We start from the raw sequence: 144,179 nt of genomic DNA on the forward strand, positions 1-144,179 counted from the left end.
TCCCTATGATCAACTTTGAGTTTATGGCACCCACCCTAATCCCTAATGGGCCTAAGAACACATTTTAAGTCCCAGTTTCACTGCCTTTTTTGCCTTTTTAGATCCAAATAAACAAATGAGTTGAATTGGCAGGGGTTGGGTTGACGGGTGGTCGAGTTAACAGAGAGTCAAGTTAACAGAGGTTGAGTTTACAGGGTTGGGTTTGTGGGTTAAGTTGAGAGGGGGATGAGTTGACCAGGGGTTGAGTTGTGGGATTGGAATGACCAGGTTTTATTATTTTTTATTTATTTTTTATTTTTATTTTTTTATGGGGATAGTCCACCCAGGCACAGGTCATCAATCCACAACGGGGCCTGGGATGGGGAGGGTGGCGAAAAAATAAGAATAAAAGATATAAATTAAAGGAAAAAAGGGTATGTTAATCTACACCACAAGATACTGGAAAACCATCTTTTTGAAGTGAGACATTGTAAGAAAATGGAAACAGAAGAAAGCAAAACATTCCACAGTTTGGCTGTGTGTGGAAAGAAGGATGTAGTCTAGTACATTAACCGGTTATTCTAGTGTGACTGACATCCCCACAGAAACGGTGGGCACCACTAGCAAGACGAGTGTTACGAGCCCATGGCTTTGCCAGCGGTACACAGAATGCTAAATCCACAGAACATTGCCTGTTAAAGTACCTGTTAAAGAGAGTGAAGCAACATTGCAGTGAAGAGAAAGGGAAAATAGATTATTAACTAAAGGAGGAGAGTTAATAAGATGAAATGCTTTTAATTCGTCCCTCTCTAACAGTTGGACAGAAGAAGAGCCACCCCAGACATGAGAGCAGTGCTCCATGTTATGACGAATGAATTCTTTATAAACCTGAAGCAACTGCTCAGGAATGAAGTAGCTACGGCATCTGTATAACATTGACTGACCACCTTATACAGTACAGTACAGTATATCTTTACCTATTCTGGATGTGTTTAAAATAAATTGGGAACCTCCATGCTACAGTAACACTGTCCCACCAGCCAAAGAGGTTTTGTGAGAGGATTTGGCTGGCTGAACGGTCAGAAAAGCATGCCAAATCTGTTTGTTCAATTGATTGCATGTTCTGATCTTCATTTAAGTGTTTTGATGATAAAAAATGAGTCAAGATTACATTGAAATTTTTAATATCTTTTGGCAAGTGAGAAGCATGGGAGGTTGCAATAATAATCCAATGTCTAGACAATTCTCTTCTTCATACCGTGGTCCCTCGGTTAACGAGCACAATTCGTTTTAGAAGGTTGCTCGTTAACCGAAAAATTCGTTAACCGAAACCATTGTTTCAATGGGTTTTTGGGTAATTGGTTCCAGCTCACCGAAAATTGCCTAAAGTCAACAAAAAAAGAAGTAAAGTACACTAACTTTGAGGTGTGTATGTAGAAGGCTCCTGGATGATGATGATGATGATGATGATGATGGGAATTAGAATGGGGGTGGAGGAGAAGGGAGAAGAGAAGGCATTGGGGTGGAAGAGAAGTCACCCCATGGCGCCATTTCACCCATAAAATTTTAGTTCACTTGGTGTAATTCAAGATTATTTTCTTTAAATCAACACTGCACTGCATTATATACTGTCAATAGGTAAAATAAATTTCAAAATGACCAATAATTTGCTTGGAAACGCAGAAAAAAAGCGTTTTGTTGAAGAGAGTCTGAAGCAAGATGTTACCTCCACTGAAAAGACACAGAGACTGACGCCTGTATGGTGTGTTGACAGGCTGTTTGGCGTGCTAAAAACTAGTTTCCCTGTACTTAAATTATGTTAAATAATTGTTAAAATTACTAAAAATTTTAATACAAGACTTTTAAAATTATTGAATAGTACAAACTTCTTGATATTTACTGAAATAGTAAGGAATTTAAGCCCTAGAACCGATTACTTTATTGGCAGACTAATATGACAGCTAGTGTGCAAGCGAAAACATGTTGAGGGCGCTCGTAAGGAATTCGTTAATCAAGGGAATGCTCGTTAACCGAAGTTAAGAATCTTATGGAAGGTAATTCGTAAACCGAAATCTCATTAACCGAGTCGCTCGTTAACCGAGGGATCACTGTATTAGAAAAGGTTAGTGCTTAATGACATACAGTACTGTACAAGATATACTTGGTGATAACTGTTTGTTATTATAATCAGTGTCCACTTTAACTGTGTCCAGCAGCTATGTATTTAATGCAAAGATAGAGACCCCTTCTTCTCAGACTATTAACACAGCTTTAGCAAGAAATAGAATGGTCTGTGATGGTTATGAGCCCCCTTCAACAGATGACGATTGGTATACAGTATTTACTTTATATTCCTAATGCTGTCCTTATACTGCATCTTAATGAAAACAATATTATTGCATACAGTATTTAGATTAAGAAAATCTCTGAATTTTGAAGTTTGTAGTAATGCATTAATAGCTTCTACTGAAAGCGCAATGCATTCTTTGAGAAAGTTAAAATCTAAAGGCTACCTATTTTTTCCATCTGAAGATGCAATTAACATCTGTGATTTATGTGAAAAGATGCTCAGGGAAAAATTATTCCAATATCATGTTACAACACAAAGACAATACAAAGTATTCCTGACTTATCTTAGTACTGTATATGTTGGAGATAGGTCCACTTGTAAACTACATGATTTTGTTAATTAAAGCTGTCACAGAGAAGTGCCTACAAGGGAGGTACAGTATACTGTACATACGCTACAATCTACAAATAAAATGAACTCATCAAACCTACACCAAACTTATTGTTCTTTAAGTGGTCAATAAGTTACATCATGTTGATTGTAAGGAATTACTGTGTGTATTTATTTGAATTAATTATTTATATCAATCACTCTACAATTAATTTTATTAATAAATACATCCTTAGTTTGTTCTTGTCTATCACTGAATATTTTAAGTGTGCAGTATAAGTGCATATCAGGTATATGCTACCTAGTGCTTGGGTAGTGGCAGCCAGTAGTGACTGTTATGCCAATACTGTACCAAGATCGTGGTGTGTGGGTCGACTGGCTTCAGTCTGGCCCATATGTATTGCTGCCCTTGATGCATTCGGTCATTAAACCTCCTTGGTCCCAGCTCAGTCAAGTAAAACTACAGCTCTGATATGTGTTCAAATACCAGCATTATTTTTGTGTCGTAGTTTTTATTTTTGTTAGTCCTTCTATGACAGTACTGTACTTCCTTGTCTCTGAAAAATGCCATACCATATTATCCTCGTGGAGGACACCTGAGATAGAATGACAACTCTGGCATTACTACATCAATTTAAGATTGAGATTAATGAATGGGAAGTTTTCCTTGCCCTATGCTGTCATGCCAATATTTGAATTTGAATTACAAATTTATTTCAGTGGGAAAATATATTCTGAGACAGAAATTCCTGTACATAATGTACAATACTGTTCAATTCTTTGCACCCCATCCTTTGAAAGACTGAAATGCCCAAGTTAAGAACCACTGGTCTAGATAATTGTGAGCCAGTTGGGTATTAATGAGAAGCCAGTGTGGATATGTTTGTGCTACTGTACTAGAGCTGGTTCACAGGTACTGTAAACAGTATTGATCACTCATTGTCTCCTAGTGGTGATTTGAACTTGGGACCAATGGACTACCAACCCATTATGATAATACTGTACATTGCACTTCAGCATGACTGCCTGAAAGTTTCCACTGGCTTAGGTCCTTTATTGACTTCTGTAGACAACCCCACCTTTGCTCTGCTCCCTTGTTAAATGAAGTAAATACAAAACTTGTTGGCTAAATGTTTATGAGAGCAATGTGAATGGAAGGTAGATGCCTTTTATGTACAAAATAAATGTACTGTACAGTGCAGTATGCAGTACCTGGTTGGGGGAAAAGGGACAAACATTGAAACTACCTTAACCAATGTGCTCACTTAGAGACAAAGGAGGAATGAAGGTAAAGATTGTCTCATAAGGCTGAGTAAGAGGCAACAAGGAATGTCACCTCTTATCAGATTTCTTAAAAAACATAAAAGAAAGTTATAGCCAATGATTCTGAATGTCTATCCCACACTCTCATTCTGCTGATGTTTCACTCCTCTCCTCCTTAAATCATGGCTCTAATATCAACATGGTAACATATCAAAATATTTTCTGCATCTCATTCACTCCTCTGTACTGTACTGTATTTATCAGTATGAGAATTTAAGCAATATTACATGCAGTCAAGGTTTGACAAATTATAAAGTACAATAACATGATATTGGAAAGGGCTACAGAATTGTACTGTACGACAGATTCACACCATTTTGTAATACTATAGCTTAATAAAGCCAAATTCCTGACTGAATTATTTATTGCTGTGGTATATAGTACTTTAATAATAATAGCATTTATAATTGAAACATAATAAGACCCAAGACTATTTAAGCTGGACCCAGAGCCCGGAGATTCAGTGGGATTCCTGGAATTTTTTACCTTAGGGTCCCAGACTTCTTTAGAAAAAATTAGGTAGCAAATGCCCTGACTATTGTAAACTAAAGTGTTTCCGTTTGTTTTCCTCTCTCCAACAGTAGCCTAGATGGAATAAATTTATTTTCAGTCTACTGGACATTATGTTTATACAGAGTACCTTGCTGAAGAGCACTATGCATTTGTGGTTAGCCACTTACCGAAATTTTCCCAAATCAGTCAGAACCAATCGATAAATATGGGTCAAACAAACTCTCGTCTCCTCAACATAAATTTGGCACATTTCCAGCTGTTCTTCAGTTTGACATATAGATACTGTATATACCTCTCAAACATCCTCATCCCTTCATGCCATCTTACACTTTTTATCCCTTCTTGTACAGTATTTGTCAGCACATTCCATTTTAAAGCATTCTTTAAATTTCTCACACATCTGCCCAATAAATCTATCACTTTGTCATTTGTCCCATTATCCTTTATCTCTGGCATTTTGTTATATCACTCTCTATAACTACTTTGCCTATAAAAATTATGTCTCTACAAATCTCTCAACTGCTTGATTGTGTTGACCACCCACATGTTTCAATTCTACATTTTACTTACATTCAACAGTATAAGTTGCACCAAATCCTCACGCTTGATACCTTACATTTGTTTGTTCATTGTGTTCTGTAAAAGTTCTTACAATAGGTATAATTGTCATTACAGTATACTCAATTTCTCTTAAATTTTTACTTCCATTCTTTCAATATTTATGAAAAGATTTTAAGTCAAATGGGCCCCGAGTCTTAATCTGCCCCAACCTAATTTTACCTGTAAACTTCTAATCTCATGGTTAGGTTAAAGTGGGGCCTATTTATCCTTTTGTTATTAATACAGTACCATACATACAACTTCTTGTAAAAAAAACTCCTAATGCATTGATCTCCTTACATTATAAAGCTCATCTAATTTTATTTGCATTGTAATTAGTGTTTTTTCTTGATGGCTATCTCATATTACTTGCCCATTTTGTAATTTTTGATAGAACCATGACTACAATTGTAGTTGTCCTGTTTGTAGAACTCTTCATAATTAAAAAAAAATACTTTTGAGCAATACCAAATTACATGACAAGGTCATCATTCTTACACTTAACCTCTTCCTCAGCCATAATAGTTTATATAATAACTACTACTAAGCTGTGCTTTGCTGTTACTCGGAATTGAGTATGACGATCATCCAGCTATGATACAATGATATGAGTTACTAAAGACATCACCTTTGTTGGTGAGCTCTGAGCTGATTCGAGAGGCCGAAACGGGACCAGCAGGGCTGTCCACAGATGTTGCATGCATGGAAAGCTACACCTAGTGCGGGAGGGGCAGCGGCAGCGGCAGTGTCTTTCTGGTGCTGGCGCTTGTCTGCCTCGGTTTGCAGTTGGGCTAACTCGAAAGTATTGACCCCTTCTCGTATGGTGCTCCTCCAAGCATTACGGTGTGGAGTGATCGTCTCCCAGGTGAGGGGGTCGATTTGGCACTTTTTCAGGTTTGTCTTAAGACTATTCTTATACCTTTTCTATTGCCTACCAATGTTACATTTACCATTCATTTGGTGACTGTAAAGTAGCTGCTTTGGCAGTCTACTGTCGTCCATGCAGGTAACATGGCCAGTCCAACATAGTTGTTCATGGATAATGGTAGCCACAATGCTCCTATAGTTGGTATATCAACAAGAATACTGTAATTTGTTCTCTTGTCTTCCCAGCGAACTCGGAGGATAGATTGTAGATCTACGTTGGTGAAAGTTTTCAAGTACCTTGATGTGTTTCCTGGATATGACCCATGTCTCGCTGCCATATAGCAGGGTGGGGATGGGCCATTGCTCGATATACGTGTAACTTGTAGATAATTTCAGCTCTCTTCAGTTGAAGACATGGGTATGGAGTCTGCCAAAGGCTTGAGATGCACATCTGATCCGATGTTGAATCTCTTCATTGATGTCGGCTGTGGTGAACAGGTGGGAACCAAAATACTGAAAGTGGGTAACATTAGAGAGGGTAGTGCCATTTACCTGGGTGGATGATAGGGGGTGTGGCTGAACCAGTGTAGTAACATAGTACACTCCAACTTATTTCACCTGATGATTAAACACTATAATGTTACTTGGGGGGATCAAGTTAGTTTAGGTTATGTTATTGTATTATGTTAGCTTTGTATTAAGGAGTTTAACCATGAGGTGAAATATGTTAGTGTGCTTAATTCTACTCCTATTTTACAGTATTCTCACTTTAACCTGAAAGTCATTAAATCTAATTTTTCACCAAACACATCTTTATTCTCTGTATGGAAGACCACCGACACCTTTAACAAATTCCACAAATCCTCCTAATTAACTCTATACACTTATTATACAAAGATGTGAATATAATACCTGGCACATGCCTGTAGGGAACCAGTGTAGATTCAGGTCTTGTTTCTTTCTGCTTCTGATAATTTCCATTTTTCCTACCACCATTATACCTGTAATTACTCTTGATTTTTATGGTCCAGTCATCTGCCTTACAAACCTTTTCCTGTAGCAGACTGTATTAGTTGTAACATTGGCTCTGACTTACCAGATGTGTTGGTATGATGCTTCCCATCCACAACAAGGCCTCAATATTTCCATGTCCTTATCCCTATTGAAACTGGGTCTCATGCAGTAGGTGAGACAGCCCATTATGGGGAATGAGGATATTAAGCATTGAAGATTAAGCCTTTCATACACAAGGAGACAGAGTGGTTGGAACTACTCTCTACTGTCTTTCATTTCTCATCTTTAAAGTTAGAGAACCATTTTGCAGCTGGATTGACTCGGGGTGCCCCACTTAGTAGCCAGTTGTGGGACTCATTGTTAACTGTTGGGGCAGGTGGTGAATGCTATATCCACTCTGCCATATCATGGCCTTACAAACAACATATTAAATATGGGTAAATAAGGCTTTTTTTCTGATCTGATCTTTATTTTTGAGTATTTCAAACTACATGTTGCATATATATCAGTTCAGCACTGACTATACTGTCTAGTCCCTACCTTGTTCCTTCTATACTAAATATAATCACGACACTTTGAAGTTACTCCCTACCACTTCATATATCTCATACAAGACTACATCATCCAGATATATAACAAAGTACACAAACTAGAGACTCTCTAAAAATAGCACATAATTTTCTAGTGAATAATTTCAGCATCTAGTTTTCATCTCTTACCATGTACAAAATGATTATTTATGTCAAAATTCACAAGATAACCATTTTCTCCAATAACAGCAATAGACAAAACATAATATTGCTTCGCTTAATTCAAAATACGTTTGCATAATGGGCAGGCCCTTAGGCACTCATGCTGGGCCTAACTGGTGTGAACGGCAAGGATCCAGTACCTGTGTATTAGGTGGTTGAAAAAAGATATTCATCTTAATTTCAGTGAAATTAAATGTATGATCTTGCCTCAACCATCCACACCACAAGCTTAACCTGGATACAACAAAGCCGCCCACATCTGCAGCCAAGGCTCTACCTCACCAGGTGGGGGGTTCCGTGGCACGCACATGCGAGTACATTAGTTGAAAAAACAAATGCCTATCACAGGAGGCAACTCTCCGACCTCAACATAGTATGTGCCAAATGCTCCAATGTGCAACGTTAACTTGTGCATAGTAAAGGGAGTTGATTCTCACCAAGTTTCAAAGATAAAATAAATTTTTGCACTTTATCTTTTTATAAGCAAAGGAATGTTTAATACCTGGCCATATAATACCATCAAGGTATTCAGTCAAAACCATTATGAAAATAATGCTATCCCATTCATGCATTCATATTGGCATTATCTAATTATTTAGACAATTCAGACAGAATATTAATGGAACAACTGCCACTGAGTGCTAAAGAATATAAAGAAATTTAATCTTTATGGTATCCTTCACAGAAGTAATTCTCATGAGATGTTACCAGTAGCAATAGTTTCATATTTCATATTCAGTCTGTGACTGGAGTCTGGCATCTGCTTATCATACAAGAGTTGGGGACAAGGACTGCAAAATAAAATACAGCTGGAGCTCAAGGGGCGGGATGTGCTAGAGGGGAGAGGAACCTGTTTAGGCGAGGAACTTGGGTTGCGACATGGCTGCTCCAGTCTTTGTCGAGACTGGGCTCTGGTAGGAATGGTTTGGAATCTGTTTCTATGTGCAGATTACTTTAGTGTAGCTAATCTGACACACAGAACCAGAGTGCCCACTGCACTGTCACTCACACTTGTTGACATCACAAAAAATAATATAATTATTTAGGCCTTTAAAACTTGGACAAGTGTGGTGGCAGACAGGAGTGACTGATGGGGGATTAACACGGGTAAGGAGGTAGAAGGGTGGATTTGGGACGGAGGCTGCGCTCCCCGCCGTCAGACTAGCATTTGACACTATCACGACTTCACAGCAGCACTTTGCTGCTTGGACCTCCTAAAAGCACCTCGCATGTTCAATATACTGTAAATCAAAAGGTAGAAGATTTCCCTATCACACTTTAATCACAAAAAGAAAAAAATCCTTTGATTGGAGAAACCTAAGAAAACATGGGCAAAATAGGTGATTGTCATAAATGCCACAACCTCTACTACATCATCTAGATGTGGATGGGTGTGGCCACTTTGCAAACAAAGTACAAATATTTAGTACATAGCTTTCCTGTAAGAAAAATGTTAGTTAAAAAAAAGAAACTAGACTAACTATCACTTGCACGAGCGAGGGCCCCAGGAGGCCTCAACATATAGGACCCACAAAACCGGGGAGCGAACCCTCTACCCTGAGGCATCATCAGGACTACATCATGAAGCATTGGAGTGTGTCTTAAGTGTACGTATAAACACCATGTTACCAAAAATGTTTTGATCTGCATACTACTAATAATAATAAAAGAAAAAATTCTTTTCACTCATAATACACTTGAAGACATCACTGAGTGACAGTCAGTGCTGGGGGTGGAGACCTATCATAGCCAGACCATGGAACAAGAGACTCCTTAGAGGGGGTAGCTTGTTATCACAAACTATTGATAATACTGATATTCCTTCAAAAGAAAGACACATGACCTTTGTTATGATTGGTCCCCAGGCACATCAACATTCATTATCACACTTCAAGGTCACCCAATGGGCCTAATCATGGCACAGATATTGGCTGCAGAATGACGTCCTCAAGAAAACATAAATAAAAGATAAATACCCAGTGAAATATATATTTTTTTTTAAATAACCTTGTCAAGATGACTTCTTAGCATATCAAATAGTAAAATTTACAGCTGAAAGTCATACAGGAAACACATCATGCTGCAACCTCCAAAACACGACCACACCAGCACTGTCTGTCTAAAGCTGCGAGGTGGCACGGGGGGTTCACATATGGCGGGGGATTTCTGATACTGGGGGAATTATAGGATGGGAGCTGCTGAGAGGCAATACCTACTTCTTAAACAAGCAGCTTGCTTGTTTTCCACAACACTTGCCGCTGAAATCACGACAAAGCTCAGAGCAACATGCATACACCTGTGCTGTTCTGTGATTTCATATAACCTGGGAACACCCCGTGTATATATATATATATATATATATATATATATATATATATATATATATATATATATATATATATATATATATATATATATATATATATATATATATATATATATATATATATATATATATATATATATATATATATATATATATGGGGCACAAAAAATTCAGTAAACACAAGATTCGTATAATATGCAAGTTACCGCTACAAAATTTAAACCCGAAAAGATCCAGGCGCTTTCATGATTAGTCACGTCTTCGGGGAATGCTGTACTGCATCCCCGAAGATGTAAATTATCACAAAAGTGCTTCGATCTTTTCATATTTCTATTTCCTAGTGGTTACCAGCAGACAGTATAAGATATATGCGAACAATCAATCGATATAATCAATTGGTGTAATAATGTGCCGCTGGTAGATATTCATACAATGCCTCCCAGCAGTTTCCCTTGTGTTTCCTGAGCTGCCTAACGAGTCACGGGCTACAGGGAATGTCTTTTCATTATTCTATCACCTGTGAGGTAGTAACTACAAATTGGGAAGCAAAAAGACTGTTGGTTTAATACCACCTATTGCATAGGACAAATATACAGAATTTCTAAAAATAAAAAATACCTCTATAAAGGAGATACAAAAAAAGCTTCTGTAAAATAAAGAGGAACTTAATATCTACCCTGATATAGTACATATGAATATCATACCTTCAATTATCACTTGTATGCACCACCAAAATTTGTGGACTTGAATAGTTGTGCAATCAATAAATTTCTTCAGCTAAGCAGAAGAATTTAGAAAGCTGTACGCAGTGAAGGCAATGCTGCGAAACTTTCTCATTCAAGAGAGAGCAGTCTCATCGCAAAATACTGCTGAACATTTTACATATTGAACAAAAAAAAAGAGGAGGCTAGCCAGTGCATACAAGGTCAATCCATTGGTAAAACAGTGTTACAGCATTGGCTTATCATTCATTTTGCACAAGTTACTGCATAATTCTGCTCTTCTTGATATCATTGCACACATACTATTGTCCCATGTTGTTTCAATCTTTTGTATGTTACACTAATCATAACATTACCCTTAATGATACTCTGTGGGCATCAAGACCAGGACTGATAGCCATTTGCTCTTATTAAAGAAAAAAGTATTTCTGACTTCTAGTAAGGCAATAAAATTCAAGAATGGGATAGACTGTGGATTAGTATGTCCTATCAAAAAATATACCTCTAGATGTAGCTGAATAACTCTGTACAGTAGTTACATGTTGAAAATTGCTGTGCAGTATCACACTATTTCAGTATACTAATGACTAAACAGTTAGTAGGGCTTCACAGCAACATGACATTTATATAGATCAGAAATATATATTTATCATGAACTCTAGAAATATTTATTGAAGAGCTCTGAGTTTCTTAAAACAATCTCACAATTTAGACTATCTTTACTGGTAAGGAAAATGGTATGAGCCATGGCCTTTATGCAACACAGAGCTCCTCAAGCAGGCGCTGCTCCACATGTGGTATCAGGTTGTCACTGGGCAGGTTCATACTCAGAAGCACATGTTTTTGTGCACGCTTCTGTAATCTCTCAGCTAACTGCGAGGCTTGATGACTCCCTGCACCAGATGGGCCCAAGAGAGTGGAGACAGCTGGTGGGCCAACACGAGACCCTAAAGCTGCCACTAATCCACCCAAATTGCCCTGCTGTGTCCCTACCCAGGCATACACACTCCCCGATAGGGTCAGCAACTGGTAGTAAATGGTACAGTCACCATGCTGGCTACTGAACTCTTGCAGACTGAGGCCTGGTACAAGTTCATCCATTCTTGCTGTTGTCGAGTAACTGTAACAACCGTACGGTACACTGCTTATGGGAAAAACTCCACCACTTCACTGCTTTCCAGTAATAACCACTTCAAAGTTGCTATTTCTAAAATGAACTACACAATCTGTACTGCAGACCTCCTTCAAGCTTGTTGGAAGAGTTGCTCAGTTCTTAAAAAGGCCAAAGCATCACCATCACAGCCAGGCCTCTTCACATCAAAAGTTCAGATTCACAGTAGTTATTTATTTGTGAGTTCATAACATTAAAAATTATTTGCATGCATAATACTTCACTTGGCTTTTTTCAAAGGCAATTGTACTTGATTTTTTTTAGTATACTGAACAACACAGATGTTCTACAGAAGCTAACTCACTCTAAGATTTGCACATTACAAACTACACTCATATAGGCAAAGTATAGGTCTCTTGGTTCTTGTGTTTACTTGTGTTTTGCGAAGTGCAGCTTGAATGATATTTGGGAAGTTAATGACTGGAGATAGGAACTTTTGCTACTTTGGGTTTGTTGTGTCTCAGATTTCACAATCGGCTTCCTTGGTCACCCCTGGAATAAAGAACACTTGGTTACCATAAAACACAACAATGGTACTGCATGACACACTCAACATACTAGGCATTCTATGAAGCTTTCTCCATAACTTGAAACATGAAAATTGTAAATACGTGTGAGAGCTGCATCAATATTATAATATTCCTTCAATTATGCTTGGCTTCCTAAATGTAGGCATATAAAACAAAAAAACTGCTGCCTGGTTTTATAAAATAAAAATGCTAGACAAACTATCATTCGCTGTGCTATACTGCAGGACAGACAACAGTTAGGCTTAGCTTAAAATATTAAACAAGACTATATTTTCCAGTAGTGCTGTAAGTAAACTCACAAAAACCAGAAAATCTTACATAAACAGTCCAGAGAAGCTCATGTCTCCGGAGATACATGTTTTCTTCTGCTGTGTTCGCATAACTATTCAGCAAATTCCATGCTACGGTAATTGATATGTAAAACCCTTTTCTGTGATATTTTTTTTTTTAATTTTGCCAGAAAATTCTTATAATTACCTTTGTGAAATCTACTACACAGCCTTTTATGTATCTAGAAGTTTTCTGAAAAAGAAAAAAAATTAATGAATATCAGCAGGCCTACTAGGAAACAGCAGCATGCAGTATAGTACTTATAAAAAATAAAAACAACTGACACAGAAAATATTAACAGAAACATGCAAAATAATTCAAGGGACAGGTCAGGAATCTACAGTCAATAATTAAATTTTGGTAGGATAGGCACCATGCTGCCATCAACTGCCACTAACACCATCACCATGCAAACTTTCTCAAAGAGAACCCATGCTGTCCTCTCTGCTTGAACCTGGATAAAATGTTACCTTCATCGCTACTATAGGCACCCTTGCCCTCACTTGGCCTTGCTGCAGAGAGGTCCAAAGCAGCTGCGGCCAGGCTGTTGGAGCTGCCTAGGAGAGATGAGGGGGGTGCCTTGAGGGCTGAGGGGGTCTTGGATAGGTGGGAGTTAGCAGTAGAAGAGGCTGTAGAGGTAGGCACAGCTGACAGCTGACCAGAGTTCAACAGGGACAGCAGATTGATGTTCATGCCCAGATTATTCAAGGGGTTTGAGGGTATGTGGCTCTGGTGATCACTTAAACCAACATGAGCTCCACTGCTGCTAACAGACACACTGTTACCATTGGCTTGTGAACTCGCACTCTGGTAAATGTTCTTCATTGTTTCTACATAGTAGTTCCTTGCTGCCTCTGAATACACAGATTTCATTATGTCAGGGTTGGTCAACATGGTCTGCATTAAGGTTTGATTCATGGCAGCTATCATCAAAGGATTAAGTGGATTCAAGGGACTTAACATATTCATCATGCCAGCATTGGGATTTTGTTGCTGATGCTTTTGGTGTTGTTCAATTTGTTTTTGCTGGTGTTCCATCTGCTCACGCTGCTGCTTTTGTAATTTCTCCAACTCCTTCTCCCTAAGAACCTGTAATTCTTTTTCTCTCTGTTGCTGGAGTTCCCGTTCCCGTTCTTTTTCGGCTAACTTACGCTCCTCATATTCCTTCATATCCTTAATATATCTTTGGCGATCCTGCTCAGAAAGCTCAACAAACTTTTGCTTTTCCACATCACCCATGTTTCGCCACAATTCCCCTGCTCTTTTGCCAAAATCTGCAAACTGTGGAAATTCTTTTCCTTCTTCCATTAGTTTTCGCTTAAAATATGCACAAAAATGCATAAAAGGTGTACAAGCCTTTTTGGGCATGTCTGGTTGCCTGCGCCTCTTCTTCTTACGTCTTCGTGTAGGCCCCGGAAGTGCAACTGCCTGAGGAGCCATCCGTCCAGCAGATGGACCCTGTAGCAATGCCTCGTAAGATCGAATCATGCTGCCATTCTGTCTAGCCTGAGCAGCAGCTGCCAGGCTCCCTAGGCCCCCTAGACCCCCAGGACACCCCCCAAGACCTCCAGCACTGCCACTTGCCAGCAGTTTGAGCAGGTCCGTCTGTGATGGGGCACCACTCGTCCCATTCTCTCCACTGTAACAGCCAGAATAACAACTAACAACCACTGCACACTTCAGTCTTACAGCTTTTATACTCACCAGCTCTAACAGTATCCATACTAGAACTTGATAACAAAATCCTTTTACCCTTAAAAATTCTGGAATTAATTTTAAAGCTTATGAACCCCTTAATCAAGTGTCTTTGAGCCAGGGAGAATTCTCAGCTTCATCCACTCCGTACTCACCAATATATGTAGTGTTGTTCAGTGCAGAGAGGAGTGAATTATATACAAATAGTGCAAAGTACCAAAGATTGTGGAAACATGGAAAATGTCATGATGCTAAGCTTATCACAAGCTTGTGCCTACGATGGAAAATATCTCCATTCCTAAACCCTTGCAAAGTACATTGAAATAAGAAGTAAACATGGCAAATTCAAAGCAAGATTAAACATTAATATTTTTTAAAAAGCAATCCAACTGACAATAAAATGGAATCGAAAATATGAATTTTATGAGAAATCCTGACCCATCCCCTAGAAGTACCTTTTTGATATGCTGTTAGATCTCCAAACAGCAATGCTCAAAGGGATCAGATTTAAAATACTTAAGATAAACCAGAGAAAAATGTTAAGTTATTAGTGGAATCCAAAAAAACATATATGAGCCAAAGAAGCTACAAACCCTTTTGCAAAAAACACACCGTGCATCAAATGTCAGTAAACAGAGCAGTCAAAACATCTGGCCAAATATGGTAAAATAAACAGCACTGGATAAACCATTTCTTAAGTTACTGCCTGTGGCATGAAAGCAATGCACTGCCAGGATTAAAAATTAAGGTTTCAATTTATACCAATTCTTAAAATGGTTGACCCAGGCAAAAAAAATGGGAAAGACAAGAAATTCCCTTCCATGGTGCAAAAAAAATAATAATGGAAAAAAAAAAGTCAAGTTCACAGAAACTGATCAAGTCAGGTTCTCTCACTCAGCCAGTTACATACCAGTATCTCGCAACCTGTTCCTTTGGCACATGAAGGAGAACAAACACATCAGATAAATGATGTAGGGAAGGTCCTAACATTAACTTACTTTCTCAATAACTTACAAACAAGATTGATTTTCTCTTTCATGATCAACAATATATAAACATGATGTAGCTATGGTTTAAATGCTGGTTATTCATCTACTAATTATATGCATGTAAATAATTAATCCTAGCAAGAATAAAGGGAGAAGAAAAAGTAAATAAGACTCCTAGTTGTTTGATAACAAGAATAAATAGAAAATAAAATATAAGACACATGATAAAATATTCTATCGCGTATATAAATGAAAAGTTACCCTTAGGGCCAATTCTCCAAGTATCTTAGCTTGGGTAATCAGTCTTAAGCAGTTTCCGAGTAAAAGGGCAATTATTATATAACTTACATAATTACTGAGAGCAAAAGTAGCAAAACCTTATAAGAACTTACCCATTGACAGCCTTGCCCAACTTCTCAACAACCAGGTCATCCATGTATGTTCATATGTCAAAGCAGCTGGACTTAATGCACCTGTCAAGAAGAAAATGAAGCTTTAATACTATGTACTGTACTTACGTGTGGGGACTCTCAGCATCATGGCTTCCCTTATACAGTACTGTATTTTAAAATCGACAACACAGTAAGGAAGGAGTTGTGTGATGAAGCACCTTAAAGAGGGAGGGACTGTAGAGCAACATAAGAGATTTCACTCTGTAATCACTTGGTTTCTTTTATGCTTCCCACCCCAACCACTTCACAAAACAAAGCACACATAATTGCTCGTTCACTCCCCTCTGCTTACATCCTGAGAATACTGATCGTAATCTGTGTATATAGTATCTACACTTTAAACAAAGGGAGCAGTTTTAATGCATCTGTTAAGCATAAAGAGATACATTATTATCATACTGTAGACAAAACCCTGTATGCACAAACAAGCAATCTGTACATACAAAATTTATATTTACTGTACATGGCATTTATGAATAAAAATAAAAGTGTACAGTATACTGTATATGCTATCACTGCACACAAAGGGAAACTTTAATGATTTACACTGCTCAAAACTACTAAGTACAGTGCAGTATTATAAACATGAAAAGAAATAAAGAAAGACATGGAACTCAACAACAAATGCGTCATCAAAAGCTGGGTCCTGATCACCACCCCTACTTCACAACCGCAGCCCAAATGAAAGACCCACAAGTGGAGCTGACAATAGAAAGCATCAGTCTCCCCTGCTTAACACCCTCCCCTCACTCCCCCAGCCCCCCACAGTCCCTTCTGCCACCCCTCTCCACTTCTGCCTCCCTTCCTCTCTCCCCACTGCGCCGGGCCCTCTCATCCCCCCACCCCACTTTTTTGTGTAGAGAAACAAAGACAGCAAGCTCAGACGTCCCCGACTCTGAGCCTGCAATATTGATCACTCTGATGCTTAATCACACGCTGCATGGGTACGACGTGAGGGCTTGGAGAAGCAGCCAATGCTTCACTGCACAGGCATTGTGATTATGGGAATTATGATTACCATATAAAAATATTGACACCAATTAAGATTTAGTGCAATTTACTCCATAAACCTCATTTGTGAAGTATCCCTTCCCTGCTGTACTTTAAAGATGAAATGACGGTAGGAGACAAAGCATGACTGTAATGATTTTCATACAAGTTATTTAGTCTTTCTTATTAAAGCTTTTATTCACACACAATAGCTCTGTGAATGTATTCTACTAATGAAAATTAAAAATTTCCAAGAATTAAAACCACACAATTGTTATATTAATGTCATATCTTAAATGAAGAACTGCCAACCAAATACAATATTAACTTGCTCTGCAGATGTGTCCTCTTGCATTTTGAAAATAAAATAAATAAACTATGCCAACAGGAAGAACTTCAATTATCCTCAGTTTAATATCAAAGTTTTATCCTTCATTGTGAAAGCAAAAAGATGAAAGCAATATTCAATACAAATATGAAATGCAACTTATGTTTGTGTTGAATGGGTTCTATTTCCACAATGAAAAGATGAAACTTTGATACGAAACTTCACATTGTAAACATTAGTATCCTCATAGAGAGAAAACAATTTGAGTTTAATTGAGGCCCCTGTTGGCCTAGTCCATCTTAAAATTCCAGGAGGACTGGTGCAGTAAAACACAGCCCTCATGAATCCTATTCTATGGAAGGGATTTCCAATCCAAGAAGCAAACAACATTAACAAAACATACTGACAAGTTTCTTTAATTAAGTCAACTAAATATGGCATAAATTAAAGCTTAACTTGGCAGTAGCTATGTCCCTAATTTCAGATATCAGCCAGAGGAAAAAGAAGTTACTGAAAGCCATCCATTTTGGTCTCATCCCAGTGACACAGTACAGTATGCTGAAAATAAAATTCTGCCTCCATTAACAAATATTTGGTAACTTCTACTACAATACAGCACAGTATAACCATCTAAAGACCTATTAATATTAGGGATACACATTACTGTACTGTGCTAAACTGGTGATTTTTGTTCTTTAATGATTGTGGTGAATGTCTGGTGCAAGATATTAGCGAGATACAATACAGTATTTTATTTAATACAGTACAGTATTGTATATAGTACATGGTGAAATACAGTACAAATACAGTATGGCATGGTATATTCAATCTTGTACATTTTCCATAAAAATCAATGGATGCTTTCTCTTTCAGTCGTACATGTACTGAAACAATACAGTCAACCCTCGCTTTACGCGGTCCCACTTTACGCGTTTACGCGGTACCCTGCCAAAACCGGAATGCTCACTTTCCGTGGTGTGTGTACCCCTTTATGCGGAGAGTGGCTGGCGAGCCGTGCCATTTTTGGATCCAAACCTCCCGCCATCCGCCATGTTGTGTAAGCGGCGCGAGAAGGTTGCGCAGTGTGTGTCTTTGTTGCGTTATCAGTGACGTCATATGACGTATCGGACTGTAATTGGGCCATGCATCCTTACCTCCCTCCGCTGCTAGCTGTGATTGGTTTAAAGTAATATGACGTGTCCACCCGCGGGAGGGAGGGAGGAAAGACGACGCTTGACCTAGCCGCGGCAGTTTCATCCCTCCAGGCCACACCGTGTATACGTGATTCCATTGTTCTGTAAAATGGCTTCCGCCGGACCACCGCCCCCAGAGAGAAACCTTTCCTTACCTGGACCCAGCCGCCCTAAGCCAAAGAAGACACGACGTTCCTTAAGCTACGAAATTAAGTATAAGATCATACAAGAGTTGGAGAAAGGAACAAGACAGGTTGATCTCGCGCGCCAGCATGGTGTTAACGAGTCTACGATCAGGACAATTAAGAAGGATGCAGCCAAGATAAAGGAGCACATGAACATCACAAAGTCTACAGGTGCTTCTATGATCAAGTATTGCCACAACCAGGTGCTTCTCAAGACAGAAAAATTACTTGTGAGCTACTTGGTGCGTCAGGCGCGACGGAACATGGCGGTGGACAAGCGCTCAGTTAAGGAGTACACACGTGAACTGTATGCTGCAGTGTCACGAAAGATGGGAATTACAGAGCCCAAACCCTTTAATGCTTCCTCTGGGTGGTTACAGAGGTTTAAGAAGAGAAACAAGATCACCAATATCAACATTGGTGGTGAAGAAGCTAGTGCTGACCGTGTTGCGGCTAGGGAATTTCCTCCGTTTTTACGTGAGATTATGGAGGAATGACAGTACACCGACGACCAGGTGTTTAACATGGACGAATCTGGTCTTTTTTGGAAAAAAATACCTTCCAAGACCTTCGTTGTGAAGAATGCCAGCAAGTGTCGGGGCCTGAAGTTGCAGAAGGAGCGCATCACCGTCCTGTTTACCACCAATGCCTCCGGTACCTGTAAGCTCAAGTTATCGGTGATCCACACAGCACGCAAGCCGCACGCCTACAAGAGCATGGACATGACCAAGCTAAATGTCCACTGGCTGACCGCACGTAAGGCGTGGATGTTCTCTACACTGTCCCTCTCCTGGTTTGATGACTGTTTCGTTCCCGATGCGAAGAAATTCTCTGAGCAACAGAATGTGCCATTCAAGATTTTGTTGCTGCTGGACAACGCACCAGGACACTCGCCCCTACTGTTAGATCGTCACCCCAATGTAAAAGTGGTCTTCCTTCCTCCCAACACTACGTCTATATTGCAGCCCATGGACCAAGAGTTAATCTGTAATGTAAAAGCTGCATTCTTTACTAAAAAATTCAAGCTCCCGAACGACTACACCAACACCAAGGAAGAGTTGCGTAACCTGAGTGACACCAACACCGATAGCAAGAGCGAAGACGACGAGGATCAACAGTTGGCAGAGCAAGAAGTACTTTTAAAACAATTCTGGAGAACATTCAACGACAAGAAAGCTGTGGACTTCTTGGTGGAGGCATGGGATCAGCTGTCTGTAGCAACTGTTCGTCACGCATGGAGACATGTGTTGCAAGGCATTCCGGCCGTTAGGCAGAGTCAATCTGTGACTGGTGAGGTTCAGACTGTTGCAGTAGCAGTGGACCTTGCCAGAGAAGCTGCGCAGAGTGTTACAGCTGCAGGCTTCTCCGAGACCACGAACGACGACGTCCTGGAGGTGATAAGGGATCCTGATGTGACTAACGACGAGATGGTAGATGATGATGACGTCAGTGAAGAGGCAGGTGGTGCGTCATCCCAAGAAGAACGCCGCTTATCTCATAGTAATGTTAGGTGTGCCATCGAGTGTATCGAGAAAGCCAAGCTCCTCCTTTCCGACGACCCTGACGCAAACAGGTATGAAATCTTCACTACCCAGCTGTTGCAGACTATGGCGCCCTACATCAAGGTTTATCACGACAACATAAACACGAGCCGTCAGCAAAGTATAACAGAGTTCTTCGCCCGCAACCCACCACAGCCAGCCCAAGCCATTGATAGTGACAGAGGCAGAGACAGTGATGATGACTTTGAGGGATTTGTCAGGGAGGCACTAGTAAGTGTGGATGACACCGATGAAGACTCACCTGAGGGCCAGTAGCCTGCCCTCTGCCTCGGAACCAGCCTCCATTCCCCTAAGCCGACCCATCTCTTCTACTAACATAAGTGTTAACCCCAGACTTGTTTTCTTCTAACCTAACCTTCATTTTATTCTTCTCTTATTAACTGTTCCCTTCTATATTATGTGTGGGTGAATACCATCATAAAGTTAAGAGGTTATTTTTAGTAAAACGTACGTATTGTGTCGGGAAAAAGTGGAGTTTGGGGGTCGGCCCGGTCTCTATTTCAATTAATCCCATATGTTATGTTGTTCACTTTACGCGGGCCGCCGTGGGTTGAATTAACCTCGTAAAGTGTGGGTTCACTGTATACAATAAGTACTGTACTTATTCCCTTGGAGGTTTGGCAGACATTTTTGAAATTATTATGGTGAAAGTTATTCAAAGAAAATATTTTTGTACTGTATAGTGCAATACATTTTTTTCATTGAATTTTTCTGACCAAGATACAATACTGATACAGTGCCTGTATACCTGTACAGTACTTGGAAATGTCCACCAGGTTAGTTTCGAATCTTTAGAGAAACTAATTCTGATTGACAAGAAAAATACAGTCCAGTATCAGTAAATTTTAAGTGTAAATTCCACTAAAATAAAATTATTTCACAAAGTAGAAATTTGGCCAAAACATGACCACACTTAGCAGGTGGGCAGGAAAAATGGGCATATTGGCAGGCACATGTGGGCATATGATTTTGGGGATTTTATTACAATGGTGTTTCATACTTGCTGCTGTAGCTCAGATGTAACTTACCTGAACTCTTAATTGATAATTAAACTGTTTTTTCTCTTCTAGTGTAAATACTGTAATACTGTATAGGTATAAGTGAAGAATAGTTTTTGGTATTTTGGACCAATGGATACTTGGTGGACTTGTAATTTATGGACCTGCTGTCAAATATATATACATACACTGTACTGTATACTGTATATATATATATTTTATACTGAAAATCTTCTTAAGAGTTAAAACAAAACCAACCAAATCTCACCTCATTATTTTTTTCAATTAAATACAGTTTGGTTGATTCATTGAGACTGCCTTAAAAGAATGTACTGTAATAGTACTGCAGTTCCCATGAAGGAAGTCATCCTAAAGGCTGATAATTTTGCTTTTCTGAAACTAAATCCTAAACTATAAATACTGTATTGTACATTCAAGTAACAAATATTGAATTAAAACAATTACCGAGACATGCATGACGCTCAGTGACTAACAACTTTCCTTCTATAGGGTAAGACGAAATTCTGAAGGATGAAGTAGTGGTGGTAATCTTAACAAGTAGCAATGTTTCTTTCTAAACTAATGCTTTTTAAATACTGTAACAATACAATGACATAATACCGGCCTTCAAAACCCTGCCCACATTTGTTTCGGACAAACATTAATAGATATCTTATAAAATATAGATTGAACTGTCTCCTACCTGCATAACAATCTAGACTCTATTCTAGACCTATCATAATGTGTATGGGTAAAAGTTTGGATCTGTTTGTACACTAATTAGTTTACTCACTACCATAACTACTCTACATTGATATTTTTATTATTGAAGACAATTTCTTTTACTTCCTGTATCTCCTAATTATAATGAATCAGGTGTCAAAAACAAACACTGTAAATAACAAAATAAATACTGTATAAAGTTTACCAAGCATTATGTCACTATTTAGTAAACAAATTCATTATGGAGGCTGCAGTATAATACAATTATTTTGATACTGTACTGAGAAAACAAACCAACCAACCAGGTAACCCAAACTAACTTTACTTAACTATAGAAACACTACTGTATGATCATTAGGGTGGTTCATTTTCCTTTTTAAATAGAAATGCATTATATAACATAAATTTAGGTAACGGCGGAGGAGATGGTTAGCACCATTAATACCTTATGGAATGGAGAAAAAAAATCTGGAAATACCTGTACTATTTACATGATACTGAACATGAAAATGTTAAAGAGAATGCATAGAACCTATCAGAATCTGACCTAGCTTTACCTCATCTAACTTCCTAATCTGTGCATTGTCATTTCGATTTTCTTTCTTACTACCATCCAAACATCTCCATCTCTAGAAAAAATGAACGAATTCAATCAAATATAAATCATAATAAACACATGGTCCTGACAGGATATCCGATGGCGTCACAATTATGTTAAATAATTTATTTCTTCGCCTACAAAGCATGTAGAGATGTGAAATTACCGCCTTATGATCAGTGTTCGCAGCATTTTTACCCCGTTATTTCCCTCTTCTTTTCATGCCCTGCCCACTAACAAGTAATTTACGATCGAAGGATAGGCAAAAAAAAATAAAATAAAAATACTACTACAATGTTGTCATTTCGATTTTATTACACAGTATCATCCAAAGAACAACTGTTGAAAATAGAAACGAAATATATAAACGTGTTCAGTTGATAACCTTCTGCTCCACCTTTATCCTATTAACTACAGGTACATTCAACAAACAAACATATACCTTGTGAACAGAACCCCTGAAACTTTTTTGTTTACTCTTTCTTCGACAACATGTAGTCCAGATGCAAATTCTGTTACAAACTACTGATTATTTTAATGATATCTCTTCTGTACTCTCACCACAGTTCGTAAATCTCTACAAAATTGTAATGAATACACAAAGTTAACAAGGCTAACCAACCTGGGCTTAGTCTGGTATGACATGTTTGGATACATCTAGTGATAAGGTGTTGTAATTTATTATGTGCTTCCGAATTTAGCGGAGTTAATCTTATGGCTGGATAAAAAGTTGGGATCTAAAACACATGGTTGAATAGTTTTCCAACAGAATCAAGCACCTGATGAAACATAAATGGCAGATACAAGCGTTGATTTATCATATATTTACCTGTGTTTACAAACATCAGACTTGACAGCCATTTTCATCCGAAATATTCAACTATAAATTTCAAAGCGAGAGACAAGAACGTACAGTACACCTCGGCGTCGGCGATGATCACTGACTATGACGTAACGATGTAAACAACAACTTTGTTTAAAAAGAAAAGTTGTAACCAGTTCTCCGCTTTTATTATATTAATATTTTATTGTCAGCGATTTGTAAAATTGTTTATTAATATTTATTTTTAGAGTCAAGCAATAGTAATTTCATTCATACCAAATAGTTTTGTTTGAAAAACAACAGCGATAACTGTAGTCCACCCATACATGGTTACCAAAGTTGGCTAAAATAATAATAAACAGTTTAAAATCCACAACTAGAGACTGTGTTAAAACCATAGCATCACTATTTAAATACGCACACACATATATGACACGTGGCTTCCGAAAATAAGAAGCAAATAAATATTGAGAGGCAAGTATCATTACTCTTAGGTCACCACAAAATTTCTTGATGCCCAGCCATATAACTCGCTTCTCCATAACCATTTCTTTAACCTTCAGTATTGTAAAGGGCAATGGTAATTATAACCTCTCAAAATGAGGACCTACTATTAGCGTAACGTCTTGCTAAATTAGAGTTACATAAACAATTTAAAGATACGAATACCTAACTCAATTAGTTATAAAGACTTATTCAGGCCACAACAATCTGGTTAACTGAAATATGAACACCCCTGTTGGCATTATAGAAGAAGGGAAGGCGATAATAAAAGGTTGCCACAGACTCAGCTTTGACCCAGTTTCACCTAAGCTAAGCTAACCAACAGCACGCAAATTTTTGTGGTGATTGCCTTAATAAATATGACTTGAAAATATCTAAAATTATGTATTATGCACTTCTGTGGTCTACATCTTCCGGCTTATGAGACCTGGACGGCCCCCAAGACCCCTGGCCTAATTCAACTGCACTTAACACAGTTGCGCCTCTAACCTGAAACCCTGGGTGTGGCCCTGATGATGACACCCCAGATGAATCGTCTATACTGATATCATAATTGGGATTTTGGTTTTTGAAGAAGAAAGTAGGTCTTCATATGAGCTTTGAATCCTAAAAACTGAACGACGGCATAAATGAAAAATAAAAGTACATAAGGGTGATTGGTCTTCCCTATAAATAATGCTATTATAATTGTTGCACAAAAAGAAAATATAGGGAAAAGCTAAACAGGTCTTCTCCCATACTGGAGGGGGCATAGAAATGACACACCATTCACACAAACACACACACACACAGCCTTCCGGCCGCCACGATCTCAATAAACAGTTAATTATTATTATTATTACACACAAACACACTCACTCGGTTATGTGTCCAACATTCAGAAGTAAGTAAATTGGACAAATACAAGTTACTTAACGTGTTAATAATATTACTATCAAGAATAAGGTAACAATTGTGTGTTGATGTCTATGTTATAATGTATCTCCCAGGTTCAACAGTTACGGTCTTCAAGCGCAAATACTAGGTTAGGAAATACATTAGTCATCAGCAATCAGAAATTAAATGGGGAAACAGTCGTAATTCAGCAGCAGGCTCACGTTTAAACTGTAACGCTACAGTCGACCAGCGGGAAAAATGGTACAGCCATATCGGGGGAACGATCTTGCTCCTATCTTAACCGAGTCCTGGCCAAAGGAAAATCTTCAGTTGCCCAAGAAATTGCAGTCTCAGCCTCAACCGCTCGAAAAAGAAATCTGGTGCATTCCTCCGCTGGGTGATTTTTACTTATATTGAACATCTTGATGTGTCGGCGTTTCTTAGTCGTATAGTGAAGTTATTTTAACTAAAACGCGGCTTCCCACACTAACCGCACATACGGTGTTCCTAAATTTATTAAACGTATGCCAGGTGTAATATATTATCTCAGTCCAACCGCACGTTGTTCAACACTTATAAAAGTAACAAAATAATACAAATAATAAACGTTTGCTATATTGAGTTACTCCACGTGTAAGTTTGATGACAATAAATTTTAGTGTGGGAGTTAAGGCAACAAAGTTCTGTGAACTCGGTAATCATTACTGTACGCTAAAATCCAAATAACTACCTGAAACCAGTGCTTTAGAGTAAATAGCTACATGTCCACACAGATTAAACCTTACAAATTCTTAGAAACTTCCCCAAAAAACATACAACAAGCATGTCATGGGAAAGTTAATGGATTTCGGGAATTTGGTGTATGATGAAGCATTGGTCATACAAGCCAGACCAAAGCCAAGCCTTCAATTTTCCGTGTTGTGTGTTGGGTGAAGGAGAGGCCCCGCCACACAGCTGACCTGGCTAGCCTGAGGTATTTCCTGACCACCAGCCCCCCTGTCACCCAGCCGTAACGTTACCCCACGCCTACATCACCAAGCCTATTTCATAACACATGCGCGTCACCCACGGTTTTGAAGGCTTAAGTCCTTAATGCCATGAGAAAACAAAGGATCATTAATTGCCTGCTTATAGAGGATTAAATGTCCTGGTTTGAGCAATAAACTTCATACTCGTACAGTAGTGTGGTAGAGTGACCGATCAGATGACTGAATGATGCAACACATTTAGATCACGCTGACTTGTAAAGTGGTACCGTACCATCAGTGACCTACTGTACACGTACAGCGGACCAGCGGTGATGACTTGATTTGTTTGGCAAGTAAGTTTCATCCTGCGAAGTGAGGGCCGAACTCCTGTAGTTTCATTTCACTTCACTGCATTATTTTTGAGGGCATATTTTTAAGTCTTCTTAGTGCTTGTCAAGTCGTCTCATCAAGTACTGATCCAGGGTGAACAGGGTTTGTTACCCGGTAGGTCTTAATCAGTCATGACTCTTGTGTATAAACGAAACTATATTCACTGATGACATGCAGACTTAATGTTGCCCTGGCCATCACATCGCTAAATTTGATTCATGCTTGGCTGTTCTTGTTCAGCATGAGTGACGTCAGCAGAAAAACTAGTGGCTTTTTTGTGTCAACCTGACAAAAAGCTTCGTGCACATAAAGGACAGGTCGTAGCGAGGTTAGTCGTTATAGAGGTAGTGAGAGAGGGTCGTGATGTGTGAGTATGTGATGGTGATAAACTCAGCTACGAGACCCAACAGTTTGTTTCCTCCCTCTCATGGACCAAGATGCTTCCTTCCTCCTCTACGTCATCATAACTCAAATAAAGAAAAAGAGGGGAGAGCGGCATCACACCGCCGTGGGTGAGATCGTCCCCCTTCACACACACCATAGCCGCACCGTCACCCTCCCTCAGCCCTTCATGCTGCAGGATCCGCGGCTCGATCCCCTTTACGGGGCGGCCTTTGTTATGGAGGTGTCAGGCGCCTCTGGGTAAACACATCCAGCCCCCGTACCACTCCGAGTCTTCAATTTACCCCGCTATTGACTCCAGGCGACACACAACCACCTTTACATAACACACATTCGTAATGTGAGAGGCGCCCTCCACTATGGACACAGTCTTAACCACTATTTCATCAATATTTTTTAAGTACTGTAACCGAGCCCTCCATAAGAATCTGGCAGAATATATATTTTTAGCATGAAAGCCAAGCGTGTTAAGAGGAAGACAGGCAGGGAGGGCAGGCTTGGTTCCCAGGGGAAAGGTGAAGTTTGGTTATGTTGGTGATGGTGCAGATCCTACCCACTTACGCAAGAGGCCGCGTAGAGTGTTTGTTACTAAGTGATCATAAGTTGGGCTGGGGATGTAGGCCACCGTGAACACTCACAAAAAACACAACGTGACTCCTAGGATCAGCGTCAGGTACAGTATACTCACACAACCAGACGGATGTGGGTACAACAGGAGCAAGTTGGCGAACTAGGTTGAAGGGATGTTAGTACACAAGGAACAAGTTCACGTGCATACAGACGAATTTAGTAACTACAAACAGACGGAATATTAACTGTAGGATAAAGCTCGCTCACATGTAGACGGATGTGGGTACAACAGGAACAAGTTCACGTACAGGTAGATGAATATTTGGGTGCACGAGGAAGAAGTTCACATACAGGCAGGTGAATGGGTACACGAGGAACAAGTTCACGTACAAGCTGACGGATGTTGGGATACAATGGGAACAAGCTGGCACACAGACGGATATGGATACAATAGGAATAAGTCCCCGTACGTAGTGACGGCCATAAGTGGCGGTGGTGAGGATGTGTGTGTTGTAAAATGTAAGCGTGGAGCTGGTGTAGATGATGGCGGGAATGACAGAGGTATTAATGAGGACCATTGTCGGGTTGTCGGCAGGCCCAGAGTGGTGAGCCTCCTGCCAGCACCGCTCTCCTCTCACGCTCCTCCCTCGTCTCTTTATTGTTTTGTCTTACTACACCACCAGCTGACTCCTGCCACCACACCCACCACCTTGTGTGTACTGCCTCTACCTTCATCGGTGATTGTGTATTGTCTAAGCGTATACCTGTATCTGATTATTTATCCAGCTACTCCTCCCACACACAAAAAAAATTATATATATATATATATATATATATATATATATATATATATATATATATATATATATATATATATATATATATATATAACACGAATACAGTGTACATTAGAAAGAAATTCACAGTATGGAATGATGTGTAAGTGCCATCATAAAAATTAGTGCACATGGTCCAGGCAAATTGGGAGGGCCGGAAGAGCAAGAGAGTTTAAGTGAAGCGTACTTGTTGGGGATAAGACGGTGGGCGCGGGCGTTATATAAAAGGGGATGCGGGCGTGCGAGGTGAGGCTGGGTGGGGTGGGGGTGCGGGCGGCGGTGGTAGGTGCGCGTGGCCGGCGGAGCGTAGCGGGACAGCGACGCCGGGCCACCGCTGCGGGACTGAGCGTCTTTGTGAGTCGGCAGCTTCGCGGAAAGCATGAGTTGCACAATCAATGTAATGGCCCCGCTAACAATGGCAGTCTTGGTCAATACTCGGGGCGGCTCACCTCCTCCTCCTCACCACTCTCTCTCCCTCAGTGACTGGTGGCCACGACGCGCCACCAACACATGCTGCTGCTGCACACTCACACCCCATACACCACCACCTCACTGTCTAGCCCCAACACATCACAATATAGATCAATACCCCACCTTGTCCAATTCTCAACACTTCTTTTTAGTGGCGACTGTGACTGTGTTAATTAACTGTCGGGTCACTGTTTAATAATGAGGGTTATGACTGTACGTGTGGTGGGCAGTGAACGGTAGATTGTGGGTTGGTGGTGGAGAGTCACGGGGTGGCCAGCAGGGTGGGCACTGGGTGGTATGTGTGGTCGAGGTAGAGGGTGGTGTTGGGTGGGTGTGGGACGCTGGTCACAGACAAGGGCCACCTTTTTCACCCTCACCGCCCGCTGTCCGCCCCTTGCTAACCCTACGCCCCGCTCACCACATTACCCAGCTCACCGCACACACTCATTGCTCACTGCCACCACCACGCATCGAGTATTATCACTGTAAATCTTTCACACACAAATATAAATATAAAAAGTTTCCTTACTGGCGAGTTACGATTGTGGATGCTCAGTGGTGATGGAGGTAGGAGACACGGGTCGGCCATACATCTGAACCGCTTCGCTTCTTCCGCAGGTCCAGTCTCTTTACCTCTCAGCTGTCACAACCCTCGCCCTCCAACCCACCAAACTTGCTACACGCAACCTCTGCCCTTCCCTGGATACCTAACCCCTGGCCCTCTCCCTTATCCTAAACGTCATCACTCCCCTAAACCTTATTTGCCACTAATTTAACATTCCGTGTATGACCGCCCAGCCCTCCTGTGTTGCCTCGCCTTCTCAACACCACCCACCCCGGCTCTCCTCCTTGAGTGCTCCACCCCACTCTCTTCCTGCCCCAACCCCAACACCCCGCCCTTCACACTCCACCACCCAATCCTCTTCCTGTCTCAACCTCAGGCCCCGCCACGCTATCACCGCCCTCAATCTTGTTGCTCTAATCCCAGATCCACCCAGCCCATATTCTTGTTGCCCCAACGCCAGATCCACCTTCCGTATACACTATTCCTTCACCAACCCACCCAAATCTACGCTCTTCTTGCCTCAATCTCAGATCCGCGCACCTTTCGCTCTTCCTGCCCTAAACCCAAAGCTCCCTACAGCACCCGCTATCATCACTCCATCTCACACCGTCCACCATCACAAACACCGTCTTCACTACACCATCAAAAACCTCGCCTTTCCGAGCGCTAACGTCTACTGAGGAAGATTGTGGCGCCCTCAGGCTCGTTGTGCATCCCGCTCTTGGCCTCCTGGGTGTTGCCCTCAGGTTGAAAGTGCAGCCTTTCACTGGCCTCCGTAAGCACATATTCCCCTGGGTTGACATCCTTTGCGCTTCTTCAGCTACCCCCCTCAAGGCAGTATATGGGCCTAGATTTTCCCAAAATGTTTTCAAGGCTGAGAACTTGAGAACTCATGCAACTTCAGTAATGACACAAAATATAGTGTTGGGGCCCCCGGTAGAACTGGGCCTGGACATAGGAAGCGGTCCCCTTAACGGGCCTCATTAGGAAGATGATTTTCCTGGGGAAGATGTCAAACAATGCCCCTCCCACTCTCTAGGCTTTACCCTCCTCGGTCCACTACCAAGCTTCTACCGTGACAACTTGGTTACCTGGGCTGTTACTGTTTGTTGCCCGGCAGCCAAGGTACTTAAAAGAGCTTGGTTGATCAGGAACCATTTGATACGCTATTAGTTTCCCCTAGAAGACCTTCGCTGGTCTTCAAGCGATGATTCGTTTGTTTGTTAGTAACTAATTGATAATTCCAAAACTTCCGATATTGATATAATGCTCTCAGTATTTGTGGCATCTCTTCTTCTCACTCTGTTTATCTTACTCCCTCTACCTTATCTTTACTGCAGGGTTGGTGGTGCTCCTGGAGGAGGCCTCCATGTGTAAAAGCTTCACCTTGAGTATAAGAGCCAGCTGTACCCCTCCCTGCCCAGGGGTGGGTGTAGGGAAGTGCCCCACCACCCCCTCCCTCAGCAGGCCTCCGGGCGGACATGCTCCCCCGCACACGTGCACCTGGTGGTGGTGGTGCATGCCTCGTCACACTCCCCGGCTACCACCTTCCTCTCGCCTCTGTGGCCGCCACTACACTTACCCCTGTACTCCACCATTACACTTATCCTTGTCCCTCGCCACTACACTGTCCCTCTCCCCCACCACTACATCTATCCCTCCATCCCCCGCTGGCCGCCACCCCACTACAGTCTCTAACTACCCACTTGCTCCATCATCGGCCGCTCGTTACCACCATAACACAACTCTAATAGCTACATTTACCGTGCCAAACACTCGAATTACACATCTAAATTACTTAATCTCGATTTTCTTCGGTAGTTGGCTGTACACACCAGGTCAAGCAGCCTCGATGAACGACTCGCTTTGTCTTCGTTGTAATAATCTGATGGTTAACGTTAATTACAACCGTCCACTAACATTAAACACCGTGAACTATGCCATTTACAACTGTCCTGCAGCATTAAATAATCAACCGAATTATTTACACGAGTCCAAAACCATTTACAACCACCTAACCCTCAAATAAGCCAGTTACACTACCGCAACATAACTTATAAACAAACGTCAAATAGACTTACTAACTACCGTCACATTGCCCCCATTAGCGCTCGTCAGAACAATGTAGAAACAACCGTAACAAGGAATAATTAGCAATCGTCAAACATGATATCTTAATTACTTGGTGTTTACGTGGCAATTAGACGCCAGGTAGTTAAGTGTACGGAATTAATTACCGTAACATAACCAATACACAGTCGTCACATAGAACACTAATGGCTATAACATAACAACTGAGAATGGTTTAAGTGTCGTAACCACCGTCACAGAATACAATTAACCACCGTCACATAATACACTAATCACCGTCACCTAATACACTAGCTACCGTCACACAATACACTAATCACCGTCACAATACACTAACCACCGTCACCTAATACACTAACTACCGTCACATAATACACTAACCACCGTCACACAATACACTAACCACCGTCGCACAATACACTAACCACCGTCACATAATACACTAACCACCGTCACACAATACACTAACCACCGTCACACAATACACTAACCACCGTCACACAATACACTAACCACCGTCACACAATACACTAACCACCGTCACACAATACACTAACCACCGTCTCTAATACATAACCACCATCACACAATACACTAACCACCGTCACATAATACACTAACCACCGTCACACAATACGCAATCACGTCACATAATACATAATCACCGTCACCTAATACACTAGCTACCGTCACACAATACACACCGTCACACAATACACTAACCACCCAGTACACAATACACCTAACCACCGTCACATAATACACTAACTACCGTCACATAATACACTAACCACCGTCACATAATACACTGTATTTCGTCACATGGCCACTAACCACCGTCACATATTACACTAACTACCGTCACGTAATACACTAACCACCGTCACACAATACACTAACCACCGTCGCACAATACACCAACCACCGTCACATAATACACTAACTACCGTCACATACATTAATCACCGTCACATAATACATAACCACCGTCACATAATACATTAATCACCGTCACATAATACACTAAATAAATGGGTGTGGGTGGGGCCGTCTTTCGGGGGGTTGTGGGTGGGGCCGTCTTTCGGGGGTTGTGGGTGGGGAGCGTTTTTCAGGGGTTGTGGGCGTCATTCAGAGAGTTGTGGGTGGGGGCGTCCTTCAGAGAGTTGTGGGTGGGGGCGTCCTTCGTCTCGTCCTGTCATCGTAGTAGAGTCAACACAGGGAGTCCGGTCCGTCACGCCACTACACCCAGAGTGTCAGCCCTGGCGACACCCCTGACAGCCGGAGGTCTCTCACTAACGCTGGTGGAGGTGTAGTGTGTCTCTCTCTAACACTGGTGGAGGTGTAGTGTGTCTCACTAACACTGGTGGAGGTGTAGTGTGTCTCTCACTAACACTGGTGGAGGTGTAGTGTGTCTCTCACTAACACTGGTGGAGGGGTAGTGTGTCTCTCACTAATGCTGGTGGAGGTGTAGTGTGTCTCTCACACTAACACTGGTGGAGGTGTGGTGTGTCCTCACTAACACTGGTGGAGGGTGTAGTGTGTCTTACTAATGCTTTGAATTGCTGGAGGTGTGGTAATGTCTCTCACACCCAATGTGGTGGAGGTGTAGTGTGTCTCCACTAACTTATGGTGGGTGTAGTGTGTCTCCACTAACACTGGTGGAGGTGTATAGTGTGTCTCATAACACTGGTGGAGGTGGTGTGGTCTCTCACTAATGCTGGAGTGGAGGTGTAGTGTCTCTCACACTAACACTGGTGGAGTGTGGTGTGTCTCACACTGGTGGAGGTGTAGTGTGTCTCTCACTAATGCTGGTGGAGGTGTAGTGTGTCTCTCACTAATGCTGGTGGGTGTGATTATTGTCTCTCACTAACACTGGTGGAGGTGTAGTGTGTCTCTCTCACTAACACTGGTGGTGTGGTGTCTCACTAACACTGGTGGAGGTGTAGTGTATCTCCACTAACTTGAGGTGGGTGTAGTGTGTCTCACTAACACTGATGGAGGGGTAGTGTGTCTCACTAACACTGGTGGAGGTGTAGTGTGTCTCACTAACACTGGTGGAGGTGTAGTGTGTCTCACTAACACTGATGGAGGGGTAGTGTGTCTCACTAACACTGGTGGAGGTGTAGTGTGTCTCACTAACACTGGTGGAGGTGTAGTGTGTCTCACTAACACTGGTGGAGGTGTAGTGTGTCTCACTAACACTGGTGGAGGGGTAGTGTGTCTCACTAACACTGGTGGAGGTGTAGTGTGTCTCACTAACACTGGTGGAGAATTGTAGTGTCTCACTAACACTGAGTGGAGGAGTAGTGTGTCTCACACTAACACACTGGTGGAGGTGTAGTGTGTCTCTCACTAGCACTGGTGGAGTAGTGTGTTTCACTAACACTGGTGGAGGGTAGTGTGTCTCACTGACACTGGTAGGTGTAGTGTGTCACTAACACTGGTGGAGGTGTAGTGTGTCTCACCCCAACACTGTGGTGGAGGGTGGTGTGTCTCACTAGCACTGGTGGAGGTGTAGTGTGTCTCACTATCACTGGTGGAGTGGTGTCTCGCTAGCTGCCTGGTGGAGGGGTAGTGTGTCTCACTGACACTGGTGGAGTGTGGTGTCTCACCCCAACACTGGTGGAGGTGTGGTGTGTCTCTTGCTGCCTGGTGGAGGGGTAGTGTGTCTCACAACTTTGGTGGGGTGTGGTGTGTCTCACTAACACTGGTGGAGGTGTAGTGTGTCTCACTAACACTGATGGAGGGGTAGTGTGTCTCACTAACACTGGTGGAGGTGTAGTGTGTCTCACTAACACTGGTGGAGGTGTAGTGTGTCTCACTAACACTGATGGAGGGGTAGTGTGTCTCACTAACACTGGTGGAGGTGTAGTGTGTCTCACTAACACTGGTGGAGGTGTAGTGTGTCTCACTAACACTGATGGAGGGGTAGTGTGTCTCACTAACACTGGTGGAGGTGTAGTGTGTCTCACTAACACTGGTGGAGGTGTAGTGTGTCTCACTAACACTGATGGAGGGGTAGTGTGTCTCACTAACACTGGTGGAGGTGTAGTGTGTCTCACTAACACTGGTGGAGGTGTAGTGTGTCTCACTAACACTGGTGGAGGTGTAGTGTGTCTCACTAACACTGGTGGAGGGGTAGTGTGTCTCACTAACACTGGTGGAGGTGTAGTGTGTCTCACTAACACTGGTGGAGTGTGTGTGTCTCACTAACACTGGTGGAGGTGTGAGTGTGTCTCACTAACACTGGTGTAGTGTGTCTCACTAACACTGGTGGAGGGGTAGTGTGTCTCACTAACACTGGTGGAGGTGTAGTGTGTCTCACTAACACTGGTGGAGGTGTAGTGTGTCTCACTAACACTGGTGGAGGGGTAGTGTGTCTCACTAACACTGGTGGAGGTGTAGGGGGTTACCTCCATCATACTAAGAAAAGTATGCTCCCTGGGGCAGCACATCTCACTGGTCAGACCCACACTTAATTTTGACGTCTCGTGGCAGGGTTAAGTTAAGTGTTCCCAGGCTGGACTCAGACTACCTGGCGTTAACCCTGCGTCGATTGCTGGGGTGGTCCTCCTCCCTCCCCTGTACCTCTGTCTGAGACGAAGCTTCTCGGCTGAGTACCTGATCAAGCAGGCTGTTGCGGCTTCCAGCACACAGACCGGGGTGACCACAATAGGTCGGGTTGAATACTCGGGTATTAAGACTTCATAAATAACATTAACACACCTGGGTCATGATTCTCAGACGTTTCTCTGTTAAATTGTTGAACTCTAAGTTACGGATGAAAGTTGAGTATCAGGTAAATTTCAACGTCATTTTGGCAGCTGTCATCTAAGAAAAGCCAGTTATATGCACTCTAACACATCCAGTCAGATGGATAATTCAACGTACGAAACTTTTGAGAACCCGGAGCCGGGTCGTCAAACACCACTATCAGTTGAAGTATGAGAGCAGCAGCAGCGGTTCAAGGCTACTGGCGCCACCAGTACACGACGATACCTCCGCCAACATGGTACAATTTAGAGCGGTGACGGCAAAAGGTCGGCGCGGGTTCCAACTTCATGAGACGGTAATTGGGGCGTTCAAGGGCACACACACACTGGTAAAGCTTACGTGGACAGCTTGACCTTATTCTGTGGCAAGAACAATGGATTATATGAGTTGTGGGTTTACCGGTTCTCAAGGTCGGGGATGCTGCCATCCCGGCTATACCGTGGCGTTAATTACCCTGAGAGTAAGGGGATAGTTAGAGGCGGGTAGTAGTGTGTTACCCTCGTCTGATATCCCCACGCCCCGCGCGGCCACCACTTCCTGTACCACTCGCTCTTTTTTGGCACCTCCGGGATTACACGGTCTGGAGTGGGTGTGTCTTGGCCTGTCCCTGGTTGACATGCTGACCTTTTGTGTGTGTGTGTGTGTGTGTGTGTGTGTGTGTGTGTGTGTGTCTGTCTGTCTCTGTGTGTGTGTGTGTGTGCAGGTTCACGAATATCCCATATCCACAAACTCACGCTTGTGTGTACAGCAAGCTCACATTATACTTTCGGAGCCTTGTAAAGGGACCTGCGGATGACCCCAGACGGACTGCAGCAGGATGCAGACGAGCCTGAGGACATTCATTACAACAATCAGCCAACGGCGTCATCCATCACCCAGCTCAGCAGGCAGCCATAAGTGCACCGGCAGCCGCACTACCTGAGTAGCACCAGCCTCAGGCAGCGTCACCCTGGGGGCACGCCAATGTCGCCGCCCACGTCTCACTTCGCCACCTCTACCTGCCCGGATTTCCTTGCATGTCTAGTATTCCGGGCGAGTGGTGGCGTCACCGTCCGAGTGTGGCGGGTGACGTCAAGATGATTCCGTAGCGAGTCTAAAAGCACACCTGCCTGGGAGGTAGCCAAGCGGGGCAGCCCTACAGCGTCACTCAGCTGCTGGAAACTCATGTTTTGTGTCATGTCGGTTGTTAAAGAATGATGCGGGGAAATCAAGAATAACAAGGAGAGATGCACGGGCGACACCAAGGTGACACCAGCACCCTCAGTCTGGGTCTTGCTGTGACTGAGGGAGCAGCAGCCCATTGGGTCACCCCAACACTTTATTCTGAGTCTCCGTCAGCCAGAGGTGGACCGCAGGCACACCCTAAAGTTCCTAAACCATAATATTTATGCCTATTAGAACCACAAAGTTCATTCAGAAGTATCAGAAAAGATTGTTTTTTTTAAATAATCATATGACAAAGACCAAACTTGTCACATACACGTAGCAATAAAATAAACCTCATACACAGTGATGAAGAATGCAGTATAAACAATGCTAAGTTAACACCAGCGTATTGTGGTCTGCTGGGGTGTAAAATATATAGAGTGAAATCTAGAACACCACTAGCGCATTTAACGAACACAAATAGAAGTATCTAAGGTATCTACTTACTGCAGGAATTGTAAGTAAAATTACAAAATATTTGAGTGAGAGAGAGAGAGAGAGAGAGAGAGAGAGAGAGAGAGAGTGTTTGGTCTCGGCCGGAACGGAGGAGGATGGGCTAAAATACACGATATCTTCTGAAGGTATAAAGTCGAGGTAAATCACCGTGTACACCCTAACGACTACCTTAAGTACAACGGCGCTTACAATGCAGCTTGTCATTACCAATACTACCACCATTAAATGCATCCATAACGACCAGCTTAGGTCAACTACCACCAGCCTGCACTATTGTAAGTACTCATGCGTATCGTCACGGCCTATTAGGTGTACCATAACAGCCAGCATACACCATTATATCCGCCCATGCGTACCCTAAAGACTAGCCCAGTGCACCATGACGACCAAGTCAGGTGCACCATAGCAACTAGTCAGGTTCACCATACCGATTGGCCAGATGCACCATTATAACTAGTCAGGTGGACCATAACAACTAACCAGGTGCACCATAACGACCAGCTAAGTGCACCGAAACGACTAACCAGGTGCACCATAACGACCAGCTAAGTGCACCGTAAAAACTAACCAGGTGCACCATAACGACCACCTAAGTGCACCATAACGACTAACCAGGTGCACCATAACGACCAACCAAGTGCACCGTTACAACTCGCCAGGTGCACCATAACTAACCAGGTGCACCCATGAATAACCAGCCAAGTCCATCATTAATGACCTAGTGGACGGACAGGAGTTACCAGCACGAGCAGGGAGCTACAGGGCAGTGTTGGAGGCAGGTGAGGCAGTAGCGTGTGTGGCGGGAGTCCATCACCGTGGCGGGACAGCAGAGTACGACGGCGTGGTGGCTGACGGCGCCCCCCACTGCAACTTGTAATTACAACCAGCAATCGTTGAGGCGGCCCTCCTGCAGTTATGTCTGGCCGCCTTCACGCTCGCTATACACGTAAACAAAGCTCCTCCCGTGAAACACCACCACTGCGGGAAGGAGGCGGGCGAAGGTTTCATCTGGCGTAGGTTTCCAAAGACGTGGAGGAGAATGCTTATTTACCTATCTCAGAGAGAGCGTCAGTGCAAGCGAGCGGTCGAACGTTTCGTCAGGCGTATAGTCTCCATAAGTGTATCATCACAGGATGAAGAAGAACGCCTGGCGTTGTTGATTGCTCGTGCGGGCGCTATTTTTATAGTACGGACCCAATTTCGAAACATTGCCTGCGCGATGTTGATCTGAAATACACACACCTGTTTTTCCTTTCGTCGTCCTTGGCTACATGTTTACATTTTTAACTCCATGTGACGTAAGTTCCAAGATTCCGTTCAGAAATTTCAAGACTGGAAATATAAATCAAAACTATTTTGCAATTAGATGTCTAACCACACAGTGTGTGTGTGTGTGTGTGTGTGTGTGTGTGTGTGTGTGTGTGTGTGTGTGTGTTATAACCTTTAGTAATATGTTTTTTATTAATGCACGAGGAAAATTCATCGAATGTAACTGATCCCCTGGCCTGAGTTAATTAAACGAGTCAGAGACGTGGGCCAGGTGGTGGCAGGTGGACTCGGCCAGTCACAGGTCTACACACACACACACACACACACACTATATCACTCACTCCCGTCTCCCTTCATATTCCTCCTGCTTTATGAATTTAATTAACAAACAGTGCTAATTGAAAAATATACAAACATTGGTAATTTAAGGATAAATAAAGAAGATTAGTTTGAAATAGATAAACAAATCCCAATTAGAATACAAACGATTAGTATTACGGTAATTTAAAAGTGAAGTGATTAATAATAAAACTACTACTGTTTTTTTAAACGTGGCCTCCAGTCTCCCCCAATAGCTACTACTACTACTACTACTAATGATAATAATACTCCTGTAATAATAATAATAATAATAATAATTCGTCCCGAGGAGAATTGGTCCCAGTACTTATATCATTAAACCATTGAGTACAGTGTGTAAGAATATTATTATATAACATGTGGTGATAATAGTGAGAGTTATTGAGACCAGGTATGGGGGGGTGGGTGAGTGTGTTTTCGCTCTTGTTTACAATAACGTTTAACAGCTCTAGTTAATAACAACGTCCGACAGTCTTTACAGTGAAGCCCGACAGCCCTAATAATTATGTCCAACTACCTTAATAACCACGTCCAACAACCTTAATAACCACGGTCAACAGCCCTTAAAAACCACGTCCAACTGCCCTTAAAAACCACGCCCAACAGCCCTTAAAAACCACATCCAACAGCCCTTAAAAACCACGTCCAACAGCCCTTTAAAACCACGTCCAACAGCCCTTTAAAACCACGTCTAACAGTCCTTTAAAAACCACGTCTAACAGCGCCAACGCCACCACTCAAAGTCAACCACGTCAAGGATATATAAAAAAAAAGTTTTGCAGGCTTCAATACAAAGAAAATATCGTAGTTTTTATCAGTTAGTTTTCATGGGCGTATGTTCCCGTTTTCTCTCCAATAATATTTATCTGACATATAAAAAAGGATGAAAAAACTTGTTAAAAGATGTGACGTTATTTGAATGAATTTTAAGGTATTGGTGGGTTGTGGCGCAATGGTCGTTGTATGTATGTATCTGTGTGTGTATGTATGTATGTATCTGTGTGTGTGTGTGAGGGGATCAGGGGGCACAAAAATTATTGATAGGGGGGGAAGAGAACTTTAGGGAGAGGGTAATAGCATAACAAGGTGTGGAAACCGACAGAGCAACAAGTATAAATGCCCCCCCCCCCACACACACACACACACGTGTCACAATTAAGTCGCCAGGGTCGTTCATGTCGCCATTATCATATTATTTTGTTTGTTCTCTGATGGAGTACAAGATGACCACTGTTACACTAACGGGATCACTATAGCAGGAACCACTGTAACAGGGACCACTGTAACAAGAGACCACTGTAACAAGAGACCACTGTAATAAGGGACCACTGCAACAAAGGACTAATGTAACAAGGGACCATTGTAACAAAGGACCATTGTAACAAAGGACCACTATAACAGGGCCCATCATCATGTGTCGACTCACGCCTATACTGACGTCAGCACTCCGTGGTCCCACTGCCATATGTTGGGAAGCTGGGCTAGTGCCTCTTACCCTACTGTGATCGCTACCCGGGCCTAGTGTGTGTGTGTGTGTGTGTGTGTGTGTGTGTGTGTGTGTGTGTGTGTGTGTTATCCTGGTGACTTTGTTATCCCAGAATGTCTGTTACATCAATACAGCATTTCTCTTTTGTGTGTTAGCGCGTCATTGAGTCCATGGGAGCTACAGTGTCTGTCTATTGGTGTGTCATAATAAACAAGCTATATACAGGTTTTCAGGTGTATCTATATGATTGCAGGTTTAGGTGTAATGAATAGGTCTGGTATTTTTCATATGGTGATATTATGTTGTCCTAATAGATTCAGGAAGTGTATTCAGGGATGTCAAAACCATAACAGGTTTGGTGTGTCAAAGAATAGGTACTGTATTGTGTTTTGTATACGGTGAAGGTGCCGTATACAGTACAGGTAGTCATTTGTGTGTGGTGATGGTATTATTATTGTGTTACTGAACCCGACAAATGATTATAAATATATGGAAAACCGACAGTTATCTTTTAGCATTATTTGTTCAGTTTCTTGTGTGCGTACAGTACATGCAATATTTGGTGTATCAGTGTAGCCACCAACTAACAGCGTATTTACAACTTAACTGCGGCAAGACTTGTTCACAGTGTCACTTTATATTAGACACTAATGACATACAACCAAATTATGTAAGATTTGTCCGTTGTCACACACACACACACACACACACACACTAAAAGTTCACTCACAGCTGAACTATGTGGCAAGACTTGGCTACAGTGTCACCATCACACAGCCTACTAACAGCTTACTCACAGCTGAACTATGTGGCAAGAGTCATAAAGGTTTCCTTGTATGATCAGCCGGTGTGTTTGTGAGGACTCGCTGTGTCACGCTGGTCCACGTATGTTCCAGTTGGGTCGTGAGTGTGGGTGTGAGGGAGTGTGGTGGTGGGGTGAACAATGTGGCAAGAGCTGGGAGAGAGGCAGGCGGTAATCCCCACCACCAAGCTTACCCAAACGTTCCCGCCGCCCGACAACAAGGTAAACCCCCTCCCCAGCCACCCCCTCCTCCCCCTTGCCTTTCCCCTGTCAGCAGAGGCCATACGTCCTGGCGGCCCCCCTACCCGGCCCCTCCCCGGGTCCATCACGCACCGTGCCGCGGCCCTGATGGAGGCGAGGGAGGCAGCAACCACTGTGGAAAAGGAAGCTGACCTCGGCCCCCGCCCCCTCCCAGCCCCCGACGCCCCAAACACCCACGCTCCCCTACTTTCCCCTAACCTCGGTATCACATGGCCGCCGTCACCCACCCGCTCACGCTCACACACACACACACACTTCTCAAATCCAACGTGACATCTCGCCTGGACTCCTGGCTCCCTCACCGAGCCACAGAGGAAGGCTGGCCAGGCCGCTCTGCAAGGCTGGGATGGCTGCCATACTAGCCTACTCCTTATTGAACTGAACTATCTAGCAGGGCTGACCGCAGCACTAGTTTAGGATAACCGCCACACTAAATTGATCTGACCGCCACACTAAGTTAAGGTGGCAGCCACACTAGGTAACCGTGGCCGCCACACTAGGTTAAGGTGGCCGCCACACTAGGTGAAGGTGGCCGCCACACTAGGTTAAGGTGGCCGCCACACTGGGTTAAGGTGGCCGCCACACTAGGTTAAGGTGGCCGCCACATTAGGTTAAGATGGCCGCCACACTAGGTTAAGGTGGCCGCCACACTAGGTTAAGGTGGCCGCCACAGGTGGCCGCCACACTAGGTTAAGGTGGCCGCCACTCAAGGTTAAGGTGGCCGCCACACTAGGTTAAGGTGGCCGCCACTCAAGGTTAAGGTGGCCGCTACACTAGGTTAAGGTGGTCGCCGCACTAGGTTAAGGTGGCCGCCACTCACAAGGTTAAGGTGGCCGCCACACTGGTCGCCACAATAAGTTAAGGTAGTCGCCACACTAGTTAAGGTGGCCGCCATCAGGTTAAACCTGGTAGCCACGCACTGGGTTAACACAGGTGGCCGCCACACAGGTGGCCGCACACACTAGGTTAAGGTGGGCCACGCACACTGGGTTAAGGTGGCCGCCACACTGGGTTAAGGTGGCCGCCAGGTGGCCGCCACACTAGGTTAAGGTGGCCGCCACACTAGGTTAAGGTGGCCGCCACACTAGGTTAAGGTGGCCGCCACTCAAGGTTAAGGTGGCCGCCACACTAGGTTAAGGTGGCCGCCACTCAAGGTTAAGGTGGCCGCACACTAGGTTAAGGTGGTCACACTAGGTTAAGGTGGCCGCCACTAGGTTAAGGTGGCCGCCACACTAAGTTAAGGTGGTCGCCACAATAAGTTAAGGTAGTCGCCACACTAGTTAAGGTGGCCGCCACATCAGGTTAAACCTGGTAGCCACACTAGGTTCAGGTGGCAGCCAAACTTTGTTAAGGTGGCCGCCACACAAGGTTAAGGTGGCCGCCACACAGGTAAGGTAAGGTGGCTGCCACACTATGTTAAGGTGGCCGCCACATGGTGGCCGCCACACTATGTTATGGTGACCGACACACTAGGTTAAGGTGGCCGCCACAAAAGGTTAAGGTGGCCGCCACACTAGGTTAAGGTGGCCGCCACACTAAGTTAAGATAGCCGCCACACTAAGTTAAGGTGGCCGCCACACAAGGTTAAGGTGGCTGCCACACTATGTTATGGTGGCCGCCACACTATGTTATGGTGACCGCCACACTAGGTTAAAGTGGACGCCAAGCTAGGTTAAAGTGGCCGCCACGCTAAGTTAAGGTGGCCGCCACACAAGGTTAAGGTGGCTGCCACACTATGTTAAGGTGGGCGCTACACTAGGTTAAGGTGGCCGCCACACTAGGTTATGGTGGCCGCCACACTAGGTTAAAGTGGCCACTACTCAAGGTTCAGGTGGCCGCCACAATAGGCTACCGTTCTAGGATTAACTGACCCAATGCTAATATGGAACTAACTACTTTGCTAGGATTGGTTGGTCTCCCGAGCTAGGATGACGCATACATCGCTCTAGGGTACCAGATGGCCGTGCTAGGCTTCTCGACCATCATGCTGGGGAGCTGTGCTAGGCTGGTCGACCATCATGCTGGGTGGCCTTGCTAGGCTTTTCGACCATCATACTAGGTGGCCGTGCTAATCTGGTCGATTATTATTTTAGGTGTCCGTGCTAAGCTGGTCGACAATCATGCTGGATGGCCTAGTTAGGCTGGTCGACCATTACGATTGGTGGTCGTGCTAGGCTGGTCGACCATTACGATTGGTGGTCGTGCTAGGCTGGTCGTCCATCGTGCTAGGTGGCATTGCTAGGCTGGTCTACCATCATGTCAGGTGTCCGTGCTAGGCTGGTTGACCATCATGCTAGGTAGCCGTGCTTGGCTGGTTGACCATCATGCTAGGTAGCCGTGCTTGGCTGGTCGACCATCATGCTGGGTGGCCAGGCAAGTTGAGCTAACCGCCTTGCATGACCAGTTGGCTGGCTGCTTGGCTAAGCTTCAATGGCCACAAGGCTAGGTTTGTCTGGCTGTCATGCTAAGCTAGATTGACCACGGGGAATGCCTGACTTTTCGGGTAAGCTGGCAGGGCCATCTAACCTTACCATAAGGTTAAGCAAAGTTTTTCATAAGGTTCTATTAAACTGGCCATAGGACTAGACCTAGTTGGCCATGGAGCTAGACTATGCTGGCTACAGGCTGGACGAAGCTGACCATAGGGTTAGACTAAGCTAGCCACGGTGCTAGAGTGACCGGGCGAGAGTTCTAACGATGGTGGTGGTGGTGGTGGTGATGGTCTGGTATGTAATGAAGATTAAATGGATCAAAGAGTCCTCAGGTCTTTGTTCTGTTCATAAATACACAAATGTCAGTCAGTCAATAGATAAATGCCATTCTCGTCTTGGTGTTACAAAGTACAGTAAAAAAATATGTATCTCAAGGATGTTACATTAAATATCTATCGTAATTATGGATCTACATTGTCAAATATTACAACCATTTTTATCCAGAACTGGGGAAAAAAATATCTACGTACAGTCCCAGTGCAGTTTAGACTTCATCTGATTTTAAAGCTTTGTGGAACAGTCGTGTTAGACATATCCAGTATTAGGAAAATTATAATTTCACGAAGCTGGGAGAATCCGGGTCATGGTGTGTGACTCATGTAAGGTTATTAATCGTCATTATCTTGAAGATGACAGTGCATGAGATCTGAGGTAGCGAGAGTGAGTGTTCACGTGTTTTAATAACTAATTGTGTTTGAACTGTGATGCAACGTCTGCCGGGTGTCGTTCATGCATGTATGTGTGTGTGTGTGTGTGTGTGTGTGTGTGTGTGTGTGTGTGTGTAATAAGAGTTAATGTTGGTCTCGGTGGTGTCAACAGTGGTGGCGGTGTTAATGGTGTTACGAGGCGTGGAGGATGGAGTGTAGGGTGTCGACAGTGAGGGTGTAGTGAAAAGCGACGTACAAGCGGACATAAAACACTTGTAATGGTGAATATGTGGTGGCCATCACAGGAGCCTAAGAGCGGATCCTTGTGTGGGTCTGGTAGGTGTGTCCATGCGTGACAGTGCGTGAACCCGTGCCTGAGGTCATGCGTGGCTCCCTGCGTGAGCCCGCTGCTTTATACAGTACTCTCACACACACACACATGATATTATGGGTAGTATAATAAAATAGTACTGGAGGAGTCACGACACGTCCTGCTGGTCACCACCACGGTCGACCGGTCCTGCACTACCTACGGGGGACACCACCTCTCCCTCACACTGCCTCTGAAGGGAGACACCACACTATCAACTGGAGAGGTCCTTCTCCACCACACCACCAACTGAGGAGGTCCTTCTCCACCACACCACCAACTGGGGAGGTCCTTCACCACACCACCAACTGAGGAGGTCCTTCTCCACCACACCACCAACTGGGGAGGTCCTTCACCACACCACCAACTGAGGAGGTCCTTCTCCACCACACCACCAACTGGAGAGGTCTTCTCCACCACACCACCAAGATACGAGACAGTCTTCCCTGCCACTACCAAAGAAGGGTACTGTTCACTGAGACACTCACGATACCCGAGTCAGAAATTATTCCTTACACAAACATCAGTACAGATCTAAGCATTAAGTACACGTTCAGTGTGGTGAGAGTTAAGGTGAAAGTGATGCCTTGACCTAGACGTGATTAAAACTTTACCCAAAAGCTACTAAACTTAATGGAATCAGCCGCCATCCACAACACTGTCAAAGGGGAACACCGCCCCTCCACCACACACTCCATCAGGACAATCGACCCACCAGCTACGTGTATCTCTCTTGATCCTCACTCTACCTCCCTGACTTGTCCCCCTCCCCTCCCTGCCCCACAGTACGAGTACTCTTCCATGAATCCCTTTAAAAGTGATGCTAGCTTGGCTCGCTGGGTCGCCTACACAATGTGTGTGTGGGAATCGGTATTTAAAAAATTAAGTCGGGGAACAATCGTATATTGTTACCATCAAACCGTGACGACCTTCCCGAAGCATTATGACACGGCCATAAAACTGATGATTAAGAAACAGTAAAGGAAACACAGATGAAGAACAACATCCAGCCATTAGTGTAATAACTTGGCCTTCACGCTGAACAAAAGAGTTATTGAGATGCAGTTTTACATAATGGTACATGGCGTCGATTCTGGGGGTTGTATCTTACCCTGGCAGCTCACCCTTCGACGACCTGATTAACCCTTTGAGGACGAGGGTTTGAATCATAGTCCTAAAAGGGTTAAAATACCGTCCTCAAATGATTAAACCATCGTCCCCAAAGGATAAAATCACCGTCTCCAAAGAGTTATATCTCCCTCCTCTTCAAATATTTAACCATCGTCCTCAAATTATTAAACCATCATCCTCAAATGACTAAATCATCAACCTGAAATATTTAACCAAGCTGTTTCTACCTGCACCCTGCGAGCCAACTCACATATTACACGAATATTTTGAGAGAGAAAACAAACTAACTTGCCCGATTCTCTCTTGAAAACCTCCGGTGGTCCAACCCCATGACGTTTCTTACACTTGCTGGCAACACACAGAGGAGAGCCTCGGGCCCCGGATGTTGACACTGCGTTCTCTGATTGTGATCATTTCACTCCACCTCTTCACTAGGGACAAAATATTCATCCAGGAGCGGTGGTAGTGGTTGGGGAGATGTAGGAAGGGGTAGTGGTAGTGAGTGGTGGTAGTGGAAGTTAGTGGTGGAGAGGTCTAGTAAGGGATAGTGGTAGTGAGTGGTGGAGAGGTCTAGTAAGGGGCAGTGGAGGTTGGTGTGGTGGTGGGGGATCTAGGAATGGACAGAGGCTCTAGTGGAAGATCTAGGAAGGTATAGACTGTGGTGTAAACTTAGGACAAGGAAGTAATATACCATCATTTGATAAACTCGGACTATTGTTATCCTATTTAGATGAAGGCTGGGAACACTTATAAGGGCTTAAGTAGTGTGACGACCAACAGGCACCATTATCAAGAAAAGCCTCTGGAACAGCATCACCAAGACAACAGCAGCATCATCATCGAAACAACAGCAACACCATCACCAAGACAATAACAGCACCATCACCAAGACAACACCTTTTCCACCAAGACAACAACTCACCACCAGAACAGCAGCAGCAGTACCATGAAAAAAAACAGCACCACCAAGAAAACATCACCGCCAAGACAACAGCATCACCATCAAGGCAATAGCAGCAGCATCACCAAGACAACAGCATAACTACCAAGACAACAGCACCATCACCAAGATAGCAGCAGCACCCAGCAAGAGACAAGGACCCCCGGGGCAATTGAACAACGGAGGCACACGGGCTATCTTCCGCCAGTGTAATGTGGCCAAGTGGGAAACATGTATAGACGGAGTGTGATTGTACCCAAACGGTTATTCTTTCACTAGTTGTCTAACTCGGCGAAGTGCGTGGGTAAAATCCGAGCATTATGTGGGGGTATAATTCAATAGTTTTTTATTATTATTATTATTCCTTCCTCTCTCCTTCTTCCTTCTTCTTCCCAACCAACGCGAGGAAAACTTTTTAAAACTATCATCTTATAATTTATAATCTTCACCAGGTTTATGTGAGCATGAGGACGAGAGTATAATTGTTTCAAGGATTTCTCAGGGAAAAGCTTTAGGCTACCTATGGATTCTTCACGTCGACCGTCAATAGAATGGGAGTCTTATCAGGAGGAGGAGGGAGAGGATTTAGGTAACGCTGGTGACAACTTAGACGAGAAGACAACAAGGGTGACGGGGAATTGTACAGCCCCCTCCCTCTTCCCTTATTCCGTCTCCAGTTGCCTCGCGAAGTGTGTGCCCCGAGGTTGTTCCCGTTTGTTTGCGTTCTTGCTTTTCTGGGCGATATGTCAGGCATTTTTTTGCGAGGAAACTGAAATTTGGACATAATAGTAACTAGGTGTTTTAGCCATTTTCCTTTTATTTCTTAATTAATTACTTTATTTATTTATAGTTATTCTTTAGTTGTTTTTTTTACTCATATTGTACACCGTCCTCCCCCCTTCCATCTCCAGGTGCCGCGCGAAGTGTAGGGTGGTGTACTGTATATCCAATCCAAAATAGTATCTTAACGGAGGGGTCCGATGAATTTCAAAATGAACACTGCGACTCCTGTTGTCTCGGCAGGGTCACCCAAATCCTTCGTCCGATGTGTCATATTGTCTTAACATACAACTGTAATGTTTCTGTGCACTGAACATACCTCTATTTGTTTGTCATTCCTGTTGCGTTAAGCCACATTTAAGAGACAGCCTCTTCACCCACGACACAAAACCTCCATCAGTCAGGTCAGGAAAGACGAAATCTAGGTTGATAAAACACGATACACGGACAAAATGAAACACGGTAAAGCAGGACAAACAAACAATCGAAGTGCTAGAAACAAATTCAAACACGATAAAACAAAATACACAAATAATCTATAATTTAAAGTAAATAAAGTAATAAAACAAACAAACAAGCAAGACCAAGAACTAATCATAGCTTCGTAAATACGGCCCCAAATTAACGCGTCAGGAAAAGCGCACGTTGAGCTGACTAACGCACCCAATATTATAAAGCGGCATAACAGTAGTGTAGCATAACATGACGTACTAGCAAGAGTATTAACGTGTAATCTGTCTGTCTGTCTGTCTGTATGTCTGTATGTATGTATGTCTGTCTGTATGTATGTATGTATGTGATGCTAAAAAAGTTGTATGAATGATTGACTCTGTATAATAGTGTGTGTGCATGTAAGTTGAGGATGTGAGTCAGTAGGTGTGGTTGGCTCCCTCATGTCACCACTTCCTTTACACCTGTCTTGCATCACTCTCCTTTGTTATTATCCCCCCTCCCTCTTCCCCTTCCTTGCTTTGTGGTTTTTGCACCCTCCTTCATCCTCCCCTACACAAAGTAACAGATGAGTAAAGATAGATAAAAGATTTACATAGACTGAAAATTTTCTTAATGTTTTTTTTCTATGAGCTGTTCGTCACTCTAAGAGAACAGATACTTTGGATGAGACTTAATGAACTTACACTACGGTAATATATACGAGCAAATATTTGGATATACTGTATAGAAACTCCTTATCTCCAAGTGTTAGAATATATGTACCAAACAGCATTTGTTACTGTAGACGGGCAGGTGCTATGTAACATATTTCTATCTGTTACAACAATACGGTCTAATAAAGGGATTGTCTATATAACACAACCCATGATCTAATATTTTAATTAAACCAAGTTGTCATTTTAAAAGAGTCGTGTACTTTATAATATAATTAGTTATCGGAATATACACGACTAGATATAAGAATTTACAATAATAACAGAATACCTTAACTATCAATGAATGAATATTTTTCACAAAAACCCCTCGTCAGCATGAACTCGTTCCGCTGGTCAGGACGCTTACTAACGAACTACTTCAAACACAACATTTTTTTCGTATTTTTTTTCCCCGTGGGTGGTGACAAAGGCTGGCAGGCCAGGTAGGTATGTGGGAATTGGCTGAGCAGAGCCTTGGTGGTGAGTGGCAACCCCGCGTTGTGTGTGTGTTGCTGGTCCACTGGTGTGTGATGTGGGTCTGCCATTGTGTGTATATATATATATATATATATATGTATAATATGTATATATATATATATATATATATATATATATCATATGATCTAGTATAGATAAAACACTTTGTGTTTTCTTCTTCCTAATATATATATATATATATATATATATATATATATATATATATACATATATATATATATATATATATATATATATATATATATATATATATATATATATATATATATATATATATATATATATATATATATATATATATATATATATATATATATATATGTGTGTGTGTGTGTGTGTGCAAATACACGCATGCAGGCACTTATAAACGAATTCAAACACACACACATGATGTCCTTAGAGAAACTCTTGCTCGCTGGAAATATGTCGACGGCTCCATCATCGGGATCAGTGTGAACAACTCGGCTACCGACTACAGCGCCCTCCAGATTATACTAAAGTCTCCAAAATTGGGCCACCAACAACCACGTCACCATCAACCAGACCAAGACTATGGGTATGCACATCAACCTCCCCTCCGACCATGTCCCACCTCCCTCCATCACACTGGGCTCTGACACACTTCAGGTTGTGGACTCCACCAAGCTCCTTGGCGTCTCTATAGAAAACAAACTGATTTGGAAAGTACAGCCATTGCAATTGTCAAGTCCTCCTGCTTTCGTCTCCACTTTCTACGTCGTCTCAAGCCCCTCGGAGTCCCCGCACCTGAGCTCTTGAGTGTCTCCTCAAATTTCATATTTCCTAAGCTCACCTATGCATCCCCGACCTGGTCTTCCTCCTAAAATGCCACACAGCGAGGACTCCAAGAAAAAGTGCAGAAGGGCGTGCAAGTTTATTCTTTCTCCGCCCTACTCCACATATCAAGAGGCGCTCAGTACTCTAACTCTCTCAAGTCTCCCTGATCATCACCATGACCTAATCTGTAAGTTTGGGGAAAAGCTTCTGCACCATCCTCGACACCGTCTCCTGCTCCCACCCGGAATCCTTCGTTCGCGAATTGCTATTCGACTCTATAACCGCATCCAGATTCCAGCCCGTACGACCACGTAGTTAACTTGTGTGTTCACCCCTACCAATCTCACTTATGTACTGTAACTGTGCTGAACTTCTTTGTTAAATGACCCTCTCCCTTTGTCATTATATGCTATATTTGAACCACTAATATCACTTGCATACTACTTGTCAATCAAGTGACCCACCCCAGTCATTGTATATTTTCAACCTTTTGGGTCCATGCTCTTTCAGTAAACCGTTAATTATTATGATGATTATGATTATCACACACACACACACACACACACACACACACACATCTGACCACAAGAATGGAACAACTTGGTTGACAGTTTAGGAAGAAGGGATGGACCAGCCCCTATTGATAGTAGTAGTATAGTAGATCTGCGGCTTAACTAACTCAACACTGCTAAGGTAGCCACTTTTGTATTGTGATATTTAATTTTAAGGTACAATAAAATGGCGGCGAAGATGTGGCTATTAGGGGAGGCTGGAGACCACGCTTCAATAAAAAAAAAGTAGCAGTAGTAATAACAATGATGATGATAATTAAACGTTGCTAATGATAAAAATAATAAAAGGCTTTTGATATTAAATAAACTAACTGCAAAAAAGATACAATTAGAGTACACACGAGTAAACAAAGAGGATAGCTTTGTGCAGACGCAGAGCAAGGACATGATAAAAAGAACATTACCTCAAGACCACGATACTATTTACGAGCCTCAAGCAACGATGGCTGTGAGGAGGGGGAGGGTGGTGTGTACATAAAGAGACATACTCGGTTACTCTTCATTTATTAATCTATAACATCAGCACAGTTAAAGTCGCAAGGGTAGACATGTCTGGTGTGTTAGCTGTGATGGGTTGTGTTTACAGAGAGAGAGAGAGAGAGAGAGAGAGAGAGAGAGCACTCCTATTTTCCTCGACTTCCTCTCAGAAAATGAGTCGTAAATAAACAAAAACGTAAATAAGTTATAGTAAAATACAGACAGTTTTGGATTTGAGTTAATTTTTCATAACATTAAGCTTGAGAATTATTAAGCTTCCAGTGTTTCTTTCCCCCAAAATAAGATAACTTATATAATTTACGTCAGTTACTGTACAGACACAAAGGGTTTGGTGATTGTTAACTTGTTATTGTTGGGTTTAATACCAAGTCCATGATAATTACTTTACTACTATAGACAAGTTCACCAACAGCTGGGAGGTTTACGTACACTTGGGATGGTCTTTTAGAAATAAACTCGTCAGCGTTTTGTCCCGCCTACCGGACGAGGACATGTCGCTTTTGTACAAGTGAGAACAGCGAGTTTTACCCCTACCATCAGGTACTGGGGGAGTCCATTCTCATGATAGAACTATTTCTACAAACATCAGGGGTAAAGATGGCAGATAAAGTGTGTTGTCTCCTAAGCCAACTCACACCCACAGGTGAAATAAATCGATGTAACGAAAGAGGACAATAACACCAGTATCCGCTTGGGAATTTTCTGTAAGGTGTAGTGAAGCTGTTCCTCTGACCCTCACAGGTTAAGTCGTCACCTTTTCACCACCAGAACACAGATGTGATGGAACGACATCATACAAGAGCACATCATCAGTAGTAATTTCATGATGATGAGCTGTGACAGTTCTGAGTTCTGTCATCTGTACTGGGGCTGCCTCTCGACTGTTGGTCACGTACTGGCTGTATCGTCATCATGTTCTTCCCGATGGTCATAGTTGTGGGTGTGTGACTCGTCCTGTCTACCCACACTGGACCAGGACTGTAAGGACTTCATCTGGCACGAGCTATTTTGTCAAAGCTTTGAGAAGTTACTTTTGACAGGTGGATGTGAATAAATTTCTCTTCCCACTAGTGAAGTAAACTATGGCCTGCATGTACTTCTCGCTGAGGGTGTTGTTACCGCAATTGACCCACACAAGCTGTCTGTCTTGTATTTCCGACGATGCTTTTCTGAGACCGATTGACGGTCTGTTGAGTTATTGGTCTCCACCAGCACCCATGAAATTCCAGGAGTTTGCTTATTAGTAAACTTTCCTTCCATGAAACTCATAGGAACAGTTGGGGTTGATTCATGCAGTTTCCTCGTGTCTTCCAGGTATAGTGAGCTCCAGCCTAGATAGTTGATAGAGCCAAAAAACCGCAAAAATTGACAGGCCTTATACAGCACCCAGCGTCCTTCCTGTAGGCTGTGAGCACCTGCTGTTTATGAAGGAGACTACGTCAATGAATTTAATCCAATATTTGAAGTTCTCACTGTGGTTGTTGCGTGTTGTCATGAAGGCCTTTGTCAGTCCTTGAGGTATATCTGTAAACTTTGAGATTATTTATATTTTTACTGGTGTCTGTGATAGTGACATTCTTTTTTCAGGTGGACGGTGCTGTGTTGGCTGGTGAGTGTCAACAACTCCTTCGTTGAAGTACTCCCATTACCTGCTGCATAATCTCAGAGAAGTTGCACTCCCTTCAGTGAACGTGCACACTATTTAACAGTGAGTAAGGAGTTTTTCAGTAACTATTGGGACAAGCATCCCACTCTTCAATCGTATGTCATTTATCCCACTACCTTGTAAGTGCTTTCCCGTGCATGTTAAGAGAACTTTGGCTGTGTGGTATGATTCAAGATGGGAACCAAGTTTTGGGATCCAGTCATATGACGGTGTGTGGTTCACAGTGCTGTATTCTCGTCATCTTGTAGGTTTTTCATAGGGATGTAGACACCGCCATACTGTGTAAGAGGTGAGAGAGACACCTGAATGACACCCACAGCCTTCGCAGGTATATGTCTTCTGTTCCTATAGTGTTTCTTGCACTTCACAAGGTCATAGTTGGTGATGATGACAGTGAAGACACCTTTCCCTCCATTATCTTACTCTGATCTAAGCCGACAGTGACCCAGCAACATCTAGTCTTGTGTATCAAGGTTCTGGTTGTCGAATACATTTCCTCTTCTACAGTATATTCCAGTGGTGAGTCTGGTCTTTTTAATGGCTTTTGAAACTCAACTTCTGGCAAGGTAGTGGCGTGGAGCATGTCTGGTTCTCGTGAACCATATTTACAGTATGTACTGTATAAAGTGTTCGTCTTACACGTTATGGCCGCGGGCTTGTCTTGATAAAGGACAGTGGCAGTACCGTGTAACGTGACAACTATCATCATACAAATTACCACTCTCATGGTCATAGTTGTTGGTTGCGTCTGAGGTCAACATTCCCTGAGTAAAATGACTGAAAAGAGTCACCATCCGTATTCTTGTCAGCAACAAATGCAGCCATATAGCCTAACACATAACTCATGGTCAGTCCTAATTGTTCATAGTCAGTGTTGAGGACCTTCCAAAATTCAATAACAAAACTTGTGTTCATGGTATGGGGGTGAGTACTCTTGGAGCCATTACATACGATGGAACACACGAGATTGAAAACTGAATCTTATTCCTGCATTTTGTTATAGATATCTTACTTATTTGTGCTAATTACCTAACAAGCTCCAGGCGCACAACAGGGAACTTTTCTCTCATGGGATCATATACAGTATATATTACCAACGACTCCAAATCTTCAGAAATGTCCCTACATTTTCTAGTTGCTTCGACCACTTGCAGGATTTTCTGATTTTTTAACGATAGAATATAAGGGTAGGAAGACATTAGAAGCTTGAAACAAATACACGAATAAGTCCTTAAATCTTGTCAATCTAACTTTTTTCATTTCAAAATACGTCAGATATCCAAAATTGTCTTTATATTTACTCTTACATACTGAAAAGTTAGCGAAAACAGAAGCCGATGAGCCAAACGACAGCAAAAACACAAACACCTGTCAGCAAACGTAACCCACCAAGGCTAACACACCTGACACGTCTACCCTCACGAGTTTCACTGATTGATAACGTAGAAAAAGTGAGCACCTGAAGATTAGTCACCTCGGCTTATTTCACCTGATGATTAAATACCCTTCTGCCACCCGGGAGATTTATATTAGGTTAGGGTGTTTAATTATCAGGTGATCTAAGCTCGGGTGTCTAATCTGCAGGTGACCCGTAAAGAGTGATCGAGTGTTATTTCTCATGCATACAGGATACCTAACCCCCAACACAGCCTCGACTCCCTGATATACTACAACGCGTTATTTCACCTTTGTAATTTTGAGCTTAGGGGAGCTAACACTGTTTCGTGGGCCTGCATCACTGGTGTGTGTTTTATTATTATTATTTTTTCTTTGCCTGGCGTTAACTCACAAACACACACACACACCTTATGACCCGGATTCTGAAATTTTATACAGTATTTAATTCCCATTATTGTGTATAAGAGGGACCAACAAATTATAGTAAAGTCGTAACTTAAGAGAGCCAGGTGTACCATTGTTAACTATATAATTACGGGATTAATTTATCGTATGTGTTTTTGAGAATCCATTTTTGTATCGTAGTTTAAGGGAACCAGTCAGATGCACTCACATATCTAATTGACTTGGGAGGTGAGGGGGGGGCGGTTAATGTACAAGCCTTTGAAACTGCCGGATGAGACCTTGAACTTAAGGTCACAGGGCAGCCTTATACATAGTTGGCCCTATCCTGTTGGCAACACACCGCAGAATATATCAAGCATTATGTTCTCCACTGTATGTGTGTGTGTGTAACAATTGTGTTTTTCAGTCTTGTTGAGGATGCCTCTGTTATAATGACTTAACCCTTTGAAATCAATGAATTAGCCTAACCAAATGTAGCTTAACTAATTTAATATAAACTACTACTAACCTAACCTTATCTAATCTAACCTAACCTAGTTCAATACAATATAAACTACTAACCTAACCTAAACTAAGTAAAAGATTCGACTTCAAACAAGATTAAAAATAGATTACCTGAAGATTAGGCAACCCAGATTATTTCGTGTGATGATTTAACACCCTAACAATGATGTAACCTAATTTAATATCCCCCCCCCACCCTAGGTAGCGTTAAGGTGTTAAATTATCAGGTGAAATAGTTGGGGGATGGCTAATCATCAGGTGATCCGAAAAATAAATTAATGAACGACAGGGTGAGGTGAACCCTGACACTAACACCTGCCCGCACACCTTGGCTCTTGTAAGGTACACCCACTACGTCCTTGAAATAAAGATGATGTATACGAGTTAGGAAGTTTAAAAGTATATGTTTTATGCATGAGGCGACGGATAATAAACGGTGAGTGAGGAACAGCTGGCTGAGGGGATAACACACTAAGTTTGGTGACTGATAGAGAGGAAGATCCGGGGTCGACCACGTCAGGTACACTGCATTACACGCCTGGCAAGATGTTTAGTGAAGTCGGAGTCACAGAGGATCGTAGGATGAATTTTCCTCGTACTTGTTTTATTTTAAGAATGTACCTAACTGGTAAACTTAAGACAGAATATAAAGACAGTATCAATATTACTCTTACGACTACCTTAATTAGATACGTTCACTTTGCACCTGAGAAACTTGAGATACAGAATCTTGACGACAAGATCCTGTACCATAATCTTGTCCCCCAAGTATCGAGTTAATGTAAAATATCAGTTTAAAAATTCATGCTATTTTTTATATATTATTTTCGTATTTTCCCTCAACTATATAAAAAAATATGAGTTAGTTAGAACATCGTGGCAAACTAATTAAAAAAATATTACTAATTCACACACATCCACGCGAAGTGGGGAGGGGGGTATACCCTTCCTATCTCATCTCCCCCTCCGCCCTCCCTCCCCCTCGATACGTGACGCCAGGCCCAAGTGACTAACACCGTGGGTTGACTCACTAAAGTTTCAGTGCTGGAGCGTTGAGTGGCCAGTCCAATACCCTTGTTTTTTTTTTGTCCTTTATTAAGTCAAGTAAAAACAGGACATTGTCACCCCCTTCGAACACAAGTGTAAAATATCACAGGGACCTGTAAAGTGATTTTCAGGGAATCCACACACACACACACACACACACACAGGGCGGTGAGTCAGGGGGTCAGAAACATGTACAGGCCAGTGTCTCTTGCCTCGCTAAGAGACAGTGAAACTGTTTTTTGGAAATCATGGACACTGCCGGTAGATCTGGCCATGGTGGAGAGTTGTGGAGTGACGATGGTGGTAGATATGGTGGTTGTGGGTTAGGTAAATGATGCTGGTGACGGTGGTGGATGTGACGGGTTGGGGTAGTTTTGGGTTGTGGTAATTATAGAGACCAGTGATGTTAGGTTGATAGTGGTGGTGAAAGAGCTGGTGACGGCGACGGTGACCACAGATAAACACACAGGCCGCCGCCAGGCCACAAAAGCGGGCCACCAGGCGAGCACCAGACAGGGGTGGAGGAGAATGTTCCCAGCCAACAACATTAAACCACCATTAGACGCGATCAAGTTGCTGACCATCCTAAGTTTTATGGCTGCCTCCTGTACACTTCAGCCCCCCGGCATCCCTGAGGCCGTACACAACTACCCGCTAACTATTTAATAATACACTGTCTTGTTTTCTCCCATGATCAACTACACAGCTCTTGGCTCCCACAGATACTGTACTCAGGAAACTGCAGTGAGTCACACAGCCTAGTTTTTTATTGGTCACCAACTTCACGGCAGCTCCAGTCTTATAGAGGGAGAATGTGTACTGTGGCTTAACTCCCGTGATTGATAAACCACCGAGATTTTTGTGTTTTTTTAATGTGTGTTATTTAATTGTTTATTAATTTATTTTGGGGGGTTTCGGTTATCATCAGCTTTACGTCTATCGGAATTTGGTTACATTTTAAGAACATACATAAGAACATAAGAAAGTGGGATACTGCAGGAGGCCGACTGGCCTATACAGGGCAGATCCCTTTCACACCCATCCCAGCACTTCCATGTGCCTATCCAACTTCGTCTTGAAGATCCCTAGCGTCCCCGATCCTACTATAGCACTCGGTAGCCTATTCCACATATCCACAACTCTATTACCAAACCAGTGCTTGCCTATATCCTTTCTGAATCGGAATTTATCTAATTTAAAGCCATTTGTTCTAGTTATTTCGTTATTACTGAGCTTCAGAACATCTTCCATTTTACCCTTGTTAATCCCACTTACCCACTTGAACACCTCTATCATATCTCCCCTAACTCTACGCCTCTCTAATGAATGCAAGCCTAAGCTTTTCAGTCTTTCTTCATATGGAAGGTTTCTAATATTATGGATCATTTTTGTCATTCTTCTTTGTACTCTCTCCAAAGAATCTATGTCCATTCTATAATAAGGACACCAGAATTGAACCGCATAATCCATGTGTGGCCTCACTAATGCTAGGTAAAGTTTCAAGATAACGTCAGCAGTTCTGTTACTCACACTCCTAGATATGAACCCAAGAATCCTGTTTGCCTTGTTGCGAACGCTAATACATTGTTTTCTAGGTTTCAAGTCGTTGCCAACAAATACACCTAGATCTTTTTCACAATCTGAGTTTTCTATTTCCGTGTTACCTAGTTTATACTTAACGTTTGTATTCGTCTTCCCTATCTGTAGTACCTTGCATTTATCAGTATTAAAATTCATTTGCCAGTCTACTGACCACTCATGTAAGGTATCTAGATCTCTTTGAAGGTGTTCAAAGTCACTGTCTGAATTTATCACTCTCCCCATTTTGGTATCATCTGCAAATTTACTAATCCTACTAGTTATACCTAAATCAAGATCATTAATGAATATAACAAACAGCAGAGGGCCTAATACAGATCCCTGGGGAACTCCGCTTTTGACCGCACCCCAGTCTGACTTAAATCCATTTATGCTGACTCTTTGTTTCCTACCAGTTAACCATGACCTAATCCATTTTAATAATGATCCACCTATTCCATGTGCTTCTACCTTCCTTATCAATCTCTCATGAGGGACTCTATCGAATGCTTTACTGAAATCTAAATAAATTATATCATATGACTTATCATTATCTACCGCTTCATATACTTCTGAGAAAAAGCTAAGCAAATTTGTGAGACAAGAACGTCCCTGGGTGAACCCGTGCTGAGAAGAATGAATTAAGTTGAATGTTTCAAGGTGGCTTCTGATTTTCGTAGCAATAATTGACTCTAGCAACTTGCCTATGATTGACGTGAGACTAATGGGACGGTAATTTGATGCAATTGATTTAGCACCTTTTTTGAAAATCGGAACTACATTTGCAAGTTTCCAAGCTTCTGGCACTAGGCCCGATTCTAATGACTTATTAAATAAAACTGCTAATGGATTACTCAACTCATCTCTACATTCTTTTAATATTCTAGCATATACCTCGTCTGGACCAGGCGATTTATGAGGCTTCAGTCTGTTAATTTCTTTAAGCACATCGTTACTAGTAATATTGATATTCATCAACATATTTTATATACTGTCGTTATATACCTTATGAACTTCTGGAAACTGTGCTAGGTTTTCATTTGTGAATACGGAGCGAAAATGACTATTTAACGTACTACACATTTCTAACTCATCATCAGTCATTTCTCCTGTCATAGTTTTAAGGGGACCTATTGTATCTCTAACCTTTGATTTATAGAGTTGATAAAAAGCTTTGGGGTTATTTTTCGATTCGTTTGCTACCTTGATTTCATAATTTCTCTTTGCTTTCCTAATTTCTGTTTTTACCTGTCTTGTTAGGTTCTGATAGTAACCAAGTAAGTGATTTTCGCCTTTCTTAACTTTTCTATATACTCCTTTCTTTTTCCCTAGAAGATCTAAGAGTCTATTATTCATCCATTTTGGTTGGTTCCGTATCGATCTGAATTTTCTTTTAGGGATGTGTTTATTTTGAGCATTATTGATTGTCGCAATAAATTGTTCATAAGTAGCTGCTAAATTAAATTCGGGGTTCTCCCGTCCTAAGTTGACAGTTTCCTGAGGTGTGGGGGGGGGGGGATTAATCTTTTGACCATAGGGTCATCCCTTTAAAGATGTTTTGATTGGCTGATGATTATATTGTATATACTGTACTGTTCTGTCTATCTGCCAGTTGTGCCTAGCTGGTCACCCTAGTCTAGAGGGGCAGTAAGAGCCATCCCCTGGGTCCAGTGTTAGTGCAGGAGGTAACCGGAGTACCTGGAAAAAACCTGCCATGTTAGATAGTGTCACACTGGACAACACCTTTCCCACATGATCTGACCCAAGTGGGAATCGAACCGGAGTTACAATGGTGAGAGGCAGCACACTTTCACCGTACCATCAACATCTCTATGCACGGGTGTGTTGTGGTGATTTTACCTAATCCAGTTTTGAGTTTATAAGAGCTGTATTTAGCTAGCAAACAATGGGTTCACCTACAGTAGCTCCGAACGACTAAGAAAACGACTAAGTGATGGGTGTGTGCTGGTCAAATGGACCCCAGTCGTATTTGGCTCCAACATAACCTAACCATTAGGATGGGGCCCATTACAATTTGTCCCACACTCCTAATGTTTACGGTACACTGGGGCCTGTTAGCACTAGGGCCCATTTTACCAGTCACCAAAATGGTTGTTGGGTGAACACCACAAAAAAATAATACGTCGCATAACTACCGTAAAGTCTCAAGTGTAAATTTGACGCCATTCTGGTCATCGATTTCTATCTCAGTACGAATGTGAACCAGTCAGATGAATTCTCGTGTCTACAGTTAAGAGCAAAAAATTAGCACGAAAATCTTTAGGAATCCGGAGTGTGACTGTTAGGCCACCAGGTTTTGGGCTGTTTGGTGAGCTGGTAATATTGATGTTATAATGTATCACTGTGCTTCAGCAACTAAGGGCGTGTTCCATGTTAGTAAATACACTAGTCATCAACAATAAAAAACTCAGGGAGATACAACTCACTGGTGTTTAATTTAGCTCAGTACTTGCCTTTCTTGACCTAACTGATGGATGTATCTTAACTAAATGAGCGTTCGTACAGTAACTAGTTAAGGAAAAATCTTAGTTGAATATTTATTTTATTTTTCGGGTTATTTTTGTGTTTTACCTTACGTCAGGCAGTCAGGGGCGTCCGTACATCTTCAGTTATGAGGACAGTTTATCATACGAGCCTCTGTGACTCCTCCTCCGTGCCGTAACAGGAAATGCTTTGTAAGTGTCGAGCAGTATTAATAGTAACACACTGTTCAATCTTGTTGCTTCATCACACACTCGCTAAAATTATCTTCAAAATTCCTTACAAATTAAGATAAGGTTGCAAAATGGCGACCCACATGTGGATGAAATTTGTTGGCGGCTTAACAAACTTAAGCGATTATTGGAATTATTGGGGTGGAAGCGTGATAATTTACCTGGCCTTTACCTCCCTGGCCATCACTAAGGACCACATGCCCACAGTCACAGCTTGAGTAATATTTCCCTAACTGGCAACACGACAACGTAGGTAAATTTCGCTTGTCTTAAACCGGTTCCATCGCCATTTTAGTCATATTTGTGGTTTACTTTTAACAGTGAATCACCCTGAAGCGTTCTCTCGTCTCCAATTAGCGGGCGCGAGGAGAATGCATATAATTACTGTACAATTATGGTACAAATTTCAACGCTATGCTTGTGTTGTAGGTTAAGCAATTAAGTCAAGTTAACGCATACGCCCCTTCCCAAATAGGAGAGAGAGAGAGAGAGAGAGATATTAACACCTGAATCTCTGCGTCTGGCGAACATTAAAAACCTGCTCCATCACAGGCCATGCGGGTGGGTTGGTAGGTGTGGGCTGTCCCCGGTCCTCAGGTAAACTTAAGGTAAATTCCAGGTAAGAGAGACGAGCTATAAAGTTTGGCCAGGTCTGCCTTGAAATTCCACTGTCTATTGTCCATTAAAACGTATGATAATAGTGGTGGCGGGGAGGGAGGGATAGGACCAAGACCTGGACGTTCGTAAGAGTCGTTTTGGTGGGGCGGTGATTATTGTCGAATTTGGGTCTTTTAATCCCTAAGTTCGAAGTGATTAAACGGGTGGAATGTAGGCCTCTGATGTATGTGTGTGTGTGTGTGTGTGTGTGTGTGTGTGTGTGTGTGTGTGTGTGTGTGTGTGTGTGTGTGTGTGTGTGTGTGTGCGTGTAGGAGGTAGTGGTGGTGGTGGTGATGGGAGAGGGTCATCTAATCTGGGGAGAGGGAAGTACTTGATCACTCTGCTTACATGCACACACACGCACACACACACACACACACACACACACACACACACACACACACACACACACACACACACACACACAGTCAAACGTGCCAGCCAGCAAACACTCACATTACCTGGACAAGCATACGTTTAAACAGAGAGTTCAACAAGTGTCCTGTATATGGTCAGCTTCCCATTAGCTAACGCAAATTTTCAATCCCCTTCGTTGTTTTTCGTTCATCCACTATTAAATGGCTGCAAATACACTCAAACGCTGTGATTATGTAGTGCTGTGATAATGATTCGGGCGCTGTGATTATGTAGTGCTGTGATAATGATTCGGGCGCTGTGATTATGTAGTGCTGTGATAATGATTCGGGCGCTGTGATTATGTAGTGCTGTGATAATGATTCGGGCGCTGTTATTCTGTAGTGCTGTGATAATGATTCGGGCGCTGTTATTCTGTAGTGCTGTGATGTGGTACTCGGGCGCTGTGATTCTATAGTGCTGTGAAGGGGACTCAAGCACTGTGATTCCCGCAGGTACCTCAAACGCTGTGATTCTCATTGGTAAACACACCTGGTAGGGAACACGTGTCTATATGTCTGGAGGCCGGGGTGGGGGAGGGGTCGGAGGAGGTGTGCAACAGGCGGTGTTTCCCTTTGTTGCACGCTCTTGTGGTTCTCTGTAACAATTACTGATGGGGGGGCTCTGTTACGTGTTGATGTGGGTTATTGTGGTGCTCTGTTACGTGTTGATGTGGGTTATTGTGGTGCTCTGTAACGTGTTGATGTGGGTTATTGTGGTGCTCTGTAACGTGTTGATGTGGGTTATTGTGGTGCTCTATAACGTGTTGATATGGGTTATTGTGGTGCTCTGTAACGTGTTGATGTGGGTTATTGTGGTGCTCTGTAGTGATGTGAAGCAACACCAGCAGGGCATTAAAGCTCTGTAATCCATAGTGATATAGAGCTTAACAACATCAAATTCTATACAGCTCTGCAAGCACACTTTAAAGAGCTCTGTGGCAAATGGTGACGGAGAGCTTTATAACATAGATTAGTGTCCAGTTCTGCAAGTTTCTTAACACACACATAGAGCTCTGCAACACACCCACACACGGACATGGTACTCTGACATACATGGTTTAATCCTCTGTACGGTACAATGTTTTAACCCCTTGAGTACGATGATTTAACCCCTAAAGTATGATATCTTAAACCCTTCAATATAATGACAAACCCTAACAAGTACTATGAACTTGACCCTTGAGTACTGATGTCTCAACCCTTGGAGTACGGTACACCTATTCACTTGAGTACGATAATATTGTACTCAGAGGGTTAAGTCATCGTATTTAAGGGGTTAATAAGAACTCAACCCCCAAAAACACAGGGACTCGTGAATCATCAACAACAGCACGATGGTCAACACTCAGGTTACACACACACACACACACACACACACACACACACACACACACACACACACACACACACACACACACACACCCTAACCTTCAGCTAATAGAGACAACACCACCAATTAAAACACACTGTCAGCCCGCCCACCTAACACTTCCTGACACTGCCTCAGTACGACACCCAGAGTGATATTTAAAACCAGTCAGCTTGGAGTAGCAAATATGTAACTTAGTGAAGAGCCGGAGTGAAGGAGGCAGCGGGAGTGGACTACAAGCAAATATCATTAGCATAGCACAAGTCACTCCACCTTCACGACTACATAAGGGCTGGTTGTAACGTTAAATACCTTTTTCTTTGACCATTTATGTACTGAGTCTGGTCTAGTGTTGTGTTTAACCTGGTGTAACGTTAAGGAAGAATTGACCATTTAAGTACAGGTATGATTCACTGACCCACAAAAGATCATACCTGTTTTTGTCTCGTTAATGGAGTTTGACGTAAGATTAAATTTCTCCAGGTATGATTCTCTGACGTCCAGTAAAGGTGTTTCGTTGATGTACTTGTATCTATGAGTGACGTCAAGATAAATATGACTGATTACGTTATAGAGAGTGTCAGCTTAATTTACCACAGACAGCGGCTTTAAGATTGTTAGGTTTATCGTTATGCTTCGTCTGGCGTACCGTGAGGTAACTTAGATCATTTATGTTACGACAGGTTTAGCCATAGTCCTCAAAGGGTTAATACATAGCTTTCAAAGGCTTAATCCATAGTCTTCAAAGGGTTAATTTATAGTCATCAAAGGGTTAATTCATAGTCATCAAAGGGTTAATCCATAGTTCTCAAAGGGTTAATCCATAGTCCCCAAAGGGTTAATCTATAGTCCTCAAAGGGCTAATTCGTATTCTTCAAAAGGGTTAATTTATAATCTTCAAAAGGGTTAATACGCATAATATTGTAAAGGGCTAAACCATAACCCTCAGTGTTAATCCATGGTCCTTAGACAGAGGGTTAACTCAGGCAGTAACTCTTGCTACTCTTCCAAAGACTCAACACTTGATCGGCTGAGTACGATGACTTGCCCGAAATGCTACGTCATAACCCAATGATTACATTTTTTTTTTAACTTTTTGAGTACACCGAGTGATTGTTGAGTACGATGTCTTATCATGAGTGCTTCTTGAGTACGAACCTTACCCTTAATTATTTGATGACTTAATTTAGGGAGTAGTGGGCTATATGACGACTCAATCTCTTAAGAGTACATCACCAAGAACTCATTAGATAAGATGTTTTTTTTTGGGGGGGGGGGAACGAAACCATTGGATTATTATTTACATTATGGTGACCTTATCTGATACAATGACAAGCCTTCGAGTACGATAGAGGTAATCCTTGAAATCGATACCTCATGCCCTTGAGTACGAAGGCGGCTTAACCTGTTGAGTATCATAGCTTAATCCCTGGAGTTGCATAACCGCTCGAGTAAGAAGACTTGACCTTTTAAGTAGGATAATTTAACCCCTTGAGGATAATAACTTAACCTCTTTTGAGTAGGAGATCTTAAGCTCTTGAGTACGATAACTTAACTGCGATAAAAAACTTGTCACTTGAGTACAATGTATTATCCAGCTGATTACAATAAATTACCATTAGAGTACGATAAGTATCATATGAGTACAATGGCATAAGCTCTTGAATGTGATAATTTAATCCCTTGAGTACGATAACCAACTCCTTCAGTACGATAACCTAATCTAAAGAGTACGATAGCTTACAGAACAGGATCAAGATGGCCGCCATCACCAAATGAACGCCACTTGCTCAAACTTGTTTTATCTGTTCTTTTTTTTCTTCTATTTTCAACTCTTTAAAAGTTTTATCACAATCGAATTATTGGAATTTCTATACCCAAGTTTTTCGTCTGCCGTTCCAACAGTCAGGCAGGCTGGGGGGACGTGGCTGAGGGGAGGTGTACAGGAGTTGACAGAAATAATAAGACTGAAAGAGTTGGTCGTTAAGATGGTAGACAGAAATTGACAGTAATAATAAGATGAAATAAACACATGACGTTTACACATGATAATAAAAATGAACACAAAATAACAGAAACATTAAGTGTGTGTGTGTGTGTGTGTGTGTGTGTGTGTGTGTGTGTGTGTGTGTGTGTGTGTGTAACATAAAATAAAAATGATAAGATATGACCAAGAGCATTAAGACTGTGTACAGAGGCGGGCAAAATCTTACATGTGGCAGAAATAAGAGACAAAAATGAGTATATATTACATTTTTCCCCCTGTAGTAATGAGACGTTCTGACGGGCTATTATGGAGTCGGTTACAGCTTGTGGCCGCTACCTCATGATTATCTGATTCACTTAACTATACCTCTTCTGATAACTTCTGGCTGGCGCGTTCCCTTGATTATTTCATGAAGCTTAAAGGAATTTTTTTCGCACGCTTAGGTGGTATTTTTTTTAACGGTGTTTGGTTTATCTTTTGGCGCGTTTTGTTGAGTCTTTTATGGAGGTTAAATGAAACTTTTGGCGGGTTTTCGTGAATGAAGTAATACTGTACCTTATGGTGCGCTGCGATGATGGATTATTTGATGAGTAAATTACCTTGATCTAATATATTGTCCCCATTAAAAATTTGGGCGCTTTCACCAATATGAATTATTCCGTAAACTTACCTGTACCTATTGACGCGTTCAACAGTAGACTCAACAAGAACTTTACGAACTTTCCCAAAGGCATTTTATAAGATTAACCATAGAATTTGCTGCGTTCTCTGTCTTTCTGTAGAGGTATTAGGTGTGTGTGTGTGGTGGGGACGGGGGTCCGCGCTCACTGCAAGACATTTGGTGGAGAGTGAAGACTAGAGCCAACTTGAAGATGACGAAGGTATAACAAGACTCAGCGAACCATGAAGACCTAAGGTGGGGTGGGAGCGGGGGGCAGCAACACCAGGTGAAGCAGCAACGGCGCCACGAGGAGAAGCAGGAGGAGGGATAACACCGATAGGAGAAGTAGGATGAGCAGCGAAGGTAGAAGCGGGAGACGGGGCAGCGACGATAGGAGACGGGGCAGCGACGATAGGAGACGGGGCAGCGACGATAGGAGACGGGGCAGCGACGATAGGAGACAGGGCAGCGACGATGGGGCAGCGACGGAGACGGGCAGCGACGATGGGAGACGGGGCAGCGACGATGGGACAGCAGCGACGATAGGAGAGCGACGATAGGAGGCGGGGCAGCAACGATAGGAGGAGGAAGAGGAGGGGCAGCCATAATAGGAGGAGGAGGGACGGCAACAATAGGAGGAGGAGCTCATGCACCAGCGGCAACAGCTGGAGGAGGAGCGGTAGCAATGGTCCTCCTCAACACTCACGCTGTCACTTGCAACAACCAACATTGTGCAACGGGTGGCCGCTGTGACGACCTGCCATTACGCTGACATTTGAAGGGCCCGTTCATGAGGAAATGTGCCGCCAGCCCTTGCAACCTGTCATCACACGCACCAAGGTTTACTTCAAGCTGGGGAGGGGGAGAGGGAGGGGGGGGGTCAAGGTACGTCTACTAATACCCCTTCACGCCATCGAGGTTTAAAATGAAGCTAGGGGGAGGTAGGGGAGGGAGGTAAAGGGAGGGGGTGACAGTAGATATCCACTAACAACCTCTCTCTCTCTCTCTCTCCACCTTCACAGTAAAGCACGTCTGCCACTACTACCAGTTGCTCCTCCCCTCCACTCCCACTCTCTAATTCCCCCCCTCCCCATCGTGTATAGCAGGCAACCACAAACGTTCCCTGAGTGTCATTGGCAGAGTAACACCCCACGTGGCCGCCTGGTAGTTCTTTAAGGGAATTAAAAGTGAGGCGGTTTATTGAGGTAGAAAATAACTTTTATAAACATTACACGTCTTAAAAACAGTGAAGTGGCTGAGGTCGTAGAGAGCTGTGAGTCTTGGAGAGGCACCCACACACCTATGAGAGAGAGAGAGAGAGAGAGAGAGAGAGAGAGAGAGAGCTATATCTTTCATATTCAATAAATATTTGTTGTCTAGTGTACAAACTAAACCTTTAAGACCTCACTCGTTGACAGAGAGAAATACATGTAAACAACACGAATAAATAGTGACGTATTTTCTGTCATTCTTCAGTAGTTGTTGTCTAGTGTATAAACGAGACGTTGTGGCCGGTGCATCGAGGTCTCAACTGTTAAAGGAGCTAAACGACGCATTATAACAAGACGCCACTCCCCTCGTTAATTTACCCCTTTCACCACACCGTATAGCAGTATAGCAAACCACTCTCCACCGCTTAGTAGTACTTTTACTAGTAGTAGCAGTAGTAAATATATCAGTGCCAAACTCCCTAACTCTTTCTATTCTTATGACCGCCTTGTGTACTATCTCGTGTGTGTGTGTGTGTGTGTGTGTGTGTGTGTGTGTGTGTGTGATGCTGCTGCAGGTACACAGTTGAGACACACAAACGCAAGAGAAGGAGCGGGAGGCAGGGAGCACTGTGGGGAGTTGGAGGGGGGAGGGAGGCAGGGGCAGCACTGTAGGGGTGTTGGAGGGGGGAGGAGGAGGAGGCAGGAGGCAGGGAGCACTGTAGGGGTGTTGGGGGGGGGGGAGGGAGGAATGGGCAGGGGAGCACTGTAGGGGAGTTGGAGGAGGGAGGAGGAGGCAGGGAGGCAGGGCACTGTAGGGGTGTTGTTGGAGGGAGGAGAAATGGGGTGAGACAAGCGTGAGGAGGAACCTGAGGCGTGCGTGAGGTAGATTGAGTGTGAGGGGTAGAGGGGGAGGCAGGGAGGAGGAGGAGGAGGGAGACTAAGTGGCAGGAGGAGGAGGAGGATAGGTGGTGTAGATAATGTGGCGGGCAGCACCACAAGATATGGCTGCACCGGAAGTTGCCGCGGCAGCACGCAACACCACCCACACACACTGTACACTTTGTACCTCACTCTGACGACGCTCACCTGCCCCGCCGTCCACCTCCCTCCCTCCCTCCACATTGCCCCGCTACCACGTTCTCCACACTCCCCTCCACTCCACCACCTTCCTCCGTCACCTTCACCTCACTCCACCTTGCCCCACCATCTCCCTCCACCGCGCCCTGTCACGACCACCAACACTCGCAACACTACTCTCAAAATAATGTCAGAAGATGTACAGTAATACCGGGTAATAATTAACATTTATAATTTGTTTACATGAGCTGTTTTACACTGTTATCGTAATCAAGAGATAAACAATCGTATTCAAAGGGTTGTCATCGTACTCAAGGGGTTAAGTCAGCGTACGCAAGAGATTAAGTTATCGTACTCCAAAGATTAGTCATCGTACTCAAGGAGTTAAGTCGTTTATACAACGATAGTCAGTAATCGATAGCTGGCTGGTCTAACGAAGCACGAGTTACCACAGTTGATATACAAGTTATTTAAACCTGCTATTTTTGAGTACTGGAAAACACACACACACACACACACACACACGATATATTGTTCCGGTGATTGCGGTGGTAATTTTAACACGGTCTTCAATTGGGATCTTGAAATAATAACACATTTTAACAGTACTCAACACCATATGAATTACACCTGGTTTATAACACCACTGGATACCGTATATTACGTCGTTAATACCAGAAATTATTTTGTAGCGTACACTAAAACCTCCATTTAACGAACATCAATCTAGAGGGTATACAGTAGTCCGTAATATGGAGGTTTCACATCAAATGAGGACCTCAATATAAAGAACTTTATTCTCCCATATAGTCCGTTATATGGAGGTTTCACATCTAATGGACCTCAATATAATGGACTATACTCCCTATATTGTTCGTTATATGGAGGTTTCACATCTAATGGACCTCAATATAACGTAGTTGTTTGTTTTCGTTTTCGTTGATTGTTAAATTTCTCACAACTTTGTACTGTATATGTGTGTTTACTGGAGTCATATTATGTGATAGTGGGGTTAGGTTAAGTATGGTCAGGTTAGGTTAAGTTAGTTCAGGTCAGATCGTCAATCAATGTATCAAGATTCGTCCTCATCAGCTCCGGATTAGGTTAGGTTAAGTCAGGTTAGATTAGGTTAAGTTAAGCCAGGTTAGGTTAAGTCAGATTAGGTTAAGTTAGGCCAAGTTAAATTAAGTTAGGCCAAGTTAAATTAAGTTAGGCAAAGTTAAGTTGGGCCAAGTTAGGTTAAGTCAAGTTAAGTTAAGTCACTGTAAGCCATTTAATCGGTCACCCAGATCACTCTCATGTACACTCCCTGACCTGGTTGGTAGTGGCTGTGTGGTACTAAGCCAGCTGGTGCGTGAGGCGCCACTTGGTGATGCTTGAGGTCATTGTGGTAACTGATACAAGACGGACACTAATGGAGGAGGAGGGGGGACATACCTAACGAGCTCACAATAGGATGGTATTTGAGCTGTCGCGGAAAGTGTAGGTAGAGTGTGTGTGGGTGTAGGTAGAGTGTGTCTCTCAGTGTAGGTAGTGTTCTCTCGGTGGTGAGTGTGTCTGTCTCGGTGTGAGGTAGGTGTGTCTGTCTCGGTGTGGGTAGTGTGTCTCTCGGTGTGGGTAGAGTGTGTCTGTCTCGGTGGGGTGTGTGTCTATCTCGGTGTGGGTGTGTGTAGGTGTGTGTGTGTGGGTGTGGGTGGTGTGTGTGTGGGTGAGGTGTGTGTCTGTCTCTGTGTGTAGGTGTGTGTGTGTGTCTCGGTGTGGAGTGTGTCTGTCTCGGTGTGGTGAGGTGTCTGTCTCGTGTGTAGTGTGTCTCTCGGTGTAGGGTGTGTCTATCTCGGTGTGGGTAGGTGTGTGTAGGTGTGTCTGTCTCGTGTGTAGGTGTGTGTGGGTGTAGGTAGAGTGTGTCTGTGGTGGGTGTGTCTGTCTCGGTGTGTAGGTGGTGTGTGTCTGTCTCGGTGTAGGTAGAGTGTGTGTCTGTCTCGTGTGGTAGGTGTGTCTGTCTCGGTGTGGGTGGGTGTCTGTCTTCGGTGTAGGTAGAGTGTCTGGTCTGTCTAGTGTAGGTGATGTGTCTGTCTCAGTGTGTCTGTCTCGGTGTGGTGTAGAGGTGTGGTGTCTCACTGTCGGTGTCGTGTAGGTAGTGTGTGTCTGTCTCGGTGTGTAGTGTGTCTGTCGGTGTCTGTCTCGGTGTGGGGTGTGTCTATCTCAGTGTGGGTGGTGTGTGTCTGTCTCAGTGTGGGTGTGTGTCTGTCTCGGTGTGGTAGAGTGTGTCTGTCTCGGTGTGGGTAGAGTGTGTGTCTGTCTCGTGTGTCTGTCTCAGGGTAGTGTGTGTCTGTCTCGGTGTGGGAGTGTGTCTGTCTCGTGTCTGTCTCGGTGTAGGTGTGTCTGTCTCGTGTGTAAGGTAGAGTGTGTGTGTGTTGGCGTAGGTAGGTGTGTGTGTGTTGGTGTGTACGTACAGTGTGTGTGGGTGTAGGTAGAGCGTGTGTGTGGGTGTGGTGCGTGTGTGTGGGTGTGGGTTGTGTGTGTCTGACTGGGTGTGGGTAGTGTGAGTTGTGTGGGTGTGGGTAGCGTGGGTTCTGTGGTGTGGTAGGTGTGTTGTGTGGTGTGGGTAGAGTGTGTGTGTGGGTGTGTAGGTGTGTGGGTGTAGGGAGAGTGTGTGTGTGGGGTAGTGTGTCTGGGTGTGGGTAGTGTGTGTCTGACAGGGTGTAGGTAGTGTGTGTCTGACAGGGTGTAGGTAGTGTGTGTCTGACAGGGTGTAGGTAGAGTGTGTCTGACAGGGTGTAGGTAGTGTGTGTCTGACAGGGTGTAGGTAGTGTGTGTCTGACAGGGTGTAGGTAGTGTGTGTCTGACAGGGTGTAGGTAGTGTGTGTCTGACAGGGTGTAGGTAGAGTGTGTCTGACAGGGTGTAGGTAGAGTGTGTCTGACTGGGTGTGGGTAGTGTGTGGGTAGTGTGATGCCTGTGTGTGTGTGTCGCCGGAGCAGCAGGGTGCAGGCCGGAGGAACAGTGAGACAGCAGGTACGTCATAATCGCACAAAGATGACAGGCCGTTTCAACGTGACTCCCAATATTATGGTGTAACTTAGTGGGGTACAGACACGCACACACCTACGCACGCAAGCACACATGCAAGTACGCACACACTGACGTACTTAACTACATACAGCGGCCTGCACAGCCGTACATTAACCACTCACAATTCTTGGAAACAGGAGGCCAGCAACAAATGAACTCTGTGAGGTTGAGCTGTGGTACACTACCAAGGTCCCAACTCTCAAAGGTTTTATGAGGTAAATGTTCCACTTAAATACAGATGTGAAAACGTACTTAATTGACCCTCTTATAGTACGACATCAAAATGAGAGTCTCAGACGTTCGTATGTGATTTTTACTCACTAACTAGGGTGTGAGAACGTATTTAATTGTCTCACTTAAGCTAGGGGAGAAAGATGGCGGCTGAAGTGGCCCAAGACTTTAACCGTAAAATGTGTTCTCTCGTACTCAATTATAAAAGTAAGATAGTGACTTACGAATCTTTAATAATTCATATCTCAAGTAATAATAATAATAATAATAATAATAATAATAATAATAATAATAATAATAATAATAAACATTTCAATTCACTTCACACCTAAGCTAAGTCAGGTTAGGTTAGTTTGGGACCTATTAGGACTGGAGCCCATTTGACCTCCAACTGACCATGAGAGAGGGGAGTGAGCAGAGACGTTGTAGGTGTTGTGGAGTGTGGGAGTGAGAGGGAGGAGGAGGGAGTGTGGGTAGAACGGTGCTGGAAAAACAAACAGCTAGTAAACAGGTGGAAGGAAAAAGCTAATTGGGACCACAGAGTCAGCACTTACACGGTGACTGTGTGTGTGTGTGTGTGTGTGTGTGTGTGTGTGTGTGTGTAATGAGAGAGAGAGGTTCGGTTATATGCTGACCTTTCTACCTATTGCCAACAGCTGAACTTGGCCTGTCTAATGAAAGGGAAGAAGAAGAGGAGGAGGAAGAAAGGTTGAGAAGTATGAAGAGGAAAAATTACAAAATAACTGAAAATAGGAGGATGAGGAGGAGGAGGAGGAGGAGGAGGAAGAGAGCTTAAAGAAAATAAGGAGTTGGCTGAGAAGCAAGAGGAGGAAAATTTGGGCAGAAAGAAGGAGGAAGAGGAGAGAGAAAAAAGAGATACAAAAGAAGAGGAGGAGAAAGGGGATAAAACAGTGGATAAAGATGAGCATGGGAAGTGTGAAGGAAGAAGAGAAAGGAGGGCAAAAACAACAGAAATTGAAACACAGAAGGTAATGGATAAGTCGATAGATCACTACATGTTTTCAGCTCAAAAATCTACACGTAATACTTGTAGTGTAGATAAATAGCTCCAAGAGTCATCTACAGGCAACGACACGAGATTGACCGCTCTAATGGCGCCCAAGTTGTCCTGAGACTACTGTAAGGCGGAGGTTTTGCTTAACACAGGAGGTAAAATAAACTAACAGGTGTTAAGGGATTCAAGAGGTCAGGTGTTGGAATCTGTGAGGTGATGTTGTTACACATGAGGAGAAGGAGGAGGGCCTGTACACACACACACACACACACACACACACACACACACGAGTGTTGGTGGGGGGATGATGGTGTAGGAAGTGGTGGAGGGGCGCGGCGGGGTGTGAGTGGCAGGTGGTGGTGGGGGGAGGTGGCCGAGGCTCCTCCTGCCACCCGCTGCTGGGGAGCTGTCGTCCCCTTGACACGCTATTTCGCCCCCACACCTCTCACACCTCCCCTCTTACCCTTCTTACAGCCTCTTCCCCTCCCCCCCTCTCACCTTACTCCACACCCCAACCCCCCACGTCACCACTCTTCGCACTTCTCTAAGTCCCTTTGACACGCGCCTTTATCCTCCCCATCTCTCTCACACACACATCCGCCCCCTTCTCCCTCTTTCAGCACTGCTCAAGATCTCTTTTGACATCTTTCAGTCTCATCTCCATCCTCTTCTAACACTTCCCTCACACTCCACTAACAGCCTCTGTCTTCCTCTCCCCACATGTGTCCAGCTCCTTTGACGTCTTACCTCATCCCACACCTTTCGCGCCCTCCCTCCCGCGTCCTTCCCTCTCACTGTATCCATAACACGCACTTATGGGCCTAAAACCCCCTCATTGCTCCCCTCTCTTTCTTAAACAGATCTACAACACACTACCTCGTCCCTAACACCTCCCACAATACCACCCCTTCCTCTCTCGCATCCAACACCGTCCCTCCCTCCCCACGGTCCCCTGACACCCTGTCTCGCCCCCACACCTCTCACAATCCTACCCACACCTTTCTTGTCTCCCTGGCGTCCCATCTCGCCCCTCACCTCTCATGGCCCCCCACGCATACTTCACACTACAGCTCCTTCTCTTCCACACCTCTCATTTGCTTTTGACAACATATCCTGCCCACTTATCTCTTGCAACTCCTCATCCACACCTCTCGCGGCCCTCATCCACACCTCCCACGGCCTTCATCCACACCTCCCACAGCTCCCATCAACACCTTCCAATTCCTCCCATATCCACTTCACCTCTTCCCGTCCACACCCGCTACTCTCGTCTCTCTCTGACACTCCTATATCACTCCCTCACCCGCCGGAACTCCCTTTTCCCTCATCAGTCATGCCCTCCCTTCTCATGTACCTTAATCACCCTCCCTCACACCTTTCGCAGCCTCCCTCCCACACACCTTTCCCACCCCCCTCCCTCCCACACACCTTCATCACCCCCACTCCCTCCCTCCCATACCTCTTTTACGGGTACGCCACTTATCACCAACCAAAATGAAACAGTAGCCAGGTGCTAATGAGCCAAGTTTCCCGCCCCGTGTACAAGTATCAGACCACAGCACGGGGCAAAACTATCGACGCCACCCAACACGGGCGCGGGTAACCCAATCTTCAACCACTATCTATGGTGACAGTGGCGGCCCCTCCAAGTGCCGCCGCCTCTCGCTCTCTTACCCTCACCTTCCTAGTCTTTCTGTCTCCGGATGAACTCTCTCTGGTGCTGACTCCAGCCCTAATATGCTCCAACCTAATATAACTTAACCAGTTGGGGTTAAATTAGAACCCTGTTAGACCCTAATCCTCGTGGTTAGGTAAGTTTGGCCTGGGTCTAATTCACCTGTAACCCTGACGTTGGCGTTCATAATATATGATCAGAATCAAAATGCTAATTTACAAATATCAGTATAGATTTAAGATACTAATACTATGTATAGTAATTCCCAGACGGTATTCAGATATAGGGGTTAAGGAGTAAGTTTAAATATAAAGTACAAGGACAGTACAGTAATTCAGAGCCTGATCCTGTTATAAGTACTGTATCTTCTTGTGCGGCCACGGTAAGGTCCCTCAGCCAGCCCTACAGTGTCCTGGTGAGTGATCTGAGTGACCGAGTTTCTGGAAGTGGCCAGTGACGAGGGCCGGTGTCGATAGATGGCGCCGTGTTGGTCAATACCTCGTGTTAAAAGGTGGTGTTTATCAGCGTAGGGAGAGAGCGGGACGTCTCTCCATCATGTAGTAGCCGAGCGTCCCTGTCACCACTGCCGCCTCAGCTACCCTCCAGCATCACTTGATCACGCCGCAACGACCCCCTGTCCCCTTCTTCTCTCGCCCTTTCTTAGCTTCGAGTGATGCCTATCCTAACCACCTCTCCTCCTTGCCTAAGCTTCGTGAGGTCCCTATCCCAACTCTCCCTCCTCCTTGCATACACTACGTTTGCTGACTATACCCAAACTCCCTCATCCTAAGATACCTATGTTGACAACCCCCAAACCACCCCTCCTCCTCCTCCTCCCTGCCAAAGCTAACGTATTGTGCCTATCCCCGACCACCCCTGCTCCAGCTTTGTGTGATGCCCCACCCCCCGCCTCAGCTTAGCGTGGTGCCTCCCCTCCTGCTGCCTAAGCTACGTGTGGTGCCTCCTCCCCTCACCTACCCCTCTCCCACCACTGCCTCAGCCAGCTACGTGTGTGTGTGTGTGTGGTGGCCCCGGCCCTCTCCCAGCTCCCCGCGCGAGACAAAAGGCATTCGTCATCAGAGCGCGTCCGAACACGACAGGCTTGAGCCAGGCGTCTCCTCCCCGCGGCCAGCGCTCCACCACCCCGCCACCCTCATCCAATTTCCAGCCTGCACCACTACCACCACCACCACCACCCTGGCCCACACTCACCAACATACCTCTTTCCTCACACCTCCTCCCCACACGCCTACATCCTCACCTCTCCATCCAACGCGCTTATATATACTCACACTTCCCCACACACTTACATCTTCACACCTACCCACATGCCTCCCTTACCCACACGCGCTCTCTTGCCCACTCCTGACGCTACATAAACTCCCCTGGTTGGTCCTCACGCAACACACCCTCCATCCTGCCTACACAAAGTCGAATGGCCACTCCTGAAGCTAGTGTGCGCTCTATTCCAGCAGTTGTCCTGACGCTTTGCACCCGCTATGCTGACAGCCCCTGCCTCCCTCCCTCCCATCCGACGCTATACCCCCGCTATTTTGACAGCTCCCCTTTCCGAAGCTATGCCCTCAATATTTTGAGTCCCCCCTCTCCCTCCGAGGCTATGTACCCGATAATCTGATTCACCCAGGAAGCTATGCACTCGATATGCTGAGACCCCCCGACGCTATGCACCCAAAATATTGACAGTCCCAACGCTGAACAAACTTATGGTTAATCATGGCGCTACTACTTTGTTCTGTCCACGTTACTACACGGTGTCCTGTCCACGCTCCTACACGGTGTCCTGTCCACGCTCCTACATGGTGTCCTGTCCATGTTAGTACACGGTGTTCTGTCCACGTTACCACGCAACTACACGGGCCTCCTGACCACACTACTACTACACGGGCCTCCTGACCACACTACTACACGGGCCTCCTGACCACACTACTACTACACGGGCCTCCTGACCACACTACTACACGGGCCTCCTGACCAAACCGGGCGAGAATAAGGGATAATTGAAACAACAAAGACAGATGAATGATGGGCCTCTATGCCGCCAAGTAGTGAGCGCCTTGTATAGTGCCGCCATAGACACCAGCCACAAGTTAGTGCCACTGTAGCGTACTCGCCATCTTACACGACACGCCCTTAAATAACGCCACTAATGAAGAATATGAACTGTAAGGTGTTAATGGTGCTACCGTGTATAATGTGAACAAGGTGAGAGGAAGTCTTCGTCAGGGTGATACCTAGTACAGGGTGATGTGTAGTACAAGGTGCCAGGGTGTTGTCTAGTACAGGGTGATAGGGTGATGTTCAATACAGGGTGTCAAGTAACCACATCAGAGAGAGAGAGAGAGAGAGAGAGAGAGAGAGAGAGAGAGAGAGAGAGAGTTGATTAAAGATGGTGGGGTGTGTCAATTAGAGAGGCCGCCACGTTAAGAAGAACTAGTATAAGCCCTACCTCACCGTCCATCCCCCCTGCTGCTCACCCACACCCTAGGCACCCTGTCCACCCAATCCCTGCCGCACCCTGCCACCTTGTCCACTCCCTCCCGCATCCTGCCATCTTATCACTCACCCCCTTCCCGCACCCTGCCATCTTATCCACCCACCCTCTCATACCCTGTTACCTTGTCCACCCCCTTCCCACACCCTGTCATCTTATCCACCGACCCCCTCCCGCACCCTACCACTTTGTACACCCACTCCCTGCCGCACCCTGCGACCTTGTCCACTCCCTCCCGCACCCTGCTATCTTATCCACCTACCCCCTGTCATACCCTGCCACATTGTCCACTCCCTCCCGCACCCTGCCATCTTATCCACCCACCCCTGCTACACCTTGCCACCCTGCTTACCCACCCCCTACTGCTCCTCTCAACGCCCTGCCACCAGAAAAAAGTTACCAAGAACCTCGTCGAAGGATTCAATTCGCTTCAGCTCACCGACACTCAGTTTTTCTTGACCGAAGCTCCAGTTGTGCCTCCTACTAACTGGGCACCAAGATTATACCCGCACCAGATACCCGCCGGACACCAAGATTATACCCGCACCAGATACCCGCCGGACATAAGATTATACCCGCACCAGATACCCGCCGGACATACCCGCCGGGCGCAATATACCCGCACAGATACCGCCGAACAATATTATACCCACCCGATGCCCGCCGAATATTATACCCGCACCAGATACCCGCCGATATCAAGATTATACCACGCAGATACCCGCCGGGCACCAAGATTATACCCGCACCAGATACCCGCCGGACACCAAGATTATACCCGCACCAGATACCCGCCGGACATAAGATTATACCCGCACCAGATACCCGCCGGGCACCAAGATTATACCCGCACCAGATACCCGCCGGGCACCAATATTATACCCGCACCAGATACCCGCCGGGCACCAAGATTATACCCGCCGGGCACCAAGATCGTACATGTGCTTTATACCCTCGTATTTCCGTCAACATGAAGAACAACCTGGTGTCTCCCTTAGCGTATGCCAGACACTGCCTGTATCACTTCAGTCATGTCGTGTGGTAAAGTAACATTACACACACACACACACACACACACACACACACACACACACACAGATATCAGCTGGTAAATAAGTGATTGAACACATTAAAATAAATATTAAATCATACATTATTATTAAATAATTGATAAACTGATATTCATAAGACATTAATTACAGCAACAATACTAAAATTCTCAAAATATGTTTATAATACGTCAAATGTGTTCGTTTGCGTTAAGTCGAACACACTATTTATTCCCGAACGTCTTCATCAAGCCTTATAAGTTCGCCTTTCTGCTTCTACTGACGCTGCGTGTGAAAACTTGGTGAAATGAACTGAAAATGGCCGCAAAATCGTCAGTTTTAATTGGATCAAGCTTATTATTGAACTCATAAGGAATTGGCGGGGGGGAGGTAGAGGAGGAAATGTCTATGTCATGTTTTAAGAAAATCATTAAATTGCTTCCAGATTTATCGTATCCTATAATAAAGAAGGATATGCTGAGTTGGTTGGGGTATCCCTGGGGACTCCAAGATACTATTTATCATTGTTTATATACCTTTACTGTCTAGGTACGTTGTTTGTATACCTGTATTGTCTAGGTATATACATTGTTTGTATACTTGCAGTGTATGTGGACTTGTATGACGAATTTATTGAATATCTATCTATATATTCATCTATCTGTCCACACCAAGGACAGTCCAGGGACGGAGTAACAACCGCGATTCCGTAATATCAGGAACACGTACAAGACACATTTAATCATGCACTCAGACAGCAGGAGACATTTTACACGTGTTAATAAGGCAGAGAATTTGGATCACTTTGGGGGGCGGGGGGGTCTAGGTAAGGGGAGATTAGGTTAGGGTAGGTTAGGTTAAAGTAGGGTAGGTTAGGTTAAAGTAGGTTAGGTTAGGTAAGGTAAATAGGGTAGGTTAGGTTAAGGTAAAGTAGGTTAGGTTAAGGTAGGGTAGAGTTAGATTAGGTTAAGGCAAGGTAGGTTAGAGTTAGGTTAAGTAAGGTAGGGTATGGTAGGTTAGCGTTAGGATATTTAATTAATCATCAGGTGAGATAAACTGGGGTGACTAATCTTCACGTGATATTTAAACTCGATTAAAGACACATAAACGGACAGTTATTAACCAGAAACTTTTTGAAATAAACTCGATCTAGTGATAAGGAAACATTTTTGGAGACAGTGATATGCTTACGATAACATATTTAGATGGAGACATACCAAGATAACATTTTCTTAGCTAGACACGCACCAGGAGAGAGTAAAATAACATTGTCTTGGCCTGAGAGACGCACCAAGATAACATTGTCTTGACCGGAGAGACGAACCAAGCTAACATTGTCTTGACCGGAGAAACACCAAGATAACATTGTCTTGGCCTGAGAGACGCACCAAGAGAGACCAAGATAACATTGTCTTGACCGGAGAGACGAACCAAGCTAACATTGTCTTGGCCTGAGACACGCACCAAGAGAGACCAAGATAACATTGTCTTGACCGGAGAGACGAACCAAGCTAACATTGTCTTGACCGGAGAAACACCAAGATAACATTGTCTTGGCCTGAGAGACGCACCAAGAGAGACCAAGATAACATTGTCTTGACCGGAGAGACGAACCAAGCTAACATTGTTTTGACCGGAGAAACACCAAGATAACATTGTCTTGGCCTGAGAGACGCACCAAAGAGACCAAGATAACATTGTCTTGACCGGAGAGACGAACCAAGCTAACATTGTCTTGACCGGAGACACCAAGATAACATTGTCTTGGCCTGAGAGACGCACCAAGAAAGACCAAGATAACATTGTCTTGACCGGAGAGACGAACCAAGAGAGACCAAGCTAACATTGTCTTGATCGGAGAAACACCAAGATAACATTGTCTTGGCCTGAGAGACGCACCAAGAGAGACCAAGCTAACATTGTCTTGACCAGAGAAACACCAAGATAACATTGTCTTGGCCTGAGAGACGCACCAAGAGAGACCAAGTTAACATTGTCTTGACCGGAGAGACAAACCAAGCTAACATTGTCTTGACCGGAGAAACACCAAGATAACATTGTCTTGGCCTGAGAGACAAGAAGATATCTTTTTCTTAGACATAAACAAGCGAGATATAGGGAGAGACGTCGAGGTGTGAGTGTTGGGGAGGGAGGGAGGCAGACTGTCCTGGGCTTTACCTGACGCCTTATAATACTTTGTGTCGGCAGCCGCACATCCAATCCCCACGTCATCAGCTGATACTGCCCACCGCCGCCCGTCACATGCCTCCCTTCCGTCACTAGCAACTCGTCACAAGCCTCCCTTCCCTTCCGTCACTAGCAACTCGTCACAAGCCTCCCTTCTCTTCCGTCACTAGCAACTCGTCACAAGCCTCCCTCCCCTTCCGTCACTAGCAACTTGTCACACGCCTCCCTCCCTTTCCTCCCGTCACATCTCCCTCACTTTCCTCCCGTCACATCTCCCTCACTTTCCTCCCGTCACATCTCCCTCACTTTCCTCCCGTCACATCTCCCTCACTCTCCTCCCGTCACATCTCCCTCACTCTCCTCCCGTCACATCTCCCTCACTTTCACTCCGTCACATCTCCCTCACTCTCCTCCCGTCACAGCTCCCTCTTTCTCCTCCCGTCACATCTCCCTCACTTTCCTCCCGTCACATCTCCCTCACTCTCCTCCCGTCACATCTCCCTCACTTTCCTCCCGTCACATCTCCCTCGCTCTCCTCCCGTCACATCTCCCTCACCCTCCTCAAGTCATACTTCTCTCACCCACCTCCCGTCACCCGCTTCCTGCACATCCAATCCCCGAATCATTAGTTGAACTTCCCCTCAATCATTCACCCATCACACCTCATCCACCTCCCTCATCCAACTTATCCTCTCACTTGCTTTCTAAGTTTTCTCACCCACTTGACTCTCATTCGATTCATCCATTTCCCTCATCCAACTGACCCTATCATCCACCTCTGACATCCAATTCTTTTATCCAAATGATTCATCCATTTCTCCCATCCACAACTCTTCATCCGACTGACAAGTGAACCCATGTCATCCATCTCATCCGACTGATATACATCTGCCCTATACATGTCCTTCATCCAACTGTCTTATCCTCTTGCCTCACCCACCCTCTCCCCTCAGCCTCACGTCTCTTATCTCTCTCCCTCTTCCGTCACTCCCACTCACCAGGTGTCCTACTCTCCTTCTTATCCCTTCTTCACCTCTCACTCTTCCTTCCCCTCTCGGAGTCCCTCATTTCCCTTCTTCTCCTTCTCAATTTCTCCTACTTTCCTCTCTATCTCTCGATCTCCTTCATTCCTCCTTCCCTTCTCAATCTCCTTCCTCCTCCTTCCCTCTTCTCTCTCTTACCATCACGTCTCAACATCGTGGGCGAGAAAGGCTCACCTCGTCTATGGCGTACCTAAGTACCTGATGATTCTCTTTCGCCCTATTCATCATGCATCATTCATCCTCTCTCTCTCTCTCTCTCTCTCTCTCTCTCTCTCTCTCTCTCTCTCTCTCTCACCAATACACCTGGTAGGTCTAACCCATCACCTAGTCCTCTCTGACCTGCCATATCATCTTCCTTGATCCCTCCTCTCCCCCCTCCGCATTCTCCCTGACCCTCTCTTCCCTACTCACCCTCTCTCCTGGTCTCCCCTTCATCTATTCTCTCTCTTCCAGTTCCCTCTCTCCCCCAGTCTCACTCTTTCTTGGTCCCTCTCACCCCCCTTTCCCTATCTCCGCGTCCCTTTCACCCCTCTCTTCCAGTTGAACTCTTGCTTGCCCTCTCTTCTTACCATGACCATCTCCCACCCCCCCTTTCTCTCGGGGTGGTAGTTGTGGTGGACGTGGTGGTGGTGGAGTAGTCGTGATTTTATTGGTGGTAGTGGTGGTGGAGGAAAGGTAGTCATGGTCTGGATGGTGGTGAAGGTAGTGGTTGTGTTAGTAGAGGCGGAGAGGGGTGGTGGTCATGATCTGGATGGTGGTGATGGTGGTGGAGGGGGGAGATGGTCATGATCTGGATGGTGGTAGTGATAGAGAGGGGGAGAAGGGTGACCACCACGACCTGGACTGCCCCCCCCCCCCATCCCCTCGGGTGGGTGGTGTCTCAGCCCTCAGCTCCACACTTGATGTCCTCCCCTCGCCCGCGTCCCCTCACTCACTCACTCACCACCTTTGTTCCCACACCAGGACCAGCATACACACACTCTTTTATCTCTCTCTCGCTCTCTTTCTTTCTCTCTCAACACAGCACCAGCAACACATCTCACACTAGGTCATGATTCTCAACTACAATGCTGTAAGATTTAACAAACATGGTGTCAAAATAATCAATTTCATACAACTGAAAGACAAAGAAATGCAAAAAAAAAATGCTCAGGAAAATCCCTGGGACGTATTTCTTCACAGTGTGAGTCCAGCTCGGCAGTATATTACATTTTACAAGGTGAGAGAGAGAGCGAGAGGCGCGCTGTGTTGGCCAACAGTGTACACATTAACACTTGCTGGGTCACACTCACCACTCTACACGTCACCACACTCAACATCTTGCCTCCTCTGATCTCAGTATAATAATGTTCATTAAATATTCTATTAGATATCTATGTGTAAACATTTCCTCTCTCACTCACCCCTTTTGTATACACACGTTCCCTCTCTCTCTCTCTTCTTTTACATACAAACATATCCTCTCTCCCTCCCTCCTCCCCCCACACCGAGTTATAACTGCCCCTCCTGCCTGGCATTGAGGCGCCCTTTCTCACCAGAGTAAGCAAGGTGCTCCCCCCCATCCTTCCCTCCGTGCTGGCTCCGGCGAGCGCCCCCTCCTCCCCCCCCGCCGCCCCCCGCCCTCACACCCCTCCAGCATCTATTCCAGGCGCGGCGAGTGTGGGTCTCTTGCCAGAAGTCCTCCAGCTGGCCGCCCGAGACGCACACGCACATAAAAAGGCATTTCTACTGCGGGCACCAGCGTCTTCGATCTATGCTTGGCCCTGCTGCCTCCTCCACCACCGCTGCCGCCACCACCACCCTCCCTCCCCCTCTCCCACCCTCGCCACCTCCCTCTCCCTCCCTCCGTCTTCTTCACTCCTGGCCCTCCTCCGCTTTTGGCAGACACTCATCCACTCTTTTACGCCACTCTTTTATCCATCTCTCAGGGGTTCATGCGCGACTTGCCTCACCCTCCAGTATTTTGTCTGGGCTACGCTACAACTCTCATCCTCTCTCCTCTCCATCAACAAACTTTCTTCACCTCGTTTTCCAGTCGTTCCTCTCCCATAATAGCAAACTTAAGACCGGGTATAAACCACCACAACACGAGGAAGTACACTACTCCCCACTACAACACCAGGGAGCATAGGAGCCCCCACCACAACACCAGGGAGCATAGGAGCCCCCACCGCAACACCAGGGAACATAGGAGCCTCCACCACAACACCAGGGAGCATAGGAGCCCCCACCACAACACCAGGGAGCATAGGAGCCCCCACCACAACACCAGGGAGCATAGGAGCCCCCACCACAACACCAGGGAGCATAGGAGCCCCCACCACAACACCAGGGAGCATAGGAGCCCCCACCACAACACCAGGATCTACAACAGCCACAACGCCAAGATCTACAACAGCTACCACAACACCAACTACCAGCACAACACGAGGGGGATAAGAGCAGGTGGTGGTGGTGGTGGTGACAAGAGATGTACTACAGGCCAGAAACACAACATGGCAATAGGGAAACACAATACAAAAATCGTTACGGGCTGGCAGGAGGGTCGGTGCCTGCAGGAGACGACAAGAGGCGAGGTGTGAGGGACACTAACTTGGGGAACGTGTGGTGAGGGGGACGAGTGGTGAGGGATGGTGTGGTGAGTGGAACGAGTGGTGAGGGAAGGTGTGATGAGGGAAAGTGTAGTGAGGGAAGGTGTGATGAGGGAAAGTGTAGTGAAGGAAGGTGTGATGAGGGCGAATGAGTGGTGAGGGTTAGTGTGGTGAAACGATAAATGGGGAACATGTAGTGAGACTAGTGGTATTAGCAGTAGTGGTGATGATGGTCGTGGTAGTAAAAGTATAGTAATGATGGTGGTGATAATGGCGATAGTGGTGACGTTGGTGGTAGTAGAAGTGATAGTGGTAGTAAAGTGGTAGTGGTAATAGTAGTAATGATGGTAGTGGTAGACATAGCTTGGCATGGACCGGATGTTGGTCAGTAATGGTCATGCCCCTAATAAAAACACAAGTCATCGTCGCCACTGTTCCGCGCTCTTCCGCCCAGTTCCGAGCTGAAATACTGTCCCGCCCTCATGCTGGCTATACACTGACAAGCTGTGCCGCCCTCATGCTGTAAACTGACATGCTGTGCCGCCCTCATGCTGTAAACTGACATGCTGTGCCGCCCTCATGCTGTAAACTGACATGCTGTGCCGCCCTCATGCTGTAAACTGACATGCTGTGCCGCCCTCATGCTGTAAACTGACATGCTGTGCCGCCCTCATGCTGTAAACTGACATGCTGTGCCGCCCTCATGCTGCACACTGACATGCTGTTAAGTGTTCCTTGCTGTACTGTCCATGTTTCTTCTCATACCGTACAGTGCCATCTAACTTGTCATGGTGTATAATGTCAGGTAGATTGTGTCATGCTATTACAATGTCATGGTGTATCTTCTGTCATGCTGTACAATGTCACGGTGTATACCTGTCATATATTATGCCATACGGTATGTCATATGATGATTCAACAATGACTGTAAAATTCCCAGATCCTGTTAAATGCTTCTAGCACCTCTACCGTGCTTCAAGCGTTCCTACAATGCTTCCAGCACCTTTACAATGCTTCAAACGTCTCTACAACGCTTCAAGAGTCTCTACAATGCTCCAAGAGTCTCTACAATGCTTCAAGAGTCTCTACAATGTTGCAAACGTTTCGACAATGCTTCCAGCGTCTCTACAATGCTTCAAACGCCTCTACAATGTTTCAAGGGTCTCTACAATGCTTCAAGAGTCTCTACAATGTTTCAAACGTTTCGACAATGCTCCCGGCGTCTCTACAATGTTTCAAGAGTCTCTACAATGCTTCAAGAGTCTCTACAATGTTTCAAACGTTTCGACAATGCTCCCGGCGCCTCTACAATGCCTCCAGGGCTTCAACTCGCCTTCTTGTAAGCCTGGAGCGGATACGGTCTGCTGAGTTAGGTATCAATGTACACCCTGCTGGCCCCCGCACGGTGAAAAACACTTGAAACCGATCCAGACAAGGTTCTGTCAAGGCCAGTGGTGTTGGAGCTCATACCTGCCTTCCGTCATGCCCAGATATACTCCGTCATGCCCAGATATACTCCGTCATGCCCAGATATACTATTGTCACGCCTAGATATACTCCCGCCATACCCAGATATTCTCCCGCCATGCCCAGATATACTATTGTCACGCCTAGATATACTCCTGTCATACCCAGATATACTCTTATGCCCAAATATACTTGTCACAACAAAATATGCTCTCCATCGACAAATAATACCCAGATTCTAATTATACTGTATAACCATTTAAAACTACGCCCGTGACAACCACCCTCCTCCTCATGTACCTCTTCCTCCTCCTCCTCCTCCTGTACCTCTTCCTCCTCCTCCTCCTCCTCCTGTACCTCTTCCTCCTCCTCCTCCTCCTCCTCCTGTACCTCTTCCTCCACCTTCCCAAGAAATAAAAAAAAGACTCGAAGTTTACAAAAGGAAATCAAGAATGAATTGTGGATCATATTAATAACAATAATTACCTTCACGGTCTGGTAACCCTTGGTATCAATTTATGACGCTGTCTTAGTAGATATCTCGAGACCAGCGGCCCTTCCTTCACCCTCATGACGAGCTGACGTGTGGGGGGGGGGCAAATGACAGATTGTACACCGAATATATGTAGATGAGACGGATACTGCAGGACGGGTACTCGGGAAGAGGGAGATGGAGGGGCCCAGGTGAGGGGGTAAGGTAGGAGGCCCAGGTGAGGGAGGGAGATAGGGGCTGAGATCAAGGAGGACCACCCAAGTGAGGGAGGTAGGAAGGAGGCCCAGGTGAGGGAGGGGAGGTAGGAAGGAGGCTCAGGTGAAGGAAGGAGATATGAAGGAAGCTCGGGTGAGAGAGGGAGGTATGAAGTTGAAGGGGGCCCAGGTGAGGGAGGGTAGATGGAAAGGAGGTTCAGGTGAGGAACGGGGTAGGGAGGGGAGGTAGGTAGGAGGCTCAGGTGAAAGAAGGAGATATGAAGGAAGCTCGGGTGAGGGAGGGAGGTATGAAGGGAGCCCAGGTGAGGGAGGGAGGTATGAAGGGGGAGGAGGTATATCCCTAAATTTAACTACGGGTTAGGAAGGGGTTCAGTATTACCTGAACATCAACAAAATAATACAAGTTATAAACCAAGAACAATTGCTTGGACGAGGTCAACTTACTACACACACACACACACACACACACACACACACACACACACACACACACACACACACTGAAATACAAATCACCTAAAGATTAGCCATCCCAGCTTATTTCACATGAAGATTAACCACCCTAACGCTGCCTGGGTGGTTAGGTTAAGTTAGTTTCGATTAACGTTAGGGTGGTTAAGCTTCAGGTGTTTCCAAATCAGTATCATCAACATATACGTTTACTTGTTGCCAAATCTGTCACAAGAGTCATTTTTATCACAAAGAAATATTCCGCTGCTACTTGTGAATCAGTATTTTTTTAACAGATATAAACCTTTAAATGGACTGTATGCTGTGATTGGAAAAGATGAAGTTGAGGAGCCAATGAGAAGGCGTAAGTGATGTGACTTGGTGGGGGGGAACATTTCGTCAGTGTGTGATTGTGGTCGGTGGAACAGCTGTCGGTTAACTGGGCAGCTCTTCTTAACACCTAAGTCAAGAGTTGATAAATATGATAGCTATATTACGTAAGTTTAAAAGAATGCAGGGTAGGAGCCACAAATGATAAATATTAATAGTAATAATGATAAAAATGATGATAATAATAAAACTACTAATAATAAACCTAATAATGACGCTCCTTGTTTTATACGCTTCAACCGACCCAAGGTTATTAAGGCCTCATTCACTATGTTTTGTTTTTTCTTCTACAACAGACAACAATTATATAAAAAATCAAATATCAAGGAAGCAACGTAGACAAAGAGAGAGACAAAACACTCTATTTTCTTCCACTAATCACCAAAATCAGACATATATTACAAAAAAGTTGATGAGGAATAATGGAAATTGAAAGTTGAGAGCAATAGCAGGACATAAAATATTTCACCGATTCACGAGTAACAGAAAAACAAGACTTTTATTATATTTTACTGTTCTTACTCCGTCTGAATCCACCTCTTATGTCCTGGTACAAGAACTCTGGGTCGCGGGCGGTGAGGATGGGAGACTGGAAGGTATATGCTGATACATAGGTCTAATTATTATCGTTCTGACTATAAGTGTTGTCTTGTGTATGTTTTGACGCGACAATTGTGTGTCTTTAATCCTCTTTTGGGGATAGAGGGATGGAATAAGGGGCGAGGAAACCTTGGAGAAGAATGAGGAAGGTGGGGAATGAATGAGGAAGGGTAGGGGGGGGGGAAGGCTAGAATATAGGGTGCAGAAACCTCAACGATGAATGGGGAAGTGGAGATGATGGGGTGGAATAATGGGGTGCAGAAACCTCAATGAATCAGGAGGAGGAGGAGGAACACTGAGATCATTCAAAGAATCGCCACCTCCAGAATTTGACAGGACACCTATTCTGCAGGTGGACACTCTGGGGGTGACGATTCTTCAGGTGAGGGGTGACGATTCTTAGGTAAGGGGAACTGGGGTAAAAAGCCTTCATAGGCTGGGGTGACGATTCTTCAGGTGGAGCGGGCTGTGACGATTCTTCAGGTGGAGCGGGCTGGGGTGACGATTCTTCAGGTGGGGCGGGCTGGGGTGACGATTCTTCAGGTGGAGCGGGCTGGGGTGACGATTCTTCAGGTGATCCGAAGACTGTGTACAAGACATGAGTACAGAAACCCACAGGAGAGATCGAGAGAATCACTACAACAGAGGAACAGACCCCCCTCACACACACATAAACTTCCTTGTAGCCTCAGCTTAACACCTTCTCAGAATCGCATGAATAAGGAGCATCTTTTTTTTTTTTTAGTTCTAGGAAAATGTTCACATGATGTTATACTTAAGTGTTTATTTGAGTCAGGATCCACATGTTCCTACAGTGGTGGGTTGTTATTGGGTAGAATGTTGTAGATTGTGGTTGTGGGGTAGACTGAGAAGATTGTAGTGTGGGGTAGACTGTGTAAATTGTATAGTGGATTGTAGTGTAGGTAGAAATACAAGTAGATTCCAGTGTGGTAGTCTTAAGGTTAACCTGAGGATGGGTAGATGGTTTTAGGGTAGAGTGAGGTACCTTCCCCCCCACCCGCCCTACACCAGGTGACCAGCTCAGGCAATAATGATAATTACCCCCCATACACACACCTCACTACCCCTTCCTCGCCCTCTCCGCCTGTTCACCTCACTCACCTCTCCCCCTCCCCATCTCATTTACATCTGGTTCCACACCTCTCAGCCTTGTGACCACTGCTCACACCTCCAAAGTCCTGTTTTCTCAGCTCCTAACACCTCCAAAGTACTTTTTCTCAGCTCACGACACATTACTCCCCACACTATGTTCTCAGCACACGACACAAGATTTACGACGTTCATATTTGAGAAAATCACCTGTTAATTGTACCTCACAAGACAGTGTCGACAAACATTCGTGTGTGTGTAATTTATGTCGGTCAGAAAAGTTCAGAAATGATGTGTGAAGTTAATGTTGCTAAGCTGTTGTCGGAAATGTTTAGAAAAATATTTGAAGAGCCATTGGTAAAATTATATATATATATATATATATATATATATATATATATATATATATATATATATATATATATATATATATATATATATATATATATATATATATATATATATATATATAGTATTGGAGAAAACACCTTAGATATGTTGAATTGACAGTGTCAATAATTTTTATATAAGAAATGTTGTCATGTTTTCGTCAAGGAAGGAAGGGAGGGAGGGAGGGGGAACTATGTTATGTCGTGAACCAACACCAATGAAAGTTTTAGCTATGGGACGGAAAATTTCTGTATACAACTACACCCACATTACACCCGTACACCCACATTATACCCGTACACCCACATTACACCCGTACACCCACATTACACCCGTACACCCACACTACACCCGTACACCCACATTACACCCGTACACCCACACTACATCTCCACTCTGTACCCTTACAATATCCAAACTGTACCCTTACACACACACACTCATAATGTACCCCCGTCAACAACCATACATAACTCCCACCATAACGTACCCAAATTGTACCCACCACAATAACCTGACACACACCTATACTTGTACGTACCTGTATTCTGATTGTTGTTGAACCCCTACAAAGGAAGGTACAATTTTAACACGTTCCCGTCCCTCAGTAACCAATGGCCTGATATCGATCGTATATTTTTTTCCTCGTCATGTAAGGTTTGAGTCGCGTCCCAGCTGAGGGGTGAGGGGGACGTGTATATGGTACAGTTTGGACGTTGACGAGTAATGTGTCCACCCCCTCAGTCAATGTATCCGCTAGCATTATGTGGCCTGATGCTGCTGTTTGTTCCAAGCGCCATGTGTCCTGCAAAATGTTGTCTCCAATGGACGTGTTCTCAGTAGTATGTGTCCTTAGCAACACGTATCCTCAGTACTGTATGTCCAGAGTACTAAAAATCCCGAGCACGTATCTTTACTGCAATGTATGTATAGAACATCTGTCCTGTGTCCCCATTAGCACGTGTTCATGGCAGTGTATCCCCATTAGCACCTATCCTTATCTCAGTACCTCTCATTACCTCATGCCCTTAGCAAAGAATCTCCATAAACACGTGTCCTTTGAGGTGTATCTCCATTAATACGGGTCCTTAGCAGCCCCATTAACACGTGTCCTTAGCAGCGTATCCCCATTAACACGTGTTCTTAGTCGCGTATCCCAATTAACACGTGGCCTTAGCAGCGTATCCCCATTAGCACGAGTCCTTAACACTGTGTCCTCCCATAACACACTCATCATTATTACTACCCCACCTCGGCCCGTGTTTACCTAAGTCATCCCTCCCTCCCTACCTCCCTCCCTCACTAACACTTAAGTTATTAAGTGCGGACAACTTTACGGGGAGTTAAGTTGATTGTGAGGAGCAAAGCAGAGAGGGCGCGGGTAAGGACAACCTCTCTCTCGGTCAGTGAGTCAGTGAGTCAACCAGTTAAGTCAGGAAAGTTATTCATAGAGTTGACTACTAGACCATTTAAAAGTCGTAGTATTGTTTTCCTGTGTCGATTTCATAAACACTATTAGGTTATTTTTTCATATTTGGATAGAAGAGAATTCATCTATTTAAAAGTCAATGGTGTCTATTGACGCCATTTTGGTTGCCATTCTTACGTCTTCAGTCACTGGAATAAAAAATAGATTCTCAGTTCGGTGTTGTTATTTCACTATGTATGAGAGAACACACACAGTTACGGTAAGGTCTCCACTCTGTTCCGTCGTCATTCAGTAACTCTACCCTGTGTACTCCCGTCTTCAGTCCTAATATGGCAACAAGACATTCAACTCCGCCTCTTACATAACCTGGACCTATAACACGTATTACCTTTCTCATAAGTTAAATTTTACAACTGATATTAGGAGAACCCTTTCATTTACGGTAGAGTCTCTGGGCTATGTCGCGCCTTGTTAGTTAATCGAGTCAGTTACATGTATTCTCACGGCTCCGGTTAATGAAAAATACTACGCATTGTGCAGTCATTCCTGGGCTCCAGATTCTCAACGTTCTTTTAATACTTCGCTTCACTTCCTAATGGTGATAAGAGTCAGAGTGTAATTAATTTCAATGCCATTTTAAACTACATCTATATCTTGTAGCTTAAGTGAACCAATTACATGCGTTCTCACACCACCCAATTAGCGGTGAAATTAACATACGTACCTTTAGAGTCCGTACTGCCTCTCCACGACAAAAGGGCACAAGTAACACCTTTGGCGAAATTGAATTATTGGTTGTGTGTGAGTAAGTACATGAGGTAACACGTGTTTAACTGGGGACTACGGCCATTTAAACATTTCAAAAGGTATATATTAGCATGTCAAGAGGGATTTAAACGCCATATAATGTATAGGAACTGAGGGAGAAAACAGGGTGGCGCATAAGTAGGTTTACCGAGAATAATGTTTACCGTAACTTGTTCTCGGTAAAGGGACATATACACCACCCTGTATTTTGCCTCACAACTCTTTAAATCACACATAATTACAGATGAACCAACTGAACTCTTTACCACTAAGGTGAGAGTTGACTGTGAGTGTTGACGCTCTCCAAACAAAGCTCTTGGTACTGTAATTCATAAATAATTAGAATTTCCTCCAACACTCAGAGAACGACGCAAGTGGATGTTTAGTCTATCGTAATGTAATGTATCGGCTGAAACACATTATGTAAAGCAACAAACATTGTGAACAGACTTAACACGTGCAATAAGTGTCAGGCCGAGTCTTGGCTACAAAACGTGAGTTATGTGGCCCTGTGTGAGAGAGAGAGAGAGAGAGAGAGAGAATGTGTGTACTCAACCCTGGCGGTGATAACTTGCAGCTCCCCTGCCTGTGTTGACTGTGGCAGTCACGTGTTGCTGGGTATCAATTATTAACCTGCCACAACACGGCCAGCTGGGAGAGCTGTGGGGTTTCCTAGGTAATCCCTTCTTAGCACGGACGGAACTTCTAGCAGGGGGCGGAACTTCCTAGGTGCCCCTTAACACGCCCAGGTTCTGGACTCTCAAAGTATCAAGCAATATCTTCATATCTGTTACTGGGGATAAGAGAACGCATGTTTACGGTACAGTCTTGCTGGAATTTCGGTTTCCATTTTAGCACCATATTTGTGGCACAGTTTCTTTGGGCAAAGTTTCGTTTCTTGCGTCACCATGTCGGTCAAATTTGACTTACGACATAAATGTAATATCAACAGGAACCTTCCTCTGTCACCCTCTCTGTTGAAAAAAACAGTCTGTCAGTCAACCCATCAGTCAGTCAGAAAAGGTCATAGAGCTATATGACACACCTTTCAAAAAATATCAATACTGCTATAGGCTCAGAGACTCGTGGAGTTACGTTCACACTTTTGAAAAATTTTACTCCGCCAGTCAGTCAAAAAAGCCATTCATAGAGCTACCTGACTCACCTTAAAAAATAAACATAGTAGGTTTTGAGTCACTGGAGGAGGGGGGGGAGTCTTACCCCCCACATTGTTGACAAAATTTACTCCGACACTTGTGGAGTCAACTCATACATTATGACGTGTCCGACCCCGCCGCCGCGATCTCCTCCTCCCGGTAAACCTTGTATTCCCGGTAAAATGTAATGTTCCTTGTAAACTCCTCCCGATAAACCCCTTTGTAAGTCCCTTGCAAACTCCTCCCGGTAAACTGTAATGTTCCTTGTAAACTCCTCCCGGTAAACTGTAATGTTCCTTGTAAACTCATCCCCTTAAACTGTAATGTTCCTTGTAAACTCCTCCCGATAAACCCCTTGCAAACTCCTCCCGGTAAACTGTAATGTTCCTTGTAAACTCCTCCCGGTAAACTGTAATGTTCCTTGTAAACTCATCCCCTTAAACTGTAATGTTCCTTGCAAACTCCTCCCGGTAAACTGTAATGTTCCTTGCAAACTCCTCCCGGTAAACTGTAATGCTCCTTGTAAACTCCTCCCCTGTAATGTTCCTTGTAACTCATCTAAACTGTAATGTTCCCAAACTCCTCCCGGTAAACTGTAATGTTCCCTCCTCCCGATAAACCCTTGCAAACTCCTCCCGGTAAACTGTAATGTTCCTTGTAAACTCCTCCCGGTAAACTGTAATGTTCCTTGTAAACTCCTCCCGGTAAACTGTAATGTTCCTTGTAAACTCCTCCCGGTAAACTGTAATGTTCCTTGTAAACCCCTCCCGGTAAACTATATCCATTTCATTATGAATTCCCTGTAAACTGTATAAACCGGTTACCCATAAGTTCACCATTCCCTATTAAATCGTATATAAACGGTACAGCTTAAACTATTCGTTCAGAAAAAGTTTACACTCCCGGTAAAGTAATCACTACGACTAAAGCGCACGGTAAACCACACCTGTTTAATCACATTATCCCGGTAAACTCACCCGCTTCGTCTTAAATACCCGGTAAACTTAATCTATTTACCTTTAAAATCCCGGTAAATCTCACTCATCTTCTTTAGGTAAACTTAACGCTACCTATCTACTTTGCATCCCTCTACCAGTAAATCCCAAATCACCGGTTAACTGAAAATCCCGATAATTCTTGCCAGTTTAACCTTACGTTCCCGATAAAATCCACAACCCCAGTAAAATCCCACAATCCCGGTAAATACCTTACACCGAACAACTCCCATTCCCGATTTTAACCTTAACATTCCCAGTAAATCATCCCCTCCCTCCTTCATCTGATAAATATTCATCATCCTAGGTCGAGATTCTCAACAGATTCCCAAGTTAAAATGTCACAAACTTATCTGACTGACTCACTTATACAACAACAGCGCTAAAGTTAACAATAAAAATGGCGTCGAAATTGCACAGAGACTACAACAACACGTAGTATATAGATTGCATTACACTGAAGAACGTAACAGTGTCCCATTCTAAGTAGTCTATCCCCATTGTCTATTTGTCCAGTAAACAGCGTGGTACCTGGCACATGTTTATAAAGTACAAATATACGGATAATAAGCAAAAGTCAACGCTATAACCGCGTGTTAAGTGCTTATATTCTTACACAACCCGTACTGATGGTCGACTCACATACACGTAACTAATATGATAATTTACAGCGGCGCGCGTTGTTAGTTGATAGTACATGAGCGATGATGACAAGCGGCCCCATTAACACACTTGCGTTGCTAATTTACCCACTTAACAATTATGAAAATATGTATACTTAAGCTAGTAAAGTCCTGTATAATATAACCCCTCCCCCCCCCCCTCCCACCACCCCACCCTACGTATACGAGTGTATATTCTAACACCTGTTGTAGTATGATCATTAATAAACTTGTCGTACCAATACTTTATGAACCACAGTGAGGAGGACAAGTCACAACTCAACCAGGAACAGTTTATGAAGTGCATGCTCCTCCCCCTCCCCCAGGTTCTTGAGTTTTAAGACTGACCTATATTGACATGCTATATATATAATTCAACAACAAAACAGTACAGTTCAGAAAAATATATAGTGTTGTGTTGTCTGGGGAAAGTTTGCAAAGTTTACACCTGTAGTTTAATGTTAATGAGTATATGACACTGTTGATATGCCATAATATAGAATGCAATTACAGCAACACAAGGAAAACACTAGATATATTGGTTGTGTTGGGTCCAGGAGGTATACCGGCGGGCGGCAACACTCAACCCACACAGATCACGGGTGTTACTTCGACCAAAGACCAACTGGAACACCACAACTTTAGCGACACACACCCGTCAGGAAGCAACACAGGGGAAGTTATATGCGAGATGAACTGGCGGCGAGGATGATGACAAGGGTGTAGGGTCGGAGGTGCGCGCTAACAAGACTTCGACGGAGAAAATACCACAACTAAAATACGACTGTATAAAATTCCGCAACCAAAACATTAAGAGAAAATCCCACCACACCGTCTTTAGCTAAATAAAATTCCATTCAACTGTTCTCCGCTGAACAAGACCTCACCAACGAATTACAGTACTAGTGTAAATTAAATCCCTACAATTTCTCAAGGAACAAAAAAGCTTACCATCAAGATAATAGTGTAGTAAACCCCACCTGCTCAAGTCTCCTTATCATCATCATGTTAGGTTAGCTTAGGGTAGGTGGGATTTTGTCCAACAACCAGTTTTAGTTTAAGTATAGCATGTAATGTCACCCCCTCCCCCTCCACACATTACTTCATCAACCACCTTCACATTAACTGAAATAATATCCCATCTAGTTGTGTCCAAGAATAAATTTCCTCTCCTGTATAGCAGCAACGATTTCATTCACTCTCGTGTCCACCGCAGCTGTAAGGTTTCATTTAATGTGGTCCTGGAAAAATAACACTCTGTAGCCTCCATTGTTTACGTCTGAAATAACCATAGGAATTTTAATTCACTGGTACGAACGTAAAAAAAAATATGCGAAGCGTTTTGTTACACTAACAAGAGTTAGTTTTTTTCCTCGTGAGCAGGATAAATTTATTAAGTTGTAAACATGTCTGTGGAGCAAGAGTGAGCGGGTGTAGAGGGAGAAGTGGTGGCCATGTTTTGCGCCCACGTATCCGGTATCATGGAAACGACTAAAAAATGACGGCGATTTCCGTCCAAGTTTATCGGAGATGTAAACTTGGAAGTCCACATTACCTAGTCATGACGTCAGGCAACATTCCCAACCATTTTCCTGAGCTACACCAAAAATTTTGGGATGGTGCGAGGGGCGCCGCGCTCCCGCAGAGGTTCATTCCGCCTGCCGTGAGCTGCTGCTGGCCAAGATCGCTGCCGTGCTCCACCTACATAGCACAGCTCCTCCTCCAGTAGCCAGGACACAGCGTGCTGCCCACCCAGGCCAACCTCACTCACCAACACCCGCGTGCTGGCTGGCCTGTTTCCACTACACCATAACTCGCAACACCTTACGTAACACGTTGTTGTCGCTACACCCACAACAGTACAGCACGTGGCTCACTCACCGCTCCCGCCACACCTTCACCGTACCCACGAAGTTTTGATGTTATGGTTTGACCAGCGGTCAAAAGGCGATATGATTCAGGTCATTGATTTCCTGAAATCTGACACTGGTCCATAATCGACTGTGGTCATGGACTGGGGCACTAATGTTGCGGTCTCGCCTCTGAATTATAACGTCGTTGGACTACACACTTAACTACCTGTTTTCGTCAAGGTAAATTAACCATCTTAATAAATCACGGCCATAATTCACCCCCATACAAGGCTGGTGTAAAACACTCTGTGATGACACACACACTGGGATATTTTACCGTCAGAGGAGGCGACGACCACACAGTGCCTTGGGTGTTGAGCAGTACTGAGGAGAGTCACGCGAGGGCCCGGAGTCACTGTGGTTAAGACGGAGACTGTGGGGAGCGGCGACCATGCGTGGCGTGGGAGTGCTGGTCGAGGACAGCAGGCCAGCCAGCAGGGACAACAAGACCCGCTTGTCCAGACACCGTACGAGTGCAGGCCGGAAACGGTGCGGGGGTGGTAGGTGGGCGGGTGGGCTAGTAGGGGGGAGGTGGGGGTCAAGACGTGATCCCTCTAACCCCCCATTAGCCACCACCATCACCCTGCTGCTGCCTCCCTCTTCCCCCCTCTCCATCTGCCCCCTGAACACCCTCCTCTCCTCCTCCTCCTCCACCACCTACAGCCCTTTGTCCCTCGGCCTCCCCGGGTCCCTCCCTCCGTCCGTCCTTACCCACCCCCTCGCCTTACCGCATCCCCTTCCTCTAACCCCGATGGTCACTGTCACTGTCCAAGCGTAGCGCCGCTCAGCTCATCTCGTAAGTAATCAATACCAGGGGCAGTACACGCTACTATTACACACACTCACTAAACGCACACTGTATATATATAAATTCACACTTACAATGCAAGCGAGAGGGCACAACAACACAGCACCACCGCGACGCAACACGGCCACTCCAACTCTGTGTCCTGTGGGGCCTACGCGGTGTGCAACGGTGGCGACCAAGCCTGCGACTGCTGATGATGGTGGTAGTGGTGGTGGTGGTGAAGGCAGGCAGCCGGGCGGTCTAAGCCGGGGAGTAGGGCCGCTGCCGCCGCCTCTCTTGCCTGCCTGCCACCCGACCAGTATTATCCGCAATCGTGGAAATGTTTCCTCCATTGGTTTCGTGATTTGTACTTTCAAATTTTGTTTTTGTGCCCTGACTTACATATATCTAACTGATGAAATGAATTCCTATGCTAATTATCTAAATGACAACAATAATGACCACCTAGGTACCTCATAATCATAAAGCCCATCAATCATCACGCGACCATAAATCAATTACAATTCTAAACTCCAAACGAAAACGCGTAAAATTCTCGCGCGCGCGGCCCGGTCACATGGCGGGGAAGGGGGAGGGGAGAGGGGGAGGTGGAGGGGGGAGGACTCAAGCTTTGAAAAGAGTGAAGCTGGGGCTGGCTGGCTCGCTGGCTTGCGTCCCTCCCAACGTCCTACTTCAATCACACCAAACAAATACTGCTACAATCACCCAGCAAGGCGGACCGAGAGGCTGGGTCCGCGCGCGTCGCCTTCGTTTCTATTATTGATATTTTTATACTTGAGGCTAAAGAAACTTTAATACATTTTGTACTAAATTACAGGTAATACAATAAACTTTCACATACTCACAGTTAAAACAGACGTAATTGCACAAAGATCACTAAAATAGACCACTTTCCACGAGTGATAAAATCTGTGCGTCCCCTGTCAATTCACAAAGAGCAAGTTCGATCGTCAGTTATTTAGTGCGCGGGCGGGAGGGAGCTGGCTGCTGGTTGGTTCTCACGGGCCAAGCCACGCCCACGCATGGCCGCGCCAAATACGACTCGGGAAGGCCTCCACCAAGTTACTTACCCAACTACCCAAACATTTTTTTTACTTCCATTAATGGCGTTGATACGAAGCGCTAAGATGGTAGAAAGTAGTATGAAGTTCACCAAGACATCGAGAGACGCCACGTAAGCATGACAAAGAGGCGTTAGGGTAGTCGGGTAAATTAGTGTCACATGGGCCCCGCTATGCTATGGTACCCTTCTTAGAAGTGGCCTTTCCCCTGTAGCAACGGTCACAGGAGGAGGAGGAGGACAGGAGCCGCGGTTACTAAGACGGGCAAGCAATGAAACTCAAGGGAGCGTGGAAGGTACCGCGTGGTTACGGGGGCAGCAGGGGGAGGAAAGTAGCTTGGGTTTCATCAGCAGGCCATGTGTCCCAACCTCCCTCCTACGACACATGTGGGCGTCCCTCTTACCGCCGTCAATGGCAGCATACAGAGCCCTCACCCACCCGCCGACACCCTCACCACCCTCCCTCTCGGCCGCCTCCCTCACACCATACACCAGAAACACCCCCGAAAAAAAGTACCGTTACAGTCCTTCGATTAATTACTCTCCTCCGCTGTAACACATAATACAGTTTTCAGTTCAGTGTCTACTTGTTTTTTTAGTCCTTCGCCGATTCTATTAAAAATATACTTTAAGGTATTACAACTTGTAAATTAGAATTACACGTTTAAACTGGTGCACGTAATAGTGGAACAGTTATCCCGTGAAAATGATGACAGATGATGATGTGGGAGTAATATTGAGAGCGTGAGTGATAGACGTCGTCATATTGAATCACAAAAACATGCCATTCATTATCACTTATATCGTCTGATTAAACAATTATGTCCTCGTAATTTTTATTGAAAAGCTGATTAATATCACCTCAGATTTTGTTTATGTTTCGCGCGAGAGAAAAGAAAAATACATTAATGGCGGGGAAAAAATCCTCAGTTATCATTCTGGGTCACGATTCTCAAACTTTAGTAAGGCAAAATTTTCCCCTTAAATGCGTCGTGAGTAAACGTCGAACAGACTCACTTATTCTACGGCACCCGAGTTGTCGGTCATGTCGTCCAAATTAATGAGACTATACTGAAGACCTATAGAGAGATGTATTGTCTTATCCTTATTTAAGGGAACAAAAACTAACGTCAATCCTAGAAGAGAATTAACACCCAGGAAGATACTTAAGGAAGACGAAGACCACGAGAGGGAATCATTTTGTTTATGGACCGGGACAAGTAAATCATCTGTGTTCATTTCGCTGCTAAAAAAAATGGCGGTCCATGAGCCGGTCAATAAAACTTAGGAAAATAAATTTAAATATGCCATAAAAAGAGGCGGGCGAGATGGTGTGGCCTACATACTGATGACTCTCCGCTAGTCTTTGTGGCGTGAGAGCATCCCTGTCCTCCTGAGCGGTCAAGTCTTCCCTTCATGTTATTTCTCAGGTAAGTCGGCCTCCAGGTGCTAAACAAACCCTAATAATAACAAGTTAATTTTTATCATGTTTTAGCTGAGGCATCACCTTTATACAGTATAATACAGTACAATACATTCAAATACACTACAAGAGGCATCATCTTTAGGCAATATAATACAGTACAATTCGATTAATACAATATACATTAGGTTACGGACAACATTTAAGCCTCTTGTGGCCTATTTTTAGGTTTTTCCATTTATTTTTGTAGTACAGTAACCCATCCGCACGGTTTTCTTTCCACACATACGTTTATTCTGGACAAATCCTTTAGGTTAGGTTCGGTTCGGTTAAGTTAAGGTAGGTTCGGTTCAGTGAGGTTAGGTTCGGCTCTATTCAGTTAGGTTCGGTTCGTCTCGGTTCAGTTAGATTCGGTTAGATTAGGTTCGGCTCTGTTCCTTTAGGTTCAGTTCGGTTGGGTTAACTTAGATTCGGTTAGGTTTAGTTAGATTGAGTTAGGTTAGGTTCAGTTCCACTATTCAGTTAGTTTCGGTTCGGCTCTGTTCATTTAGGTTCGGTTAGGTTAGTTTCGGCTCTGTTCATTTAGACTCGGTTCAGTTAGGTTCGGTTGGGTTAACTTAGGTTCAGTTAGCTTGAGTTAGGTTAGGTTTGGTTAAATTGGCTTCAGTTAGATTAAGTTAGGTTAGGTTAGGGTAGATTATTGTACCTGTACTTTATACCTGTACCTGTATTTTATATTTGCTCCCATACCTTTATACCCGTATCTCTACTGTTTATGTTACCTGTACTTATACCTGTACCTGTACTTAATACCTGTACTTTATACTTGTACCTTTATACACGTAAATGTATTTTATACCTATACTTACTACCTGTACCTATATTTTATACCTTTACCTGTACGTAATACCTGTACCTATATTTTATACCTGTACCTGTACGTAATACCTGTACCTATATTTCATACCTGTACCTGTACGTAATACCTGTACCTATATTTTATACCTGTACCTGTACTTAATCCCTGTACCTTTATACCTGTTCCTGTTACCTGTATCTGTACTTGTGATAAGATCTTTACGAATATTACTTGGTAAAACTTATGTTGTTGATGCTTTTCGTTTTAATGTCACTAACAATGATCAGATCTTAGTTTTAGCTGCATCAGTTGCTCCCAGATTTAGGAGGCACCTTTCACAACGTCTTAGATTCTTACAATAGAAAACTTATGAAGAAAAAAAAATATTCCGAATAAGCTGATGACTTCGTTTTTAAAATCTAAATCTGAACTTAATGCTAAATGACCAAGAGTTTGAGGTAATGAGTTGGGTGTTGTGTAAAGCAGTGTGAGGGGTGGGGGGGGGAGTGAGCTGGGTCCTAATTCTAAAAGCTTCATATTTCGTTTTTGTTTTGTTTAAGGTGACATTTGTTTTTATGTCTTAACAGTTAGGTGAAAAGATGAGTTTATGAATGTTTAAGAATGTGGTGAGGGAGGAGGAATGTTTGATAATGTGGTGTGAAGACGTAGGAATGTTTAAGAATATGGTGTGAGAGAGAATGGAGTGTTTAATAATGTGGTATGAGGGAGGAGGAATATTTGATAATGTGAATTGCATTGAAACAGTTTATTTAGTCAGAAAAACACAGATACAGAGTGGATAATAATAACAATATTAACATGGCTGAGCCAGTTGAGAACCTGAGCTCTCTTTTAGGCACCTGATATATACTATACATTTATTTCAAGGAAGTATTATGTAACATTTAGTATCATCTGGAATAGTACAATAGCATGATGGTAATAAGAACATCTCATAATGTTACCACGGTTATCACTTCTATATATTTATTAATTTTATTTATTTATTTAGTTTTTTTAGTTTTTTTATACATAAATTACAATGGAATTGAAAAACATAAGTATAATGTGGGAACAGTACAACATGGGTTGTACAGTAATAAGGTTGAACAAGAGGACAGAGCTGTCAGGATTATGTCTAGTTGGCAAATATGTTTTTTGCAATGGTAATTTCTTATGTCAGATAAAACGGTTTTGATGGTACAATAAAAACAGGTACTGTAAATATACTGTAGTAGGTGTTACAAGAAATGTGGTAGGAAGGAGGAGGAATGTTTGATACTGTGGTGTGAGGGAAGAGGGGTGTTTTATGTTGTATGAGGGGGGAGGAATGTTTAAGAATGTGGTGTGAGAGAGAATGAGTGAGGCCAGCTGATGAGAGCTAGGGCAGGCTGCGGGGTCTCTGTGTCTTACTGATGAAGATTAATCAACGTGAATTTAGCATCTGCTCTCTAAAATTCCTCTGCGGTGTTTTGAATGTGTGTGGAGATACTGAAACCTTGGAGCTGTCTTCTGCACGACCCCAGATACTCAGGTTATTGATATGTGAACGTTGCCACTAATTCCAGGTGTGAGAACGTATACCTAATGACTGTAGCACTTAGTCCACAACACAAAAATGGCTGACAAATTCTGGGCGGGCGAGATTGTGTTTATCTATGTAGAGTAGTTGTATTTATAAAGCTGAGCGACGTAGTATTTTACACATTTTCGTGAGGCTGGACTGCTTCTATTCATTCCCTGTGTAGTCTAGGGACGCAACACGACTAATTTTGTACTTATCTTGGCTGAATAAGGTCGGGGCCGCCGCTCGCCGGTGCAGAAGGCTGTTAGTCACAATCGAATATTAGATATACTTCACACAAAATAAAAGTTACAATAAATGACAAATACAGTTGATTTTGTTCTTCATGTTGGTTTCTGGGACTCTCCGTCACCTGAAACCCCCCCGTACCTCTCTGTGTGGTCGCATGAACAAATAAATTTCCTCAGGTCTGTTTATCATGCCTACTGTATTACATTTCCATACGTATCTCATTAAGGACAAGTTACCCCTGTACTGTTGTATGCATAGTTTAACGGCGAACTTTGATGAATTAATTATATTGACTCTCGTACCTCACATTATGTCAAAGAGGACAGTCAGGTTCTCTATACTCTACAGTTGTACAGGGTGGTTCATAAGTCCCAGGTTTCTTACCGAGTTACTGATCGAGATAGTCGTTTTAAACTCCATCGTTGTCGAAAACATGAACTCCTTCTCCAAGTACAACTAGAGATAGAACGTGAGGCTGTAAGGGAAATGTCCCGAACACTGTATCTAAGTTAAGCAACATTTAACTTAGGTCATTGTGCTACTTTTCCACGAATGTAGCCCCCACACACTGACCACGGGATGTACACTCCTCCCTCACCATCCAGGGCGAGGACCTCCCAACTCAGCGATTAATAAAGACTTGGGTTAAGGATGTTGTGAACTGCCACTGCATTATGACCTGGTGAACTGTCTTGCTGGAGAATAATAAAGTTTTCATTGCTACACCCTTCTACCCTTCTCACCCCTGGCTCAAAATAATGTTCCAACACGCGCAGGTACGTCTGGTGCTCAACTGGTCCCCTATAAAGAGTACAGTACAGGTTGAAAAGTTGCTCATAACATAGAGAGAATAATCCTGCACTTCAAAATAATAAGGGCTCCAAAAATACACATGGCGTTAAAAAAAGAAATATTCTAGTTATCATGAGCGTAATAAATATTAACATTATATAAGCATTAAGTCAGTCAAAACTAAAATAGCGACCTTGGAGAAGGAGGGGGTGCCTGACGGGGAGGAGGTGGTTGATAGGGGATGGGGGGAAGAGGAGGAGGTGGTTGATAGGAGATGCGGAGGAAGAGGTGCCTGCTGGAGGAAGAGGTGCCTGCTGGAGGAGGAGGTCAGCAGAACCAGCAGCAGCAGCAGATCGTGCACAAAGAACCAATAAGTATCGACGCACAGATTGCTTTACCTTAAACCCGGGTCAGCGTCCACATGTCAGCTCTTGCTTTACACGCACACCACGACCTCTAGACACACCCAGGACACTCCCCCAGGACACGCTAAGGAGGCTGGTCTAGGACACACCCGGGACACGTTAACGAGATTCGTCTTGGACATGATTTATAGTCTTCCAGGACACACTGATGATGAGTCTCCCAAGACACACCCATGATGTTGAGTCTTCCAGGACACACCCATGATGTTGAGTCTTCCAGGACACACTGATGATGAGTCTCCCAAGACACACCCATGATGATGAGTCTTCCAGGACACACCCATGATGTTGAGTCTTCCAGCGACACACCCATGACGATGAGTCTTCCAGGACACCCATGATGATGAGTCTCCCAAGACACACCCATGATGTTGAGTCTTCCAGGACACACCCATGATGATGAGTCTTCCAGGACACACCCATGATGTTGAGTCTTCCAGGACACACCCATGATGACACACCCATGACGATGAGTCTTCCAGGACACACCCATGATGATGAGTCTCCCAAGACACGCCCATGATGTTGAGTCTTGATGATGTTGAGTCTTCCAGGACACACTGATGATGAGTCTCCCAAGACACACCCATGATGATGAGTCTTCCAGGACACACCCATGATGTTGAGTCTTCCAGCGACACACCCATGACGATGATCCAGGACACACCCATGATGTTGAGTCTCCCAAGACACACCCATGATGTTGACAGGACACACCCATGACGATGAGTCTTCCAGGACACACCCATGACAATGAGTCTTCCAGGACACACCCATGATGTTGAGTCTTCCAGGACACACCCATGATGATGAGTCTTCCAGGACACACCCATGACAATGAGTCTTCCAGGACACACCCATGACAATGAGTCTTCCAGGACACACCCATGATGATGAGTCTCCCAGGAAAATCAGGTGCTATTAAGACTCAGAAGGGGGCGGGTCACGAAACCTAATCCACAAGTTGATGAACGTCTGTGTAACATACTGATGGAGAGAGAGAGAGAGAGAGAGAGAGAGAGAGAGAGAGAGAGAGAGAGAGAGAGAGAGAGAGCCGTCATGAGTGGGTTGCGTGTGAGAGAGTGAGGTGAGCTCCTCAAGATAGCCTACTGCTGTGATAGACTAGACTTGACTGGTTTTAGCTGAAGCTTAAATTACGGTGTTCCCCCAGTTTTGCCTACACGGTCGAAGGTTTCAGCTCAAGCTTGAGGGACATTCATAGCTTAAGCTTTTTTCGTGTGGAACTGTAATGATTTTTAGGTCAAGCGTAAAGGACATTCATTACTCCAGCTTTGCCTAGAGGGAAGCTATATTGAATTGAAGTGAAGCCTGAATTAAATTTATAGCATAGGATTAACTTAGAGGGTTTTTAATGAAGCCTGAAGGATGGTCGTAGTTTAAGCTTTGCATGTAGGGAATTTCTATTAGTTTTAGCTGAAGCCTTCAAGAAATTCATAGCGTAGGCTTTCTTAATTTAGTTACCTGATTAGAGGAATTACCTCCATGGTGAAAATTTTAGCTGATTTTTTGTGTGAAAGAAAAAGGTTTTATCTGAGATGGAAGGTCTGAATTTTAGTAGATTTTTAGCTTTAAATTCACAGGTTTTAACTGAATTCTTAATTCAAGGTGGAAAAATTCGCCGATTTTTGCTTCAAAGTAAAAAACAACAACTTTACCTGTGTTTTAGCATCAAGGTGTAAAATGTTTGCAGGATTTAAATTTCAAGGTGAAATATTTCCCCCGAGTTTTAGCTTCAAGATAAATGATTCAAGTTGATAATTAGCTTACAGGTTAAGAATGAATTTTCTAGCTTCCAGGTGAAATAATTTAGCTGAAGCGGCAATTTTTGTATGGCACTGACATAGCTCACTTGACCCAGCTAAAAGCCCTTGATTATTTAGTCACCTGTTTGAGTACATCGTCTACACATATTTACCTGAAGCCTGATTTATTATTGAGCTGAAACTTGAAGAACTAACTTATCAAAAATATGAAAGAAATTAATTTGGATAAAACTTTAAAAAGAAAAACACACAAACTGATTTAACGGAAACTTTAATAAAATTGATTCATCTAAAACTTGAAAGAACAAAACTACTGAACTGAAACCCAAAGGAAAACGTACTTATATGAAACTTGTAAACCCCAACTTGATCAAATCCTGAAGGAATGATCTCGCTAAAACCTAAACAAAATAGAATTAACTAAAACCCCAAAAAGCTGACATTTCTAAGTGTAATAACAAGCTTGGAGACAGAGATGATTTCCTGCCACATTAATACCTTGACGGTGCTGACGGTATTGGAGGGCTGACAGCACCTGGGAGCTAATACTACTGACAGATGCCCAACCGGTGTGACGTTTTAATGAAAGTGAAACAAGCGTGTCTTTACTCACCCTGTTTACAAGGTGATTTGACCCATTAATGTACAGGGTGTCTCAGAACAAATTTCTACACACTACCTTACATATATTCATGGAGATCGAATGAATGTTTGCATTACAAGAGCAACATTGTCTTCAGTTGTTGTGTGAGGTCTGCCACAAGTGAGGACAATGTTGCTGGTTTGTTGCAAGCATTCACGCGATCGCCACGAAAATATATAAGGCAGTGTGTATATTTTTCTGAGACAACCTGTACGTAGCACACCAAAGGATATTTTTTGTTCTTTTTCTTTCAGGTGAGGGAATCATAACAAATTAATGAAAAAAATAATATATATTTTCTTATAGTGCGTGAATTATGAGGTAGCGTTAAAGTCGTTAATTTTTATGTGATCCGAATTAATAATAATAAAAAATATTAACATTGTGATATAAAGAAAAATCCTGTTATTGTATATTGATGTTAAAATACCAATCCCAACTTACGTCCAGAGAATTTTGTCTGCAATTGAACCTTGATGTAGTGTTCACCTTAATCCAAAAATATCAATACACCTGTAATTTATTCACCTGTATTGTTATTATTGTATTGATAAAAAATAAATAAAATAACTTTTCATAAGGTTTAAAAAAAAAACTCTTCCTCAATGACTGGCCATCAAACAGACACAGTGAATGACAGGTATTGAGGCAAAGGTAGGAGAAGGGGGAGGGAGGGAAGGGGAAGGGGAAGGGGAAGGGGAAGGGGAAGGGGAGGGAGGAGGCGAGTCGTGTGGTGGATTAGTACAGTAACTCATGGGCTCGATATTTTCTCTGAGATTGGCACGGTAATGTTTGTTTCTTATATAGAGATGTGGAGAAATTGATCTGGCTTATTGTAGCTACGATAGATAGTTACAGTTATATGGTTTATTGTAGCTACGATAAATAGTTACAGAGATCTGGTTTACTGTAAAATACGATAGAGTTACATAGATCTGGTGTAATGTAGCAACGATAGATTGAATTCAAAATTACCCCGAGATTCTGTCGTAGTTAGAGGTAGTTTCTCATTGTTAGATATATAATATAAATTAATATGCAATTCTTTGAGCATTCTACAAGGTTATGTTAGTTAAGACAAATGTAAAATCCAAAATGGTGTCAATATTAAGCTGAGATTCTATCGTAAGTTCAGATTTTTCTTCTCTTTTCTAAGGTAAAAAAAATAACTTAGGCATATTTAATTATACAACTGTTTTAAATACATGATAAAGGTAAAAAAAAACTAGTCGAAATGCCACTTTTGATCCAGTTACAATTTCTCGTTCTGTCTTTATCACTTGTGGGGTAAAAATTAACACAGGGAACATTGAGTAAAATATTACTTTAGATTCTATCATATTTGGAGTTGTTCTGGCATTTTCTCTCGTAAGGATCCGTGAGAATTTGATTGATTGGCTTCACCTACGACAGATCAAACATCTAAACCTAAGTTGAAAACATCACTTGCAGATTCTAATCGTATCTGGTATTCTCATTTTCAGGGTAAGAATTAACTTAAGAATCTTTGAGCATACTAGCGATCCGACAGAGGTATATAACAGTCAATATATTACTCGTATTTTCTCTCACTTCCAGTTCTGAGGTAAAGATTAAGGTAGGGAGGGTTGGCCGGGGTAGTGGGGGAGGTGGTGGTAGTGGTGCCGACACAGTGATGAGACCCGCAGATCAATTCTCGCAGGGTGGTGTGCTGGCTACAGGGTCAGGAGCCGGGGCGCCAACACCTTCCTTGCTTCACTCTCCCTCTGTGTGTGTGTGTATGTGTGTGTGTTGGCGCGGCGCCTTAGTCTGGGGTTTGTGACGTGTTGGTTTTCTTGATACATATAGGACGATTGAGTATTGTTTTTCTGGTGTTTTCTTGATGTAGTTCAGGGGTTTAGAATATTTTTCCCTTGACGATGAATGCTGTAAGGTGATTATAATTTTCCTGAAGCAGACAGCTGTAAGACTATCTCATCTTCCCGACATGAGAGGAGAAAGCGGGTGCCATAAGCCTTGACGGTCGGACCGGTAGTGACAGCGCACATAACAGCACACTTTAGCCTTCGGTAAACAAGGAGGGGGCGTGGCCGGCATTGCACTCGACCGCCTTCATATCCTCAACCGTAAAGTCAGGTACACATTTACAGCTGTGTGGACTGGAGGTATGGGTGCTCTGAGATCGAACCAGCGACCCGTAGGTCACGAGGCGAGAGCTGTATACACTCGTCCTCGGAATCCAATTGTCCTCAACTTAAGGGCTGTAGAATGACAACTGACCTAACGTTGAGATGTGCAGAATGTTAGTCTCTGTGGGTGCGGCCACACTAACGGAAACAATGTTACAGATAGTTTTGGGAAAAGCTGTCAGCCTTGTTGACAACAACGTCAAACACATGAATTCATCAATGTTTGCTTCATTGTTGGCAAATGTGTGGTGTTAGAGGTGGCAATATATAGCCTCGTCCACACCAATGCTACCAACATATTGCCTACCAATGTTACCAACATATGCGGGTAACATCTCTATTGCTGGAAATGTTCCGAACATTAGTGTTGCTAACATTTGTGTCTACTTGTTCACGTCATGAGTGTTAACACGGCCAGCGATACATGTTTCCGATAGTGTGGCCGCACCCTTATACTTGAGCTGTGTGTCGGTGTTCGTTTTAACAGATGATTGATTGTGGTTTCGTGGTAGGCTGGGTGTAGAGTTGCATAAATCTGGCTGTGATGTTGCAGGAGATTGAGCGTATTGTTGAATAAATCTAGTCGCTCTGTTACACAAATCTTGGTTTTCTGGGTGCAGTGTTGCATAAGTCTGGGTGTATGGTGTTGCAAGAGACTGAGTGTAGTGTTGTACAGTATAAGGATAGAAGTAATATTAAATAAATTTGGGTGTAGTGTTGCAGAATCTGAGAGTAGTGTTTAAGATATGGCTTTGTAGTATTGCAGGGAGCTGGGTGTATAATGTTACAGGAGGCTGGATGTATTGTTGCAGGAAACTTGATGTAGTATTGCATAAATATGGGTGTATTCTTGCATGTAGCTGAATATAATGTTGCATAAAATGAAGTATAATATTACATAAAGCTAGGTGTAATGTTGCTGGAATCTGGGTTTAATAAACGTAGTATTAATACACAATAATACAGTACTGGCAGGCATCATTATCAGTCTTCTGGCACACAACCTCTCCACTCTTCCCTGTTCTTTGTCTTCTGCTTCAGCTCCGTGTATGTCCTCCCCTTCTTCTCCTCCTCCTCCTCCTCCTCCTCCTCCTCCTCCAACAAAGACTATTGGATATGTCATGTCTTAAGGGTAATTGCGACGTGGCGATAATATAAATTTATCTGTGAATTTTGTTTATTTTTATTTTTTTTATTTCAATTTAATTTTCATGTAAGAAGAATTATGTTGATAAACGTAGGGAAGAGGAAGATTTTTTTTAACTTAATCCACCCTAACTTAGCCTTACTTAATCCACCCTAAACTAACCCAACGCCAACCTAACTTAACCCTAATAACAGCTTCATGAGTCACCAAGACCCTTATAGCTCAGCTTAATGAGTCGCCAAGACCCTCATAACAGCTTAAATGAGTCACCGAGCCCCTAATAAAAACTTAAATGAGTCATCAAGGTCCCCATTAAAGCTTAAATGCGTCACCAAGATCCTCATAACAGCACAAATGACATCATCAAGACACTTATAACAGCTTAATGACTCATAAGGACCCTCATAACAGCATAAATGACTCGCCAATACCCTCATAACAACGAATGACTCATCAAGACCCTTATGCAGCTTAATGACTCACCAAGACCCTCATAACAACTTAATGACTCACTACAGTAAGACCCTCATAACAGGTTAAATAACATAAGAACATAAGAAAATAAGGAGTCTGCAATAGGCCGGTTGGCCTGTTCATGGCAGCTCCTGTCGAGAGTTACTACCACTCTCTATCATCCATGAATCTATCTAGCCTCCTTTTAAAACTTTCCAGCGTTCCAGCACTTACTACAAAGTTGCTAAGCTTGTTCCACTCGTGTACCACCCTATTTGTGAACCAGTTCCTTCCTATCTCCCTCCTAAACCTATACTTGTCCAACTTAATTCCGTTGCTACGAGTCCTGTCCTAATCGGATGTTAGAAGAACTTTATCTATATCTCCTTTATTGATTCCTTTCACCCACTTAAATACTTCTATCATATCTCCTCGCACTCTTCGTCTTTCTAGGGAATGCAAATTTAGTTTCTTTAACCTATCTTGATATGGAAGGTTTCTAAGTCCTGGAATCATTTTCGTCATTCTTCGCTGCACCGACTCTAGTGAATTGATATCCATTCTATAATAAGGGCACCAGAACTGAACAGCATAATCGAGGTGCGGCCTAACTAGCGCAAGATATAGTTGCAATATGACCTCCGCACTCTTAAATGAGTAACCAAGACCCCCATAACAGCTTAATGACTCACCAAGACCCTCATAACAGGTTAAATGACTCACCAAGACCCTCATAACAACCGAATGACTCACCAAGACCCTTATGCAGCTTAATGATTCACCAAGACCCTTATGCAGCTTAATGACTCACCAAGACCCTCATAAAAGCTTAAATGAGTCACCAGTTGATAAGGTAATCCTTCCTAAAATCACATGACGCAACAGTTCTTAATACTCTCACAGCGACCAGTGAGGTGTAGGACTCAGCGTTGTTTATTGACTAGTGTTTGATTAGTTTTAGTTGTTTACGTTTTATTGGTTAACATAAGTAATCTCTAGTGAAAGTCCTATGGAATTGTTTTTTGTTGTTTTATTTGTGTTGCTTTGTGTTGCTTTGTTGTTGTTTTGTTGTTGTTTTGTTGTTATTGTTTTGCTTTTATTGTTTTGTTGTTGGTGTTGTTGATTTTTTTTTAATTTACTGTACATAGGTGCGATAAGTTAGATTATGTAAGTTAGGTTAGCGTGAAGTTTGGGTAGAATTAAGTTAGGTTAGAATTAAGTTAGTGTTAAGTTCGGTTAGGTTACGTTAGCATTAGGTTAGGTTATGTATATTAGGTTAGGTTAGGTTAGGTTAGGTCTGCGTTTATGTTATGTATGTTAGTTTAGGTTAGGTTAGGTTAGGTTAGGTTAGGTTAGGTTAGGTCTGTGTCTGTACTGTGTGAAGTGTAGAGCTGTGTCAGGTCTCAGGGTAGGTCTTCCTGTGGACAAATTATATAATTATAATGAGTGTTTTTTGTGGTTCAGGTACAGTATGGTGTGTTATTATTGGCAAGTCAGGTAGTTTATAGTGTTGCAGGAGGCTGGGTGTAGTGTTGCATGTGGCTGGGTATAGTGTTGCAGGAGGCCAGGTGTAGTGTTGCATATGGCTGGGTATAGTGTTGCAGGAGGCTGGGTGTATGTTGTGTGGCTGGGGCAGGCCGGGTGTGGTGTGCATGGCTGGGTATAGTGTTGCAGGAGGCTGGGTGTAGTGTTGCATGTGGCTGGGTATAGTGTTGCAGGAGGCATGTGGCTGGGTATAGTGTTGCAGGATGCTGGGTACAGTGTTGCAGGAGGCCAAGTGGGATGTTGCAGGAGGCTGGGTGTAGTGTTGCATGTGGCTGGGTACAGTGTTGCAGGACGCCAGGTGTAGTGCTGCAAGATATTGGGTATAGTGTTGCATGAGGCTGAGTAAAATGTTGCTGGTAGCTAAGTGCAGCATTGCAGAAGGTCTTATTAAGTGTTGCAGGAGGCTAGGTGTAGTGTTGCAGGAGGCCAGGTTTTGTGTTGCAGGAGGCTGGGTGTAGTGTTGCAGGAGGCTGAGTTTACTATAGTGTTGCGGGAGGCTGGGTGTAGATTAGCCAGTGCGATTAGTAGTGGTGCGGAGGCAGGGGTGCCAGTGTGCAGGAGGCTGGGTGTGTGGTGTTGCAGGAGACTAAATGTAGTGTTGCAGGAGGCAGGTGTGGTGTTGCAGGAGACTAAATGTAGTGTTGCAGGAGGCAGGTGTAGTGTTGTTGCAGGAGGCTGGGTGTGTGTTGCAGGAGGAGCAGGGTGTGGTGTTGCAGGAGACTAAATGTAGTGTTGCAGGAGTAGGGTGTGAGTGTTGCAGGAGGCTGGGTGCTGAGTGTTGCAGGAGGCCTGGGTTTGCCCGCCAGTGTTGCGGGAGGCTGGGTGTAGTGCTGCAGGAGACTAAATAATGTTGCAGGAGGCTGGGTGTGGTGTTGCGGGAGGTCAATCCATGATGACTGCAGGAGGCTGGGTGTAGTGTTACAGGAGAGATTAAATGTAGTGTTGCAGGGTGGGGTGTGTAGTGTTGCGGGAAGCTGGGTGTAGTGTTGCAGGAGACTAAAATGTAAAATGTGCAGGAGAGCAGGGTGTAGTGTTGCAGGAGACTAAATGTGGTGTTGCAGGAGGCAGGGGTGTAGTGTTGCAGGAGGCTGAGATTGTGGTGTTGCAGGAGGCAGGGTGTAGTGTTGCCGGGAGACTAAATGTGGTGTTGCAGGAGGTAGGGTGTAGTGTTGCGGAGGCTGGTGTGATGTTGCAGGAGGCTGGGTGTGGTGTTTGCAGGAGGCTGGGTGTAGTGTTGCAGGAGGCTGGGTGTGCAGTGTTACCCAGGAGGCGAGAGTTGTGTAGTGTTGCAGGAGGCTGGGTGTAGTGTTTAGGAGGCTGGGTGCTTGTGATGTTGCAGGAGGCTGGGTGTAGTGTTGCAGGAGGCAGGGTGTAGTGTTGCAGGAGGCAGGGTGCAGGCTAGGCCGGGGCGTATGGAGGGAGTGGCATGTAAGTGTAAACTAGACAATGGGTTATCAGCGGGCTAGATTATATCTGTACATAATAAATACCTTCCCTGATAAAAATGAGCGTCACGGGACAGTCGCTTCCGGGAGAGCTGACATGATCAAATGCTATTAAGGATAAGGATAAAAAACAGCGATTATCTCTACCACGTTGTTGATTACTCATGCTCCCCGACCTCTCTCTCTCTCTCTCTCTCTCTCTCTCTCTCTCTCTCTCTCTCTCTCTCTCCGATCCGACCTCTGGGCCACTCCCTCTCTCTCTCTCTCTCTCCCGATCATAACTGGGCCGTTCTCTTTCTTCCTATCACAACTGGGCCACTCTCTGTTTCACTTCCGACCACAACTGGGCTACACACTCTCACTCTCCCGAATACGACTGGGCCACACTCTCATTCCCGATTACCACTGGGCCACACTCCTGACCACTACTGGGCCACACTCTCATTCCCGATTACCACTGGGCCACACTCCTGACCACTACTGGGCCACACTCCCGACCACCACTGGGCCACACTGGAAGATTCTCATGGCTATCTCCTGCTGCCCGACAGAGGCCAGGAGAATACTGTACATAGTTGTGGGAGTCTCGGTGTAATGTTGATGCCATTTGGTCTTTGTTTTTGTCTGGTTACTTAAGTGAAGGAGTTAGACGAGGGTTTTAGGTTTCCAGTTAGGGGAATAATTTAACGTGTTAATCTTTGAAATGGGCGGCGGCGGTCCCAACCTGGCTGGCCTGGTGAGCTAGGAGGGCTGAGCCCCTGCCGGCCCCGCCTGGGCTGGCCGCCACCTACCATCACACAGACCATTCCTAACCAACCTATACTTAAAGTGAGCATGTACCAGCCGCCGACCTCCTCATTATTTATCGCTTCCTACTAACATTAGTTTCGCTCAGCCTGACATTCCTGGCCATTTCCCACGTTTCCCCTCAACACAGTTCCTTTCAGGCTGGAGCACCTGGGTGAGGCGATGCTGTGGCAAGGGTGAGTCCAGCTCAGTACCCGCTACCCCACGCCACACAACACCCACGGTCTCGGGGAAAAAAAATGTAGTGTAGGCTGTCACAAAACCTCGCCTGAAATGTGGAGGCGTGGAGGGTCCTGGCGGGTCGACGATGAAATAAAACGTCCTGCGGTGGTGGTGGGGCTCCCCCCTCCTCCTCCTCCTCCCAATCAAGCCGCAGCCATCAAGGGAATGGATCTTGGGCCTCTGCAACATGGAGGGCGGGTCAGGGAGGGAGGGCCAGCAGCCTAGCTAGCCATATGGTGGGTGGCGATGGTGGACCTCTCATACCCAGCAGGTGTGACGGGACAAGGGGGCCGCCCCCTCTCTTGTTTGCTGGTCAGGCCAAGTTGAAGTTCTCCTACCTCACTAGCCTGCTAACCTACCTGTCAACCTACCTCTACCCTAGCAACCTACCTCTATCTACTAACCTACCTGTCAACTTATCCACTTACCTTACTAAATGCCTACCTGTCTAGCTAATAACCTACCTGACAACCTGTCTTACCTACATACTTACCTGTCTACTTACCTACCTATCAACCTACCCACCTATTTATCTGTCTACCTATTTTCTAGATATATGTTTCCATGTCCTCATTCAGCCAAGGTAAGGGGCCGCCTCCTTTACTCAGTGGTCAGCTTAAGCTTAAGGTTCCCTCACATACTAACCCGCTTACCTTACCTGTCCGTCAGCCCACGTGTCTGCTTTACTGTTTGAGACACATTTTATCCTGTCTGTCTATATGTCGTCCAACATACTAGCTAACTTCTTTCCTGTATGTCTACCTGTCTAGTTTTATGTCTATGTGTCTCAGTACACACATCTGTCTACACATGTATCACGTAAAGATAAGACACTCCAGCTTATTTCCTTTGATGATTAAACACCCTAAACGCTCAACTAACCTAACCTAACCTAACCAAATTTATGCAAATCTAACCTAACCTAACTTATTTTAACCTATTCTAACCTAACCTAACCCAACCTAACCTCTACCCAGGTAACATTAGGTGTGTTTAATCATCAGGTGAAATAACCTGTGGGGTGTCTCACCATCACGTGATCCCTACCTGCCCTCATAGGTATGCAACCTTTTGTCTGTCTCCCTTACCTACCCTCTTATATCGCCTACCTAACACCAACCTTGGGGGAATATTAACGTCAAACAAATGTACAAAATGCCAAGTAACTTCACGTAATCACCGCCAAGGCCTTCACGCGACGCAGCCTCCAGCATCACAGTGTCCGGAGCGTCAAACTTTACACAACACTCTATGTAAAGCCGGATGTGGAGACAGAGAGAGAGAGAGAGAGAGATAAACGACAAATTGTGCGAGGTACACATGTCCATTTAGTTAGGCTTTATGCTTCAAGTTAGGCTAGGTTAGATTAGGCTAGGTTAGATTAGGTTAGGTGTAATTTAGGTTAAGTGAAAGGTAAGTTAGGTTAGGTTAGGTTACGGGACCGGGTGATCAGTGAATCCCTAGCTGCGACGACTACTCACTCTTTCAGTCATCTTGCATGTTGCTGTTTTGACTTTTCTCCCTCATTCATCAAGACCCACACTGCAACAAGCGAGTCATCTTCCTTGCAACTCTCAATCTGTGTTTCCTCGTTGGCAGTTTCCTTGATCATTGACCCAAGATACATCAGGTACTCTTTTACCTTCTCTGCTTCGTTTGAGGGTTCGTTTTCAGGAACTTGTTTAAAGGTTCGTTACAGGGTTCGTTTAAGGGGCTTGTTGAAGGGTTGGTTTCAAGGGTTGTTTTAGGGGTTCGTTACAGGGTTCGTTTCATGGGTTCGTTACAGGTGTTTGTTTCAAAGGTTCGTTTCATGGGTTCGTTACAGGGTTCGTTTCAAAGAGTTCGTGTAAGGGTTCGTTTCAGGGGGTTCGAAGTGGAACAATTGTGTTTTGGGATCCTATATAATTATGTCTCTTATACACAGACACACTATTAATGTTTCCTGTACGCACGTAGACACACCTCTGAACCCCTCTTTCATCTCTTCTTTTACCTCTTCCTCCTTCACTTCATCTCCTCCTCCTCCCCCCTTCTTCACCTCCATCCACTTCATCTCTTCCTCCTCATCTTTCTATACTTCATCTCTTCTTCCTCCCTCCATTTCGTACTTCACCTCTTCCTCCTCCTCCACCTCCCACTTCACCTCTTCCACTTCACCTCTTCCTCTTCACCTCCTCCATCCCCTCCTCTATCTCCCTCACCCCCCGCCACCATCAAAACAGTGTACACTATTCTTTCTCCCTCACAGTACGACTCGTCTAACATAACATGGTTGCATAAGGTAGCTGCAGGGGGGAGAAGTGACCGGTATCGCATCACCTTTTGCAATAGAGGACTCCCTTACCCCCTCCCCTCCTCCTTCTTCCTCCTCTCTTCCTTCCCCCAGCTCGTGTATAGCAAAATTAAGATTACAGAGCGTTATTTGTGGTTTGCTCATTATTACATAGCAATGGTTGTGGTTCGTTTATAGCAGTGTTTGAGATTCGTTCGTGATTAGTGTTAATTTTTTCGAAACTTTCTCGACCCTTAACAACTATAACAGCGTGCATTCTCTCGTAACCTGACTCAACCTATAACCTTAACTAACTTATCATGATCTGACCTAAATTGACCTAATCTAACCTAACCCAGTCTAACCTAACCTAACTTCAACCGGCAATCACGCAATTTCACTCTCGTCTCACTACAGTATCTCATCAACAATGTCGATCACAAGACCGATAAAAAAAAAATATATATTAATGTCCTGTTCATCAGCTTCCATACAAGGCTTTGGTTCTCTGTGTTTCGTAAGTCGTAGTTTCGTTGTAAAGATAAGGAAATATACCTAAATTAACAGTAGAATCTCAATGTAATTTCGATTCTATTTGGCCTTCATCTCTGTGCCGTAGTTTAAGTGAAATAATTGGTATGTTTCTACACTATCCAGTCAGAGGAAAATTTAATGTAAGGAACATATGTAAAAGTTTATTGTAATAAGATAAATGTATGTATTATTATCTCGTATGTATTATTAGCGTGTGAACTTTCATCTGGAGGCTATCAGTGCCTGGCGTAATTACTATATAGAACAACGCCATCACGAGCAATCAACAGCCTGACTTGCTACTCCACCACACAATGATACGTTTATCAGAGCTACACCACTCTATAGTAGGACCTCGCTGTGTTATAAGCTCACAATAGTAGTATGGGTGGGGGGTGGGGAGCTGTCACCCTTCTTGTTACTACTGGAAGTCCTGGGTGTGCTGTGTTGGTAGCTCACAGCATATAGAGAGCCCGAGGGTAGAGGAGAAAGGTATCTTGGGGGAGGAGCTGCCATCTCTCTTGTTATATCTAGAAGGCCTCTTTGTTCTGCCGTGGTGTAAACTCACAGCATTATATACAGTACAGAGTGTCCGAAGGTTGACGCCCCTAAGGTACTGTGAAAGAAGTAAGCCAGAACTCGACATCCAAGGACTGCGTGGAGACTGATATGAGGAGCGACATCAATCACTTAGCACCATCCCGCAGCCCCATCTACTCAAGTGCTCAGCTGATTGCTTGATAGATGAGCAACACTCCGTCTTCCCGTGTGAGGCCACACTGGCCAGCCACTGAGCCACCCCAGCTCTCTCTCTCTCGAGTCACACACACAGGGCTAGTCAGTCAGACAGCCAGTTAACCAATCACGCATTCGGTCATCCATTCAGCCATCCAGTCACCTAACTAATCTCCAGCCAACCAACTAAACAATCATTCAACACACTAGTCAGTCGTTCGGTACACCAGTCTCTAGTCAACTATTCAACCAGTCAGTCAGTCAGTCAGTCAGCCAACCAACCAACCAACCAGTCAGTCAGCCATCCAGTCAGTCAGCCAGACAGTCAGTCATTCAGCCAGTCAACAGTGCCTTAGATTCTGACAGGTTCGCAAGTTAACCTTTCCCCTCGTAAGCTGCAGTACAAAGCTCGTACCAGACAACTTGAAACTAAAGTGATGACCACCGTGCCTGGCGTAAATTTTTTATTGAGATTTGACCACAGGTAGGTGGATCATGTGTGTGTATAAGCAGCAGCAGCAATAGTCGTAGTCGTAGTAGAAGTAGTAGTAGTAAGCTCTACTCGTATTATTATTGTTGTTGTAATTACCGGTACAGTATAATTGTTGTTATTAATTGTTCTCTCGTAAAGTTGTGTTATAGTGATTTACATAAACTCTTATTATTATTAGTGTTCTCTCGTCGGGCGGTGTCACACTTGTCTGGTAGTATAGAGAGTGACGGTATTGTCGGAAATGCCCGAGTAGTGTTACTGTACCCGGGCAGGACACTTGTAGCTCACAGCTGGAGGAGTGTGTCGTAAGGTCATAAACTCTGAAGGATGTGGTATGTGGTAACCTCACAACACAACAACAGGAGTGTGTGTCAGTGGTGGAACTACCTACCCTCCTGTGTTGCACGGTACCCGGAGGTAACTGTGCCCGTGAACGGAAAAAAAAAAATCACAGAAAAATGTCACAATTTTGGCTACGAAAAATTTTATAGGAAAAAAGTCACATTATATATTAAACCATTAGTAAGAAAAATAAAAAAGCAAAAGCAATTTAAATGGTTAGGTTAGGTTAATTTGGGTTAGGTTAGACTTGGTCAGGTTAGATTAGATAGTCACCACTGTAAGTCTTCACCACTCTAACCACTCATCACTCACTAGTCACCATTGTCACCACTCAAAGCTGTCACCACTGTCACTATTGGCACCACAGTCGCCACTCAAAACTGTCACCGCTGTCGCCATTGTCACCACTCAAAACTGTCACCATTGTCACCACTCAAAACTGTCGCCATTGTCACCACTCAAAACTGTCACCATTGTCACCACTCAAAACTGTCACCATTGTCACCATTGTCGCCACTGTCACAAGAGATGATCCACTCACAACGACATGATGAAGAACAATGATAAATCCACGAACAGAAAACAGGAATTGTAGAAGAATGCGAGACAAATATTTCCTATACATTTCCTTTGGTTTGTGAGTGTCTGGGGCTGACGGGTGAGTGTCTGGGGCTGACGGGTGAGTGTCTGGGGCTGACGAGTGAATGAGGTTGACGAGTGAGTGTCTGGGGCTGACGAGTGAATGAGGTTGACGAGTGAGTGTCTGGGGCTGACGGGTGAGTGTCTGAGGTTGACGAGTGAGTGTCTGGGGCTGACGAGTGAGTGTCTGAGGTTGACGAGTGAGTGTCTGGGGCTGACGAGTGAGTGTCTGGGGCTGACGAGTGAGTGTGAGGCTGACAGTGGTGAGTGAGGCTGACGAATGAGTGAGGCTGACCAAATAGGGCTGACGAGCAGTGTCTGGGGCTGACGAGTGGATGGCGACAGGCTGAAGTGACAGGCTGACAGTGAATGAGGCTGACAGTGTTAAATCCTAAATACTACTTTCTACGCGCTGAGACAGCACTTCAGCATCATTGCCCCATATAGGTGCTATCATCAGAGTGTAGCCAATTGATGTTATATATTGGTTATTAACTTGTATAATGTTCCCTATTATCAAATGGCAGTGATGTATTTAGGGCAGTAAAACAAACAATTACCACGTGTTGTTTGTGTTTGTTGTGGTACTGGTGTGTTTGTGTTGGTGTTAGGGCAGTAAAACAAACAACTACCACGTGTTGCTTGTGTTTGCTGTGATAGTGATGTGTTTTGTGTTAGTATGTGAGGGCAGTAAAACACATTCGTATACACAGTTTTTTATATCCTGCCGTTGATGAATGTCGACGGAAAACAAAGATTGTTTATTTAATATTACTTATTTATTTATTTATTTTATTATTATTATTTATTTATTTTATTTTTTTTAATTATTATTTATTTATTTATTTATTTTTTATTTTATTTATTTATTTATTTATTTATTTATTTTTTATTTTATTTATTTATTTATTTATTTTTATTAATAATATTTATTTTATTTATTTTATTTTATTTTATTTTCGAGTGGATGAGACAGGAATTTGTTGGGAGAGTTTGAAAGCTCTAATCTTAAGCGTTGGGTAGATGTATTATAAGTAGCATATAATTGGGAAATAAGCCAAGAGAAATATTAACAAGCAGACAAGGATGATCGCTGATATACAGGTAATACTTTGATAGAATAAATACAAATATAAAGTCCCAGTCTCCGGCTTTCGCTATGGTTCAGGTATTTTCTTTTGACGAAGCCAACTGAGAAGACATAAACACGCAATAGGTGATTTTTGGAATAGTTTACTGAAGAAAGTATCTTTTGGGGACCACATGACGATTAGACCCCTAGGTTATATGTCCGTAAATTAATGTTAAAACACCTTAGCGCTACCTGGAGGGTTTGGCTTAGTTCAGGTTTGGTTAGCGTTAGATTAGGTAAGATTAGCTTTAGGTTAGCTTAGCTTAGTTTACGTTAGGTTATAGGTTAGATTAAGTTAGGGTAGATTATGTTAGGGTAGCTTAGTTTAGGTGAGGTTTGGTTAGGTTAGCGTTAGGTTAGGTTAGGTTTGGTTAGGTTAGCGTTAAGTTGGTTAATTTTAAGTTGAGGCGAACCATTTTTTTGTGTGTGTGTGTATGTGTGTGTGTGTGTGTGTGTTACTGATCTATGAACGATGAACTGAGACGAACACCCACTGCTCTCAATTACTCTCAAATACAATGTCGTGTTTCATTTTTGTGGTCACCAATTTCCTATTTTTTTTCCAATTTCCTGTTATTTGTTGTGTCACTTTAACTCTACATAAGGAGCCACAAATGGAAATAAGCTTTTAATGATTTTCTTGAGTTGTCATTGGTTAAATCGACTTATTGTTTACCATTGTTTTTATACCTGTATCGTCTATGTCCAGCACACAGGTTGAAGTTTTATAATGATTTTACTGAATACATATCTGTCTGTCTGTCTATGTATCTACTGTATATGCCTATCTATCAGTCTATCTCTTTATCAGGACTTTTCATCTCTCTCTCTCTCTCTCTCTCTCTCTCTCTCTCTCTCTCTCTCTCTCTCTCTCTCTCTCTCTCTCTCTCTCTCTCTCTCTCTCTCTCTCTCTGAGCTAACCCACATTAACGATACAAGTGATATATTACTATAATGTAAATATAAATAAGCGAGGAATGAACTCCTTGGGGTGAAGTTTCGTCACCTAATAGATAATATCCACCTCCCGGAGACACAACACACAGCAACACTCTAATTCACCATCCGTGTCATTGATGGTCAGCTCTCTCCCTCTCCGCGTACCGTCTGTGCTCGCCTCTGAAATAACAGGGGCTTGGTGCTCAGTCCTCCCCCAGCCACCCCTTTCCCTCCCCCGGCGCATGTCACTCGATGGTAAAGGGTAATTCTCTTGCAATTGTTATTTTCAGGTGGGAAAATTATCACAGTCTCCCAATCATGTGTTTAGAATGATTAGATACTAAGGGTAGGTTGTAATTACGGTAGCGGCCGGTACTCACAGGGGAAGGTTTTTGTGTGTGTGCTTTTTTTTGTATATATATATTTTAAGACATTGCTGTAGGGTAAGGGACACAAGCCCCTGTTTAAGTATATAGCCCTTGATGTCCACTGTAGGCAAGAGGAAGCAACAAAGAGGAGGGTTAGAGTCAAGGGGGATGTTTTAATGGTGTGGTCTTGAGGTGTTTGAGATGGTCGGTGGGTGGCTGTGAGGTGGTGGTGGTGTACAGTGCAGTATATCAGGTCTGTGTGTGTGTGTGTGTGTGTGTGTGTGTGTGTGTGTGTGCCATTACCCCGCCCGCCTTCAACCACAACCATCACCATCGCCCTAAAGGAATACCTCGGACTTGTGATATTTTATTTATTTTTTGTTTCCATTAGCTTTGGTCCTCAGGCTGGCCACCAAAGAGCTGTGAAGGGGTAATTTTGTCAAGACCTTAAGAAACTCGTTGAAATTGAAGATGAGATCGACTTACATTTTCTCAGTAGTGTTTTGCCCCACCTGGACGCTCTCACCTCAGCACGCGTCCTACACGTACTCCATAAAATTCAGAAATTCTTGCGGATCACGTGAAGATTAAACAACCCAATATATTTCAACAGGATGACTAAACACCTTAACCTAACCTAACTTACCCTAACCTAACCCAACTTACCCTAACCCAACTTACCCTAACCTAACTTAACCTAACCTAACCTAACCTAACCTAACCTATCGCGCTCATGTGGCATTAGGGTGTTTAATCAGGTGAAATAAGCGAGGGTGTTTATGCTTCAGGTGATTCTCACGATGTGTTTTAGTTTCTTCTTTAATATCACTATAATTACATAATGTTTGTTTGTGTGACTATACGTATCATTGTTTGTGTCTCTGTATGTATGTATGTATGTATGTATGTATGTATGTACTGTAAGTATGTAGGTAGCTATGTATGTCTTTGAATATGTTTGCCTCTACTGTGAGAGAGAGAGAGAGAGAGAGAGAGAGAGAGAGAGAGAGAGAGACCCTATGTGAGATTAACGTAAAGAAAACGAGTGTCAGGATGGTGTTGGGGAAAGTAATGATGGTGTAGAAGAGGATACTGTTGGTGATGAAGAGGATGGTGGTGTTGGTGATGATGTGGAGGAGATGATAGTGTTGGTGATGATGTGGAGATGATAGTGTTGGTGTATAAGATTATGATGTTGGTGATGGAGAGGATGGTGATGGCTGTTAGAGAAGATGGTGGTGATGATGGTGTAAAAAGGATGGTGATGAAGAGGATGTTGTTGGTGATGGTGTAGAGATTAGGGATGGGTGATGGTGTAGAGATTAGGGATGGGAGGGGCAAGGAGAGAGAGAGATGTAAGAGGCAGGAGATAGAGAAGGGTCTGGGAATGTAAGAGGGGTAGGAGAGGAGAGAGGAGGGTGGACCGAGTGAGAAGCATGTGGGGTAGGGGAGGGCAGTAGTGGTGGGAGAGGCGTGTTTTGGGGGGCCACTAGAGAGGAAAGCTTGGGTGTGAGTAGGCGGGGGGAGGGGTATGAGAGAGAGGAGGGGGAGGGTCAGCAGGGGGTCGCCAGGAAGACCAAAGTGAAGGGGAAGGGGACACTTTCTTGGTCCCCCGGGTAACGGCTCTCCTTACACACACACACACACGGTCACATACACCGTTTTCTGTATCTACGGAAACTTCAAATCCTGAGAGGAAGGGGCGCCACCCAGCTAGTCACCCATGCCCAGCTCTACTCTCAGCCAGCCACTCGACCACCCCAGTCACCTAAACTATGTCACATGGCTCAAATCATAATGAAAACATGAAGCCAGAATATCAATGTTTATTACAGAATTTAGGTATAAGGTACAGGTACAGTAATTCTCATTTGGTGAAAGTAACATAACTATTGTCTTAACGGATACAGGAAGTATATTTATAGGCAGACCTCTTCACAGGTATACAGATTTAAATTACAGGTAGAGTAATATTTAGATTCCCAGGTAATCGATCATCAAGGTACGTACCATGTTCAGGGTTGGTGGTCATGGTACACTAGTTTGAGTGATTTCCTGGCTGTTTCTAACAATCCTACCAGAGTAAAGGTTAGATTAGGTTAAGTTAGGTTAAGTTTAGTTTAGTTTACATTCAGCCTGTGAGTCAACAGTTGAATTGTAACAGTTTATTTAGCCAGAAAAATACAGATACAGAGTGGATAATAATAACAATATTAACATGGCTGAGCCAGTTGAGAACCTGGTGTTACCAATACATTTATTAAGTGTTTTCTTGTCGGGGTAGTTAGTGTGTCCTCGTCTCTGTCAGAGGGCCAGTGTCACGTCGCTGTACACACACACACACACACACTATTATCCAGGTTTAACAGTAATATAAAGATAATTTGTTTCACTTTATTTCACAGATCACATTAAGAGATTACCAAATAGATTACTAATATAATATAATATAATATAATATAATATAATATAATATAATATAATATATTACATTATGAGTATATGTTAGCACTAAGAGTCCTATAAGTGTACCTGTATTTAACCTCCTACTGTACATACTGATGGCTTAGGTTAGGTTAGGATAATTTAGGTTAGGCTACGTGAGGATAGGTTAAGTTAAATTAGGTTAGGTTAGGTTAGGTTAGGTTAGTTTAGTTTTGTCCAATGAGTTTTTTTGTCGTACCCCAGTTGACAGTGGTGCCTCCTGACGAGCACTTGGTCAGGGTGTGTCGGGATGGCTCGGGTAGTGTGACACAGATTTAACGAGAGGCAGGTCACAGTTTTTTTCCTCTCAGTGGCGTTCATCCTCCCCGTGTGGTTTATTCCTCTAATGGTGTTTTTTCCCCTAATGGTATTTATTCCCTTAATGGTGTTCATCCCCTAATGGTGTTTATTCCCCTAATGGTGTTCATCCCCTAATGGTATTCATCCCTTAGTGGTGTTCAAAGCTCTATAGTGGCGTCTATTTCCCTTAGTGGCGTTGAACCTCCAGTGCCTTTCACCCCCTTAGTAATGTTGCTGGTCTCCTAACCTAACCTAACCTACCCGGATTTAGAACATTTTAGATTGGGGTGACGGGGGCCCTCTAGGTCTGGAGCCCCTAGGTTTGAGGCCCTCTAGGTCTGGGGACCATTTCACCAGTTATTTGAGAATCCGAACCCTCCCCCTCCCCCTCCCACTGCCCCTGCCCCTACCCCTGCCCCTACCCCTGCCCCTACCCCTACCCCTACCCCTGCCCCTACCCCTGCCCCTAAACCCCTCCCCCCTCTCCCCACTCGCCAGGCCCACCTCTGCAACATTGTTAGGGCGCTCCACTGCTAGAGGCCGCGGTCACGGCTTGGGGAGGCCCGCAGAGGCCGTGGAGGGGGCTAAAAAGGGCGCGAGAGGGCAGAGAAAGGTGTGGAAAAAGGATAGACATGATAATAATGTCTAAGCGCTTTCTACGGTCGTGTCGGGGCATATAAATGTCTACCATGAAATACAATGTTTCTATAAAGCAACACAACTTCTCTTTTCTTTATCTCAGCGAGTTGTCAAAATTGGGATCACGTGAAGATTAGACACACCAGCTTATTCAAGAGATGATTAAAACACCCAACGCTAACCTAACGTAACATGGCATAATAACTTACCGTAACCTAACCTAACCTAACATAACGTAACATGGCATAATAACTTACCGTAACCTAACCTAACATAACATAACGTAACATGGCATAATAACTTACCGTAACCTAACCTAACCTAACATAACGTAACATGGCATAATAACTTACCGTAACCTAACCTAACCTAACATAACGTAACATGGCATAATAACTTACCGTAACCTAACCTAACATAACGTAACGTAACATGGCATAATAACTTACCGTAACCTAACCTAACATAACGTAACGTAACATGGCATAATAACTTACCGTAACCTAACCTAACATAACGTAACGTAACATGGCATAATAACTTACCGTAACCTAACCTAACATAACGTACCATGGCATAATAACTTACCGTAACCTAACCTAACATAACGTAACATGGCATAATAACTTACCGTAACCTAACCTAACATAACGTAACATGGCATAATAACTTACCGTAACCTAACCTAACATAACGTAACATGGCATAATAACTTACCGTAATCTAACCTAACCTAACATAACGTAACATGGCATAATAACTTACCGTAATCTAACCTAACCTAACCTAACATAACGTAACATGGCATAGTAACTTACCGTAACCTAACCTAACCCCTCAGGTATAGCATAAGGGTGTTTAATCAACAGGTGAAATAATCTGGTAGGGAGTGATTTTCAGATGATCCCCAAATTGCAAAGGGTAAATTAATTCAGAGTAAAGTAGAATACGTTACAGTTTTAATTATGAAACAGAAGAAAAAATACAAGAATCTTTTATCGAGAGGCAACAAGATTTACACAATTTACTTAATATGCAGTTAATGATAGAATACAAACAAGTACAGTAAGAGCCTAACATCTTAACTATTGCGTAACGTCTTAACTATTGCGTAACGTCTTAACTATTGCGTAACGTCTTAACTATTGCGTAACGTCTTAACTATTGAGTAATGTCTTAACTATTGCGTAATGTCTTAACTATTGTGTAGCGTCTTAACTATTGCGTAACGTCTTAACTATTGCGTAACGTCTTAACTATTGCGTAACGTCTTAACTATTGCGTAACGTCTTAACTATTGAGTAACGTCTTAACTAATAAAGATGGTCTTATTAACTTACTCGGTTGTTATACTATTGTGGTTAAGGGTAGTTAAGGGTGGTTAAGGGTGAGCAATTATGTGGAGTGTTGGTAAGATGGTGAGAAGATCCAGGACCGGAGACAATGCCAGAGGTCAATGGCGTGAGATCATTGTGAGTGACAGTCGTTGATTGTGAGTGACCTAGTTGTTGGTTGTGAGTGACAGTCGTTGATTGAGAGTGAGCGGGTCGTTGATTGAGAGTGACCGGGTCGTTGATTGAGAGTGACCTGGTCGTTGATTGAGAGTGACTGCGTTATTGACTGTGAGTAACCGGGTAGTTGATTGATTAACTGAGTTGTTGGTTGTGAGTGACAGTCGTTGATCGTGAATGACCGAGCTGTTGGTAGTGAGTAACCGGGTCGTTGGTAGTGAGTGACTGCGTTATTGACTGTGAGTAACCGGGTTGTTGGTAGTGAGCGACTGGGTCGTTGGTAGTGAGTAACCGAGTCGTTGGTAATGAGTGACTGGGTTATTGACTGTGAGTGACCGGGTCGTATTACGTTACTCTGTGTTTTTGCAGACAACTGAGTGTGAAGGTTTGTATTCAGTTTGTTAAGAGGTTCATGTCTTTAATTTTGATTCTTAATATCTTCTTCTTCTTCTTCTTCTTCTTCTTCTTCTTCTTCTTCTTCTTCTTCTTCTTCTTCTTCTTCTTCTTCGTCTTCTTCGTCTTCTTCTTCTTCTTCTTCTTCTTCTTCTTCTTCTGTATAAAGCTCCGAACTCCTTAATAATATTCTCAGCTCTTCCCTCTGTGTTCTTTCCGGTGTTTGGGTTATGCCTTCTCTACACAATCCTTCTTCTTCCGGATTAGTTGCCCCTCTACCGCTGTTATCCCTTCAAAAAAATAAAAGAAACGAGTTAAGTTGAAGACAGTTTCGATGCAGTTTTGAAAATATTCCGGTGGCCATCTTTGTATCGTATCTTAAGCGAGCCAATTAGATGCGTTATCACATCTCCAGTTGAGGGAAAAATTACATTTATAAAAACTTACACACACACACACCCTTCAGGATCTGAGTCAGCGTGGGTGAGTAACCTGTACGACAAGACGTGTACGTGTGTGTGTGTGTGTATGTCTGTGTGTGTGTACGGTGTGTGTTGTGTGTGTGCTGTGTGTGTGTGTGTGTGTGTGTGTGTGTGTGTGTGTGTGTGTGTGTGTGTGTGTGTGTGTGTGTGTGTGTGTGTGTGTGTGTGTGTGTATGTGTGTGTGTGTGTGTGTGTGTGTGTGTGTGTGTGTGTGTGTGTGTGTGTGTGTGTGTGTGTGTGTGTGTGTGTGTGTGTGTGTGTGTGTGTGTGTGTGTGTGTGTGTGTGTGTGTGTGTGTGTGTATGTGTGTGTGTGTGTGTGTGTGTGTGTGTGTGTGTGTGTGTGTGTGTGTGTGTGTGTGTGTGTGTGTGTGTGTGTGTGTGTGTGTGTGTGTGTGTATGTGTGTGTGTGTGTGTGTGTGTATGTGTGTGTGTGTGTGTGTGTGTGTGTGTGTGTGTGTGTGTGTGTGTGTGTGTGTGTGTGTGTGTGTGTGTGTGTGTGTGTGTGTGTGTGTGTGTGTGTGTGTGTGTGTGTGTGTGTGTGTGTGTGTGTGTGTGTGTGTGTGTGTGTGTGTATGTGTGTGTGTGTGTGTGTGTGTGTGTGTGTGTGTGTGTGTGTGTGTGTGTGGTGCCTCTCTTGTCCTGGGTTATACATCCTAATTGGAATAGATTTTACATCACTATATAGACATCCTGTGTCCTCGGGAGTGCTGAATAATAATAAAATAATAATAATAATGAATATGATAACATAAATAGCTAGCAATAATGATGATTTTTATAATGATAACAATAATGATAATTAGACCAATACGATCAAGTTTTTCTGCTTTATAAGACAACTGTCGCATCTATACTCAAAAGCTATATAGGAGTTGATATAAGGATTTGACACACACACACACACACACACACACACACACACACACACACACACACACCTGATAATAAACATACTAACAAGAGATATCTGAGACCGTGTGTGTAATATGAGTCGTCCATTCAGTGTGTGTGTGTGTTGTAGCTCTGACCTCTTGCCTGTAAAAAACGAACCAAAAGGGATGAATTCCTACCCCCGTTTGCTTCTTTCTTTAGGGAGGCAGTTTAGAAAGTGATCCACACACACACACACACACAGTACACACACACACACACAGTTTAGGACTAACGCACCATACAGTCTAGTATACATATTCAACACCATACACTTTAATATGTACACACTCTAGTACCTACAATATACACTTTAGTCTGCCATAATACACACCGCACTCTACCTTTTTATATCAGTTATTAGTATATACATTATCATAAGTATTTATATATATATTATTTTGATTTATATTACATAGTAAGTTATTTTTAGCCATAATTTTACCTATTTTAGTTAATATTTCTGGATAAATATGTCCAACTCTTGATGAATATATAGATAGATAGATAGATAGATAGAGTGAGAGAGAGAGAGAGAGAGAGAGAGAGAGAGAGAGAGAGAGAGAGAGAGATACAGAGGGGGAGAGAGATAGAGAGAGAGAGTAAAGTTGTTCACATTGGTTCATCGTGTACACAGACAGACAGTGCGGGGGTCCAAACTAAGGTAAACAGTAAGTGGATTTAACCAAGGATAGCCCAAGAGAGCTGTTAAGAGCTTATCTCTACCGAGGTCCTTAAAATGAATCGCTCGTATAACTACTAATTACCACTAACCGAGCGAGCAAGAGGCTTCACTATTTATATTTACAGCTCTGTTAATATCTAGTGTCAGTAACTTTAGTAGTTAAGGCCCCGTGAGGAGTGTTTTTAACCATTCACCATTCACTGTCGCTCATGTCATCTTGATTTGCCCAATACCTGTCCGTTCATCTCTAGGAGGTTAAGTTTAGGTTAGTGTTTACACAAATGTGCTTCGTTTTCTGTGTACATCTTAACGTACACATTAATTATTTGTACATATAATACTATGAAAATTTTTGTACATCTTGACTCTAATTCTAATCGTTTTTTTATACTAGTGAAAGATTTTACGTGTATTTAATTTGTAAAGATACATATTACTAAATACGGAATCACTTTGGACTCCTGGTTATTTAAGTCCCATGTGGTCTAGTGGCTAGGATACCTGGCTTTCACCCAGGAGGTCCGGGTTCGATTCCCGGCATGGGAAGCATTTTCGTTCCATTAGCAGGTGTTGATGTTACAGTGGATTGGTGCTCTTCAACATCTGAAGTTACGTCATAAGCCAGTGATCAGGTATTGAAAATCAAAGAAGTGGCTCTCTTCTTCACTGTCTGTCTCTCTCTCTCTCTGACCTTCTCTAGGTATCTTATTTTTCTCCTCTTTCTTTCTCTCTTCTCCTTTCCTTCCCTTTCTCCCTTGTCTCTCTCCTTCCCCTTCTTCTTTCTCTCTCGCCTTTTTTTCCTCTTTCTCTCTTCTTCAGTTTCTCCTCTTTCTCTCTTCTTTTTCTCCTGCCCTCTCTCCCTCTCCCTTGACATAGTGTAGTCCATGTATGCAACGTGTCATTTGATATTTGTGTTTACAGAGAATCTAGAGGAAGTTACTCGTCCTAAACATTAGTATGTAAATAAAACACTTGCTGTACATAACTGTATTCTTGGCTAAGCTAGTTTTGTACAGAAAATGATGGAGTACATACTGGACACGAACATCAAGGTACTTTGTAAAATACGATCAAGGTACTTTGTAAAATACGGACATCAAGGGGACTTTGTAAACACCCAGTGTATTTCGTTGGCCTTAACAATTACGTCTTCCAGATATAGCGTTTGATGACTTAAACAGCCCTGACGACTTCACATGGATTCAGGAACCTCCAAGAATTACGGTGTCCAGAAATAGATTACGATTCCTTTAACCATTACGTAACCTGGAAAATGTATCCTCAAAGGTTCTAAAGTTATATGCTCTCTCTCTCTCTCTCTTTCCTCCCTAACTATACATGTTTGAACGTCATCTTAACTAGTTCACTTCATTAACCTACGATATAAAGGTGGAATTTTTTTAGAGTTTCGTAAGTTGAATCCCTCCCCCGACAGGAGTGTTAGGTTAGGTTAGGTTAGGTTATGTTAGTTTTGGGTGGTTAATCTTCATGTGAATTAAGTTGGGACTAATCTTCAGGTAAATTAAGAGCGGGTTGATCTTCAGGTGAAATAGAGACTAATCTTGAGGTAAAATAAGCATGAGAGGGAGGGGGGTTAATCTTCAGGTGGTCCTTGTTCTTTGTGTTGAAGGTTGTTAAGCATTAATCTTGGTCTAGGAATATAACACTTAAGGACTATTTATACCGTACGCTTTCGTTTGATCATTTAGATATGGTCCTCCAGCACGTACACCCACTACCCACCCTGCTGCTGTTAATACTCTCTGTCTGTAGCTGGCTGGCTCTATGTCTGTCGTTTTTTTTTTAATTTCCTGTCTCTCTTCGTATAACTATCTTTTTTCTACGTGTGTGTCTCTCTCTCTCTCTCTCTCTCTCTCTCTCTCTCTCTCTCTCTCTCTCTCTCTCTCTCTCTCTCTCTCTCTCTCTCCAACTTACCCCTTTCTCCTTTTCAGTACAGTACCTATAGAGAGAATCATTTTAACACACACACACATGTATATATATATAAGCTGATATTAGTTAACGTTCGTCAATTTAATGACAGTTGAGTGAATAGAATCCATAATGAGAAGGGGTGAATGAGTTGGCCTCTTGCGTGTATGGTTGACCCTCCCCCCTCCCCCTCCATCTGGTGCTACCTCTCTCCTCCCTTCAAGATTACCCCCTTCCCTTCCCCTTATCCCCATAGTGTGATACTCCTTCCCATCTCCCCCTCCCATGTTCCGCCTTCCACTACCTCTCACATTTCTTCCCCTTCCCCTCTACGTTATCCCCTACACCTACCTCCACAGTTTTCCCTCCTCATCCCTCCTCCAAGTTTTCCTCCACAACCCCCTACGGTGCCCCCTCCCCCATGCGGTTCTACCCCCCTACTCCCTGTAGCGTGGGGCGGTACCCCCCTTGAGGCAGAGGAGGGGCCCAGGCAAAGGTGGTCCAATTACCATGAGAGAACAAAGCATAATGAGCTACATACAGGCAACATACCGTGCTACACACAGACAACATACCGTGCTACACACAGACAACATATACCGTGCTACACACAGACAACATACCGTGCACACCGTGCTACACACAGACAACATACCGTACTACACACAGACAACATAACATACAGGTGCTACACACAGACAACATACACACACAGACAACATACCGTACTACACACACAGACAACATGCTACACACAGACAACATACCGTGACAACATACTACACAGACAACATACCGTGCTACACACAGACAACATACACACAGACAACATACCGTGCTACACACGTGACAACATACCGTGCTACACACAGGCAACATACCGTGCTACACACAGACAACATACCGTGCTACACACAGCAACATAGTGCTACACACAGGCAACATACCGTGCTACACACACACCGTGCTGTACCGTGCTACACACAGACAACATAGACAACATACAGGCAACATACCGTGCTACACACAGACAACATACCGTGCTACATACAGGATACACATAGGCAACATACCGTACTACACACAGACATACCGTGCTACATACAGGGACAGACATACACCGTGCTACACACAGACAACATAGACAGACATACCGCGCTACACACATGCATACCGTGCTACACACAGACAACATACCGTGCTACACACAGACAAATATACCGTGCTACACACAGACAACATACCGTGCTACACACAGACAACATACCGTGCTACACACAGACAACATACCGCGCTACACACATGCAACATACCGTGCTACACACAGACACAGACAACATGCGCTACACACATGCAACATACGCCGCACACAGACAACATACCGTGCTACACACAGACAACATACATACACACATGCAACATACGTGCTACACACAGACAACATGCTACACAGACAACATAGCGTTATAAACAGACTGCACAACGTGTTGCACATACATAGACTGCATAGCAATATATATATATATATATATATATATATATATATATATATATATATATATATATATATGTATATATATATATATAAAGAGCATAGCGAGTACATTCAAACTGCATAGCGATCTAAACTCAGACATTAAAGGGATTACGTATATACTGCATAGCGCTTTATATAGTGACAGCACAGCACAGCACAGCACTGTACATCAGAGCATTAAGTGCTCATGTCTTACGGGTCGACTCAGCCCACCTTCACTGTACTGACTGTCTGACTCCAGGAGTTCACACACACACTGTACTGAACCTTAGATCAACTGAGCAATGACGACCTCGCTAGACTGACTGACTAGAAAATATTAGAAATAATGATAATTATGATAATGATGAGGAAAATAATATAGTACTAATATAGTACTTCGTACTCATGATAATAATATCATTAATAATGTTAGTATTAGTAATAAGACTATATTGATATCAACAATTGCTGTAATAATAATAATAAATACATTAAATAAAGCTTTTTAAGCCGACGTTATCAGCCATAATTACAAGTTTTTCAAACATGATTGTTGGGGCCAAATTTCTTTGTAATCGGCGATACAAGAACATACCGAACAGGTTTCCTTCAAATACATTATATATTTACGTCAAAAATGGCATAAAGGTAACACTAAGACTGTACCTTAACTTAAACATATATCTTATTATCATTCATAAGACAAAATAACCGTGAATATTTGAGTGTGATTCCCGACGTTGATCCTGTGAGCCGTGACAGTCAGGCAGAGGCCGTGGACTGGCACTGACTGAGTCATCTGTGAGCAGATACCTGAGTGACTGTGAGCTGCCAGGTATTATAGAGGAACTCAAGGTATTCTCCGATGGCCCGCCACACACACAGGTGGTTGAGGTGGCTACAGGTGTGACCCAGGTGTGTTTGTGACCATATTAGGTTCGGTAATTGGGAGGTGTTACTTCTGTTTAGAGATAGAAAGATGGACAGACGCTTGGATATATAGATGGATGGACGGATGGATGAATAGATTGATGAATGGAATAAGAGAATGAATAGATTAATATTCTAACCTAACCCCCAGGTAGTTCTAGGTTGGTTAATCTTCAAGTAAAATAAACTAGACGCACATAAACTTGAGGAGATCCATTCATTAGTAATACTATACGATATATTTAAGTCGTAACGTTACCACCGGTATTAGTGTAGTGAAGAGTGTGAGGCAGGAAGTGGTAGTGTCGTGACTTTGTTTATACTCCAACATGCGTCATCTCCCTCCTCACACACACACACACACACACACACACACACACACACACACCTGAGAGGAACCTACCACTGATTATTCTTACACCTGGAAACGTGCTGTATAACCCCCACTGTTTGAGGGACTGAGTTCAAGGTATATTAAGAGATGTTATATCATTTCCCTGGTTATCATTGTTGGGTGTCGTTAGTTCCTTCCTTATCATCGTCCCTATTGTGGATAGATAATGCAAGTATACAAACAGTGTGCATTAGATAAGTACACAAACAATCAAGCAGATAGTACAGGCAAACATGAAGTAGTAAACAGTAAGACGATTCTATCAAGGAGAACCCAGACAATACAGTGAAGTCGTAACAGATGAACCGCGACGGAGAGTGACACAAGCTGGAGCCTCACAGGATGTTGTTGAGGGCGAGACTGTGATTGTGGTCAAGGTCTAGGAGGATATACCTGCTCACACCTGTCCAGAGAGAGAGAGAGAGAGAGAGTAAAATTAAAGAAAACGAGAGAGAACGTTGAGTACAAAGTTGACTCCTGAGTACAATGAATAAGGTCATTGAGTACGATCACTGAAATATGATGCCAGTCCCCTGAGTACAAATATAACAGCAAATAAGTCTATTAGGTAAGATATTCCAACCTTTTGAGTACGAGGCCACTACCTGAATGAACCCTTTATATCTTAATCCTTGAAATAAAAATGAGTAAGCTTCATGAGTACGATGTTTAAACCCTTTGAATAAGACGACCACCTCCTTTGAGTACGATTTCTTAACCCTTTGAATAAAACGACCACCTCCCTTGAGTACGACGTCTTAACCATTAGAATAAGACGACCACCTCCCTTGAGTACGACGTCTTAACCCTTTGAATAAGACGACCACCTCCCTTGAGTACGACGTCTTAACCTTTTGAATAAGACGACCACCTCCCTTGAGTACGACGTCTTAACCCTTTGAATAAGACGACCACCTCCCTTGAGTACGACGTCTTAACCTTTTGAATAAGACGACCACCTCCTTAAATAAGATGACGTGTGTTAATACTCACAATTCCTGAAGGAGTTAAATTTAGCCAGACTCACTACCCGGACTTAAAATTTAATAATTTGGTGAATAAGCGAGAAGCAACACGAGGTAAAACTTGTGAGAAGAAGCTTAAGACGTGCAGTTACGTGGGTTTTTATACATGACACGTTGCACAAGGACCCTGGCTTTGAACACCCACTCACACCTGGTCACACTTGCCTGAACACCTGGTAATACCTGTCTGAATATCTGGTTACACTTGCCTGAACACCTGGTCACACCTGCCTGAACATCTGGTCATACTTGTCTGAACATCTGGTCACATAAGAACATAAGAATGGAGGAAACTGCAGCTGGCCTATTGGCCCATACTGGGCAGTCCCGTTTACACCCAACCCCTATCGCTCATATATCCATCCAACCTATGTTTGAAGCTATCCAGCATATTCGAGTTAATGATGATGTTTGGTAACTTGTTCCACTCATCCACTACTCTATTTCCAAACCCCTGTTTACCTATCTCGCTCCTAAATCTAAATTTGTCTTATTTAAAACCATTGCTACGAGTTCGCTCCTGGTTGGATAGTTTGAGTACATTGGTAATGTCCCCTTTGTTTAGCCCTGATTTCCATTTATACACCTCGATCATATCGCCCCTCACTCTACGTCTCTCGAGGGAGTGCAAATTAAGATGCTTTAACCTGTCTCTATACTCAAGGTTCCTAATGCCCGGGATTAGTCTTGTCATTCTCCTCTGAATTCTTTCCAAGGATTCTATATCCATTCTGTTGTACGGTGACCAGAACTGAACTGCATAATCCAAGTGAGGTCTCACAAGAGCAAGATATAGTTTTAGGATAACCTCGCTAGTCTTGTAACTAACACTCTTTGTATGAACCCAAGTACTTTGTTAGCCTTGTTTCGAGCAAATACACACTGTTGACTTGGTTTAAGATTCCTACTTATCATTCCTCCAAAATTGTTCTCACAGTCGGATTTCTCCATCACAACGTTGTTCATCTGGTATCTGGTTTCTCTGTTTACATCGTCTAGAACACTAGACTAAGCACTTTACATATGTCCACATTAAATTTCATCTGCCATTTTTCAGATCATTCGAAAATTTGTTTAGATCTTCCTGTAGTTTTGCGGAGTCCTCGTCAGCTTTAATTACACGCCCTATTTTAGTGTCATCAGCAAATTTACTTAAGCTGCTGTCTACTCACATATTTATGTCGTTTACTATATATATATATATATATATATATATATATATATATATATATATATATATATATATATATATATATATATATATATATATATATATATATATATATATATATATATATATATATATATATATATATATATATATATATATATATATATATATATATATATATATATATATATATATATATATGCAAGTAAATCACTGTAGGTGCGCGTGATCTAGGTATATGCTAACCACAAGGAAAGAAAACACGAAGTTCCCAAGCGCTTTCGTGTAATTCACATCTTCAGGGATGAGTACAGACAGTCTGTACTCACCCTGAATGTGAATTCAGCTGTCCAAGTACTGAGCCTTGGGGTACTCCACTAGTGACGTACCCTTATCGGATTTGGTGCCATTAATGCTTACTCGCTGTTTCCTGTCCTTTAACCATGCACGCTCTATTGTGGTGTAATGGTCAGCATGCTCGCCTCGCAAGCGATCTGACCCGGGTTCGATTCCGGGCAGGGTGAAACAATGGGCAAGTTTCTTTACGCCATTTGCCTCTGTCTACCCATCAGTAATTGGGGACCTGGATGTTAATCGACTTGCGGATCGTATTCCGGGGTAATGGTTAGCCAGTGCAGTTAGCGAGTTGTCCGGTCTTCTCGGACTATGCATGCAACTCGTTAACTTAGGGTGTGGTTGTTGTGTTGACGACAACTTCTACACCTTAAACAAATTCACGCCTAGGTGGCCCTTGGCCCGGCCATCCTCGATTCCGAGGGTGTTTCCAATATTATTGTTAGATCCACTTTAGAATATCTCCTCCACTTTTCGTATTAATATTTCGTGGGGGACTCTGTTTAAGGCTTTGCTAAAGTCGAGGTATACCACATCATAATCGTGCCTGTCATCGACTGATTCGAAAACAGTTGAAAATAATGTTAATAGATTAGTCAGACATGAACGCCCACTTGTGAAGGCATGCTGGGAATCATTGATTTATCTGTACTTCTCCAGGTACAGTTTACATTTGCCTGAACACCTGGTTAAACCTGCCTGAATACCTGGTCACACCTGTCTGAACACCTGGTCATACTTGTATGAACACCTGGTCACATTTGCCTCAACACCTGGTCATACCTGCCCGAATACCTGGCTATACCTGTCTGAACACCTGGTCACACCTGCCTGAACACCTGGTCACACCTGCCTGATAGACGCTGGAGATTCACACGTAGTAACCTGGAAGGGGATTTGAATAAGCTCATAAATAGACCATAACAATTTGAGAAAAAAAAGCCACAAAACATTCAAATTCGCTCTGTGTATCACTGGAAATTATATATTATGCGTGTTGTTATTCCCCCCTGTCTTCGATTATAGAGATTTTAGGGGATATACAGTACAGTAGCAGTGTTGATGTCTGTCTGTCTGTAGGTTCTTAAATAAATACTTTCCACAGCAAATTAAGGTTCTATTGGGGTACGCTCATTGGCCTAGAGAACACACAATAACCTTTTTATTCCTCAGGTTAATTGCATCCCAATTAACAACACTTACCTTTTCTGTCATAAAGTCAACAATATCTTGGGGTTTTTAGTAGCGTGAAACAAAACTCCTATCACTACTCACGACGAAAGGAAGCTGTCAGGTTCTACAATACCTTCGTGACTTTCCCCATTCGTGATCTAGTGAGGCGAATGTGATGAGTGGAAGACCTTTCAAATGACTGAGGTGGCACCGTGGAACACTGTCATCTATCTGGTTGTTATGCACCTACGGTTGAATGCCAGGTAGAACGGCACAGTAGAATCAGCCGTCCGTGGTGTGATATGTATTATGTCCGTGTTGGCTGTTATATGGAGGAGGGGATGGGAACCGTGGCTATGTTTTTTTACACACACACACACACACACACACACACACATACACCACCCACGGTACACACTCTGCGGTTTCATCAGTCACAATCTGTGGTGGGCGTATAATAGTGGTTCCAGCATACACTGACCACCCAAGAACTAGTTTTTCTACTATTTATTTCAACTTTATAATATATAATGATGGTGTTTTGTTTTAGCGAAGAGATTCTCCCAAACTCTCAACTGTTGTTAGGAAATACTTTATCAGAGGAGATGGGGGTTTAAGGCGAGATGTATATGTTTATAATTCGATACAGAAACTGGCTGGGTAGTTACTGGGTAGTTACTGGTGTGTTACTGGGGTTGTTATTGGTGTGCGGTTATTAGGGTGTCATTGGTATGAAGCTGATGGGCTATTACTGGGGTGAGGCTGTTAATGCTATAATTGGGCATAATTATTACTTAAGTACAACAATGCAGTTATATCCCATGAATCATACACCAGTTAAGGTCACCGGTACACGCAGTACAGTATGATACAGACGGTAACAGGTAAATACAGCGGTAGACCTCACAACACGCACAGAATTATATGATACATTGTTATTTTGTATTCTAACATTATCAAAAACAATGTCAGGAATGAGAAGAGAGAGAGAGAACGCGAGACACTGGAGTAGAGAGAAAGAGAGAGAACGCGAGACTTTAGTGTAGAGAGAAAGAGAGAGAACGCGAGACACTGGAGTAGAGAGAAAGAGAGCGAACGCGAGACACTGGAGTAGAGAGAAAGAGAGAGAACGCGAGACACTGGAGTAGAGAGAGAACGCGAGACATTAGTGTAGAGAGAAAGAGTGAGACACTGGAGTGAGAGAAGAGAGCGAGAGAGTAGAGAGAACCTGAGACACGAGAACATGAGACAGAGTAGAGAAAGAGAGAGAACGAGACACTTGTAGAGAGAAAGAGAGAACCTTGAGACATTGGAGTAGAGAGAAGAGAGGAGGAGACATTAGAGAGAAAGAGAGAGAACGCGAGACATTAGTGTAGAGAGAAAGAGAGAGAACACGAGACATTAGTGTAGAGAGAAAGAGAGAGAACGCGAGACATTAGTGTAGAGAGAAAGAGAGAGAACGCGAGACATTAATGTAGAGAGAAAGAGAGAGAACGCGAGACATTAGTGTAGAGAGAAAGAGAGAGAACGCGAGACATCAGTGTAGAGAGAAAGAGAGAGAACGCGAGACATCAGTGTAGAGAGAAAGAGAGAGAACGCGAGACATTAGTGTAGAGAGAAAGAGAGAGAACGCGAGACATTAGTGTAGAGAGAAAGAGAGAGAACGCGAGACATTAGTGTAGAGAGAAAGAGAGAGAACGCGAGACATTAGTGTAGAGAGAAAGAGAGAGAACACGAGACATTAGTGTAGAGAGAAAGAGAGAGAACGCGAGACATCAGTGTAGAGAGAAAGAGATATCTATAAAAACTTGGGGGTTACATTTGCCTTGTGATCTACCAAGACGGCATCAACAGCATCTGGTAAACATGACTGGGCGTCTTGCAACTCGAGATGAAACGTGGATTGAGCACTTTGATCCCACCGAGGCGAAGCACGAAGGAAAACAGTGGACTCTCCCTCACTGTCTATCCTCCACAGGTGTACAGGTGTGTTGCCTCAGGTGAGAGAGTCGTGGTGCTTGTGTGGTGTGACTGAGAAAGTGTGGTACTGGTAATTACTGTTGATTGTCTCTCAACTGATACAACAGTACCTGGGGAATGTTATGTTAATGAGTTGTGTCAGGTGAATGAAATCGTCGAGGTAATACTTGGGAGTATTACCTCTCTCTCTCTCTCTCTCTCTCTCTCTCTCTCTCTCTCTCTCTCTCTCTCTCTACCTGTTGTTCACTGTTTCTGCCTGTCTGTCTGTCTACAAGTCTTGCTGACATCCTAGTGAGATGTTGAGGTGTGTGTGTGTGTGTGTGTGTGTGTGTGTGTGTGTGTGTGTGTGTGTGTGTGGTAGGGGGTAGGTGGAGAGATTATTCAAGAGTCTCCCTTATCTTTCCCACATGTGTCAACTAACAAAGACTCAGTCAACACTTTTCATATTTTTTCTACACATGAATATTCTGTTTGTATGTGTTTCTTAGACCAGCTCTAGACACGAAAAAAAAATCATACATAAAAAAATCTGACTTCTGAAATTGCTGCAGGAAGTCCGCCATTATCTAAAGAGTCACTCACCTCAAGCCTCGATGAAAATAAATTTTTATTTTTCAACTAACAGGTTCTTACTGCTCCCTTGCCGGTCATGGTCATTAGTTGGTCTCAGGTGGCGCTGGTTAGGGTCACCAGCTGGTCCCAGGTGGTGGTCAAGCTCACCAGGTGGTGGTCATGTTCATCAGGTGGTTTTTTTGTTCACAAGGTGGTGGTGGTCACGTTAACCGGCTGACCCCAGGTGGTGGTGGTGGTGGTCATCAGTTGCTCTTTAAGGTAATATATTTGGTCACTGTCTCCTGTAAGGTTATCATAAGCTGGTATCAGACAAGGGTCAACGATTTCCAGTTACCTGTACTCTGAAGGAGGTCAAAGCCGTCAGATGATAACACTGGGGGAGTGAACAGTGTGTCACCTCTAGGGTGTCGTGCTCCGTCGCGTGTGTCCGTCCGTCTATACCCCCCCTCCGGCAGCTAGTAAGGACGTCGTAATGCGGGCTGGTTGAGTGTCCTCGTAGACGGAAAATGGTCCGCGATCATCAACTGTCGCATTCAGGCAGTTATTGCGGCTCCACATCTTCAGGAAATCGGTGAAAATAGTCAACAATTTGGCGGGGTGTTTGAGGACGCCGTTGGCACGATGGACAGTTTATGTGCCTGTTGAGGTTTTTTTAAGGATAATATTAAGAGAAGGTGTACGGCGAGAGGTGTGGGCGTTACTCAGTGGTGCTTGAGGTATTTTGGGCTACTCGCAGAGTCGTAGGAGTCCTGGGCTTGGTGAGGGGTCGTGTGGTATACAATAGCTGTGTAAGAGGACCTCGACAGGTACCTTACACGGCGCTGAGACGGACATTCTCACAGCCATCCAGATATAATACGAGTATTCTTATAAAATGATATAGCTGAATATTTTATTGGAAATTAAATATAGAAATTCAAGGAAATGTCTTTTTTATCTATCTATCTATCTATCTATCTATCTATCTATCTATCTATCTATCTATCTATCTATCTATGAAACTACGCAAACACACACACACACATGGTAAATCTCTTAATGAAGCACCACTACGAGGAATGAGTACTTGTGTCTTACACGAACACTGTGTATTAACCCGTCATCAGTGAGCGCCTCGGTGACGTGAGGAGCCACCATTAAGTTTGGTCAGCATCTTAACTCACAAACCTGTCATCGGTGAGTGCTTGAGAATCATACTGTTTGGGACGCAGACTCTCAAACACTCACACACTATTACTTTTCCTCGTCCCGGAGACTAGAAAATTCATATAGTTATTGTAGAACTTGAGAGTAGTTTTGATATCATTGTGAATGTTATATTTTGTGTCGCAGCTTGAGTGTGTCAAATGCGTTCTTACATTTTCAGTTGTGGGAGGAGAGTTTGTGTTAAGAAGCCTTGAGAATCCATCGGTGTGTCATAGCTTCACGCCTCACTGCTGTACTTAGGAAAAATATATAACGTAGGAACATTTGAGAAAACATCTTTGTGCCGTAGCTTAAGTGAGTCAGTTGGACGTGTTCTCACATCTCCAGTGACTAGGAAAATAATAACCGGGGAACCTTTGATAACCAGGACTTAGGTATCGTCACAGCTCCACCAGTGATCACCAGCGGCAACTTGGCCAGGCACTGTGGGACAGAAATTACATTGATCACAGTCACAGCCAACGACCAGCTTACATGTGTGGCCCAGTGAGTGTGTGAGTACTGATGTTTCCTAGCGGTTGAGAGACAGCCCCTCAACCACAACCAATGGAAGACAAATAATATTTTACCTTTTGGTTTATCAAAGTGGAAACGAAACTAGTAATTACTGATTCGATATGTTAACTACTGTGTGAACTGCCGTGGAGATAATGTTCAGAACCCAAGATGTGCGGGATTCGAACTTGCTACCTTGACATCACTGTATGGAGAGTACACGCACCACCCCTCTGGTATATAAACACGGAGCAAAGTGTAATTTGGAGTACCCGGTGGTGGGGGTGGAGGAACGTGGGACCACGGTGATAGTGGAGGAGGAGCATGGTGGTGATGGTGATGCTGGAAGAACCTGGTGGTGATGGTGATGGTGGAGGAACCAGGTGGTGGTGCTGGTAATGGTGGAAGAACCTGGTGGTGATGGTGAAGGAACCAGGTAGTGGTGCTGGTAATGGTGGAAGACCCTGGTGGTGATGGTGGAGGAACCAGGCGGTGGTGATGGTGGAGGAACCAGACGGTGGTGATGGTGGAGGAACCAGGCGGTGGTGATGGTGGAAGAACCTGGTGGTGATGGTGATGGTGGAAGAACCTGGTGGTGATGGTGGAGGAACCAGGCGGTGGTGATGGTGGAGGAACCAGACGGTGGTGATGGTGGAGGAACCAGGCGGTGGTGATGGTGGATACTAGATACTGTCACAAGAGTTGAGAAATTGAAATGACAGCGGACAGGTTATACTGTAAGAAGAACCAATTAACAGGTGATCAAGGTGACCCAAGACTGGATCTCAGGAGACAAGAAAACACCCAAGAAACGACGATGAAGAAAATTAGAAGAATACATTGAGAGCTTAATGTGCCTGGGAAGACTGGAGAGAGGAGTGAAGGTATACATCTGTGGGATTTTTCTCCAGTAGTGTGGCTCCAGTATGGCCAGACTACTGTGGGTATAACAAAGGAACAGCCCTGTAAGAGTGAGTGGAGGAGTCACCCCCAAGACACTGTCACGTACTGACCCTGAGACACCGCCACCACCACCTGCTTTTGCCTCACACCATCCATACACCTGGTCTTGTCACCACACTACCTGACTCTTACCAAAGTCGTCTTGAAACACCTCTCAGTATTGCTTATACCGACTGGTCTGTGTGCCTTTCATATTCTTATCTGTGTAATCTGTGTCAGCAGTATAACTCAAGGTCAATGAGAGTTAACTTATTCACACCTGACACATGTTTTCATCCTGATTACCCTAACATCTTCTGAATTTTTAGGGTTCACCTGAAGGTTAGCCCCCCAACAGGTATTACCATAAGGTTAATCACCCTAATAATAACCGACCTGATCATAATCTAACGTTAGCCTAATCTAACGCTAATATAACCAAACCTAACCTAATGCTAACCAAACCTAAGATAACATAACGCTAATATACCCTAACTAACGCTAACCTAACGCTAATATAACTTATGGATAACCTAGCCTAACCCCTCAGGTAGTGTTATGGTGTTTTTAAACAACAAGGGAAATAATCTGGGGGCTAAGTTTTCGGGTAATCTGTGTTTATGGTCAGCAGGCAAAAGGTCAATGTCTCAGTGTTGATAAACGTGAGTTGGCACATGCCTATGTGCCTCCCTCAACCGACTCTCACACCCTCTCTCACTACAGCCTCACTTGCCCTATGACCTCCTCCTACAGGTCCCCAGCCGTTACCAACACCTCTTCCCTCCCTGACCAGATATCCCTCCTCCTAGTGACATTATTAGGGACCTGCAACACTTTGCCATAAACAGATAAATTGTACCCGGAATTCCCCCACACTCATCATTCTGTCACTTTATGTAACTTGCTGACAAAACCCATGACCCTTCAAGCCTTTACGCCCTTAATGCATGAGTCATAAAGGCAAGCATGAACTCCGCATGCTTCCCAGTTGGGCGCTGTAAACGCTTCTGCGCTTCACCTTGCACAGGATGTAAGGGGTGCCCAATAAACTAGTCCCCTCGTGGGCAATCTGTAATCTGTTGGCACTGGACTCGAGTGCATTGTTGTTATTGATGCCGCGTCTCGCGTGTTAGTGGTAGAGGGCGGTAGGGTGTTAGGGGCGTGGTGGGGGAGGGGGTAGGGGGGGAAAGCTAAAGAAATATTTGAGAAGTCTAAAAGTTTTGTATATAATTTTCATAACCTGACCTAATCTAACCTAACCTAACCTAACCAAACCTGGCCTAACGTAACGAAACCTAACCTAACCAAACCTGGCCTAACGTAACGTAACCTAACGTAACCTAATCTAACCTAACCTAACACAGTATTAAAAACGTGCTGATGAGATTTTGACCAGTAGGAACTTGTGCAGTAAAAACGCAAAAATAACTTCTAAAACATATAAAAATTAACACAGACTCTACCTTAACTAGCACTTAGCACTAGTTAGGAGACAATATTACACTGAGACTCTACCGTAACTAGAAACGTTCACTTAGCAGGTATTAAAAGCGAAGGAAAGATATTTTAGATAATGATTCTCTGCCTTAATTTTATCTGGTGTTAAGTGAGCGTATCTAGTTAAGTGAAGCCGCAGTATAATTTTAGATGCTATTTTAGGTCGATCTCTCTGTCTTGAGATAACTCAAGTACAGGAGTTTGGTGTAGTCTCATATTTCTTTACGAACTTTATCTGAGGTTAGGTTTGGTTAGGTTAGGTTTGGTTTGCTTAGGTTAGGTTAGCGTGAGGTTAGGTTATGAGTCTTATTTTTTAAGTTAAATAGTCTATATTAGTGTATATTCATATTCCTAGTTCCGAGAAAATATTAATCGTGAGAGCTTTATTCCGGGAGTTGTATTTGTGTTTTAACTTAAGGGTTATTCTAAAGTGCATTCTGATATCTTCATTTAAGATAAATTTCCATATTATACACACATTAACGTAAGAACATAAGAAAATAAGGAGTCTGCAATAGGCCGGTTGGCCTGTGCATGGCAGCTCCTGTCTAGAGTTACTACCACTCTCTATCATCCATGAATCTATCTAGCCTCCTTTTAAAACTTTCCAGCATTCCAGCACTTACTACAAAGTTGCTAAGCTTGTTCCACTCGTCCACCACCCTATTTGTGAACCAGTTCCTTCCTATCTCCCTCCTAAACCTAAACTTATCCAACTTAAATCCGTTGCTCGGATATTATAAGAACTTTATCTATATCCCCTTTATTGATTCCTTTCACCCACTTAAATACTTCTATCATATCTCCCCGCACTCTTCGTCTTTCTAGGGAATGCAAGTTTAGTTTCTTTAACCTATCCCGATATGGAAGGTTTCTAAGTCCCGGAATCATTTTCGTCATTCTTCGCTGCACCGACTCCAGTGAATTGATATCCATTCTATAATAGGGGCACCAGAACTGAACAGCATAATCGAGGTGCGGCCTGACTAGCGCAAGATCTAGTTGCAATAAGACCTCTGCACTCTTATTACTTACACTTCTAGATATAAAACCTAATACTCTTTTGTGTGTGTGTGTGTGTGTGTGTGTGTGTGTGTGTGTGTGTGTGTGTGTGTGTGTGTGTGTGTGTGTGTGTGTGTGTGCTGTTTTTAGCTTATGCGACATTATTTAATCTGTCAAGTTTGTTTACATCTTTCCTCCTGTGTCAAGTCTGTTTAGACTAAATTAGGTTATGGTAGATTAGGTTAAGTGAGCGTTAGGTCAGTTTAGGTTAGGTCAAGTTTGGTCAGGTTAGGTTAGCATTAGGTAATGGTAGATTAGGTTAACGATAGGGAGGTTAATCTTCAGTTGAAATAAGCTGGGAAGGTTGTGAATCATCAGGCGATCTCCTCCTGGTAGACTCTGGTTCACATCATCACGGTGGTGTTCAGGTGACAGAATTGAACACAATCCAGTAAATGATTCACCCGTGGAGAAGGTCGGAAGGGGCAGTGATCTGGGAATCCCAATACAAGCATGGTGGTGTGTGGTGGTGATGGTGGTGCGTGGTGGTGCGTGGTGGTGATGGTGGCGGTGTGTGGCGGTGGTGTTGGTAGTAGTACTGGTGGTGATACTAGTGGTGGTAGTAGTGCGGCTCTGACTAACTGACTGCCTGGCCTTAGAGTGACGCATGTGGTTGTAGGAATTATTGATTTGTTTTTTGGCAAATACTCTTAATGATGAGATGACGATGTTGAATTTAGTCTTGGTCTGTGGTTAAGCGAACAGTATGAGGAGGGTTGTAATAACAGATGTATACCTGTCAGTTAATTATTTAGGTATGTAGTTAGTTAGTTAGATTAGTAGCTAATTAGTTAGATAAGTATTTAGTTAGGTTAGCAGTTAGTTAGGTGGGTAGGTAGGTAGGTAGGCAGTTACTTCACAAAGGGGTTGGGAGGTCGATTTGGTGGGAGAGGGTCGATTTAGGGGATGGGGGTTGATTTAGAGAAAGAGAAGTGGTCAGTTCAAGAGAGAGGAGGAGGTCGATCTTGGGGGAAAGGGAAGAGTTTG

At 43.7% G+C, this 144,179-nt stretch overlaps 1 protein-coding gene and 1 non-coding gene across 7 annotated transcripts; one reads left to right on the top strand and one right to left on the bottom strand.

The window, feature by feature from the left end:
- Positions 1-10,960: 10,960 nt before the first annotated feature.
- LOC121855922 (mediator of RNA polymerase II transcription subunit 2-like) lies at positions 10,961-96,417 on the bottom strand. Of its 6 annotated transcripts, XM_042351124.1 has the most exons (5): positions 95,546-96,038; positions 15,884-15,964; positions 13,278-14,446; positions 12,955-12,999; positions 10,961-12,439 (listed from the first exon to the last, which is right to left on the bottom strand). In XM_042351124.1, the coding sequence occupies exons 2-4, from the start codon at positions 15,925-15,927 to the stop codon at positions 12,989-12,991; spliced, it is 1,224 nt and encodes a 407-aa protein (XP_042207058.1). In that variant the 5' UTR covers positions 15,928-15,964; positions 95,546-96,038; the 3' UTR covers positions 10,961-12,439; positions 12,955-12,988. The 6 variants fall into 6 exon arrangements, with proteins under 6 accessions (XP_042207058.1, XP_042207056.1, XP_042207053.1 ...); XM_042351122.1 differs by lacking the exons at positions 12,955-12,999; positions 95,546-96,038 and adding an exon at positions 96,317-96,417; XM_042351119.1 differs by lacking the exon at positions 12,955-12,999.
- Positions 96,418-127,413: 30,996 nt separating this feature from the next.
- Trnae-uuc lies at positions 127,414-127,485 on the top strand. The gene has a single exon. It is a non-coding gene; the product is annotated as a tRNA-Glu (tRNA).
- Positions 127,486-144,179: the final 16,694 nt, after the last annotated feature.

Source organism: Homarus americanus, unplaced genomic scaffold, assembly GCF_018991925.1.
Source record: "Homarus americanus isolate GMGI-L3 unplaced genomic scaffold, GMGI_Hamer_2.0 scaffold19117, whole genome shotgun sequence".
Taxonomy (NCBI): Eukaryota; Metazoa; Arthropoda; class Malacostraca; order Decapoda; family Nephropidae; genus Homarus; species Homarus americanus.

What these genes read in the sequence shown, in the direction of transcription:
- LOC121855922 (XM_042351122.1), bottom strand. Translation starts at nt 15,927, where the DNA reads ATGGATGACCTGGTTGTTGAGAAGTTGGGCAAGGCTGTCAATGG. An exon ending in TTGGGCAAGGCTGTCAATGG is followed by an intron (nt 14,447 to 15,883) that starts GTAAGTTCTTAT and finishes TGGCTGTTACAG; the next exon opens with TGGAGAGAATGGGACGAGTG. An exon ending in TGCCTATAGTAGCGATGAAG is followed by an intron (nt 12,440 to 13,277) that starts GTAACATTTTAT and finishes TCTTTATTCCAG; the next exon opens with GGGTGACCAAGGAAGCCGAT.